The sequence below is a fragment of the Aquarana catesbeiana genome, linkage group LG08 (genome assembly GCF_042186555.1).
Source record: "Aquarana catesbeiana isolate 2022-GZ linkage group LG08, ASM4218655v1, whole genome shotgun sequence".
NCBI classification, from domain to species: Eukaryota; Metazoa; Chordata; class Amphibia; order Anura; family Ranidae; genus Aquarana; species Aquarana catesbeiana.
The window spans coordinates 88,189,944-88,326,452 of record NC_133331.1 but is presented as its reverse complement, the minus strand read 5'-3'; the positions used below and the strand labels follow the sequence as shown (position 1 = coordinate 88,326,452).

Genomic DNA, 136,509 nt, shown 5'->3' with positions numbered 1-136,509 from the left:
TCTTTGAGACACTACCAGTATTGATCCCTATGCAGCTGTAATCGCAGCAAAAGGTGGCTCTACAAAGTATTAACGCAAGGGGGCCGAATAATTTTGCAATCCCAACTTTTCATTTTTTTATTAGTTAAAAAAGTTTCAAAAATCCAAAAGATTTCGTTCCACTTCACAATTGTGTCCCACTTGTTGGTGATTCTTCACAAAAAATAAAAATTTTAAATCTTTATGTTTGAAGCCTGAAATGTGGCAAAGTGAAAAGTTCAAGGGGGCCGAATACTTTCGCAAGCCACTGTATATTGTATTTTCTTGTGACTCACAATGAATGTTATTTTGTAATTTTCTATCTTTTTAGAAATTATAGGAGTGTTGGATGATATCACCTTTCAGTTTGCATATCCCTTGAAAAAGCGACACTGCGAAACATGTCGGGCTAGTATGCAACTATATCATCTTTCAAAATAAATGTACACTCATATCCCATTTGACCACTGTAACTATATCAATATTGAGATTTTATGAATTATGTACAAATTGTATACTTTTTAATGGTTTATTTAAAATTTAGTTTTTTTTAATTTTCTATGTTCAGTTTATTTGCACCGTTAAAATCCCTTCATTTTCCTTGCCATTTATAACCATTTTCAGGGATGTGGTGCCTAGTCAATAGGGTGTTTTTCCATTAATCAGAACCGAAACTTTTGTGTATGACCTTTTCCTATCAAAATGTCAGTACTCCCTAAACTGCTGTATCTCTTTGAGACACTACCAGTATTGATCCCTATGCCCCAACTGAAAGCACTTCAGAGAAATTTTCAGAATTTTATATGGAACAACACTTCTCATAGGATAGCAAGCTCGGTGGCCCAGGCTTTACGAACCAGGGGAGGTGTGGGAGCTCCTGACCTATTAAAATATTATTATGCTACACACCTGAGAGCCATTGCCTCTTGGACGTCCAGGTATGCCCCAAACAGATGGTCTGAGATTGAAATGATGAAATGATGATCACCTCTCCTGCTCACGCTTGCTGTTATGGCCATCCTCTGACAAATCCATCTCTCAACTGCGAAGTGTATGTTTGAACCCGATGTTATTCACAATTCTGATTTGGAAACGTTGCTCAGGTAGATACTCTCTCTCTTCTCCATACTCGCCACTTGTGAACATTCTATTCAACCCGGAAATCCCAGACAGTTTATCCTATAACCCTATGTTACCACAGACCCAAGCTGGTATATTTCAGTTACGCCACTTGGTACATCCAGTGACACGTAAACTCCTCTCCTTCTCTGACCTACAAACCAAACATAAAATCCCAAAATCTCTCTTTTAATCTTTTTTACAAATTAAACATTTTTTTTGCCACCAAAATCCCTCATATGACTTTAGACATGCCAACCGAATTTGAACTATTATGCTGAAAAGGCCCTTATGAACCCCACCTGATCTCATCTATCTATAAAATCCTACATACAGCTCCCCCCCGACTGAAAACAGTCATGCATAAATGTGGAAATGGTCCCATATTCTGCAATGGCCTATATCCCTAGGTGACTGGGGGAAAATATGGGACTATCCATCTAAAGTTTCACGGTGTGTGGCACAGAGAGAGACTGCTTACAAAATACTTATGTTCTGGTATAGGACCCCAGGCTTTTTACTTGCTCGAAAACTGACATCATCTGGGCAATGTTGGAGATGTGGTTTATCCTTAGGTACCCATTATCATATATTTTGGGAATGCACTGCACTTACACCCTTCTGGGCACAAGTTCAAAACCTCCTGGAAAAGGTCCTAGATATACCTATCACCTTAAACCCCACACATTTTCTTTTAGGCCTCACATTCCCGGATACACCCAAAGCTCCAAGAAAAATATCCACATTAATGAACTCATACATATTCATAGAATGTCATATGTTGGGACACACAAAACCATAAATCATAAATAATAATAAAACCATAGATTAATTTTTTTTCAAGCACTGGTCTGTTCAATTAGCATAGAGGGGGGCACTGCTCTGTGGCAGCAACAGAGCTTCCCCGAGGCACATTGGTGAGTCAATGCGACTCACACATTTCCATTAGATGGTTATCTTAATTTTTTTCCTTAAAAAGGTACATTTGATATGTTTTCTATTTTCTATTGTGAATAAAATATGGGATACTGCATCCATGACAATAGCATGGCTTTTTAGTAGAGGAAACTGGATGCGTAACCACTTAAGTACTGGAAGGATTTACCCCCTGACCAGGCCAGGCCATTTTTTGCGATACGCCACTGCGTCGCTTTACTTGACAATTGAGCGGTCGTGCGACGTTGTACCAAAACAACATTTATGTCCTTTTTTTCCCATAAATAGAGCTTTCTTTTGGTGATATTTGATCACCTCTGTGGTTTTTATTTTTTGTGCTATAAACAAAAAAAGAGCGACAATTTAAAAAAAATAGTAATATTTTTTACTTTTTGCTATAATAAATATTTCCCCAAAAAATATAAAAAAACAAATTTCTTCCTCAGTTTAGGCCGATATATATTCTTCTACATATTTTTGGTAAAAAAAATCACAATAAGTGTATATTGATTGATTTATTCCCTATTTTGTAGACGCAAAAGTTATAGCGTCTACAAAATAGGGAATAGAGTTATGTCATTTTTATTATTATTTCTTTTTTTTTTTTTTACTAGTAATGGCGGTGATCTGCGATTTTTAGCGGGACTGCGACATTGTGGCAGACAGATTGAACACCTAACTGACATTATTGACACTTTTTTGGGAACCAGTGATATTATTACAGTAATCAGTGCTAAAAATATGCACTGTTATTGTACTAATGACACTGGCAGGGAAGGGGTTAACATCAGGGGCAATCCAGGGGTTAAATGTGTTCCTTGGGTGTGTTTACTAACTGTATGAGGGACAGTGTGACTGGGGAAACACACAGATCCCTCTTTCTGCATAGCAGAATGACAGGATCTAAGTGATCTCCCCTGTCAGAACGGAGATTTGCCTTGTTTACAAATGCAGATTCCTGTTCTGTCACTGCAGGGAACGATCGCAGGTGGCCGGCAGACATCGAGGCCGCGCCACTCGCTGATTGGCTCCTCCGCTGGCCAGTGGGAGCACAAGTGTACACAAAATAGAGTTCCTGAACCGATGTACAATGACAGCGATTCGTGGGAACGAGCCAACCTGCCGCAGTATAATCACAGCGCTAGTCTGCAAGTAAAGGATAAGTTCCCCTTTTTTGGCAGAATTTCATTTTTTATAATAAATAGAAGCGTTTTCCAATGCCATTTCTGGCCCAGCTATTCCGCTGTGCTTTTCTCTTACTCAACTTATCCACAGGAGGTTTAAAATCTTGTCAGGTTGTTGGAATTTTTTTAATGATTTTCAGATTCCATCACTTCCTATAGATTTTCTCTTAGCATTCACTTCCTGTAGGCCATCTCCCAGAAGCCTTCACTTTCTTGTTGCATCACAGAAGAGGGTGTGATAGGGTGTCTTCAGCACTCTGGACCACACCTACTTCATTACAATATTACCTTCCACCCATTTTCTATACAATCTGATTGTACAATCTTCTTGTACAGACTCCTCAGGGCCTGTCTGATTTGACACAAATTGAATGGATTGTTCAGGTGTGTCCTCCTAAACCATAGTTCTGGTAAATCTAAAGGCAATTGCACAATAAGATTGCATAGTGTATGGCCATCCTTATAGAAATACATAGGAGGGAGTGGATGGAGACACTCAGTTGTCAGGCCCCATTCACATCTCCACGTAGTGAAAATACACATTCCCGCATGCGTTTGTTTTGGGTGTTTTGGAATGTCTTCACTCGCACGCATAGGGCAGCCCATTCACTTGAATGGGGTGCCTTTAACATGTAATGACAACACAAACATGATGCACATTTGCAGCGTGTTTCTGAAACGCATGCAAAGTATGCATTTCCTGTGCAGTTTTCTATGCATTTGAAACCACACAGATGTGAATGGAGCTTCATTGTTCTTGTGTAAATGCACCAATTTCGCTTGCACACCTAGAGTAGTGGGAGCGCATTTTTTTTGCTCGTTATTCTGGTGACACACATAGGGCAGTCGATTTCAGTGGGCTGCGCTACACATGGCAAAGCAGCTCATGGGACATTTTGGCCTGGTGCAGGTTGCACCTTTTTACTGCCTGTTTTGCTGCATTTGTCAACTGGTTTTTCATGTGGCAATATGTGTGTTTGCTTCTGTGTTTGGTGTGCCGTTAACAATTAACCACTTGACGTCCACACTATAGCTGAAAGGCAGCTGCAGCATGGACTTCAAATGCAGAGAGGGAATCCTCACGCCACCCGCGCACCCGGCGTGCTCTGTGATCACTGAGTCCTTCAGACTTGGCTGATCACAGAGTAGGGTAAAAGATCATGCACTACTTTGCTCTGATTCTCATGCAACTTGAGGGCCATAGACTTCAATGTTAACCGTCAAAAGTTGCATGAAAATCATACCTGAATGTTATACAATGCAACTGTTGTGCAACAGTTGTCCATTATTTATCACTGGTCAAAGCCAAAGCAACTTTGAAGTCGCACAGGTGAGGATGGAGCCTAAAGCCATTGGTTTAACTGTTTCTATAAAGAAAGTTTAATCAAATATACCAATGTTTTGTGCAGTGTTTTGTTTATACAGTATTCTGGCTACTAGCACATACACAGTGTGTTACATTCAAGGCATGCCTCTGGTGATAACTGTCACAGTTGATAGTGTGCTTATGGCAGCTCTCAGCCAATCTTGCAAGTCCATGAATGGCTGGTGTCATAACTGATCACATGTGCAACACCATATCAACTGCAGATCTAAATAAAGTCTAACATGACACCATCTTCAGTGGATAAGAGGGTCTAGTTCTCATTAAAGTGATATTAAACCCTCGTTTTTTTAAGCACTTTTGGTAGTTGCTTTAATCACTGAGTATGCAGCTTCTTTATATTTTAAACCTTGCTTGTGTTACAGTTTAAGCTGGTGTGTCATGACTGCTGCCTCCTCCCAAGGGAGGAGTGACGTGTTAACGTCACCGTGCTACATGTGATGTAAAGGAAGGGCGTTCTTGCTATAGCCGGCCTGCTTGTTCTACACATGCTCCTTTTAACTACCTTGATGTAAGTGCATTACTTTATGGCTTTATATTAAAGTATGAGGTTTTACACTATGGCAAGTTTATCTCTTTTTGGGGATCTATGAGTACTAACACTGTAAGAGGGAAACTCGTCACTACAAGTCCTGTGGAGGGTTCTAGACCTAGTCTCCAACACAAGTACAGCTGTGCCCTGGTCTATGGAATACAGACTTGGTGAGAAGTGCCATTTGGATATCACCTTCAAGGCCGTGGCTAGGTATTAGCCACAAGCGATTGTGACTTTCTTTAAAAGGAGGTCCCCTTCAGCTGGTAAGTGAGCATTTCTTGCGGTGGAGGATGCACTTTTATCCTGTGGTGGTGAATACTAATATTGTGGAAGGGCACTCTAAGAATTTGGAAGGACACTTTATCTAACTTGGACTTTGTCTCACTGTTCATATTGACGCCATATTGATCTATTGGCTATTTTAATATGATAAGCAAATCACATTTGGGATTATTTCACAATTTTCATAATTATATTTAATTTGTCACAATGTTTGTTTTGGAGTAGCACAGCTCTATTTAATACCATACCTATTGACTGTGTACATCTCGCAGGAGGGTTGCTGCTTTATTAAGATTTATTTTTAGCGCAGTTTTCTCCCACAGGAACCTTTTGCAGTGTTTTGTTGGAGTGGAGATAGATAGAGAAGTGCTCTGTTTGCTACTAGTGAGTTAGTGTGTTTTTGCGACTCTGAGTGTAGAGTGTCAGTGTAGTATGAGTACAGTGTAGTGTCAGTATAGTCTGAGGATAGTGTAGTGTAGTGCAGCGTTTAACACAGCATTACACAACATTTAGTTCTGTATAACCCCCTTTTTTTTTGGTTGCTGCATTTTTTGGGGGGTTTATTTGTCCCATGCCTGCCCCTTTTTTTTTTTATTGTTAGCTACAGTTTTTCTGACTGCGATGCTGTTGTTCTCCCTTTTTATTATTTATGGTTTTTACAATTCTGTCAGCAGCAGTCCTCAATTTAAAGTGCACCAAACAACACTTTTCATTGAATAAAGTGCATCTAATTACACATTTCCCAGTATCTATTAAATTTGGGGAATGTGCCCCCCCTCCCCCCATCATGTCTGGGAGGCCAGAAAGACAGGCGGATGTTCCCAAGCCACTCTGAGAGGGTCAACTGAATTATTTTAACACAGCGTTAGCCTCTTGCTTCTTGATGATGCACGGGCATTACTTGAATTTGATGTTGGTACTGAGGTTAAGGAAGTGATTAACATAAGCCTACAGAGAGGGGAGCACACTGATAAAAAACAAATTGGCAATCGCATTCCCTCAGCATATTGCCAAGTTGCCTCCAGTGATGATGAGGATGGAGGGGATGAAGATGATGAGGTGAATGATGTGACTTGGCTGCCGGATAAAGCAGAGGAGGAAAGTGAGGGGGGAGCACAACCCCAATGAGTCAGGATGTCCTCCAGAGGCAGGCATCATGGAAGAGTAGAGAGCAGTCATCCTACTCCATCAGATTGCGGAGCTTTTATCTCCCGGCCCACTTCCCACAGCTCAGCTGTGTGGGCCTTTTTTTTAGCACATGTGCAGGTGATTGCACTGCTGCAATTTGCAATCTCTGCTGCAAGCAGATCAAGTGTGGCAAAAAACACCAGCCATTTGGGTACCACATGCTTGCAAAGGCATTTAACCTCCCACTACTCAGCCCGTTGGCAAGAGCACCTGAAAGCCACACAAAAGGGACACTATTCTTCTCCTCCTCATTTCTCACCTTTCATATCTACCCCCGCTATATTTAATCACCTCTCAGCAGCCTCCACTGACAGAGATGATGATATAGCAAAGGGTGTCACAGGTCCTTGCAACACATCTGCCAGCAGCACACCACCAGCTGTAGAGTATAGCAGGCAATTTTCTCTGCATCAGCTGCTGCATCGGAATAAAAAAAATACACTCCCTGACACCCACATGCCCAGCATCTAAATTCCAGCTTGTCCAAATTGCTGGCTTTACAACTCCTGCCTTTCCGTCTGGTGGATTCTGCCCCTTCTGTGAATTTGCAGAATGTGCTGTACCACAATGGCAGGTTCCCATTCCAGCTCTGTACCATCACGTAGAAGGCAATTTTTTGGCATTATTGGGCAAGGCAGTCCACCTTACTGCTGACACATGGTCCAGCAAGCATGGTCAGGGACAATATACTTAGTTCAAAACACACTGGGTAACTCTGCTTGCAACTAGGAAGGATGCAGGACAGGACTCAGTGCTGGAGCTTGTTTTGCCACCACGTCTCCATGCAGCTGGTGGTGATGATGCAAGATCTGTCAGCTCCACCCCTCCTTCTCCTCCTCCATGCCCTCCTCCGCTGAATTGTCCTATGAACCACCAGTACTCCCTAAGCGGTCAAGGGGCTATTCAACGAGTCAGGCTAAAGGATGCCATGCAGTGCTTCAGCTGGTCTGTCTAGGGGACAGGTGCCACACAGGAGCAGAGAATCCTTCAGCTCTGCAGGGACAGGCCCAGAGGTGGTTCACGCCATGGAAGCTTGAGCCAGGAATGGTGGTATGTAATAATGGTACTAACCTTCTGTCTGCCCTTTGACAGGCAAAGTTGACACGTGCCATGACTGGCACATGTCCTCAAGTTTGTGGTGCAGAGTCTGTTAAACAGGTACCCGGGTTTGTAAGATCTTCTAAGGCAGGCCAGAAGAGTCTGTAGCCATTTCAGGAGGTCATACACAGCCAGTGTTCGGCTGGCTGAAATTCAGCGGGAATTCCACCTGTCCGTAAACCGCCTGGTTTGTGACATGCCATTAATGAGTACCTGTGTGAGTATGGCACAAGGACAAGCTCAGGGGAGCTCGGCTTTTTATTCTCATACCAATGGCTGCTGATAAAAGATGCATGCACTGAACTGTCACCATTTGGGGAGGCAACAAGGATGGTGAGCCAAGACAATGCATGAATCACTGACACAATCCCTGTTGTGTTCCTGCTGGAGAAAGACTTGTGGCATTATGACAGGGAACTTGAGGCAAAGCAGCAGAAGGAAGAGGAGGACTTCCTTTCCTCTCATTTTGCTTTATGCAGATACCGTTCTTGAAACGCCACAGAACACACAAGAGGAGAGGGAGGAGGAGGAAGATTCTGGCAGTTTTGGAGGCATTGAAGCAGAGGAAGACATACATAAAACCTTAGGAGATGGTTTTCAGTCCCCAGAAACCTTGAGAGTAGTATGTGGCTAGGAGGAGGCAGTTCCAGATAGTCTATATTCGATAGGCTCCCTTATTCTTCAAAGGCGGCGAAAGGACCCAAGAATTTGTGGCATCAAGGAGAAGGATCATTATTGGCTGGCAACCCTCCTTGACCACCGTTACAAGGGGAAAGTCTTGAAACTCATCCTGCCCTCACAGAGGGAGCACAGGATGAAATATCTGGAGGACACCTTAAAGAGCAGTTTATGTAACACTTTTCCAGACTCTGGTAGGTTACAGTCTCATGGAAAAGGTATTTTTTTAGGCTTCTGTTGGTCAAAGGAGAAGCGGTGGAGAAGGGGGTGATGCACTTAAAAAGCATCTTAGTCCTCGGTGCCCTGGGCTGTCAGCTTCCACATCCCATTGGCAGCATCTGTATCATATGGTGGAAGATTATCTAGGGGCAAAAACAGACATGGAGAGCTTTCCAGTAGACGACCCTCTGGGTTACTGGGTCATGAGAATAGACCACTGTCCAGAACTTGCCCAGTATGCAATTGAGCTGCTAGGCTCTCCTGCACCCAGCGTGCTTTCCAAATGGGCATTCAGTGCTGCTGGAGGTTTTGTGACGGATAAAAGAGCGTGTCTGTTTCCAGACTTTGACCGCCTGACATTTGTCAAAGTGAATCAGTCCTGGATTAGCAGCAGCTATCAAGCCCCTGATGGTGATGTCGCTGAATAAATGTTTTTGAGATCTGGGATCTCTGCAAGACTGTCAAGGCTGCCTAGCTTTGCGGGTATTGATTTTATCTTGAAGTAATTTTTTGGTATAGGTTTCATTGGCACAATGACACAATGACACCCAAGGACCAATTTTTTCGCACCTGTTTGACAGGTGCATATAATTACATTTTTTTACAACAAGGCCATTTCTTACTTTTATCAAGAGTACTTCTATATGGTTAAGGTGTGAAGGCACCACCAACACCCAAAGCCCAATTTTTTTTACATTTTTTACAGAACGGCCAATTCTTCCTTTTTTAAAGAGTACCTCTAGCTATTTCCTGCTCTCACCAGCAGTATGTTCTCTGAACACTCCACGGGGAAATTTTTTCTTCCTTTCACTGTAGATCAATGGTGGTTTCAGCAGCAGAATGAGTTTGCCACCTAACCCAAAACCATTCCTTTATGGCCTTATTGGTAAGCCAGTAATGGTGAAACTTAAGTGGGGTATGGAATACAAGGGATAGTTGGTCTCTGTGGATGGCTACATGAACATGCAGCCAAATGCAGAAGAGTATATTGATGGGGCATTGTCTGGACATCTTGGAGAAGTTCTAATAAGGTGTAATAATGTATTGTATATACGAGGAGTAGAAAAGGAGGAAGAAGATGGCGAGATGAGAGAATAAAGCAATTTCCAAATTAGTTTTGTAAATTTATTTTGAAATTTCTCTTTTGAGGTTATTGTTGGACATTATTTTTCCTAACAAAACATACAAAAACAAACAGATTTTTTTTCAAGAGTACCTCAATAGGGTTAAGGTGTGAAGGCACCACCAACACCCAAAGCCTATTTTTTCCACACCTGTTACTTCTATCCAAAGTCTGCAAAAGAGACACCAGACTTTATCTAAAAAAAAATGTTAATCTTGGCCTGAGTGTACTATAATTTGACTTCTTCACATAAGGCTTGCTCACTGTGGTGCAAAAATGTGTTATTTCCATCCAAAGTCTGCCAAAGAGACAAAAGTATTTATCCATAAAATCTCTAATCTTGTTCCGAGTGCACTAAATTGTGGTCTCATCATACTGACTAGCTCCCCTAGCTGTTGTTTACAAAATAAAGAAAGCTTGCAGGTAAAATCAATTTAAATGTATTTTTTTTTTCTTTATATATGTCAATGTTGCTGCAGCAGGTTCTTTACACGGTACAAATTCCCAACTTTACAGGCAGACTAAGGGGAGGCCCAGGCACTATATTTAAAGGAATTTTTCATTTTTATTGTTTAATTTTAAGCATCAATAATATCACTGCTCCTTTAAAAGCAATATTTTTAAAAAAATGTTTGTATTGATACATGTCCCCCAGGGCAGTACCCAGGCCCTCATACCCTTTTTATGGCCAATAACTTGCATATAAGCCTTCAAAATGGGCATTTTTGATTTTTCAAGTTCAGGTCCCATAGACTTAAATAGGGTTTGCGGTTTGGGTCCGAACTTTTGCGATATTTGAGAGTTCTGCCGCGAACTCCGGGGGGTATTCGGCCCAATTCTAATTGCAAGTGCTAGGTGAAAATTTTAACTAAAGGTTTACTGGGGAATGTTTATTTTATCATACTCAATGTGTTAAGCTAAAACAAATGCTGAGGGTTTATTGCTACTACAATGTATGATGGCTATACCAACAGTAATGCAAAAGTGGGTATAACTTTTTTTATTAACTTACATAGGTCATTCGCATTTCACATGTTGGTAGAGGAACTCAGTCTCATAGTAACTCTTCTTATTTTTCATTGCAGGTAAATAATTCCAAGCAGAAGCAAAATGCTGTCATTGAGTTCTTGACGAAGGAGGTGCAGGCTGTCCAACATCCACAGAATTTTACAGAATGTTTACAGAGATGATACCATCAACAAAGTCCTGTCATTGGTGACTCTTGTCACTGGTGTCATCTCAGTAAATATTCTCTATCCTTCTGTGGATGTCGGGTAGCCTGCATCCCTCCTTTCTCAAGTATTCAATGACAGCACGTTGCTTCTGCTTGGAATCCATTATTTACCTGAAATGAAAAAGAAGAGTTATTATAGAGAAACAGTTCCTCTAGACCAGGGGTAGGCAACTCCTGGCACTGGTGCCTCAAGCGGCACACAAAGCCTCTTCTGCAGGCATGTGACTCCCTCTCCATCAGCACAGCAGTGCAGGAAAGTGTCAGCGAGACACTAATGCATTCCAATTTCAGAATTCCCCATGCCGCACCTGCACTGAGGGGGAGGCACTGTGCCCACACACATTGTAAAATATGGGAAACATTGTTTGGTTCTCTAACTTTGCTGTAGCTGCGATCCTCAGCTCTTGTGATGGGGAAGAGATTGGGTGCAGTTCTGGTGGGGGGGGGGCGGTCCCTGTTTCCAGGAGGAGGAGGATGACTGTCATTGGCCACTGCTAAATCACAGTCCTGCTAGCTCCGCCCACCAGCTGGAGGAACATGACTCGCTTGGTTGCCACTACCAATCTCAGAAAGAAGAGATTTCACTGTGATTGAGAAAACCTCAATCAGGTGACACTTTGTGGAATTACTGTTGAGCTTCTGGGAACTTTGTTGAAATTATTCCTGAACCTTTGTGTTACTTACTACTGAACCCCTGCACTCTGTGTCCCTTTAAGCCACAGCCAGTATTCAGAGCAATGAAAATTACACCCAACTTTTCCTGTGGCGCAGAAACTTTTTCTTAGCTGCGGGTGCATAACTTATGATCCTGCACACAGGCCAATGCTTTCAGGAAATGCCCCTGACCTGAGCTTATCATTGCGCATCCATTCCAGATGCTTGTATGTGACATCAAGGGCCGATCCTGGACGGGGTGCGCGGGGTGCAGTGCACCCGGGCGCCACAGAGGTGGGGGAGCTGAAACGCCAGAGTGCTCCCCTCCCTCCACCTCCTCTTCCTTGTCCGTAGGCGGCTCTCTCTGCTGGTCGCCGCCGCTGTGTTTCCTGCTGAGTGCCGAAGCCCATCCCCCCTCCCTCCTCCTGTCAGAGGAGGAGAGCGAAATGAGATCAGAGCGGCTGTCTCTGTGTGAGAGACCAGCCGCGCAGTGATGTCACGGGGGAGCGGCCCATGCCCGTGCCCAACGTGTTCCAGTTCACCTCTTCCTGTGTCTCACTCCCGCCTGCTGCCCAAGCCTGCCTGGCACGCTCTGTTCTCCACCTGGGCGGCGCGGCTGCATACTGTCCTCTCCTCTTCAGCTGCTGCCCGGGTGTTTTAAATTAGCGTAATGTAGGGGGAGGGGTTTGTCCTGGGGGGGTCTATACTAATGTGGGGGGGTGGTTTCGTCCTGGGGGGTCTATACGAATGTGGGGGGGAGGTTTGTCCTGGGGGGGTCTATACTAATGTAGGGGGGTGGTTTCTTCCTGGGGGTCTATACTAATGTAGGGGGAGGGGTTTGTCCTGGGGGGTCTATACTAATGTAGGGGGGTGGTTTCGTCCTGGGGTCTATATAAATGTTGGTGGGGCAGAAGAGCAAGGGGAACAGAGGTGGGACAGATGTGCAGGAGGTACAGTGGTGGGGCAAATGAGACAGGGTGGTACAGTGGTGGGGCAGATGTACAGGCGGTTACAGTGGTGGGACAGATGAGCAGCGGGGGACAGAAGTGGGGCAGATGTGCAGGGTAATACAGTGGTGGGGCAGATGTGCAGGGTAATACAGTGGTGGGGCAGATGTTCAGGGGGTACATTGGTGGGGCAGATAAGCAGGGGGGACAGTAATCTGACGTGTGAAGGTGCATAAATTGGGGCTGGTCTGAAGTGTGGAGTTGCAGCAATTGGGGCTGATCTGAGGCGTGAGAGTGCAGGATGTTAATTTCTCACTACTACTCAAGTAGTTTACAGCATTTACTTTATAAAAAATCCTTTTCGTGATTGAGTGTGTGAAGTTGACATTTTTGTTATAAAATCGGCACGCTCAATTTCTTTGAAAACATTTTTCGGCACACTGTACTCAAAAGGTTGCCTACCCCTCCTCTAGATCCACATGTGAAATTTGAATGACCTATGGAAGGTCATAAAATGTTTTGGAACAACCCTCATGTTGGAAAATTCCAGTATGAAAAGTTTCAAATATAAGTATTAAAGATCTCGAACACCATTTAAAAAATGTATTTTATTTTGTTTTACACAAAGTGCATATGTGACTGATGTCATTACAAATCTCACACAAAGTAAAGCAACTGTTGAGTATGAGTACAAGTCAAACATTTATTGAATATTACTTAAAACCTACGGCAAACCAGTTTTCATGCACACCTGCTGTACGCAGCCATGCTGGGACTAAAACATTATCCAATATCACACAGGCGATTCATCCTCCAGGAATTGATGACATCACAGAAGGACACTAGTTTGTGGGAACCCAATGGGTGCAATTCTTGGTTCCAAAAGCAAAATGGCTAAACATTTAAAAGCAACAAGTACACTTTAACATCTTTAAACAAAGTGAATGTCCCAATAGCTGTGGGTTTCCAATAAAATTATTTCCTGCACATTTACACAACAGCTGCTAGAAGAATGTCTGAAGGCAATAACTTACTACATCACTGTACATCTTAGTCCTCAAAGACCATCCATGTTTTAGAATCCCTCTATTAACAAAGTGAGTCAATGTCAATTAAGTGAAATGACTGTGCCTGTCTGTAAAATATGAATGTGCACCTCAAGGACTGGAGCTGGACAGAGCTGACTTACCATATATGTTTCACCAATACAAAAACATGAAAGCTAAATTGCTGAAATATACAGGTTCATCCTTTATACCAGGCATATGCAATTAACGGACCTCCAGCTGTTGGAAAACTACAAGTCCCATCATGCCTCTGCCTCTGGGTGTCATGCTTGTGGCTGTCAGAGTCTTGCTATGCCTCATGGGACTTGTAGTTCTGCAACAGCTGGAGGTCCGCTAATTGCATATCCCTGCTTTATACTGTTACATTTAATATGAGGAATACCTCTTAATGACTTTACTGTAACTTGGTTATTTTTGATGTTGTGTGAGGTCTCTGCTACAATTTTTTCTTTTATATTGTAATTCAGTGGTATTTAAACCTGTACTGCGGCAGTGCCAGACATATATGGGGTAACATTTCCACACAGCACGAGTAAAGCTCTAGTCTAGAATTGTATTAAATTCATTTACATTTCCATAAAGAAATCCTGCAACTAGTCATTTTGCTCATTTGAGAGGTCAGGTTTGAGACTATAGGTTTGATTTACTAAAGGAAAATAGGCTGTTTACTTTGCAAGGGAATTTTCTCCGCAATCACTAGGCTAAAAAATCATTCCCTTGCAAAGTGAATAGCCGATTTGCCTTTAGTAAAGCAACCCTTATCTATCACGGCTTCTGTGTCTTTGAGCTGATGCCTCTGAATCTGTTTGTCGGGGGAGTCTATTGGCATACAATATAAGTATTTGCACTGTTCTTCCATGTCCACAGGAATATTTTATTATTTCAGCTTTTTTTAAACAGTGTTTAACTAAATAATTCCATAAAAGAACTCATTTCAATTACAAATCTGTGCGTTGGAATGAAAAGTCTGCAGTGAACCATTCAGAGTAGTAGGCCAAGACAAGAGCTTTGACTAAAGCTGGCAGAGGGAAGAGTGAATTTTTTCGAAAGCCACTTTTGACCCACAGGCAACCAGCTGTTTAGATGTAATCTGGACAATGTGAAAGCTTGGCATGCTTTATGTAGGCAAGATGGTACGTTTACAAATAAGAAAAAAAATCATATATGCAGTGATTTATATTACTGTTTCATTTTTTGAATTGTTGGAAACAAGGTGAGTATAACTATATAAATAAAATCTTTTGAATGGTCAACTGAAATACTACAGTCATGAATTTGGTATTGGTGTATTTGGTGAAAAAAAAAAAAAAATTTATGATAGATAACCCATTTTCTGATCCATAATGAAATGTTTACTTGTACTATGTTCCCCCTTACATTATCTACTAGATTATTCTATTGTGAAGTCAAGGTTTTTGGCGTTGTCAAAATTCATAAAGACCAGCATCTCGAGACTTCAGCTGATACCAAACTGTGTATGTGCCTGTGCCTCAAAGGCATGTCTACAGATTATCAGTATTGACTTCTTTTTGTATTCTATATGGTTAATAAATACAACAGGCTATTGGCACAGACCGTTCTTAGTGCATGGACATACAAGGCTTGTTTTATCTCTACATCTTGTAAACTTTTCACTAAACCTCTGCATATGGGCCCAAACTGCCGAATACTTTTAGGCTTTAAATGATATTAAAAAATATAAAAGATATTCTATGGATACTAAAATGAGTTTGTAAAAAACATTTTTAAATGTACAAGTCTAATTATAAAATAACACTCACAACCATATCTGTATTAAAGAATAAAAGAAACAAAACAATTAAGGAATTAGATTGGAAGACAAAGTATCTTTTATAACACCAGTGCCATTGTACTCAAGTTGGGTTCCCAGATTGTGTAGCAAGGCAATTTCAGGCAACTTTGGTAGTTCCTGAACTGCATCGCTCGTGTTGACAAATCTTGCTGGGAGTATTAGTTCAAAAACATCTAAAGGTCTGTATTTCCTGTCTGTGGTTTCTGACGTTAATTATTGGCATTGGAGGGGATAGCGTAAGAAGGAGGTGCTGAATTGCATCAGGGTTTTCTCATGGCATATATACAAAATTGTGTTACCTTCTTAGGGTGAATATGGAATTATTTTTCATTATCCATTAAGAAATTAATCTTTTGCACCTCGTTGATACATAATCCCCAGTAGGAATTACAGGTTGTATCTCTTAAACTAGTCACTGCTTAGAAAAAAATACTTTTAATGCCCGTTAATCTTTAAAGTATTATGGCATTAACAATTCCAATTTTTTCTAGAGAATATACTAACAAACATAATGAATATCTTTACACATCTTTACTATTTCTCCAAAGTCATAGACAATGTCTGTATCAGTGGAATCGGTGGAGAATGAAGACAAAATGTTGAGTGGCTGATATAAATTATTGCTTGTTGTTGCTCTGAAATGTTCTTGTGGAGGAGCACTGTGTCCAGATCCTATGTGGACTGCTGGGTGTACAGAAACAAGATTGATGCACTCTCAGCTTAAGTTTATGGCTCTCATCATATTAAGCAGCAGATGATCCTGGGAATCACTTGCTAAGATGGTTTTGTCAAACACCAAGGCTTCGTCTTTTTCTTTTTCCTACAGTTATAGAGTCACCTATAAAAACAAAAAATGTAAATTTAAAGTATGTCTTGAAAAAAAGCATAAAGCTGGACATTGCTGCCTTTCCATTCTGGAATCCCTACATGTTTGGCTGTCATGTTGACCCTTTTGCTTCAATGTGATGAGTCTCTGATCCAGAACCAACATACAGAACAGGTCTTCTAATCTATTTTTCAATTTCTCGCATAATTATTCCAGATCAGTGACTCGAAAAGCATTGAAGCCTTGCAACTAGTTGATTTAGAAAGAACTCAGCAATGACAGTTATTAAATTTCTCTCTTTACAGGTGTCACATATATTTAAATAATATAATATTGCTCACTGATAACCACAAGAAAATCTATATAATTATAAATATATTGTCCACTAATGTGGAATACAGGATGTTCTAAAACAAATTTGGCTTGGTGGTTAGTTGCTTTGTGTTACAGCAATGGGGCCCTAGGTTCAAACCCTACTCTCTGCCTATGGTTTGAATATATTTACCATGTTTGTATAGCTTTTCTGTCTACAACTTTAGTAAGTAATGCTATCCCAACATTTTTTTAAAAAGAAGACTCATCTCTAAGGTGGGAGCTGAGTCAAATCTGTACTCTCTTCGGGAGCTACAGCTGCCAAAGAATCTTCATAATCCACCACACTTTCAGGTGTGTCAGATGCTTGGTCCCTCTCTGTGCTCTGTGGTTCAATCTACTGGCCCATACATCACTACTGTGTCCGGTAGTGACATACAGGCTGGCTTATGGGACTGCAATGCACAGCAGGGGACACAGGTATCCAACACATTTGGAGTTATCCGGTTCCTCACATTCTGCTTGAAGCCATAGATCTACATGAAAGCAAAGTTATGACTCTTCGTGTGCCGTGGAGGTACTTATTGGGAGTCTTCTTTTGCAGGCAGCCTATTATAATTTTTTTGTGGATAGTGACTAGCTTACTTTTAATGGCTTCTAACCAGATAGGCCATAGACTGTGTGTTTGACTGTGGTAGGACCATCAGTGTGTAAGCTGCTCAGAAGATAAATCTCTAAATAAATATTCTGTAAACAATGCTGGGATTTGTTGGAACTACAAAAATATGTATATTAATAGCATACCTTTCTCTCCTTTAAAACCCCTTGGTCCCTGTGGTCCAGTATATCCTGGTTCACCTCTGTCACCTGTAGAGATAAGGAAAAACGTTCATATTTTGCTTTTACGTCTTTAACACAGAGAACTGCAGGATTTGTGTTTTTTTTTTCTTTTTCTCTACTAGCATTTCAAGCATAAAGCAAAAAACATTCAATTTTAACTCAGTGTATTAGACAGTATTCCTGCTGCTTGGTGAATCAGCTGTATTGGCCTTTTGAGCAAAACCATAATACATGGTGTCTAAAAGTTCACTAGAAAGCAGCAACTTGATTTAGGTACAATATTTATTTTGTACTGAATAGAATAAAGAATATCAATGTGGTTCACATAGTGACTGACTCAATAATGTACAGGATAAAGCTAGATTTTTTATAATGAAATGTACTCTTGTTAAAATTATTTTTGGTAGATTAATAGAATAAAAGCCCATACATAATGAATTAAAAAACATAAAATAATTTAACTTGATAAATGCACTGTACATTTAAAAAGTCTTGTTTATATCATGTTGTTACCTTTGAGACCACGGAATCCCCTCTCGCCTTTCTGTCCTGCCAGACCTGGTGGCCCGGTAATGGTTCCATAGGCTGAAGAATAAAAGAGTTTAGTTGTTAATTTTCCTCTTGGATAATGTGGCAAATACCTTCACATAGAAGTTAACTTTATGATGGCAGCTGGTAGACCAAACTATATTAATCCTTTACAGTGGTTATTTACTACTGGTATAAAATGCTAAAACTTTCCCAAATATAGACCAGCATTCTATACTATCTTATAGGATAAACCACGCTCTATATAAGCAAATGCTACTGACTTTCTCAAACAGTGAAATGCTATTTTTTAATCATTGGTTCTTTATTCTATGTGTTAAGAATATAGATAAAATATAATACAGAAAGCGTTCTCTTACTTCTGAAGAGTTCCATAAGATCAGTGGTGATGTTAGAATGGGTTGCATATATCTGACAGATTCCAGGTGGTCCTGGTGGTCCTTGGGGTCCAGGAACAGAAACTCTCTGCTGGCTGAAAGAGATATCTCCAAGAAGGCCTTGACCTGAAAATTGCAAACCAACAAAATCAGGGCGATACAAGGATAATGAGTGTGTATGTTCATGCAACAACATTATACTGTTTCAGCAATTCTGTAACCTGATCTACGTCTACTAGCTGGAAATGCAACTGAAGCAAAGAACCTACTCTGGATTTGTTCTGTTACACGAGATGCCACTTCATTATAATCTATGGAGAATGATGAGGAGCCTGATGAAGAAGAGTATGAGGAGCCTGATGAAAGGGATGATGATGATAAAGAAGATGATGATCGAATCTCCCCACTGTCTCCCTTGAATCCTCGTGGTCCAGGAGGTCCAGGTGGTCCTGGTGGACCAGAGATGTATCGGCGGATGTTGTCACCTGTGAAAAATAAAGGGAGTGTAAGTTATAATGTGGTAGACTTTGCACTTCATATTCCTAATTTCATTAAAAAAGTGTGGCACCCTCTATTGTGCTAGAAGTGGTAGTGGTTAGGTTTTTGATAGTAATAGGCAAATTTCAAGCTTGGCTAGCAGCCGGGTGCAGACAGGACCCTCTCAAGACACACAGAGGTGTCCTGGACAGGTGGCACGAAAGCAAGGAGAGGACAGCAGGAGAGCACTGCCAGGCATATCTCCAGGAGGAAGTACACGTCACAGCCAGGAGGGCTGGTGAGTGACACACAGTCAGGAAGGACAGGGGAGGCATGCCTGAGAGGACTGGGAGATTGCAGTCTGGGATGGGTGCAGAGCCAGTGGAGTGGACTGTTGTGGCATGGGCAGTGGAGAGAGGCAGCTGCAGCCAGGGGGGCTGGCAGGGCCTGGAGAGGTGGTGCTGGGATCAGTAGCCACGTGGACAGCTAGCATTGGGACTACCTATATTTTTGCTACACCGTAGGGGCATGAGGTACCTGCCTGCAAAGGGCATTTGCTTTGAGCCTGGCTGGGCCAGTGTCAGGCCTGCATATCAGTGCTAGCTGGTCCTGGAGAGTGAGATCAAGAGCCAAGTAAAGTGCTGGAGAGAGAGAGATCAAGAGTTCAATCAGTGCTGAAGAAAGTTGTATATACTGGAGATGTATATAGTTCAGTCCCTACATTTTCTGCAATCAACTAGGCATCTCATATCTACCCTATTACCATCCTAGTTTAATCCCCTCAATAAAAATACAAAAACAAAGTGCATAGACTGTTTTCTGTCTGGGAGTGACTGAAGATTGTGTGCCTGGCTGGGAAGGGTGACAGACGGACCACAACTACCAGCAGCCCTTTAGGGGGTACCGCTACACAAACAATGCATACTGAGTATTACATTTGTAGAAAAGATTGCATGGAACTATTTGTCTTTGAGAAGATTTAAAGAAAAAGTTTTGTTTGTAAAACAGAGTAAAAAGCAACTGAAATGTGTACTGTACAAAAATATACAGCAATCAGTAAGATGCCATATTCCATAACCATTGAATATACCAGCACATAGACAGAATCTGCTCAGGCAACAAGAATGGAAGCATGACCTTTATGTCACCTCTCATTTATGCTTGGCCCTGGGTCAGGCATTAAAGAAAGTAAAAAAAATATATATATATTTACTTGTTAGATATTCAATAAGCTCAGTCCGTAAAACATCGCTCCTGGAGTCCTCAGCGAAGGTGGCGAAACTGCTGCTGCCGCTGCCTGGTGGTCCAGGTGGCCCAGGTGGTCCGGGTGGTCCTGGAATGCCTCCGATATGTTGCACATCTTAGGAAACAAAATGGTACCAATATTAGTAATGATGATTTAGATCAGGGGTCTCCAAACTTTTCAAACAAGGGCCAGTTTATTGCCCTTCAGACTTTAGGAGGGCTGGATTGTGGCTATCGGGGGTAGAAATGTCCTGGGCCCGGCATCAGTAAGAATAAATATGGCCTCAGGATTGGTGGTCAATAGGAAGAGTAGTGCCCCTCTTAGTAGGAGGAATAGTATCCCATCATTGGTATCAGTGGAAGAAATAATGCCTGATTGTTGGTGTCAGTGGGAGGAATAGTGCCTCATATCAGTGGGAGGAATAGTGCCCAAGGGCCAGATAAAGGCTAGCAAAGGGCCACATCTGGCCCTCGGGGCACAGTTTGGAGACTCCTGACTTAGATCAATAATTTCTTTACCATATTTCCTGTAATGAGTGTTTGAAAGTTAAACTCAGAAACAGTGAATTGTAGCTAAGGCAATATCTAAAATAGTTAAATAACACTGTCATGGCCAGAAAGGCATTGTACTTACTTTGCAGGTAACTTGCTATGTCCTCTGGAGTGAAACCAGCTGTCAAGCTTGCTACAGAATTTCCTGGTGGTCCCATGGGTCCTGGTGGGCCCTGTGGGCCTTGTGCGCCAGGGCGACCTGGGCGGCCAGGCTGACCTGGTGGTCCTGGTTGTGCAACAAGTCCTCTGAATTCAGAAGCTAGATTTGTATAAATATTAATAAATGGTTATTAATACAGATACCAGAATAAAAATGATGAGGGATACATCAGTAACAAAGAAAAAGAAAATAAAAAATATATACTGTATATACAAATTTGTATAGGTGTGTGTGTGTGTGTATACACACAGTACATAAATAAATAAATAAATATACATACAGTTGTGCTCATGAATTTACATACCCTGGCAGAATTTATGATTTCTTGGCCATTTTTCAGAGAATGTGAATGATAACACAAAAACTTTTCTTTCACTCATGATTAGTGTTTGGCTGAAGCCATTTATTATCAATCAACTGTGTTTACTCTTTTTAAATGGTAACGACAACAGAAACTACCCAAATGACCCTGATTAAAAGTTTACATACCCTGGTGATTTTGGCCTGATAACATGCACACAAGTTGACACAAAATGGTTTGAATGGCTATTAAAGATAACCATCCTCATCTGTGATCTGTTTGCTTGCAATTAGTGTGGGTGTAAAAAAGGCCAATTAGTTTCTGGACTCCTGACATACCCTTGTATCTTTCATCCAGTGCTGCACTGACGTTTCTGGATCCTGAGTCATGGGGAAAGCAAAAGAGTTGTCAAAGGATCTGCGGGAAAAGGTAGTTGAACTGTATAAAACAGGAAAGGGATTTAAAAAGTATCCAAGGAATTGAGAATGCCAATCAGCAGTGTTCAAACTCTAGTCAAGTAGTGGAAAATGCGGGGTCCTGTTGAAACCAAACCACACTCAGGTAGACCAACTAGAATTTCAGCCACAACTGCCAGGAAAATTGTTCAGGATGCAAAGAAAAACACAAATAACTTCAGGTGAAATACAGGACTCTCTGAAAACATGTGGTGTGGCTATTGTGTGATGCACAATAAGGAGGCACTTGAAGAAAGATGGGCTATGTGGTCGAGTCACCAGAAGAAAGCCATTACTACGCAAATGCCACAAAGTATCCCGCTTGCAATATGCCAAACAGCACTGAGACAAGCTTCAAACCTTCTGGCACAAAGTCATGTGGAGTGATGAGACCAAAATTGAGCTTTTTGGCCACAACTATAAACGCTTCATTTGGAGAAGGGTCAACAAGGCCTATGATGAAAGGTACATCATTCCTACTGTGAAACACGGAGGTGGATCACTGATGTTTTGGGTATGTGTGAGCTACAAAGGCACAGGAAATTTGGCAAAAATTAATGGCAAGATGAATGCAGTATGTTATCAAAAAATAATGGAGGAATATTTGCATTCATCAGCCAGGAATCTGCGCATGGGACGTGCTTGGACATTCCAACATGACAATGATCCAAAACACAAGGCAAAGTCGACCTGTCATTGGCTACAGCAGAATAAAGTAAAAATTCTGGAGTGGCCATCTCAGTCTCCTGACCTCAATATCATTGAGCCACTCTGGGGAGATCTCAAACGTGCAGTTCATGCAAGACAGCCCAAGAATTTACAGGAACTGGAGGCTTTTTGCCAAGAGGAATGGGCAGCTTTACCATCTGAGAAGTTAAAGAACCTCATCCACAAATACCACAAAAGACTTCAAGCTGTCATTGATGTTAAAGGTGGCAATACACGGTATTAAGAACTGGGGTGTGTAAACTTTTGATCAGGGTAATTTGTATAGTTTCTGTTGTGATTATGATTTAAAAAGAGTAAACACAGTTGACTGATAATAAATGGCTTCAGCCAAACACTAACCATGAGTGAAAAAAATGTTTTTGTGTAATCATTCATATTCTCTGAAAAATGGCAAGAAATCATAAATTCTGCCAGGGTATTATTATTATACAGGATTTATATAGTGCCAACACTTTGCGCAGCACTTTACAACATCGGGGAAGACAGTACAATTACAATACAATTCAATACAGGAGGGATCAGAAGGCCCTGCTCATTAGAGCTTACAATCTAGAAGGGGGGGTCAAGTGGAACAAAGGGTAGTAGCTGTGGGTGATGATCAGATGGACAAAATGAAAATACAGTTGTTAGGTGTGGGTAGGGTAGGCTTCTCTAAAGAGGAGGGTTTTTAGGGATCGTCTAAAAGCTAATAGAATAGGAGATAGACGGACAGATTGGGGTAAGGAGTTTCATAGGCTTGGAGAGGCCCTGGAAAAGTCCTGGAGATGAGCATGGGAGGAGGTGATGAGAGAGCTAGAGAGCAGGAGGTCTTGAGAAGAACGAAGAGAACGATTAGGATGGTATTTTGAGACTAGGTGAGTGATGTAGCTGGGGCAGAGTTGTGGATTGCTTTGTAGGTAGTTGTTAGTACTTTGAATTTAATTTGTTGGGTGAGCAGAAGCCAATGGATGAGAGGAGTAGCAGAGACAGAGCGGCTGGTAAGGTGGATGAGTCTGGCAGCAGCATTCATGATGGACTCAAGGGGGGATAGAGTATGCAGAGGTAAGCCAATGAGGAGGGAGTTGCAGTAATCGAGGCGAGAGATGACCAGGGAGTGAATTAAGAGCATTCTTGTGTCATTGGTTAGAAAGGGGCATATTTTGCAGATGTTCCGAAGGTTGAGGCGGCAAGATTTTAAAGGAGAGTTTAGAGTTCAAGACTACTCCTAGGACCTTGGCATGTGGGGATGGGCTGATAGTTGTGCCATCGATTTTTACAGAGAGATTAGGGGAGGAGGCACGTGGGGGAGGAAAAATTATAAGTTCAGTTTTGGATAGATTAAGTTTGAGGAAGTGGTGCGAAATCCAGACTGATATACAGTCAGGTCCATAAATATTGGGACATGGACGCAATTCTAATCCTTTTGGCTCTATACACCACCACAATGGATTTGAAATGACACAAACAAGATGTGCTTTAACTGCAGATTTTCAGCTTTAATTTGAGGGTATTTACATCCAAATCAGGTGAACGGTGTAGGAATTACAACAGTTTGTATATGTGCCTCCCACTTTTTAAGGGACCAAAAGTATTGGGACAGATTAACAAACACACATCAAACATCCATCAAACTTTCACTTCTTAATACTTGGCTGCAAATCCTTTGCAGTCAATTACAGCCTGAAGTCTGGAATGCATAGACATCACCAGACGCTGGGTTTCATCCCTGCTGATGCTCTGCCAGGCCTCTACTGCAACTGTCTTCAGTTCCTGCTTGTTCTTGGGGCATTTTCCCTTTCAGTTTTGTCTTCAGCAAGTGAAATGCATGCTCAATCGGATTCAGGTCAGGTGATTGACTTGGCCATTGCATAACATTCCACTTATTTCCCTTAAAAAACTCTTTGGTTGCTTTCGCAGTATGCTTCGGGTCATTGTACATGTGTACTGTGAAGCACCGTCCAATGAGTTCTGAAAAATTTTGCTGAATATGAGCAAATGATATTGCCCGAAACACTTCAGAATTCATCCTGCTGCTTTTGTCAGCAGTCACATCATCAATAAATACAAGAGAACAAGTTCCATTGGCAGCCATACATGCCCACGCCATGACACTACCACCACCATGCTTCACTGATGAGGTGGTATGCTTTGGATCATGAGCAGTTCCTTTCCTTCTCCATACTCTTCTCTTCCCATCACTCTGGTACAAGTTGATCTTGGTGTCATTTGTCCACAGGATGTTGTTCCAGAACTGTGAAGGCTTTTTTAGATGTTGTTTGGCAAACTCTAATCTGGCCTTCCTGTTTTTGAGGCTCACCAATGGTTTGCAACTTGTGGTGAACCCTCTGTATTCACTCTGGTGAAGTCTTCTCTTGATTGTTGACTTTGACACACATACACCTACCTCCTGGAGAGTGTTCTTGATCTGGCCAACTGTTGTGAAGGGTGTTTTCTTCACCAGGGAAAGAATTCTTTGGTCATCCACCACTGTTGTTTTCCATGGTCTTCCGGGTCTTTTGGTGTTGCTGAGCTCACCGGTGCGTTCTTTCTTTTTAAGGATGTTCCAAACAGTTGATTTGGCCACACCTAATGTTTTTGCTATCTCTCTGATGGGTTTGTTTTGTTTTTTCAGCCTAATGATGGCTTGCTTCACTGATGGTGACAGTTCTTTGGATCTCGTATTGAGAGTTGACAACAACAGATTCCAAATACAAATACTACACTTGAAATTAACTCTGAACCTTTTATCTGCTCCTTGTAAATGGGATAATGAGGGAATAACACACACCTGGCCATTGAACAGCTGAGCAGCCAATTGTCCCAATACTTTTGGTCCCTTAAAAAGTGGGAGGCACATATACAAACTGTTGTAATTCCTACACCGTTCATCTGATTTGGATGTAAATACACTCAAATTAAAGCTGAAAGTCTGCAGTTAAAGCACATCTTGTTTGTTTCATTTCAAATCCATTGTGGTGGTGTATACAGCATTTACACACCCCTATTGCACGGCACTGTACTACTGTACTACTCCCTGGTTCAATTATATTATATCTTCATCTCAGTGCTAACTGAACAATGGTATTGAGACTAATTCCGCATCCAATGAACAAAACCAAAACAGAGAGATGACATTGTTGAATCTCCATTGCAGACTCAGAAACTAGATGCCTTAATTGCTTGTGTATTGTGGCAGCCATGTGTAAAATACATAATTGACTGTATAGAATGAGAAAAATTATCATAGGTAAAACATATATGTATTTGAACTGTACTTAGCATTACAACATTATTTCTTACTTTGGAGTAAAGCTGTTATATCGCCATATTGTGATCCAGGTAATCCTGGCAAGCCTGGTGGGCCAGGTGGTCCCGGAAGTCCAATCTGTAGCCCATGATCTAGAAGACAGATAAATGAACATCAATCTCTTAGAATGTTACCCAGTGGCACAAATAAACCACTTTTGTATACTAGTGTCTTTATACCCTGGTTTGGTCCTTTTTAACCCCACCATAAGAATTAGCATTGTTGTCAGCATGTAAAAAGGTTTGCCCCACTAGCACAGTTTTGCCATGTGAATAAAGCACCTAAATCAGATGACTTATCCCAATGGTGCTCAAAGTTAAGCCATTATTGCTAATTTTTATTGACTTTTTATTGACTGGTGTTGTACCACTGAATTGGTGTAAGGCCAATGTGGTGTCTATATTTAAAAAAGGATCAAATTCTTTACTGTAAGTAACTACAGACCGGTTAGTTTAACTTTTATAGTCAGGAAGATACTTGAGAGCTTAATAAAAGACCACATAGAAGAGTTTTTGCTAAAAAATAATATTTTAAAGCAATAGTCAGCATGGATTGATGAAAGACCACAGTTGTCAAACAAATCTGATTTCTTTTTATGAGGAGGTAAGCAAAATCTTAGATAAAGGAGTGGTTGCGAACATAGTATACTTGGAATTTGACACAGTTCACCATACACGGCTAATGTGTAAATTAAAGTCCACGGGCTTAAAAAAATCAGTTTGTAAATGGAGAGAAAACTAGCTAAAAGACCGTATTCAGAGAGTAGTGATTAATGATTCGTAATATAAATGGTCTAATAGTCTAATAGGTTAACAGAGGTGTACCCCAAGTGTTAGGACCCTTACTTTTTAACATATTTATAAATGATATAGGGTCTGGGATTAAAAGTACCATTTCAGTGTTGTGCCGATGACAACAAGCTATGCAGTGGAATTACGTCTTTACAGGATGTCTCCCAACAAGTCAACCTCAATGCACTATTTAATTAGGCAACTATGTGGCAAATGAGGCTTAATGTTGATAAAAGTAAATGTATGCACTTGGGGGCTAAAAACTTTTATATATCATACATACTAGGGGGAGTACAACTGGGGGAATAAATGGTGGATAAGGATCTGGTTGTTCTGGTAGATCATAGACTTAATAATAGTAAGTAATGCCAAGTTATAGTTTTGAAAAGCTAGCAAATGCTTCCTTGTATTAAAAGAGGTTTAAACTCCAAAGAGAGAGACATACATTTGACCCTGTACAAATAATTAGGAAGACCTCATCTGGAATAGGCAGTTCAATTTTAAGCACCAGTTCACAAAAAAGGATATTGGGGAACTAGAGAAAGTGCAGAGCATTGCAACCAAACCGATAAGAGGCATGGAGGACCTCAGCTATGATTAGCTGAACTGAATATATTTTTTCTTGAGAAGGGGAGATTAAGAGCGATATGATCAACATGTATGCATTCATAAGTGGTCCATATAGTGAGCTTGGTGTAGAGTTATTCACGTTCAGGTCATTACAGAGGACAAGGGGGCACTCTTTACATCTGGTGGAAAAGAAAGGCTTCTTTAGAGAGCTGTGAAAATGTGGAATAGACTCCCTCAATAACTGGTTCTGGCCAGCTCAGTAGATTGTTTTAAAAAATAACTGGATGCATTCCTCAAAGCACATAATATAACTGGATACTAATATGAGAGGTAATAATGCCAGGGGTAGTTGATCCAGGGTATAGCCCATTACTTCATGGGCGATCAGGAAGGGATTTTTTTCCCCTACTAGAGCAAATTGAATCATGCTCTTTTGGGGTTTTTTTGCCTTCCTCTGGATCAACTGTGGGAAAAGAATAGTGTATATGGAGGTTTTTTATTCGTATGGCTTTTTTTAAAGTCTATTTTAATACATGTTTAACACTACTATGTCATATGTATGAATTTCCTGCTAGTATTGTTCAAATTAAAAAATTATTAACATACTTTGCAGCATGGACAGGATTTCTTCATAAGTTACAGCTGGACCTAGAATTGTTCCGGCTCCATCAGTTGAAGTTAATCCTGAACCTAAGAATACAAAACAGACAGAGTGTACTTATGGAGTCTATTTCAAAGATGCAAAGAGCAGTAGTATGCAGCTATTCGTATCGCCATTCAAATTCACCTTTTACTTATTTCGCTGGCCTAAGCTGCTAAAAGATGAATTATGTTAGGTTGCCACAGAAAACTGCACATTCTGCACTTTGCATGTTATTAACTAAATCTAATTGTGTTGAATGTTTTTAAATAAAGAATGGAGGTTCTCACCACACAAGGTATTCAAAACATACCCCTTATATAACTCATAACTCGGCTTGCCAATTCTGCATAGTCCACTTCTTGTCCACTGTCTCCTGGTGGCCCTGGTGGTCCCTGTGGTCCAACAAGGTAGTTTCTGACATTTTCACCTGCTCAAGAGGAAGGACATGTCAATTAGATGACGTGAATTCAAACTATACCTGTTCTAAAAATGTATGTTTTTATTAAAATTTCATGCACTTTTTTGATATTACCAAATATTCCAGTATATCTTAAGGTTTATTAAATATACTTTGAGCTTCTCAAACCATATTCGGGAGATTTATTAAAACAGAAGCATTAAGAATATGGTGCAACGGTGCATAGTAGCCAATCAGCTTCTATTTTCAGATAGGTTTCTAATCTGAGTAGCTTTAGATTTTGCATTTTCCAGTTTTAGTGAATAACCGACTATGTAACCACTTTACTGTGTCAGATACTCTATTTCATTCATTACTTACTTTGGAGGTACTGAGCAATGTACTGTTGGACTTCTTCTGCTCCACGAGCAGAACTGCCAGGTTCACCAGGAGGGCCAGGTGGACCGGGAGCACCAGGTGGACCGGGAAGACCAGGTGCACCTTGACCAGGTCTTCCTCCAGGTGGGCCTAAAAAGGTAAAATAGGCATTTTTAAATAATCTAGACAAAATACCAACATTTTATGGCACCAAACTAAAAAAGTTGTTTATATCAATGGTAAACCACTTAGATGTGTATCAGCATGCTATAATGAAATTCTACCATGGTCATGGACTGAAAGGAAACTTTTAGGATAGCAGTCATGGAATGACAGAACAAAATACTACCAGAAAATGTATCATTATTTAAAAACTTTACTTTCAGAACATGAACTAGACTATCACACTGAAAGCTTTGTAGCAAATGTTACTGCTCTCTGTGGGTTTATTGCTTTGGAGATGGGGGTAGTGAAAAATGGGAGGTAGTTTTACCATATGCATTGTAAAAACCACCCACCATACCATGACCACCCACCTGATATTGCATAGGTCTCCCCTTTGCCACCAAAACAGTCCAGACCCATTGAGGCATAGACTCCATTAGACCTCTGAAGCAGTGGCATCGCTAGGCGGAGCGGGTGGTGCGGTCCACATCCGGGTGACACCCGCTAGAGGGGTGACACCATCTGAAAGCCCTGGCTCCCTTTTTTTTTTTTTTCAGCCGACCCGAAACACCTCCAGCCAGTGCCGTGGATGCCTGGCCTGTGTCTTCCTCCTCCTACCTCGCTGCCTGTCACTATCTCCGCGGTGCTGCTGCACACTGTCCTCTCAGACCTCTCCTCTCCAGCTGCCACCTGGGTGTAAAGTTTAGGGGGCTGTCGACCAGCGCCACTGCCCCGAGCCCAAGGTGAGGTGTGATAGGTGAGGTAGGTCGCCATGGTGTCGGCTAGTGTAGCTGCTGCTAGTGTAATGACAGGAAGAAGAAGTGTATGTGTCCAGCCGGCGCCCTGTGCCGGTCTGATAACCATGAGGGGGGGAGGGGTGTCTGCTGCTGTACACAGCTATTATATATATATATATATATATATATATATATATAAAATATATATATACACATATAAATATACAGTGGGGACGGAAAGTATTCAGACCCCCTTAAATTTTTCACTCTGTGTTATATTGCAGCCATTTGCTAAAATCATTAAAGTTCATTTTTTTTCCTCATTAATGTACACACAGCACCCCATATTGACAGAAAAACACAGAATTGTTGACATTTTTGCAGATTTATTAAAAAAGAAAAACTGAAATATCACATGGTCCTAAGTATTCAGACCCTTTGCTCAGTATTTAGTAGAAGCACCTGATCTAATACAGCCATGAGTCTTTTTGGGAAAGTTTTTCACACCTGGATTTTGGGAACCTCTGCCATTCCTCCTTGCAGAGCCTCTCCAGTTCTGTCAGGTTGGATGGTAAAAGTTGGTGGACAGCCATTTTTAGGTCTCTCCAGAGATGCTCAATTGGGTTTAAGTCAGGGCTCTGGCTGGGCCATTCAAGAACAGTCACGGAGTTGTTGTGAAGCCACTCCTTCATTATTTTAGCTGTGTGCTTAGGGTCATTGTCTTGTTGGAAGGTAAACCTTCGGCCCCGTCTGAGGTCCTGAGCACTCTGGAGAAGGTTTTCATCCAGGATATCCCTGTACTTGGCCGCATTCATCTTTCCCTCGTTTGCAACCAGTCGTCCTGTCCCTGCAGCTGAAAAACACCCCCACAGCATGATGCTGCCACCACCATGCTTCACTGTTGGGACTGTATTGGACAGGTGATGAGCAGTGCCTGGTTTTCTTCACATATACCGCTTAGAATTAAGGCCAAAAAGTTCTATCTTGGTCTCATCAGACTAAAGAATCTTATTTCTCACAATCTTGGAGTCCTTCAGGTGTTTTTTAGCAAATTCCATGCGGGCTTTAATGTGTCTTGCACTGAGGAGAGGCTTCCGTCGGGCCACTCTGCCATAAAGCCCCGACTGGTGGAGGGCTGCAGTGATAGTTGACTTTCTACAACTTTCTCCAATTTCCCGACTGCATCTCTGGAGCTCAGCCACAGTGATCGTAGGTTCTTCTTTACCTCTCTCACGAAGGCTCTTCTCCCCGATAGCTCAGTTTGGCTGGACGGCCAGCTCTACGAAGGGTTCTGGTCATCCCAAACGTCTTCCATTTAAGGATTATGGAGGCCACTGTGCTCTTAGGAACCTTAAGTGCAGCAGAAATTTTTTTGTAACCTTGGCCAGATCTGTGCCTTGCCACAATTCTGTCTCTGAGCTCTTCAGGCAGTTCCTTTGGCCTCATGATTCTCATTTGCTCTGACATGCACTGTGAGCTGTAAGGTCTTATATAGACAGGTGTGTGGCTTTCCTAATCAAGTCCAATCAGTATAATCAAACACAGGTGGACTCAAATGAAGGTGTAGAACCATCTCAAGGATGATCAGAAGAAATGGACAGCACCTGAGTTAAATATATGTGTCACAGCAAAGGGTCTGAATACTTAGGACCATGTGATATTTCAGTTTTTCTTTTTTAATAAATCTGCAAAAATGTCAACAGTTCTGTGTTTTTCTGTCAATGTGGGGTGCTGTGTGTACATTAATGAGGAAAAAAATGAACTTAAATGATTTTAGCAAATGGCTGCAATATAACAAAGAGTGAAAAATTTAAGGGGGTCTGAATACTTTCCATCCCCACTGTATATATATAATATAGCAACTGTGTCCAGCTCAGGGTGGGCAGCTCACTCAGCTACAATACCAATATAATATAATATAGCTGTGTTCAGCAGCACCCCCCCCCCCCTGTGGTTATCAGACACAGCTTTATTATATAGGTATAGTAGCTGACTAAGCCGCCCACCCTGAGCTGATCTGAAAAGGAAGGGGGGGTTGCTGCTGTGTCCACCACCCAGGTATAGTCGCTGAGCTGAGTTGCCCTAAGCTGGTCTGATAAGGGGGAGTGGGGCAGGGTTGTCTGCAGCCCAGGTGTAGATAGACAGTGACCCATACCCAAATCAGATCCGTCCGGCAAGCAGAAGGTCACAGCAGCATCTTGCCATCTTCCCTGGCTGCGGCTATCAGATACCGTCCACCACGGTCCAGCAAGCAACATACCTTGTTGTCGGCAGGTCACAGCATCTTGCCATCTTCCCTGGCTGCGGGCATCAGATCCCATCCAGCAAGCAACACATCGTGTCAGAAGGTCAATTCCAAAATCCAAATCAAATCATCAATGCAATGATGCCATTGTCTGGTGTCCTCAGTCGCCATACACTGGGATCTATGGATTGGATCTGTCCCTGAGGACAGCATATAATGAAAAGTATGGGTGGAGCTGCGATGACATCACTCCTGCACATGTGTGCGGGAGCCCTCGGTTACGGCACAGTGCGGTGCTCTGAAGGTTCGGCACAGTATCCCATACCTTCAGAGTGTATGCGCCGGTGACATCACCGGCTGCATCTAGTGTGAATATCTCCTAAACTGTGCCCGTTTAGGAGATATTTATTTTACCTAAAGGTAGGCCTTATTATAGGCTTACCTGTAGGTAAAAATCACAAAGCGGGCTTTACTAGGCTCCCTTTCTGTAGCGCTGCCCTATTTACCTTTTTTTTTTTTTTTTTTTTTAACAGTAAGTCCCTATTTACCTTTTAAGTGTCATATCTTATATTGCTTTCCAGCAATATTGTGTCAGCAGCTTTACTAAGTGACTTTTAGGTAACCCTAGCGCACCTTAATTTGTGTATAATATTATATATAAAAATTATTGGGGGGGGGGTTGACACCTTGTTTTATTGCACCAGGTGACACCAACCCTAGTGACGCCACTGCTCTGAAGGTATGCTATGGTATCTGGCATCAAGCTGTTAGTAGCAGATCGCTGGCTTGTCTTCCTTCATCCTGGTCCAATATCTTCTCCAGGTAAGCGATGCACACACACCCGGCCATCAACATGATGTAGAAGAAAATGTGATTCATCAGACCAGATCACCTTCTTCTATTGCTAAGTGGTCCAGTTTTGCTGATCATGTGTCCATTGCAGGCGGTTTTGGCTGTGGACAGGTTTTAGCATGGTCGCCCTGACTGGTCTGTGGCTATGCAGCCCTATACACAACAAACTGTGTGTTCTGACACCTTTCTATCAGAACCAGCATTACATTTTTCAGCAATTTGAGCTACAGTAGCCCTTTTATTGGATTAGACTACATGGGCCAGACTTTACCCGCCACATGCATCAATAAGCCTTGGCCATCCATGTCCCTGTTACCGCTTCGCCGGTTTTCCTTCCTTGTACCACTTTTGGCAGGTTCCGACCACTGCAGACCGGGAACATCCCACATAAGCTGCAGTTTTGGAGTAGCTCTGACCCAGTCGTATAGCCATTGAAATTTAGTTCTTGTCAAAGTCGCTCAAATCCTTACTCTTGCCCATTATTTCTGCTTTCAGCACATCAGCTTCAGGGACAACATGTTTACTTGCTGCTTAATACATCCCATTCACTTTCAGGTGTCATAGTATTGAGATAATCAATGTTATTCACTTTAACTGTCAGCGGTCATGTTATGGCTAATCGGTGTACAATGATATATATTTAATACTGTTTCATAGCATAGTCATTACTACATTCATACCAACTATACATGTTTCTACTCACCTCTGGAGCTTCCTGGGATACCAGGGGCACCAGGAATACCAGCTTCACCTGCAAGTAGATTTAATAACATTTGACATCTGAACTGTTGATCTGCTTAATTTAGTTTATTCTGTAATGTCACCCTTTGAAACTCATATTTACCTGGATATGTGCAATGGGTCTGTGGTAATGAACATGTGTGCCAGTATATTTGCTTAAAATTAGTGTTTTTGTTATCCCACGAACTCTAATATGCTAATAATTGTAAACTAACCCCACTACCATTTCCCCTAAAGTCTAATCCTAACTCTAATCCCAAACATACATTCTGCCCTCGTCTAATCCTAACTGAGTAACCACTGATGAAATGCATGTTTGAGGAAAGAGGGGTGTGACATTTTTTTAACATTGACGGCACAAACAAAAGAAAATCACCAGATGGCCCCGTTTGAGAGTTAGGCTGGTCATACATAATTTTCTTGTTTAATTTCCTTTAGACTTACCTTCAACTATGTAGTGCAATGTCGTGTAGTGGAAGTATTTAGGTTTGACCTCATATTATATGTTATGGTAAATATAAAGGAAAATTGTATAATGTATGGTCAGCCTTAGGTTGGTAATTGGTTAACTGTAAGATCTGTGAAATATATATTACCTCTCTCTCCTGGTTGTCCGGGTTGTCCTGGGCTTCCGGGAGATCCAGGTGATCCTGGAGATCCTGGGCTTCCTGGAGGTCCGGGAGGTCCAACAGCTGAAATGACAATGTAAGAATCAGGCATTCCTATCGAATTGGTATCATATAGTTAACTAATTGAAAGCAAACTTGTTTTTGTGGAAAATATGTAGTTTTTATCAAATGAGTAAAAGCACTGACCATCACGGCCTTGTTGTCCGGGAATTCCTGGTTGACCTGGATCACCTGGTTGCCCTGTAAGATAGAAATGCAGTTATTTACAGACAAAATTCAGTTTGTAAATTTCACTACCATCGTAGCTTGAGATAGGGCGAGGAGCTATATTTGCAATCACAACTAAATATTTACAAAGAAAGTAAGAAAATAAAAATATATATTTATTATTTTTACCTGGTTGTCCTGGAATACCTCTTTGACCTGGATCACCTACAGAAAGAAAACAGAAATATTAATAATTGTTGTGTAAATAAATACAATTGTTTGCCTTATTGATTATATTTAAAGATATATTTAGTCAAATGCCTCTGTTCTTCACTGATTGTATACTGGGTCATTTATAAAATGTGAAGCAATGAAGACTAAATAGGAACGTAAAAGAGAATATCTGGTTATTAATTTTTATCAGTAGCGTATGGTTGTTAATTTTTAATTCTGTTTTTAGACTTTTTTGTAAACTCATCCCAGCGCTTGTTGCTGCCTAACAGACAATTGGATAACAACCAAAATACAGTGAAAATTCTCACACTGCAATTGGACCACCCTAATTTGCTAAGAGACTAATAGCCAAATAACATTTTGAAAATGTTGAGTGGATATAAGTGAAATCTATGATTCTCATTTATGGTTCACTGTTTTAGGAATGGACATTAGTCTAATTAAAATCAAGATAATTTTACAAAGCGAATTGTTAAAAATAAATACATTCTGCCAGTTGTGTCTAATTTCTCTGCAATTAGAAAGCAAAAAAAAAAAAAAAAAAAATATATATATATATATATATATATATATATTACTTGATACTTTTAGAAACGGACTATCTTTCTGCATCCAGTTCCTGTGCTACATCATGCTGATGGAGAGCACAGTGTTCACACAAAACATTGGGAAAGTCTACATCTTGGCAGCTTTTTTTTTCTTGTGCAGGCTTACTCAGCTATTACAAAGACGGTAACATTTTAATAAAGACCTGAAGGAAAAACTTTTTTTTTTTTTAGTTTGCGTAGAATAAGGTAAGCCCTGTTGTTTTTTTTTTTGTTTTTGTTTTTTTGTTTTTTACCATCTGAGTCCCATGCAGGAGATTTCCTTTCACTTCCTGTACCATAGTCCCATTCAAAAACAGGAAGGGGAGGATACTCCCCCAAATTTAGGGAAATCCCTGGTAGTCACCAGCACTAGTGTCCCTATTGGATGATTTCCCCTCTATTCCTGTTCTAGTGACCACCCAAAGTTGAGATTTTCTTTCATTTTCACTCACAGTGTTAACAGGACAAACAGAAAGGGTGAATCTCTCTAACAGGGACACAGGCAACAAAACAAAAAACCGCCACTCTCTACTCCCTCTCCACTCTATCTAAAATGAAAATATCCCCAAAAGTTTTGCCTTCAGTTATACTTTAACAGCTTCTCTCTACTGGAAGCCAAACTCTTCTGTGATGTCTACTGGAAAATCTGTTTCGATTCCTAAATTTAACATATGGACACTTTTGTCTTATATTTCTAAGGCTTGTAGGGACTGCTAATACTGCATGAAAAAGTGAACCTGTACAGAGCAAAACAGCAGTACTCTTGAATTGCTGAGCCTCTCTCCTGCATATTTTTACCTTTCCTTTGTTCCCTTCCCTGCCAGGAGGGAAGAAAAATACCAGATACTCCCCTTTTCTCATGTGACAGTGTTGCTGCTTGGTGATTGAGCCACTGCTATCATATGGTAGCGGAGAGAGATTCATCAATCTTGTGTAAGCTTTGACTAGGATCAACTAAGAGCTTTCACGAGGCTTCTTCTCTTCACATCAGAGTAGCAGAAAACAAAGGGCTTAGATGCTATGAGGCTGGCTTTAAAGTGAACCTTTTGCTTTGACCTGCTTTGCTACAGAATGAGGCAGTGAAGACTGCATGTGCTATAAATTAAACTACTCTACTGTATAAGAGCTTCTCAGATGCTTCGTCCCTGACACTAAGACTCAATTTACATTCTATGGATCAAAGTTGCATCAAAAGTCACACGAAAGTATTGTAGGCACCTTTTCAAAGTCGCTGCGACTTTAAGTCCTTGCTGTGCGAGTTTGATGTCCAAAGTAATATGATAAATCGCGCAAGTGTGAATGAAGCTTTAGTGTTTTATTATTTGCTCTTACCTGGGTCTCCTTTACTTCCTGGTGCGCCAGGAGGTCCGGGTGGGCCAGAAACAGCAATTTCTGTGGAAACAAAACAATGTATTTTTCAGTTACCACCAGTCTTTCTATAAGATATTTGACAGGCAGTAAACAGTTAAAAATGTCTGCATACCTGCTGATCCTGGAGGACCTGCTGGACCTGCTGGACCTGCTGGGCCTGGTGAACCTGGTGGACCTGCTGGGCCTGGGGGTCCCTGTTTAGCTTCTCCTGAACAACGCAATCATAAATTAATGTTAGATACTTTCCTATATATTTATATAATTCTTATCTTACATAAACAAAAAAGAGATCAAGAGAATCCCATTTGGTCATGCTTTTACTGATAATTTTCAGATAAATCATACGTATAATTTAACTAAAAGATATGAGTAGCAGGATGAAAAGCAAAATTCTATGTTGTAATCAAAGTACTGTAGTAGCCTAGTCCATTACTCTAAAGAAAGTTGATATCAGAAAAATCAGTGTGGTTTTCCAATTCTCATTGTCATTTGTTCCAATTTATTAAATGTATAAGTCAGTTGTTAAAGTTGGGGTAATGACAAAAAACAAATGTCTGTTGTCTTATTAGTGGTTTCTAGCTCAATCTGTGTTCATCAGTTACCTCCAAACCAGGCCAGAAATACCTTATATTTATCACATACACTGCATATTTTGATTATGCTAATTTAGGCAAGGACTTACCCTGTGGCCCTGGTGGACCTGCTGCACCTGGTGTACCTGCTGCTCCTGCTAGTCCTGCTGGACCTGGAGGTCCTGGAGGACCTTGAGAACCTGCTTGTCCTGGTGGGCCTTGTATGGAAGCACCTAATTAAGAAAAGCAGAAAATCTGAGTTAAGACCAAAATGATATAAGCCATAAGTATAAGTATTAACTTTATATTTTTTTTACTTCTTTTATTTTTTATTTTTCTTCATTTACAAATAGCAAAACAGTGTAATCGGTCAAGTTATGGTGAGAGAACAAAAGCACCTCTCACTAAAATACTTTAAAAGGAGCCCTAGACCTCATACTAGAGGCCCCAACATTCAGAAAATGCTGTAAATTAATTGTTGTCTGTTTTAATGAGGTGGACTTTTATCAGTATTTTTCCGCTGATGTGTGTTTAATAATATTAGATTCAAGGAAAGTCTAGAGGGTTGTGCCACCTAGACACATCTTTAGTTCTTCTAACAAACTCCTTCTCTTGCTGCTCTGTTTTTACTTGCCAGGATGATGGGTTGTTTCCAGAAGCGGCAACGAGAAGCTACAGTAAAAATTTAAAACTAGCTGCATAAGTGCTACAGAGCACAAGATTGTCAGATTGGGATTACAATATTATTTTACACAAAGGCTGCTGTAAGACCTTTACCCAAAATAAACTGTCCAATTTTGGATGGACAACCTTCCTAATTCCCCAATCTAGCCTCTGCTCTAATTTTCTCATGCAGATAACTTTTTCTTATAAATGACGTTTGAGTTTAGAGCCATTAATAAGGCTTGTGTTTAAAGCAAAATGTTTTCCAGTTCTGTCACAGCCATTAGTAATTTTACCTGGGGGTCCTGGTGGTCCGGGAGGTCCTGGCATTGCCTGAGCCATCAATGAAGCTGTAAAGAAATGTAAAATGTTACATAACTCTTCCTGGCAATCCGTTTTGTTACAATGCATTTTTTTAACACATCTTCCTAAATATGTGCAAACTGGGAATAATGATTAATCTGGACTGGATTTCTTTGATCTTTATGGATATTCACAGACCTACAGAGTTTCATCAAGGTATTTCCACTTATGGTAGTCTTTGGCATACCCCCTTCCCCCATAAAGCTTTCCGTACCTTCTCACCCTCCTTTGCCCTTGTCTGCTCGTTCAACCAGCCAATCAGGCAGAGTTGTCATAAAAGCATTGTAGCAAACCAGTGGTTTGGTAAACATATTTTTGTGTGTTTGCCAAACCAAATGCATTGAGGCTCATGTCATTATAAAAAAAACAACGTGAAAGATGGTGTGCTATCTTCTATTCTTTTTCCCAGTATGCTAGTAGACAAAGAGTCATTAATTTATATGCACAAAAGCCAACAGTAGGTGTTAGGTAGGGTCAGCTTGAGGGTCTGTTAGCATCTGTGACCAAGTGTCAGAGTTAGACTTTAAAACAAACTCAGACTGCATTATGGGACAACCCAAAGGTTTTGAATATCTCATTACAGTGACTTAATAATGTTCACAACTGAAAAGTTGCCATAATCTCTGTAGTAATGTGCATATATTTACATCATTTTTTTTCTAAAGCCTAACGTGAAATATCAGGAAGGGGGTGACATTTTGGTTTTAGCAATGCCAAAGCAAGATCTGCCAGTTTAGTAGAATCCTGAGTATGCAACTTCATAAAAACATACAAAATAGAAACATAAAACCTGATGCTTTTGGGAAGAGTGCAATGCAGCAGGTGTTCAGAAAGACAAATGTTGAAAAACTCTTGAGTGGCTGCTGCATGAAACATCCAAAGGTCTAAGAGTCACATGAGTTGTACAAGCTAGATGTTGGGGGCCAATAGCAAATGTCTTAAAATAATATATTTTTATATATTTTCTTTACTAATTAATTAAAGAACAAACAAAGAAATACTTTTTAGCTGACATTAAAATAATAATCATTTATTTGTATTGTTTATAAACTGATATTTTATAAAATCCCTATTTCATTTGTAAAAACAATCCTTACTTACATTCTAAATGTACAGTACATGCTAAGCTGCCTAATAAGAAACTCCAGCACTAGCTCTGAACTTTTTGATAACACCTGCATACTGAGGATCTAGAGATCTGAATCAGGAAAGGATGTATCCCTCCTCTAAGTCAGTCAGCTGACTCATTCAGATGTGTGCTGTGTGTGTGAGTGCATACGCTGATATCCTGCTATTCTGGTCTGTGCAGAGAACTAAGCTGAAATCCAGCAATTGTACACTTACACTTGCCACCTAGTCACTGGAAAAGGAAATTATCATTATGATTGCCCTCAAAGAGCCACTTTGGATCTGTAAAACTAGTAGTCCAGAGCACCCCACTCCCCCTTACATCAGACGTCAAGAGCCCCCATCATCAGAAAACAAGAGTCCCCCACCCTCCCTTACATCACAGTGCACCCCCAAGCTGGGGGCAGAGCTGAGAAGCAGAAAGGGTAGAGTCTGGAGGTGGACCAGAGGAGGGCTGGAGTCAGCTGCTGGAGTCCAGGGAGGGGAAAATGTGGCTGCATAGAGAGGCGCAGTATCTGTAGGAGGAGTTCTGTCCTCCTCTCTGCCGCCAGCCGCTGAGACAAGGTGGGGGCAGAGACAGCTGGGGTGCCGCAGATGCAGGAGGGGTGCGAGGGCCACATGAAATGGCCTGACAGGCCTCATTTGGTTTGACACATGTGCTTTAGATAAAATCTATCAAGAGAGTAATACACAGGCTGTCAACGCTGACCTCTTCTTACAATTCTAACTACCTGGCTGAGTTACAAAGATCAGAAGTACTAACTTTAATCCTTTAAATTTGCTATATGTTGCTTTAGACTTAGAGGTAAAAAAAAAAGCCTTTCTTACATTCCTAACCCATGTATGTGTCCTGCAGACAATGCATTATATGCTGTATATGTGGGGCATCCCAAAAGTTTAAGGCCTCACGTGGAAAGAGTGATTACACAGATATTCAACTTTATCAATGACCCAAGCTACTCTTCCAGATGTTCAGCTCTAAAAATGGCGCATGCACAGTATACAGTTTTCGTGTGCTTCTTGCAAACAGTTGGCAATCCGAGTTGAAAATCGAGAAAATGAAGCATGGGCGGTCATCAATTTCTGTTTTTTCTCTGGTTACCCATCCACCATACTCACCAGGTTTCGCACCATTGGCCTACCACCTATTCCTAAAACTGAAAAAGGAACTGCCTGGTGTTCAGTACAGTGTTCATTAAATATATACCTTGGCATGAAATAATGCCCAGTCTTCCTATAGAAAGTGGCCAAACCTCTCAAATGTGCAAATGTCTATTCATGATATAAATTTATGGCATTATTCCATACTAAATTTCATGATACATAACAGAAACATACCATCTGATCTTGTGACAGAGATACCAGGTTCACCAGGGTCACCACGAGCTCCTTTGGTACCTGGTCAAAGAGATATGTTTTTAGCATATGTGCCCAAAGTATGTTCTGTTTACCCCCGTAATTAATAAAGCCCAACCCTTGAAACTCTTGCTTTATGGCACATGCATTCAAAATAATTTAATTACAGAGAGCTTAAATCCCTATTATAGATAACTTTTTAGTTACCTGGTGTTCCGGGAAGACCAGATGGCCCAATTGGACCTGTCATAAGAAAAGAATGCAACAAATGTTTACTGAGTTGTAGCTTAATTCAGTAGAAATTAACAAACTAACTTGATTTGAAAATAATTGTTTTGGATATAAAAAAGCACAGTATGTTTACGGCTAGTTATAGGTTAGGGTTGTTGCCATATGTTTGTACAGTTCGGGAATTGGTGCGGGGACGCACTGGATACCTTCAGCTGCCAATGTGCCCCTGATGGGTGTCCCGTGTGTCCCTGTACCTTTAAGGAGGAGTGGGCTCCCTCCAGGCAAAACTGCCCTTAATCTATGCACTATTATGCTCCAATTTGGGAGACTCAAAATTATAGAGTTAGGACTGCAGTACACTGAGGTGCCTTGATGTGGCCACTGGGGCTTACAAATATATTTGCAAATGTGTGCAACTAAATACCTTGTTTTTAATTTGAACTGTTAGACGGGATCAATTTGGTTTTTGTTGCAGGCTGGCTGATAAGTGAGCTGGGAATTTTTGTTTGTTTTTGATGTTGCCCTTCCATGTGCTTCTTGCTGCAAAGGCTAGTTATAGGGTGAGGTGTTTGCCATTTGTTTGTACAGTAGATCTGGCCAATAAATCTGTTATTGTTGAACTTACTTTAACAGACCAAGTTGTTCAGACAACGTGTTTAAAATGGTCAGCTTTTATTCATTTATGTAAAACTTTTATCCCAAAAGGAACAAACTGTTTACAATAACTGCTTATAAAGTGTTAGCTGGAGTTCAGATTAAATTTGTTAGTCAAGTCCATCCAAATCTACTAGTTTAACCCTCTCCCCAGACTGACATTGCTGCTGTCCAAAGGTGTCTCTAGTTTTTCTCCATCCAGAATAGAGACACTCTAAGATAGGAAGTGCATTACGGGCTGGATCACCAAGGGAAAAAAGGGGGAAAAAAGCCTAAAAAATTTAAACTAATGCATTCACCACATTTTAGGATTGGAAAGCTGCAATTTAATTACAATTTTGTTTTTAGGTGTAATACCACTTTAAATGTTAAAGTCCTATATTTAATACATAATCATGGTGGACATGGTATACTTGGATTTTGCAAAAGCTTTCGATACAGTTCCGCACACACGGCTCATGTGTAAGTTAAAGTCTACAGGCTTGGAAATATCAGTTTGTAAATGAATAGAAAACTGGCTAAAAGACAGAATTCAGAGAGTAGTGGTTAATGATTCTTACTCTGAATGGTCTAAGGTTATCAGTGGTGTACCCCAAAGTTCAGTGCTGGGACCCTTACTCTTTAATATCTTTATAAATGATATTGGGTCTGGGATCAAAAGTAACATTTCTGTCTTTGCAGATGACACCAAGCTATGCAGTGGAATAACATCCTTACAGGATGTCTCCAATTTACAAGCTGACCTCAATGCTCTGTCTAATTGGGCGTCTATGTGGCAGATGAGGTTTAATGTTGAGAAATGTAAAGTTATGCACTTGGGGGCTAAGAATATGCATGCATCATACATGCTAGGGGGGGTACAACTGGGGGAATCCGTAGTGGAGAAGGATCTGGGGGTTTTGGTAGATCATAAGCTCAATAATAGCATGCAATGCCAAGCTGCGGTTTCCAAAGCGAGCAAAGTCCTTTCTTGTATTAAGAGAGGTATGGACTCCAGAGAGAGAGACATCATTTTGCCCCTGTTCAAATCATTAGTAAGACCTCATCTGGAATATGCAGTTCAGTTTTGGGCACCAGTTCTCAAAAAGGATATCGGGGAACTGGAGAAAGTGCAGAGAAGGGCAACCAAACTGATAAGAGGCATGGGGGAGCTCAGCTATGAGGAAAGATTAGAGGAACTGAATTTGTTCACTCTTGAGAAGAGGACAATAAGGGGAGATATGATCAACATGTTCAAATATATAAGGGGTCCATATAGTGAACTTGGTGTTGAGTTATTCACTTTACGGTCAACACAGAGGACAAGGGGGCACTCTTTACAACTGGAGAAAAAGAGATTTCATCTCCAAATACGAAAAGGTTTCTTCACAGTAAGAGCTGTGAAAATGTGGAATAGACTCCCTCCAGAGGTGGTTCTGGCCAGCTCAGTAGATTGCTTTAAGAAAGGCCTGGATACTTTCCTAAATGTACATAATATAACTGGGTACTGACATTTATAGGTAAAGTTGATCCAGGGAAAATCCGATTGCCTCTTGGGGGATCAGGAAGGAATTTTTTCCCCTGCTGTAGCAAATTGGAGCATGCTCTGCTGGGGTTTTTTGCCTTCCTCTGGATCAACTGTGGGTATAGTATTGGGTATATTGGATTGTACAATATTTTTTTTTTTTATGGTTGAACTGGATGGACTTGTGTCTTTTTTCAACCTGACTAACTATGTAACTATGGTAGCATAGTCAATGGCTAATACAGTACCCAGCCATGTTTAGTTCTAGTATGTGAACATACCTGGGACTCCTGGAGATCCAGGTGGACCCACAGGTCCTGCTGGTCCTGGTGGTCCGGGCATGGGATATGCACCAGAATCTGAAAGAAAAACAAATATTGTCTATACTGCAAGACAAAACACTGCATTGCTATTACTTTGCTATATTATATACAGATCTTTAAGTGCACCTAAAGTCAAAACGTTCTTTTTAGTAGAGAAGGGTTATAACATCTTTCATGTTTTTACCACTGTCTGTGATTCACCCTTCTATTTCTCTTGGTGACCATTACTTCAGGGCACAACAGTGTTGGGAAAGCCAATATTTGGTAGCTGGTGCAGAAACAGAAAGTAAGGGACAATCTTCCAAAAGAGACACTAGGGAGAATCCTCTCACTTTAGGAGGATTTTTTCGTACTTTCAATTATGTTTCCAGGTGAAGGGAAATCCCCCCCAATTATACACACAGAAAAAGAAAAAAAGTGATTTTAGCTATTTCCTACCAAAAAACCAAAAAACTTTTGGCTTTAGATATACTTAAATTATTGTACATATACAGTAAATGAGGGAGTTGTTTTTTTGTTGGGCTTGGATAGAGCACATAATTGTTTTATGCATATCCCACTATACAACATAAAAGAGCAACCCTGTCTTTCTGCCAAATGATACAATATTGCAAACAAGCACAGAGATCCAGTGGTTGTTTCATAGTTAAGAATAAGCAAGGTTTTGGGGAGTTCTTAAGGTGCTCACAAACATAACAATATGACATTAATAAGCTATTGACCAATTTTGTTTATCAGAGAACTGACTGTAATATATATCAATTAAAAATTATTTTCCATAGCTCTTTTAGATTTATGACTGATAGATCATATTTTTAAACAATGTTTTCAGTCAATCGCAAAGTATGTAATGATACTGAGTGTGTTGCTTCTTTTTAACATTAAAATTACATTTTAATTCCTTGTTTTCTAGGTTTCTAGGTAGTGTTTCTCCTACCTAGATTGATCATAAATGGCTACAGAGCTGCTAACATGTTCTTAAATAGTCACAAACAACTATATCCTATCACTGGGATCCTTGGCATATATAAGAAAACAACAGGTGAAACCCCCTGGTGCCAATCCAAAACTGTAGTATCAGTAATGATGGCCCTTAGGGCTTTTTTATGGTCAGATACTCCAATGCTTGCATAACTGCTATGACAGTTAATAAATCAACATGAAAAATACATACCAACTGTTAACACTGTGATATACACTAGCAATTGGAACAGTTTGTATGCACAGTAAACGATGTCAAGGAAAACATAGCAGCAGTTGAGCAAAATTAAATATAAGAATGTACCTGAAGTTTTGGGGGTGGGGGAGTGGGGGGGGGGGAGATTGTTAGATTCCACTTAGGCAGTTAGTTGGACTATGTTAGTTCCAAATGTTGGCCCTGCAAGGCCAAGAGGAGAGAGGGTATGTTTCCCTCTTGACCTCTATGTTTTTGACTGTATAATATGTGTGAAAAAAATGAATAAAAAGAATAAAAAAAAAAAAAGATTGTACCTGAAGAAACTCTTCCTGGATCTCCGGGGTCACCTATATGGCAAGGCATCAGAAATATATAGTTAATATTTTTTGCATAATACTCTTTTTTGAAGTAGATGAAAACAAATGTAAAATCTCTGATCTTTCAAATATCATCTCATCCTTTTATTTACCTTTGGCTCCTCCTCGCCCAGGTGTTCCAGGTGGTCCTAAAACAGTTGAGATTTATATTAAATATTTGCTGTTACATTTTTATTAAAATCCCTAACAGGGTAATATAATTAGTAATAGTCACCAGCCAAAGCAAAAATGTATCCGCTGCATGTGTCTGCTATGTTTATTTCCTAAGATTGTCAGCACCATCTAGTGGCCATAATGCAGTATTATCCTATTTAAGGTATTTAAGGAAAATACTGCATTATGGCCACTAGATGGAGCTGACAATCCTAGGAAATAAACATATTAGACACATTACAGGGATGATTTGTGATGGTTTCCTAAAAGTTAAGTTGCTGCCTGAGCACTGACAAAACAGCAGCAGCATCACCCAGCTCAATTGCTGCTGAGTGATTGACTGCTAATGCGGCCCCTTCTTCTCTCAGTCCTGGTTAAAAGGAAATCACTTGGATAATGATATTCAGTATACATTTTACCATACCCCATTTTCATTTAAAGCGTTTGTAAACCCAACATTTCAAATTCCTGAAATGTGCCGGCAGTACCATGTATGAAAAAGTATCCCGTTCTCTTTGCATTGCTTCCTTTGTGTGAAATCTCTAGAGTTCCTGCCAGTCCCTCTGCTTTCCTATTAAAAACTGACCACACTAAGCAGGAGAACACAATGTGGACAGTTCCCGAGCTATGCTGGGAACTCAGGCTGCTCTCCTCTAATTATCAGACTTGCCCTGACACAGCTCCCCTGCACAACCTTTCACTGGGAAGCTCAGTGTGGTGCTGTTTCCCCTCCTCCATCTCTTATGGATCTGAGAACAGAGGATATGTGATCATTTATAAAAAAGGGAAAAAGGTATTTAGATTTTTATTTCTATAATCTATACACAAATGTTTTGCCTTTCATTTCTATTTTAAACTGAATGGGTTGTTTTACAAGATGAGGGTTTACAATCACTTTAAATCCAATTAAAAATATTCACAATAAAAAAAACATATTACATTACATATTTATAGAATATATCAAGATCAATTGATATACTATTTCCTGCCGAATGGCCAACTGTAGTTATCAACAAACTAAAAATTAACATATACCCATTATGAAATGTCCTAACGAGGAAAAATATCCTATACTTTCTCTTTAATTCTTAGAAAAACAAGGAGAGGAACGCCTCTGAGTGTAGAAATGAAAACACTTTAATAGTAAAAACAATAGTTACTCACATGGAAGAAAGTAACGTAGAGCACATCTGTAACTTGGAAAGCGTCCAGGAGCAAGATGATAGATTCCCTATGCTTGAAAAAGGAGAGTGGCTGCCACTACATATGCAGCGCGCACGCTCAGAAATGTGTCACACTATTGTGACATCATTGCCCTATGCCACTCTGCCCCGTGCTCTCCAAGCCTCGCTCTGGACTAACCACCGCACGGCCATCTTCCATCTATAGCGGTTCCCAGCGAGGACTCCAGGATTAGACAGCTCACCGCCCCCACCCTCTTGGGATATTTAATGTGCCTGCCATATCTCCTGCAGAACCAGTGATAAGAGGAACAACCTTTACTTGGTCATCCATCTTGCTCCTGAATGCTTTCCAACTTACAGATGTGCTCTACTTTACTTTCTCCCATGTGAGTTACTATTGTTTTTTTGCTTTACTGGAATTCTGGCTTCTGGTCTCTTCTGGTGGCAGCCCTGAGTATACAGATCCACCATTCACCCTGTATTTTTTGGACTATTATGGACTCAAAAGGGATTTTTTAGAGGTACTAGTGCTTTGCGCCTTTTACTTGTTTATTCTCTTTAATTCTTAACTATTATAAATATTATAATTGCAATGAGTTAAATGTGGAGGATGAAACCCATATGAAGAATTTAAGACAGAGACATAGTAATTACCCATCTGCTCTGTAGCCAACCCAATTTTCATAACTTACACGCATGTTTGGAGTACAACTGAAATGTACATATAAAACATGTCAAGAGACTGTACTGATGTGTTAGATTTAATCACCGTAGAATTGTGAAATAGTAAAAACGTCCTCTCACCAGGAGGATACTATTGCACAATTTAACGATGGACAGTAGACATTTCCCAGCCCAATGCTCTCTCTGCCTACTGTCTGAGAGTTTGGTTGGAATGAGTGTTGTTACACAGGTGTTATATACTGAGTTCAGAAAGATTACCTGGTGGGCCTTGTGCTCCAGGAAGTCCTAAAAATAAGGCAAAAAGAAAGGCAATATAATATATTAGTTTATGTAACTACATTGTAATGTAAATGCTGTGCCAGGAAAACCAGCTTTCTAAAAAGATCTGCTTTCATGTTGTGAATAATTAAAGCAACAACTGAACGGAAAGGATTATGTGGAAATAGGTATCATGTGTTTTGTGATTCTTTGCAGTAAATAAATTATGTATGGGTTAAACTTTCTGTGACATTTTACATTATGTAAACCCAACCCTCTGCCCACAAACAGAACTAGGTACTATCCATTAAAATTGGGAGAGAATGTCATAATGAGAGCAAGTAGTCAATTTTACGGACAGACATTTGTTTAGCCGAGCTATGCGGTAAGTATTTTAACTAAACTGACTATTGAAGGGTTGTACAAAAAATAAAAATAAAAACACCTTCAGTACATATCTAGGATACTGTGGACAGAACTATTGGGGTTGAGTTACTAAAGGTAAATAGGCAGTTCACTTTGCAGGGAAATTTTCCCTTAGATTTGTGAATGTGGTGGAAGTTAATTTTGCATAGTATCCAATCACATGCCAGGAAAAAAACAACTGTATTTTCACTTGCACATAAATGGTTGATGGAAGTCAGCAGAGTTTCACCTCAACGACTAAGCTAAAGGAAAATTCCCTCATAAAGTAAAAAGATCCCTCGCAAAAGCTATCAGCCTATTTGCCTTCATTGTTTTTCTCAACATTCTTGCTCCTATTGGAAACATATAGTCGAATGTCTGAATCAGGTTTGTGGTACCAAAGAAGCATTTGTTCTTATAGTAACTCCTCAGTAACACAGTTTCTTAACTTCTTTATTTTCTAACATTAGATTTGACTTTTGCTTTATTTTAGTTATTGGATATATTTCCTGCTCATTATTTAAGCAGGTCAAAGAAGAAAGGGCAAATACAGTAGATTTCAGTCTATATAAAGAAATGAATCACATAGAGGTCAACCAAAACAAAAGGGTATAGGTCTACCCTCAGTTCCCATACTACTTGATCATTCCATAATCTGCCTTTCTAGAGAGATAAAGCCAATATGTACAATGTAATGCCCTGTACACACGATAGGATTTTCCCATAGAAAATGTGTGATAGGACCTTGTTGTTGGAAATTCCGACCGTATGTAGGCTCCATCACACATTTTCTATAGGAATTTCCGACACACAAAGTTTGAGAGCTTGCTATAAAATTTTCCGACAACAAAATCCGTTGTCGGAAATTCCGATCGTGTGTACACAAATTCAACGCATGCTCAGAATAAATTAAGAGACGAAAGTTATTGGCTACTGCCCCGTTTATAGTCCCGACGTACGTGTTTTACGTCACCGCGTTCGGAAGGATCGGATTTTCCGACAACTTTGTGTGACCGTGTGTATGCAAGACAAGTTTGAGCCAACATCCGTCGGAAAAAATTCATGGATTTTGTTGTCGGAATGTCCGATCAATGTCCGACCATGTGTACAGGGCATAAGAGCATATTATCTGTTTCTTTTAAGGTCACCTTTGCTATGCCTATAGACAGACAAGCTAAAATGTTGAAGTGATCTGAAGGTACCAAGGAATCTTATTTAATACTGCCAGTATGGCTCATGCTGAAAGCTGCTCCCTTAATCTTATTTCAGGAGAGAAAAAAAGCTTCTTACCTGGAATTCCGGGGTCTCCTGATGATCCTGGTGGTCCTCTTGGTCCAGGCAATCCAATAGTCCCTTGTTCACCTGAACACCACAGACAATACATAATATTACAGAGGAAAGTCATCTTTTTAGTGCAATGGCCTGAATAAGATATTTTGCACGATATCTTGAAGTGGTATAAATATGCATACCTCACTGATCCAATCATGCATGTTTATTCCACAATGTTCTATAGTCAATCTCCAATCCATCTCCCTGCCGCTATTATTGTGTGTGGTGAACTGCAATGCTTGTGGGCATTCCTTTGGGTGAATTTGTGGGTATGAATTTAATTCAGATCTTCACTGCATCTGAGCACCAGATATTTTTATTATTCAAATATTCAAAACAAACTCCTCCATCTATCCATGTCTCCATGCTTTATTACTTTGAAAAACACCCCCTATCATTTCTCGCTGTGCCCATCTTGAGTAAGGGCAAATGATTCATGTAGCATTTAATTTCTGGAATACATATGCCCTTAGCTCTTGCATGCATGCAGGAGAGTGTGCTTAGCTGAGAAAACAAAAAGAGGGGCGCCAGACTAAGTGCAGCCATTAGATTACCTGGATTTATTAAAAACACAACAAATTGGCAACTCACATTTTTGTAGATATAAACAAGCATGTAAAAAAACTCCAAGGCTAGGCATGAGGATTCCCCATGGATGGCATGGAATGCAAATGGCGCCGGGTTGGAACTGAAGTCAGCAGGGGAGAGTGCTGACGTGGATAGTGAGAGGTAATGCATTTCAAAACTTCTGTTTCTTCTTCAGACCTGATCTGGCGCTATTTGTGTTCCACGCTGGTTACCATCATGGCCTGCGGCTTCCTATAGTTCCAGGCTTCTGTTGCTTCTCCACCTTAAACCAGACACTGATATACCATGCATGGGAAACCGCTGCACTTAGTCTGTCACCTCTCTTATGTTCTTATTATTGTTTGCAGAGTTTAGCTTCACTCCTAAGCAGTGGCGGCCCAACCATTAGGGGCGCACGGGTGTCTCCCCCCATCCATGCATCCGGCCCCATGATCTACATACAGAGGCTCTAATAGGCTTCAAAATAGGGTGGGCTCAGGGCGCAGAGCACTGCGCCCTGATCCCACCTAGTTGTGTGACAATAGCGAATTAATATTCGCTATCGCCACACTGATCCTCACTGAATATTCGCTATCGCCACACTGACACTCCCGGCCAATCAGGAAGCGGGTCTTGAGACCCATCACCTGATTGACTGAAATGTCAGGCGATCCTATTGGACGCCTAGGAGGAGGACCCACACGGCGGAATGCAGAAGAGGCTGCCCGCCGCTCGTAGGAGCCTGCAACCCGGCCGCTGCCCGTAGGAGCCCGCAACCTGGCCGCTGCCCGCCCGCAACTTGCCACCGACAAACCAAACGGGGGGTGGTTGTTTGCCGCCTCCCCCAAAAAAATCCCACCAGCCACCACTGCTCCTAAGGGTGCTGCCACTGGTGCTCAGCTTGATCATCCACCTGCCATTTTCATCTTAATATACCAGGATTGGACTTTTATGGACTTTCCACTAGTGACTTTTCATTTAAAATATTCCTCCAGCACAATTTTTTTAATGTGTTAGCTAAGAAAACCCCTCCTGAGACTCCTGGGATGTATGACACAATTTGCCTAGGCAGGAAACTAAGAAGTAACTAGGAAGAAATCTAAAAAATAAAGTTTAAAACAAATAAATATGATATACTTTCCTATCTGTTTACTAATGCTACCAGCATGAAGATTAAAAATAATCAGTGTTGATTGGGAGAGTGATGTTCCCCCTTAACTAACAAATGAGGTGGAGGTTATATGTCCTAGTTTGATATTTTCTCATGGTCCAAGGTACAAACCTTTGAAGCAGAGAGAAATGTATCTGCTCTTTTTTATTTTTTTTTTGTAAGTACATTTTTTAATTTCCATTAGAGTTGACTGATGTGCATTAAAGTAAAAGGACAAATGACAAAAAATAATGAAATATATAAATTCTTAAATGAAATGCCAGACTTTACCTCTTGGACCTTGATGTCCATCTGGTCCAGATGGACCTAAAAAGAAGCATTGAAATAATTTTTTAATATTATATTCTACGTTTTGATTGCCTAGGTGTATGGAAGTTTTTTTTTTTAGAATTTACTTTGTAAATAGCAGAACAGTGTTGGAAAGATTAGACAATTATTTTTTTTTTGCAAATTGACACAAATTGTGAACACAGCAAGGCATTTAGTGGTTGATTTACTAAGGGCAAATAGACTGTGCACTTTGCATTCTGCAAGTGCAGTTGCTCCAGAACTTAGTAAATGAGGAAACGCTTCACTTTTGAAAGGTTACCCAATCACGTGCAAGGAAAATTTAAAAAAACAGCATTTTTGCTTGCAAATGATTGGATGATGGAAGTCAGCAGAGCTTCTGATCATTTCCTAAGCTCTGGAGCAACTGCTCTTGCAGAGTGCAACTGTCTATTTGCTTTTAGTAAATCAGCCCCTTGATCTCTTAGCATCATAAAATGATGTGATCTTACCCGCTGATCCCTTAGCTCCTGCTTCTCCTGTGGGTCCTGGTAATCCTCTGGGCCCTGGATCTCCTATAAATAAATAAAACAAGTATGGTAAAAAAAGACCACAAGCAGAACAGACATTAATTAAGTAGCATTTCTGTATTTTTTTCTAATTATAATCCTTATTTCCAGAAAACTCTCAGACACAGAGCCAACAAATATAAGACATCAGCCAGATTCGCATATTGAAATTCAGGCACCATTGAAAGCATTTTGCATTTCTATTTATTTAAACATTTTTGGAGGCCATTTGGTCAATTTACAGTAGATGTATACAAAATACATTTTGCTCAGTTAAGGTCTTAAGAAAATTAGTAGTGGCTAAATAGTTAGTAATATTGCCATGTATATGACCCATCTTGGGTACTGCATTGCTCTCTTACTGACCTGGAAGACCTCTGGTTCCCTTGTCTCCTTGGTCACCTAAAACAAACAAAAAATATTCTTATTCTATCAAATAAAAACACAAAATCTATATTGTGTTGTACATTGGCCTGAGAACAGAGGAAACAAGTCCCAGACAATACATGTTACGTACCTTTAACTCCAGGTGGTCCAAGGAGTCCTTTTTCACCTGGTTGGGAAAATAAACATACATGTCTAAATTATCATAAACAATTGCCGAAACATTTATGCATTGCTATACATTTATGCATTTCTTTTGTATACAAAAGCATTTGAGATCCTAAGAGCAGAGATACTACCGCAGTGCATGACTACTCAGCAGTAATGGAATGGATCAACCATTGTTTATTTACTTCACTGCTATTAAGCTGAATGCATTATCTGCTAAGCTTGATAGGGAGTCTCCCACCCCCAACCAAGTAGTTAAGGAGCTATCACTATTTCCTCTACTAATGGGTCCAAGCATTGATCGTGCTTAGCCCAGCAGGCATAATAAATGTCAGGTTTGACTATGATCTTACCTTTAGGTCCTGGAAACCCGGCTTCACCTTTGTAACCTTGCTGCCCTGGAGTACCTGTTAAAAATGGAATGACATCTTTTTACTATAGAAGTGTACTAGCCTTTTACAAAAGGTATACCTTATATCTTTATATATATATATATATATATATATATATATATATATATATATATATATAGATACATTCAAATATGATTGCTAGTCAGAGTTTTATGAAGTAAATTATCCTAAAGCCTATAAATAGATAAATTAGTCTAGAAAACCTCTGGTCCTGCAGTTATTGAGAAATTACAAATCTCAGCACGTCTGACAATTAGTGGCTTTTGGCAGTGCTGGGACTTGCAGTTCTTCCACACTGTGAGGTCCACAGGTATCCAATATTCTCAATTAAAGAACATTAATGGGATGCTTAAAGCTGAACTTCGGGCAAAAAGAACTTTTCACTTAAATGTATTCCCCAATAGCCACAACGGATATAAATACACTTTGTGTGCACCAAAAGCCTTTGGAAACCCAGATATTATTTTGCAAAAGTAGCAGTGACATCATCACTGGGCTGTCCATACTCTGTGCGGGGAGAAGAGCTGTGGGAGGGACCCAACACATCCACCCACTAAAGGCTGTCTGCAGAAAACTACAGGGGGTGGAAACAAGACCAGTCACCCTGTACAAGGATAAAGAGCAGCAGTAACTGGTCTTTATTACAGATCATTTCAGCAAAGAGACAAAGTTTTACACTGAATTACTGCTCAGATCTGTAAGAAATACACAAAGCACAAGATCAAGTAAGAATACATATGACTCTTGTATTCAAACAATATTTGCTTATTGGGAAGTTCAGCTTTAAAATCGGAGATAATTAAATTTTACTGCTGTCACATCATCACAAATCATCCTATACAGTATATTATTTTCTCTAATTGCCACTGGTGACAACATACCTGGAAGACCTTGAGGACCTTGAGGACCCTGCAGACCTGCAGATAGAAATGGAAATATTAAACTATATATACATATTATTGGATGATGAGCCAAAGTTTCTTGGAACATTCGTTGCCAGCCTCCAGATGCACCATTGAATAACTCTATATTCTGTATTCCAAGCGTAATTCAAGATGCAAATTTTCTAATGATAAATTAGATTTTAACATTTGAAGACATTTTTTTTTAAACTTTTGACCTTATATTACAAAGTGCAGATTATAAGACTACTGGGACTATATCGTGTTGTTAAAGCATGTCTAAACCCCAAAACTAAAATGTAATATATTGCAATTCATTTGTCCACAGTTATGGTGGTTAAAACAAGCAAGCAAGATAGATAGTCAACTACCCTATAAAGTATAATCCTGAAAATTCATACCAATGTAGCCATATATGTCCACCGGGTCTACATGTTTCACAGCTAATGACCCTTCCTCAGCCTGATATAAATTATATAATGTATGTATTATGTATAATTTATTTTGGACTTTGTCAAAAAAATCCTATTGTGACCACTAGCCATTTTGCTTCCTAATACAAAGCTCATCTTGATTTAACAGAGAGTGGGTCCTGAGGAAGTGCCATTTGAAAAACATAGACCCGGTGGACATATAGGAATATAATGGTGTGACTCTTTAGGATAATACTTTATAGGGTGGTTGGTTAGGCAAATAGCTTGCTTGTTTAATGTTTTTTTGTATGTACTATTACCTATATGATTCAATAAATTAGTATGTTGTATATATGTCTTATTTGGCATTAAAGTTTGCTTGTGGGTTACAGAGGTAAAGCCCCTTTTTAGCTTGAGTTTTCTGTTCTTGGTTTTAGATATTCTTTAGTTGTAACAAAGAGTAATTGCCTGAAATGTGTTAATATTACATTTTAAGAGTGGTCTGAGTGGTCTGTTTTGAGATTCTTCATAGCCTCACTGGTTTTACAAAGAAAAAATATTTAGTCAGGTTAAAATTTTCAACAGATTCCAGATTCAAAGATTCCAGATCTTTTATGTTGTAAGATCTTTTAAAGTAGGACCCATAGTGACATTGAGCGGATGTCACATGAGTATAGAGAGTTGTCAAGAACTGTGTTAAAATCACAAACTCTAGATGAGGGGCATCTAATAAAAAGAAGTAGGTTAATACAGCTAGCATACTATCTAGTTACAAATACAAAGTGAACCTAATAGTTAATTTACTTATCAGCCTAATAATCAGTTTAAAATTTACCTAAAGTGGTACAGAGTTTTTAAAACATGCTTACCCTTTAGTCCCATTTGTCCTGGAACACCAGCTAAACCTGGCACACCTGGTTCACCTGGCAAACCTGTAGTAGATAAATTAGGTATGAGATAATCCTTAGAAACAATACTTAGTAATTTTATAAAAGAATAAAGATAAAAAAATAAAATAAATAAGAGCAGCTACTTGCATACTTCAATGCAGTGGAATATATAGCATATATATAGGTCCCTGTGCAAAGCTTAGTGACTGAGAGGCAGGGAGTGCCAACGTCCTTTTCCACTGCCTTTAGTGATGAACTAGCTCCATAATCAATATGGCACCACCAATCATTTCAGAAGACTGAATAGAAGCCATACATACAGCTCCTATGTAAATTAATATATATGTGCATACCTTCAACCTTATTAATACACTGAAACGCACATAAAAAACATTTACCTCTGTCTCCTTTTTCTCCTACGCCTGGTGTACCAGGGTCACCACGATTTCCAGGTAAGCCATCCCTTCCTCTTTGTCCAGGTGGACCTTCCACACCAGAATCACCTACAAATGGCAGAGCATTGATGTCTCATATCCCACAAAGTTAGACCCTAACCTGAATCCATCTTGAGAAATACATTTGTACACTGATATAGCCAATTTCTTACCTGCATTGCCTTTCTGTCCTTTGGGTCCCTCTGTGCCAGGATGACCAATGAGACCCGGAGTACCTGTCACAAAGATTACAAAGTGAATCTAACTAACAATATCAGGCAAAAATAAATATACTTTGCTACAAAGTAAAGGGATGTTTAGAACTGACTGAATGATGGCCCTTGAAGTGATGAATTGGTGAGCTGGAAATCCATCGAACAACTTATAAAATTATATTTTTAATTTTTTTTTAATAAGTTGATAAATATAATAAAAAATTTGACTAATTGGTTAGGGCGACACCCATATTAGCATATTATTAAACTGAGGGCAGTTTTTTTATTTATCATATTATTAATAATAGGGCCCTGCCTTTTATCCACACTGACCAATCCACATTATTTCCACCTATACTACACTTGTGCCACTTGTTACACTTGCAGGTTTGTTCATTTAATTCCTTTCAGGCAATTTCATTCTCTTCACAGTCATGATTATAAAACATATATATATATATAAATATATATATATATTTATACATATATATGTTTTAAAAAATATTTATAAATATTTCTTCAGTAATTAATTAATTAATAGCAGATGACATTGGGTTCCAACTCTTCCCTACCTTGTGCGCCTGGATATCCTCTGTCACCTGTGAAAAAAAAATTAACAAATATATTACTTTCTCCCACTTAACAAATAATCAATGATTATTACTGCTTTGTGCTGAAACATTAAATAGGTTGTGGATACCACACAGGCAAGACTAATGATGCAGATGTATATTTCCTCTAATGACAACTGTCTAAGAGGAGCGTTCCCATACTTTCAGGGGTTTTAACCTTTTAGCCATGTCTTACTATGCCCAAAACAACAAAAAAGTGTTACTTGCTAAGGCAACATACAATATGCTATTTGTTTTAAACAAAAATAATAAATAACTTTAAATAATATAATATAACTTTTAAATAATATAATGTACGAGGGGTCTTCAAAAAGTTTCTGCACTTTTATATTTTCATTGGAAACGGAGAGGGCGGGAGTAGTAGTAATTGGTCCTGTCTGAGAGTATCATGTGACTAGTCTGTCTGGCAAACCAGCTGACCTTGCAGTTTAGAATAAGAGTTGTAACGCTGTGGTGAAGATGGCTGCGAAACATATAAAAAAAAGTGCCGCAACTTTTTGAAGAACCCTCGTAATATAATGTTCTGATACCCTTGCTAGAACTTGATAAGACTCAGAACCCGACATTAAATGCCATGCAGTTTTATTCCAGAGAAATATAAATTAAATTTCTCAGCATACAGTGAAGCAGCAATGCTTACAATGTACATACTTGATAATTATTAAAACAGAGAAGCCTAAACATTCTGGTCTTTTATGGTCTGCCTATATGCTGTTAGGTTCAGAATGGTCAACTAGCTGACATCTTCCTCCAAATACTGCAAACAGCATTGACGTAAAGATTTCAATATGTCCCTATTCTGCCCTGTTATGATTTACACATTCAACATCTTCTACAAACATAAAATACAAGGCTACACTTCACCTGCTTTTTATGTTAAATATAAATTCTATAGATATTTCCATTATGAAACATAGGCAATAAAGACAGACAGGCAATAGATCACTAACCTTTCTCTCCTTGCATTCCAGAATCACCTGCAGATGAAATAATCACAAACATATGAGAACAAAACACAACAATACAGGGCTTTCATATATTATGTCTTTTGTACTATTCCATGTTGCCTATTAGATCGTAGACTATTTGAGCAAGGTCTTTTATGTTTGTTCCCTGTTGTGTCCTTAAATAGTTATTGTTCTTTTTTGTTAACAATTTATGACCTAGTGTAAAGTTGTATCCAATATAACTATAAAATATAAATATATAACTAATAAAAATAATACATACATACATACACATTATTAATAATAATTCCATTATTTTTATATAAGATCAAATTATAATATTACCATTAAAACAAAGTTTTTATGCTGTTCAAAACATATGCTACTCTAGCACCTTGTAGTTCTTAGAATTGGTATAAAACAAAATACAGAAAGTTCAAAACAAATAATTACCTTTCGGTCCAGGCTCACCCCTCAAACCAGCAATGGTTCCTGTAACAATTGGGAAATTTTGGAATTAGTTAAACATTTCAAAAGACATCAAGACTTCTGAAAACAAACAATATAAATATAAAGCTAACAAGTGCAGTAGTATGTATAATCTATGCTACATTTAAAGTAGTTTGAATGTAAAGCATTGTGTATGAATGCTCATTTGTGGTCAAGATTGGTACTCTGGTGGTTTTCCTTTCTCAGCTTCTTCGTAGCACAATGTGCCTAAGTGCGTAAGATCACTGTGGGAAAATCCCAGAGGACAGTGATGGCAGATTTTATTTTCAGTCATTGCGATAAAAGCTCATTTCTTTAATTGGTATAATGTTCCGCTAAAACGCAAAACTATTAAACAATTACCTCTTTCTGCCGACATCCTCTCCCTTACGTAGGCCCAGACTTCATCTCTAGATAGACCGGTAATTGTGCCACCAGCAGGAATTGAACTGTCTAGGTTGACATTCGAGCGCAACACAGGACCATCTTCCAATCGTCCCAATACACTGCCAGAGCCTTCCAAATTGTCTACGCGTTGCCTCAGATTCTTCACATCTTGCCCTAAGAAGTAATCATTTATAAATTTTGAATCCATATTTTGTGCTGGTGAATTCATTAAGTCTACACTTATGTCTCTGAAGGATGCCATCAAAAACAATCCAAATTCAGAGTGGGGTGGTTAAGATATGTACAATGTAAAGGTATACCTATTGGTTGCAAAATTACAGCGCTGCTGTCCAGGCAATATACCAGGTAGAATGAGTATATCTAAAACCAAAACTTTTTTTTATTGCTGTTTGTGTTCCCACTGGGGAGATTCACCCTTCCTATCAATCCTTGTGACCATTGTCATAGATGTCAAAGGAATAGGAGTTAAGGTTTTTTTTTTTTCCAGTGGGGACACCTCTTTGGGTGGCAGCTGTTTAAGAGGTGACCCCCCCTCATTTTGAGGATATTTACCTTCACTTCCTGATTGGTCTCTGGTGATGGAACAGAGACAGCAGAAAAAACCCATAAAAAGGACAAGAGTTTTAACCATTCCCTGCTCTATCCAAAACAAAAAGGTTACAGCTTTAGATATACTGTACTGTAATTTATGAAGTCAAATAAATTAAATTTAGGTATGTACTTGTATACTTGTTTAATCAAGACTGTATTTAAATTAAGTATGTCATGAGAGAAACATGGAAATTTTCATTGCTAAGCTTTCCTTCTGAAAATATTAGTGGCCTGTCTGTCACACCGTCCCTCCCTGTGACTTTTCTCTGACTTTCCTTATTTGTGTACTTGCATTGCAATGGTGACTCACCAAGCATTGAAGCCAGAGGGCCAGCATAACAGCTAGGCAATAAGCATTTTCAGTAGATTACAAGTGGCAGACTCTTTATTTCTGCTACGACTGGTAAAATGTAAATAATATTAAATGTAAAGAGCTATAGATAAACTGCATAGGACAGCCTAGATTAACTAGTATAATGAATCTGCCAAATTTCTGAAGTTGGAACTAAACTAGCTCAATCAACATAACACTGTAAAGCAGGTAGAAAGCATGCATCTACCTCCATGGCTTCATGGCTGCCTGGATGAACATGTACAGTATCTCACAAAAGTTAGTACACCCCTCACATTTTTTAAAATATTTTATTATATCTTTTCATGTCTTCAACACTGAAGAAAGTAGTGAGTGTACAGCTTTGCTGTCCCCTCAAAATAACTCAACAAAAGTGAGTACACCCCTAAGTCAAAATGTCCACATTGGGCCCAATTAGCCATTTTTCCTCCTCTGTGTCATGTGACTCGTTATTGTTACAAGGTCTCAGGTGTGAATGGGGAGCAGGTGTGTTAAATTTGGTGTTATCAATGTCACTCTGTCATACTGGTCACTGAAAAGTTTAACATGGCACCTCATGGCATAGAACTCTCTGAGGATCTGAAAAAAAGAATTGTTGCTCTACATAAAGATGGCCTAGGCTATAAAAAAAGATTGTAAAGACCATGAAACTGAGCTGCAGCACAGTGGCCAAGACCATACAGCAGTTTAACAGGACAGGTTCCACTCAGAACAGTCCTCGCCATGGTCGACCAAGGAAGTTGAGTGCACATGCTCAGCCTCATATCCAGAGGTTGTCTTTGGGAAATAGATGTATGAGTGCTGCCAGCATTGCTGCAGAGGTTGAAGGGGTGGGGGGTCAACCTGTCAGTGCTCAGACCATACGCTGCACACTGCATCAAATTGGTCTACATGACTGTCATCCCAGAAGGAAGCCTCTTCTAAAGATGATGCACAAGAAAGCCTGCAAACAGTTTGCTGAAGACAAAAAGACTAAGGTCATGGATTACTGGAACCATGTCCTGTGGTCTGATGAGACCAAAATAAAGCTATTTGGTTCAGATGGTTTCAAGCGTGTGTGGCGGCATCCAGGAGGAGTACAAAGACAAATGTGTTTTGCCTACAGTCAAGCATGGTGGTGGGAGTGTCATGGTCTGGGGCTCAATGGGTGCTGCTGGCACTGGTGAGCTATAGTTCATTGAGAGAACCATGAATGCCAACATGTACTGTGACATACTAAAGCAAAGTATGATCCCCTCCCTTCGGAGACTGGGCCGCAGGGCAGTATTCCAACATGATAACAACCCCAAACACACCTCCAAGACAACCGCTGCCTTGCTAAAGAAGCTGAGGATAAAGGTAATGGACAGGCCAAGCATGTCTCCAGACCTAAACCCTATTGAGCATCTGTGGGGCATCCTCAAACGGAAGGTGGAGGAGCGCAAGGTCTCTAACATCCACTAGCTCCACGATGTCGTCATGGAGGAGTGGAAGAGGACTCCAGTGGCAACCTGTGAAGCTCTGGTGAACTCCATACCCAAGAGGGTTAAGGCAGTGCTGGAAAATAATGGTGGCCACACAAAATATTGACACTTTGGGCCCAATTTGGACATTTTCACCTAGGGATGTACTCACTTTTGTTGCCAGTGGTTTAGACATTAATGGCTGTGTGTTGAGTTATTTTGAGGGGACAGCAAATGTACACTCCGTTATACAACCTTTACACTCACTACTTTACATTGTAGCAAAGTGTCATTTCTTCAGTGTTGTCACATGAAAAGATATAATAAAATATTTACAAAAATGTGAGTGGTGTACTCACTTTTGTGATACAACTAAAAATGTAACTATACACACTCATAAGATTATTTATACCAGGCTAATCTTTCTTAAAGGTCTAAAAAACTTTGATAAGTCTATAGTTTCTTTTTAAAAGTTTAATTTGTTTATTATTTGGGATATAAATTTCAGTTGTGAGCTGTATGTCCTGTTTTGGCATAATAGTACATAAAAAAAGATGATTACTTACAAAGAGTGACCAGTCCAAAGAGCAGTCCCAAAAGGAATAATAGTCCAAGGATTAACCCAAGCGCCCACATCCACCATTTGCAGCAGGTGGCACATGGTCCACAGGCTCCATCCACTCCACTATCCTGTCTTTCAACATACTGATCATTGGCGGACTTCAAGCCATCTACCCGGTGTATCTCTGTGGTGAGTAACAAGCAATAATGAATATAATAAGAAAGGAAAAAATAACCAGCTTAATGGTCATAGGCCAGCACTAGAAAATAAACACATGGTTGGAAAATGTAAAATGAGAAATGAAAACATCATATTTTCTATGGTTTTTAGCCTTGCTACTTAGTGGATCACCTTGACACCTCTTGGTATTGTGGATTAGTTCTGAGGCTCCTCTATTTCATGAAATGCCAGATTATTGCCTGTATATTAAAGTGGTATTAAACCCAAAAGCAAACATTTGTTATATTGCAGCTTACCAATTCTTAGATGTGATGGCTGCATCTTCTAATTTCACCTGGTGATCTGGCTGGTAAGTCTGTTGTTTTTCAACAGAATAAGCTCTCCAGCAGAGTGTTCAAATTAAGAGACGAGACAAACCATTTATAACTAGCAAGGGTGCTAACAATGATCAGTTTTATTTGTATAAAACCTTTATCCCAAAAGGAAAAACTGTTTGCTGTAACTGCTTATAAAGTATTAGCTGGTGTTTGGCTTCAATTTGTTAGTGTATCTAATTCCGCTAGTCCATCTAACACTCCCCTCCCCTCAGACTGACAATGCTGCTGTCCAATGTCTCCCTTCATCCAGAGTGGGGGTATTCTAATACAGGATGTGTGTCACTGGCCAGATCACCAGGTGAAAACAGATGGGAAAAATCCTAAAAAAGAGAACTAATGCAGACATCACATCAAATTATTCTTAGCTACAATATTCAATTTTTGGTTTTGGGTTTAATACCACTTTACCATTTCATGGTTAAAGGATCCTTCAAAATCTTAGATTTCTCATTAGTAGACTTTAAAAGGAGGTACTATGTGCAATATTTATACATATGAATTATGCACTATGTGAGCTGTTTGTTTATATTATTATTATACAGGATTTATATAGTGCCAACAGTTTACACAGCGCTTTACAATATAAAAGGGACACAATACAGTTATAATACAATACAATACAAGGGGATTAAGAGGGTCCTGCTCAGAAGAGCTTACAATCTAAAAGGGTGGGGCAGGTGGTACAAAAGGTTGTAACTGTGGGGAATGAGCTGACGGAAGCGGGAAAAGATTAGTTGGAGACGTGATAGGCTTCCCTGAAGAGATGAGTTTTCAGGGATCGCCTAAAGGTAGCAAGAGTAGGGGATAGCCGGACAGGTTGAGGTAGCGAGTTCCAGAGGATGGGAGAGGCTCTGGAGTAATCCTGGAGACGAGCATGGGAGGAGGAGAAGAGAGCTTGAGAGTAGGAGGCCTTGAGAAGAGTGGAGAGGGCAGTTTGGGTGATATTTAGAGAAAAGATTGGTGATGTAGCTTGGGGCAGAGTTGTGAATGGCTTTGTATGTTGTGGTTAGTATTTTGAATTTAATTTGCTGGGTGATTGGGAGCCAGTGTAGGGATTGGAAGAGAGGGTTGGCAGACATTGAGCGGTTGGTAAGGTGGATAAGTCTGGCAGCAGCATTCATGATAGACTGAAGAGTGGATAGCCTATGGAAAGGCAGGCCAATGAGAAGGGAGTTGCAATAGTCAAAATGAGAGATAACAAGGGAGTGAATGAGGAGCTTGGTGGTTTCATTTGTTAAAAAGGGGGGAATTTTAACCTCCCTGACGGTATTCCCGAGTGTGGCTCGGGGTTAAATTTCAGCACCATTAGCGGTAACCCTGAGCCACACTCAGGATTGCATTGCAGGATCCTGGTGCGCTGTACTTACCTTGTCCCCAGGATCCTGCGATGTCCCCCCACGGTGTCTGCGGGCTCTGTCCTCCCCTGAAGCCTCTCTGTGACAGGCACGGGGGCGTAGCCCGGCGGCAAATTAAAAAAAATGTAAAAAACATAACATATACAGTACTGTAATCTTACAGATTACAGTACTGTATGAAATCATTTCACATCCCTTTTATCCCCAGTGCTTTGTCCAGTGCCCTGCATGCAGTTTTATATTAAATATACTGTTCTTTCTGCCTGGAAACTTGAGATTGTCCATAGCAACCAAAAAGTGTCCCTTTACATCAAAAGTGGCATAGACCAGCTAGAAAACAGCGATAGTAAATTAGAACACTTGCAGAATTGAGTGATTTGTGGGGAAATTTATTTTATTATTATTATGTTATTATTTTTTTAAATAATTTATATTTATTTGTTATATTATAATTTATGATTTTATGTTTCAAACTTCATCATACCCGGGATATCTACTAGACTCTTGGTGGACAGATTTAAGTGTGCTATTGTTAAGAATTACAGGCCTACAATATAAAACGCCAAATTTCCATGCAAAATAATTGTACTGCTCTCAGCACCTAAAATCCGAAATAATCATACCGCCAGGGAGGTTAAAGATGTTATGGAGGTGAATTCTACAAACTTTTGACAACGATTGGATTTGAGGCTGAAATGACAAGTCAGAGTCTAGGATTACACCTAGCACCCTGGTGTGAGGGGAGGGACTGATGGTTGCAATGTTGATTATGATGGAAAAGTCATGGAGGGGGCCATATATAATATTAACAGCTTGGTTTTAGAGAGATTTAGTTTAAGGAAGTGGTGCGCCATCCATGCTGATATGTCAGTAAGTAAGTTAGTGATGCGAGAGGAGACTGAAGGAGTGAGGTGAGGAGTAGACAGATAGATTTGGGTGTTATCAGCGTATAAGTGGTATTGGAAGCCGTGGGCAGTTATCAAGTGACCAAGGGAGGAGGAGTAGATAGAGAAGGGGTCCAAGAACAGAGCCTTTTGGGACCCCCACAGAACGGGGCAATGGAGAGGAGGAGACAGAGTTGTAGGTAACACTGAAGGAGCGCTGTGATAGAATAGGCAGAGAACCAGGATAGAGCAGAATCTTGGAGGCCAAGGGAATGGAGTTTATTGAGGAGAAGCAGGTGGTCAACAGTATCAAAGGCCGCAGAGAGGTCAAGTAGTAGGAGTATGGAGTACAGGCTGTTGGTTTTAGCAGTTAGTAAATTGTTAGTGAGTTTTAGTAAGGCAGTTTCCATAGATTGCTGTGAGTGGAAGCCAGACTGTAAGGGGTCAAGAAGGTTATTTTCACTGAGGTAGGAGCTAAGACGGTTGTAGACTAAGCGTTCTAGAAGTTTAGAAGTGAATGGGAGCAATGAGATTGGTCTTAAGTTGTTCAGGTTGGTGGGGTCCGGTAAGGGCTTTTTAAGCAAGGGAGTGATCTGTGCATGTTTTAGAGGGGAGGGGAAGGTGCCACTAGAGAGGGAGAAGTTGAAGATGTGAGTGAGGTAGCATTGGATAGAAGAAGAGGGTGACCATAGTGGTTGTGAGGGAACAGGATCCAAGGGACAATTGGTTAGGTGGGAATCTGAGAAAAGTTTTGTAACCTCTTCAGTAGTAGCCAATTCAAAAGAGAAGAGTGTTGAATGTGCTGTTAGGCAAGGTATGTTGGGTGGGGAAGATGTACGCACAGTGGAGGTGTCCTCACGAATTGCATCAATCTTTTCTTTGAAGTGATTGGCAATCTCTTGGGCAGTGAGTGAGTTAGTGGGTAGAGGGGGTGGGGGACGAAGCAGAGAGTTAAAGTTTGAGAAGAGCCGACGGGGACTGGATGACAAGGTATTAATAAGAAAGACAAAGTAGGTTTGTTTGGCAGCATGGAGGCAGGAATTGTATTTTAGAAGGGCAGATTTATATAGGGTGAAGTCCTGCAGGCATTTGGTTTTACGCCACAGTCGTTCAAGAGCATGGCAATGTCTCTTGAGATTTCTAGTGTTGTCAGTTTGCCAGGGTTGAAACGGTCGGGGCCTGATTCTGCATGTGGTTAGAGGAGCAAGTGCATCTAGTGATGATGAGAGTGAACTGTTGTAGACAGAGGTGCCCAGGTCAGGACAGAACAGGGGAGATTTATACATACTTTATTAACTTTTCTAATACTAATAGTATTATGCTTTTAACAAATGTATTATTTTTTCCCCTTCCTGTTTAAGACTTTACTTAGTTTAACAACTGAATTTGGAAAAATATGGAGTGTTGGAAGTAAATGAGAAATTAAGGAAAAATATAGCTGGAAAAATTGACTTTATAGGCACCACTGATAAAAAATATTAAATTTGTATTAAGCACACCACATAAATATAAAAACAGAATAAAAAAAACACACAAAAATTGAATGTATGTCTCCAAGACAGCCGTCTACATTAGGGGTGTACTGGTGACAACCCAAGTATTGTAGTGACGGCTAGTTACAAAGCATAAATTACAGGAAGCTCAACATGTTTTGCGGGGAACCGCTTCTTCGGGAGCTTATATATAATTTCTCTGACACTGTTATGTAGGATTAATACAAGTCAGTTTAGCTATCCCATGGTGTTCTAAATACATTTGTAGAGGTTTCTCTTAAATGTATAATCAGTAAGGGCATAAATAAAACCTCTAGGTAGTATCTGCAAAGCACATCAGTGCCACACAGATAACATCACAAATAAGCCGACCATACATAGTGGATCACACTTCAGTGCTATATAAGGGGGTCCATAGACTAAATGTCTATTGATAGCATACACTTCTGCGATTTTGTATAAACACTGTAAGGTGTGTGATAACACACCACAAGCCAAACTGCAGGGGCACACATGGGGAGAGAGTTCTTTCAAAATCTTAGATATCTCATTAGTAGACTTTACAAGGAGTTAATATGTGCATTATTTATACCTATGAATTAGGCACTATGTGAGCTGTTTGTTTATATGTACTTTATTAAAGTGTTACTAAACCCAGTAATATGAAAATAGTTAATCTGCCCCCCCCCCTCCCCCGCAGTGCACATAACTTATAAATCTTCTTTTTACATTAAAATATTGCCACTATATACCTTTTTGGCTGATCTGTATACCACGGTCAGTGATAAACTGCATAGTTTCTCCAGTGCTGAGAGTTCAGGTGGGAGGAGATTTCCACTACAGCCTGTATACACGCCCACATGTGTGATGCCAATATCATGTGACCTGGCTGTCTATGAGAACAAGTAAATATTCTCTCCAGCATAAAAGACACAACTGAGCATGTGCAGGTTGACTACTGCCTGTGTGTTAGCTGGCCTTCCCAACATAGACAATGCAAGAAGGGACAGATCTGTGCATACAGGATAAAACAGCTTTTTTACACAATGCATAGGGTTAACCCCTAAGTTCCACAGTGAGTATAACAAGCATGCTATGCTGCATATACAGACAGATTTTACTGTTGTGGGTTTAGTAAACACTTTATCTTTTCTAATACCAATAGCATTATGCTTTTAATGTATATGTATTATTTTTTCCCTACCTGTTTAAGACTTTACTTAGTTTAACAACTGAATTTGGAAAATTGAGCATTGGAAGTAAATGACTGCTGTACATAGGATTCCTTACCTGCATATGTTGCTTTGTCTTTGGTTACCTTTAGGCCCCCTAGGATATAACATCATACATGTTAGTCTATATTACTGTCATTCCTAATTGAAATGTAGGAGAAGAACACATTAATTACCATTAGCCTCTGTTCTATATGAGGTGTCCATACTGGTTGTCATAGTTTTTTCTTTCTTTAGAGCTTCTTCACCATATGAACCTAGGAAAATATCCAAACAATGTGATGATTTGAAAGGTTTTCTACGTGTAACCTTGATGTGCACATAAACAACATCAAAGCCTCAAACTCAAGTGACTGAGAAGATGGGTTATATACCTACTAATGTTTGCAGAAAATGAACTATACAAAGAACTACATGCTTACTGGATGTAGGTTTTCAGCTTAGCAGTATAGGTCCCATATAAACAGTTTCATTAAATTTGGACACCAGGTACACACTTAGAAGGGTACCACGTGTAACCTGTCAATAGAGGGTTCAAATATGAGCTCATGTGTTCTATGCTTTAGACCCTCATGTGTACAAAGCCTAAGGTAGCATTCACATTGGCAACATGTAGCTGCAGTGTACTAAGTTTAATTTAAACTGTAGGCGTAGGAAAAACGTATTTTTTTGTTTTGGGTAGAATAAGGAACAGGTAGAGCCCATGTCAGGTTTTTATTGCTTGGAGAAAATGAAATGAAAGCACCAAGACCCTAGGGTTGCCCTTTCATTGTAAGATTTATAAAATATATTTTAAACATCTGGATTAAGAGCAACAGCTTCTCCATCCCAAAGGATCTCCACTATCCCTCTGACTTGAGACTAGAAGATTGAAGCAGCACACAAAAAATGTAAATGTCCAGACAGTGGTGTATTTAGGTTTTGTGCTACCCTAGGCCTGACTAAGCTCGAGCACCCCCTAATTTAAATATGACCCACCCCTTCCTGTCAAGGCCACACCCCTGAAATTTTCGAGTGTGGACACTAGTTCTGAGGGCCTGGGGGAGGGGGGCAGTGGATTCCCTTAATTTACATAGATTTCCTCTCACTTCCTGTTTGGCTATGGGGCAGGAAGTGAAGGGAAATCTCTGCAATGGGACAGGGATGGTAAAAAATAAACTGACAGGGGCTATAACCCTCCTTTATTCTATCCAAAATGAAAAAAAAAAGTGTTGCCTATAGTTCTACTTTAAGCCCAAACTTCTGAAAATGTTATGGAGAGGACTAAGAAGATATAACCATGCCAAAGGTGCAGCAGAGAACATATAGCACAGTGAGGAAGGTTTGTGGTCCAGGATGAGAGGACAGTCAAAATTAGAAGCGGCGACCCCCCCCCACAGTTGCGGAATGCCGGCTGCCGCATATCGGAAGCAGTGCGGCAGCTTTATGGGGGCACTAGACTAATGTGCCTCTCAGCCAAGTTCATCCTATAAAACTGGCACTACATTAACAGTGTAGCGCAATCCAGCAGGGACTCTTTCCGTGCTGCCCCCCTGCAAAGTGCTGCCCTAGGCCTGGACCTTGTTGGCCTAGGCCAGGATACAGCATTGTGTCCAGATGTAGATTTATTCCAAAATGAGATAAAAGAGATGGTCAGACAGCATCATGTTTCTGTGGGTAAGAATACACCCTTTCATCAGGGCTTATTATTAAATAATAATGTTTCACAAATTGATTGTTTATGTATACAGTGTACCTAAGGGAAGTAAAAGAAAATTTTGTAGTGTGTCAGTTTTAACATTTACTGTGGTATTTTTTGTGTATAATCTTTGCACAATAAAAGGAAATACGATCTGAAATGGGAGACAGTTTTGGTGTTATATGTAAAATGAATTTGGTTTATTGAGTCTACAGAACAGGCTATAGGAGCCAGAGGTTGAAGACTCCAAGGTTTTTTGGAAGGTGTCACTCGAGTAGACCATTGGTCAGGGATCTAGAGACAATAGTATGAATGTCTTTTCTGCATGATAACGTATACTGAACTTAATGTGGATACTGGATGTATAATAAAACATATGTCAGCAGCTGGCTGAGTCCATCTGACTTATCTGACCCTCTCCATCATTGTCATATCTAAGAGGTTAATTTTATAAACAGTTCTAATCACATTCAGCTTTCATCAGTTTAAAGTAAAGAAGAATTAAATCTGATTTGTTGGTAAGAATTGCTGCGCTGTACACTGTGTTCTGTATATATACTATGATTGGCGTAATTGTGCTAAATACCTGAACTGGCAACGCTAGCAGCTGTAAAGACCTTTCCGCTGTCTTTGGACATTATCAGCATGTCTCCATCCTTCTTAGCGGGTGCTTTTTCCTTCTCCAGCAGAAGGAACTTGTAATCTTTGCTGAGTATTTCTTCACCTTGCGTTCTACTGCTGGTTACTGAAAAGAATGGAGGGAAAAAATACATAAAATACAACTTCCTCTATTCCCACACAAACCATAACTAGTATGCTATGGCAACTGTAAGGGCAAACTTTACCCTCATGTCTTCAACATACTGAGGTCCATTCAGACCATTTTGGAGTGCGGATACAAGGGGACACTTTACTTGAATATATATGACCCCTTCCTTGGGGATCTTGGGAATCCCTAGGGGGCTTCTCTACTAATATTATACCCCCCCAACCCCCCCTTGGTTTCTATACATTCCTATTGTTTTTATGACTATTATGCCTTTCACTTGAGTTGTATATGTCCACGTTCAATTCCAGGTTTACCTTTGTAAAGCATAATGATGTTGTTAGATCACATTTGAAAATGTTCAATAAATTTTCTTACAGGGAAAAAAATATGAAATTTAAAGTAGAACTATAGGCATTTTTTTTTGGATAGAGTAAGGGAGGTTTATAACTCCTGTTAGTCTTTTTTGCCATCTGTGTCCCATTGGGGAGATTCACCTTCACTTCCTGTCCCCGAAGCCAAACAGAATGTGAGAGGAAATCCCTGAAAATTAAGGTAATTCCTTGAGCTCCCTAGGTCACCAAATCTAGTGTCCCCATTGGAAGATTTCCCCTCTGTTACTTTTCTGGGGACAACCAAAATTTGGTATTTTCTTTTACATTCAACGATGATGGTAAACAGGACAAATAGAGAGTGTGAATCTCCCGGGGCACAGACAGCAATGAAAACCTAATAGGTATTCTAATCCCTCACCACTCTATCTAAAACTAAAAAAAAAATAAAAGTTTTGCCTTTAGTTATATTGAAGGTGCACTTGTAGAATTGGAAAAAAATGATATTCTCCAAAGAAGGCAGTGAGGTAATGTGGACACTGCCCTTGTCATTTTTTTTTTTTTTTTTGTTATGAAAGTTTTGTTTGTTTTTAAGAAGGGTCACATAAAGCCATACTCCACTACCCACTTTATCTTGATTTATATATTAACCTCCTGTACTAATAATTTCCACCATTATACATCCCTATGTATTATGTGAGTAATCTTGTAACCAACAAACAAGAGAAAGGAAAGATAGATTTGTGTGTTTCTTAAACTATAGTAACTATAGGACACTAGGCCCTAGCCCAAAATGATTATTATGGTAACTACAGTCCTAAGTAGGACTGTAGTCACAAAGGACTAGGGTTGTCTGCAAACATGATGTCTAAACAAACCTTTCATGTTACAAAAATCAAGTATAGTGCCAATCTGTCCTCCCCTCCTCAATGATTGCTTCATATTTCTTACTACATTACAGGTGTGCATTTTTGTAAACCATGAGTATCAGGAAAGTTATTTAAAGATCCTTCAATTCACCATCAAATCAGAGAAACTCACCAGCTGATGAGGCAAGAGTGCTGCCGACTCCACCTGCACTTTGTGTGTTTTGTGTGATATTCTTCTGCACTCCATATCCTCCTGAAAAAAAAAAGTCACCCAGATGAATATAGTCATAGTCTGGTCAATCATTGTGCACAGAACTGAGCAATGAGCACAAACCTGAATGTGCAGATGTGACTGCACTGTGGGTAAGGGGAGCAGCAGCTAATGTAGCTCCTTGAGCTTGTAATGGGGCCAAATTATTTTGAACACCGAATACTGTGTTGGAAAACAAAAAGAAAAAAGTTATATATACAATAAGACTTCTTTATTTATTGCATAGCATGTATCCATGTGGTGCACGTGGTGATACTATTTATTGGTTAGCCTGATCATTGCTAATATTTTGTTTATAGATAGATGCTGGTGAGTTGAATCAAATACTGTTTTCTCATACTTTTTAGGGAGGTTGGTAGTGGCATCTATGCTCTGGAGATTCTAGATGTGCCCCTTACATCATATGGCAACAAGAGGAATCTCAATCCTCTCTCTATAATTTCAATAATGTCATATTAATGCAAATCTGACAGGTAGTGTAGGATTCCCTAATAATGACAATGGCAGGTGGATCTGGCAATTTAAAAGCCAGGTCTTTCCCATCACAGTCCCCAAGAGGCACATGAAGCTGAGGGTGATTCCTCTAAAGACATCTAAAAAAACTGAAAGTTTTGTGTGAACTGACTAGAGAAATGCTAAGATCACTAAATATAAATACAGTGCCTTGAAAAAGTATTCATACATTTTGTCACATTACAACCAAAAACGTAAATGTGTTTTATTGGGATTTTATGTGATAGACCAACACAAAGTGCCACATAATTGTGAAGTGGAAGGAAAATGTTAAATGGTTTTCAACATTTTTTACAAATAAATATCTGAAAAGTGTGGCGCGCATTTGTATTCAGTCCCCTTTACTCTGATACCCCTAACTAAAATCTAGTTGAACCAATTGCTGAAGGCAATTGGTAAATAGAGTCCACCTGTGTGTGATTTAATCTCAGTATAAATACAGCTTTTCTGTGAAGCCCTCAGAGGTTTGTTAGCAAACCTTAGTGAACAAACAGCACCATGAAGGCCAAGGAACACTCCAGACTGTTCAGGGATAAAGTTGTGGAGAAGTTTAAAGCAGGGTTAGGATATATAAAAACATCCCAAGCTTTGAACATCTCACGGAGCACTGTTTAATCCATCACTCAAAAATGAAAAGAGTATGGCACAACTGCAAACCTACCAAGACATGGCCGTCCACCTAAACTGACAGGCCAGGCAAGGAAAGCATTAATCAGAGAAGCAGCCAAGAGGCTCATGGTAACTCTGGAGGAGCTGCAGAGATCCACAGCTCAGGTGGAAGAATCTGTCAACAGAACTATTAGTCGAGCACTCCACAAATCTGGCCTTTATGGAAGAGTGACAAGAAGAAAGCCATTGTTGACAGAAAGCCATACGAAGTCCCATTTTCAGTTTTCGAGAAGCCATGTGGGGGACACAGCAAACATGTGGAAGAAGATGAGACCAAAATTGAACTTTTTGGCCTAAAAGCAAAATGTTATGTGTGGCGGAAAACTAACTCTGCATATCACCCTGAACACATCATCCCCACTGTGAAACATGGTGGTGGCAGCATCATGTTGTGGGGATGCTTTTCTTCAGCAGGGACAAGGAAGCTGATCAGAGCTGTAATTGAAGCGAAAGGTGGTTCTACAAAGTATTGACTCAGGGGGGTTGAATACAAATGCACACCACACTTTTCACATATTTATTTGTAAAAAATGTTGAAAACCATTTATCATTTTCCTTCCACTTCACAATTATGTGCCACTTTGTGTTGGTCTATCACATAAATTCCCAATAAAATACACTTAAGTTTTTGGTTGTAACATGACAAAATGTGGAAAATTTCAAGGGGTATGAATACATTGTATACTATATAGCATACATTGTATAATTATAGGTGAATCTTGACTTGGTCCTGCCCCCCAGAACTCAATATTGGTCATAGAGGCTGCCTATCATAGCATAGGACAAATAAAGAGACTGGGGAGATGGGAAGTTATGGGATCAAACTCAATTTATGCAGGAAAAGTTAAGATTTGTATTGACGTATGTTGCCTATATCTCTGGATCTGCTGATCAGTCTGCTGAAGTTAGTCTCTGTTTATAATGTTTTTACCACATGTTCAGTTTAAATTACTTCTGCTCATTCAAAGTTTATTTTTGCAAAGCCATTTTATAAGATTTGAAAGAACCCTGGCAGTAAATAATTTTGGGAGAAAAAGCACTAAAAACCAAACTGAAAGATTTGAAGAAATGAAGAGAGGTAGCTGGGAGGAAATTTACTTACTGGAAAACATATAGAACTATACCTATGTACCCGCTGGCTGTTTTTTTTACGTTATGAACGCAAAATCTAAAACTCAAAGTGCAATTTCTGCTTTTCACTTTTTAAAATATATTTCAAGGTTCTTGATTTTATATTATTATTATTATTATTATTATTATTATTATAATTATATTAAAAAAATATTATTATTGTTATATATTTAACCACTTGACCTCCAGAAGATTTACCCCCCTTCATGACCAGGCCATTTTTTGCGATACGGCTCTGCGTTACATTAATTGACATTTGTGCGGTTCTGCGACACTGTACCCAAATAAAATGTATGTCTTTTTTCCCACAAATAGAGCTTTCTTTTGGTGGTATTTGATCACCTCTGCAGTTTTTATTTTTTGCTCTATAAACAAAGAAAGACTGACAATTTTGAAAAAATAAGCAATATTTTTTACTTTCTGCTACAAACCACATCCAATAAAAAATTTGAAAAAAACAAACAAATTTCTTTATCAATTTAGGCCAATATGTATTCTGCTACATATTTTTGGCAAATAAAATTCCAATAAGCATATATTGATTGGTTTGCGTAAAAGTTATAGCATCTACAAACTATGGGATATTTTTATTTTATTTTTACAGTTTTTTTACTAGTAATGGCGGTGATCAGCGACTTATAGCGGGGTTGAGATATTGCGGCGGACAGATGGACACTATTTGACACTTTGACACTTTTTGAGGATAAGTGACACTAATACAGTGATCAGTGCTAAAAAATATGCACTGTTACTGTACTAATGACACTGGCTAGGAAGGGGTTAACATCAGGGATGATCAAAGGGTTAACTGTGTTCCTAGCCTGTGTTTTAATGTACTGTGGGAGGTGCTTTTACTAGGGGAAGGCATAGATCCATGCCCCTGCTTTGCAGGAACACAGGATCCATGCCTTCCCTACTGACAGAACAGCGGTCTGCCTTGTTTACATGCAAACAACCGTTCTTCCTCTGTACCGAAGGATCAGCGGCAAGTTATATGGTCAGCAAGTGGTTAAACACATTTCTTATTTATTCCCCTAAAATGAAACAAACTGAAGTAAAATAAGCCATTCATGTGAAAGCTCCATCTATGTCTGGTGCATGAACTATTGAAAGATTATGGTATAGAGTTTTTTTTTTTTCATTTTTTTTTCTCAGCCACATATTCACACAAGCTGTATTCGTTAGGTGGTTTAGTTTGATTTTATTTATTTTATTATTGGCACTTGGTGCTTGTATTTTCTTTTTGAAAGCTCCATCTATGTCTGGTGCATGAACTATTGAAAGATTATGGTATAGAGTTTTTTTTATTTTTCTGTTTTTTTTCTCAGCCACATATTCACACAAGCTGTATTCGTTAGGTGGTTTAGTTTGATTTTATTTATTTTATTATTGGCACTTGGTGCTTGTATTTTCTTTTTCTTACTCAGGTTGGCGCACACCCCTGTGTGGGCCACACCGCCTGCTACTGTGTATTTTTTTCTCTTGTATCATCATCGAAAATTCAAATAAAGAGATTTATTTAAAAAGAAAAAGTAAGCCATTTACCTGCAGAGGAGGAGGAAAGTCCTGAATGTAAGGTAGGAGAGCTGGGGGCCAGATTGTTGGGAATTCCAAATACTAAATAGAAAAATTATAAAGAGACATTGTAAAAACAAAAAACAAAAGCCATAGGCGTAGATTGGTCAGCCATTTGTAGAACTGTCAACCATTTTTTTTCCTTTTATAAATCTACCTGATCCTGAGGATTGGGCATTCATCATAGAAGGCCCATAGGCCATGCCACTCATGTTGTTGTGGTAGCCACCCATAGATGACCCTGCAGGAAGCGTGGAGGTCCACATGTATGATGGGAGTGCCGAATCTAAGATGGCGGTGTCATATGACCCTGAAACTGTATGAAGGAACCACTGATTAGAATCAGTAAATGTCATGATGGTCAAAGGCATGCACAGTGCTGTCTCAGGCCCTCACCTGACTGAGAGCTTTCTGTTACCATCTTCGTCTCCACAGCGGCTTTCTTAGGGATGGGAAGGGTATTGGTTGGGGATCTGCTGGGGCTGACACTGGTGGAGCGGCCGCCCTTCAGCAGTTTCTTCACGTCGTCGAGTTCTGTCCCTGGAGGAAGAGGAGACATAAACAAATCAGTTTAATCACCTACAAAAAGGTGGACATTCCATAATATAGTGTGACCAATTGCTAATAAAGCTGCCCAAATATAAATCTTTACAAATTGCAGTTATACAGATTTTTGTTTGTTTCATTCCAGGACAGGTATTAGAAACACTTGTCTATTTCATTTGCCTGTGGGTATATCATTTATATTTGTCAGCACATAAAAAGCTCTATACTAGTTTAAATTTTTTTCTCTAAATCCTAAATTTCACAAAGAAGAAATGTCAAAGAAATAAAACTCCTTAGAAAGAAGATATCTCAAAAATTCCATAACATATAAATGATTGCTTTTTCTATGTCAGTGATAGAAAAATGACAAATAGACATAAACACTCACATCTTGTGGAGGGTGATGCACTCTGCAGCCGAGTGCGGATTTCAGTTTCTGTAAAATCACACAATAATAAAATTATTTTGAAAAGTGTAAAAGACAAAAAGCAAAAAATTTACTTGCTTTGGATATACTTTATTTATATATATATATATATATATATATATATATATATATATATATATATATATATATATATATATATATATATATATATATATATATATATATATATATATATAAGTGATTATGATTATTCTTTACTATAAAAACCCTAAAGGACCAATAAGTAACACCAAGTAACAAATGTATATGTAAATCCACATGGATGTATAAAAAAATAAAATATTATATAATACATTTATTATATATCTATTTTTCAAACTAAAAAATAAGATTCTGTATAAAGAGCTTATAATAACTATAAAAAATATGGACATATTCAGCCAAAGTAGATAGGATACTCTTTTATCAGACCATTAATTTTAACAAAAATCTTCCCATATGATTATATATATGTTTAACATATTTTATGTGTGTTATTTTCCTGTAGAATTATCCCTTGTGTATACATCCAAAAGCCCAGAGACTGCCATTTGTATGTGATGTCAGCAACCCCAGCAGTCTCAGAGCCATCACTTAGTGACACTCTATAATGTTCCCCTTTGCTTCTTTTGTGGTTATTTAGGGAGGTGAAAAAAGGGGCAGAGGCAGAAAAAGAAGCAGTGCACAGACAGTAATTAGACGCTCCAGAAGAAGAGACAGTTATGATGTGCAAGAAGGAAAGGGCTGTGCTAGGGAGATGACTAGTCAATTGAATAAAACGTAAATTGTAAATGTTAACACATCTTTTCTTTTGGGTAAATACTTTCTAGATTATTTCAGGCTGAACTGCTTATGACTGAATTTGCATCCCTTACAATGGATGTAGATGTTGTTTGACTGACATGGTTAACCAACCATCACTGTACAAAGACTGAAGGTAGATTATATTACATGATCTCGTTGGCTTCCTTGCATGTCCTAATCACGTACTCACCTCTGCTCTGAGTTCGCCCTCTAGTGGCAGAAGATGCTGTTAAAAGAAAACAAAAATATTATAAAGAATAAATTATTTTGATTAGTTACCCAGGGCATGGAACCCTACTTTTTGGAGTTAATTCACTATTGATGCAAATATTTTAGGAGAACCATGACCAGCATAAGGCCACATGGGCCACTTGGGCCTAAAAATAACCATTTAAAATCCTTTATTTTCAACTCACTATACATCTCGGTCAAGTATTTGAAATGATTTTGAATTACAAAGCTAAACATACCCATTTCTTTTCTTGTGTATTCCGGTGAAGAATTCCCACTGGAACTTCCTACAGTTGAAAATAAATATATATTGTGATTCATTTAACTGGCAGATCCAAATAGGAAAATTGAACTGTCTGAAATGTACATAGTTTAGTCTACTGGAAATCTGGAATAGCCCTTACCTTCATAACCCGCTTGGCGAGAACTGGAGATGTAAGCCTTCCTATCGAAAGTGGAGTTTGGTGATACTGAGAGGGTAGAAGTGGGGGACTGGGCGTATCTTGATCCCGAGGTGCTAATATTAACTTTTGAGCTGCCACTTGTAGCTGGATTAGGATATGTTTTGTTAGTATTGTAGACAAATTGGAACATTGCATTGAAATAAATCACTTTTCATATTTTGTTTATTTTCCTTTCTATTCTTAAATAGAATTATTTCCTTCTTATAATTCTTTATGTCATTTTTTAAACATAACCAATTAACATATGTGTACATTATGCTAGGACAGTTATTGTGTCCTAATATATATATTGGATGTGCTGTGATCGTGTAACTACAGAAGCTGCAGCTGTTTTCGTTGTCAAGAGTGAAGTACCATTTAAAGCCCATAGGGGGATTCAAAGGCATTTTTTTTTAGAATGCCTGCACCATCTACTGGACAAATTAGAGAATGTCACCCCATGCATTGTATTTCTTAATCATTTGGGAATACAAATAAAAAAAGACCTTGTCAATATGCAGATTGTCATATAAATGTATCTTTAGCCAAATTTTACAGATTTCTGCTTCTGTCTATGTATATGCACTTGACATATTAATGCAACCTTTTTCCTTGTCTTGGTGACAAATGTGAATAGGACTAAAAACTCATAGAAAATCTAAAACAGTATATTTGCCACTCAAACATGAGATATGGGAAATATTCCAATGGGGACACCTGTTCTAGTGACAACTAAGCAGAGACATTCCCTCGCTTTAGGGGTATTTCTACTGACTTCCTGTTGTGTTTTAGGGACAGTAAGTAATGGGAAAACCCCCCAACGGAAATAGGGGTTCCAACTCATCTCTAACCCGAACTCTGAACACCCTCTTTTGTACTCCAGTGAGATGCAAGGTGGAGAAATGACCGCCCGCAACTCACTGGAGTCCGAAAATTTGGGAGTTCGGTGTTCAGGTTAGAGATGAGTTTGGAAGACACCCAAGCTGATCTCTACTTACAATGTGTAATATATTTAATAATATCAAATATTAAAAATATGAAAGCCACAATACATACCTGATGTGACGTAACTAGAGCTGCTTTGTACCAGGGTCTTCTTTTCCACACCACCACCACCACCTCCCACCTGGTATGAGATTTTGGAACCACTAGTGTTTGCTCCTTCTGTTACAATACAATGATGAAAGAACTTTCACAACCCCATTCACAACCCATAATCATTTATAGTCACAAAGTCACAAACTACTATGTTGTATAAAAAGAAAATGCAGTTAAACTAGTATACATAAACACTAGAGAATTTATATGTAACATGTAACACTCACTACGTTCACAATGCTAACATGATGACTTACTTGGTGGTAGTGATACTAGTCTTGATGAAGTTGTTAATGTTTCTGAATAGGCTGAAAAACAATAAGATGATTTTAAATAGCAAATTTATTTACAACAACCTCTCACTTTTCCCTGACATGAATAGAGCAGTTTTATCTATACTCTAACTTCATTGCAATATACACACATAATACCAGAATGTATTATAGAACCTATTGTTGATATCACAGTTTTTTTTTTTTTAAGAAGAAGACGTATATAATTACCATGTAGTGTCCCAATTTAAAGCCCAATCAACCCCTCTTATTTTATAACTGTAATGCAGTCAGGCTGCATATACAATGAGGAATTAGCTTTTTACTGTTTCTTTTAAATCAGCTATGTCCTGCATCAGGTGTTATAACAGATAATTAACATCTCTGCTCAGAGAGTAAAGCTGGCCATAGGCAGATCAAAATTTGGCTAGTTCAGCAGGGACCAGAACATTTTTGATTAGTGTGTGGTTATCCCTGCTCACCAGAAGGTGATCACTTTATCGACTCCTGTTGAAGGGACATGCTGGAAATGGCTGCAGCTGCTGATCAGTGTATTCTGACAGCTTTGAGTCCTGTTGTTGGAATGCAGTCTCCTGACGGAGGGATTCCTCCAGCCACCTCACTTATGTGGATGGAGTAATCTTTTCAAATGTTTTCCTCCTTCAGCCCACTGGTTGAATGAATAGAAGTGGCTGTGGTCTGTGGCCAGCTTTAGAGTGATGTTAATTAGAGCAGTGTTCAGTGGGGCATGTCAAACCACTGGAAAGAATGTGTATGATAGCCATGGTCCAACTATCCTATATGTTGACAGCATAAGAATTTTTTTTTTAACCATTGCTACAGCAGTAGAGGCAGTGGAGCTGGGGTATCATTTTGCTTTTATTGCTACAGCACTTAGTAAAAAAGCGACTGTATAACAGTCAGGCTGCATATTGTTGTATATGTGGCCTGACTATCATTCTGCATTAAATTAAGAGAGGGTTGGAAAATTAAAACTTAACATTGACCTACTTGGTCCTGGAGTGCGGTAAGAAAAGATGCTTCTCTATTCATGTATAAATGCTTATGTAAAATTTTCACTACAAGATAACATACTGATGATTGTATTTGGATATTGACAAGAAATAAAGCAAAAAAAAAAACTAAAACGATATTAAACATATCTTACCTCTTCCTGCTGAGTCCCCACCTTCCCGATAACTTTTCTTACTTAAAATATCCATTCCATAGTCACCTGGCAAGAAATGCAGACATTTAGTCACAACATTCTGTCTGTGTCTGTTATACTCCATGTTTTCTAATGATCGGATCAAAATCTGAAAACAGTATTGTTCTCTGAACCTTTCTAAATTTCTAAAATGCCTTAAATTGATTTACAAGCTTTTGCAATAGGGCAATGAGGCTAAAGCAGTCAAAATGCACAAAATACAGTGGCCTATAGCAGATAATTAGATTCATGTTTACTAGAACCAGGTTTTAGAATGAAAATGTGTGACTAGTTGCACTTTTTTTTTTAAATAAGCTCGACAAGCAAAAGGTAATAAAAAAACATTCAGTAGCAAGTTAATGGCAAACATGGTATGTTCTGTTAAGGCCGTGTTTTGTGTAGTTGCAGACTTGTATTGGAATTGGATCATTGGCTAACATCAATTAATAAGAGTTCTGTGCTTCCTGGATTCTGCTCGGGTAATAATTGTGCTGTGGAAGTCAGTGTCCTTGGTTTTAGTGCTCAATGACTGAAAAATTCTTGTTTTACATCTGAAAATATGCTTTGGAGTTTCTAATAGTTGCTTACAAACAAAATTGAAAATGTAAAAAAGTATGTCTATAGTGGATCTCCCCTGTTTTTATGTTCCAGACAGGCAGACAACAATAAAAGCTTGACAGAGCTTACATTTTTAAAATATTTTTCTTGTAGAATAAGAATAATCTTGTAGAATAAGAAAGGATAATGACACTGAGGTGTACTGTATGTCATTTTTTTTTTGTGGTTGTTTTGTGTATGTGTTGGAGGATGTACCACCATGCTCTTTAAGGCTTCATACACACAACCGTACATTATTTGGAGACTGCGGAATTACTCTTCTGGAACCTGCAGCATACAGCAACCCATTGAGATGAATTAGAAGACACGGCTGAATGAGGTTATGCGCAGGGGTTGTGTAAAGCACCCGCATATGCACAGACTTTCTGTGCCCAAAGCATATGTCCATAAGCAAGCAAGTGTTTTTTGCTTCCACACATAACCATATACAGTCACATCTGCTAATTCATCTCAATGGTTTTCTGTGCTCGGTAGCTGCAGGTCCTGGGAGAGTGATGCTGTATGGCCACTGTAAGCCATGAGCATGAAGCCTTATTGGTAAATTTACCTGTATTATTATACATCAGTAAACCTACAGAGAGCATATGATACTGATTAAATATTCTATAGGTTTTATTTACTAAAGCTTGAGAGTGCAAAATCATGTTCACTACTGCATAGAAACCAATCAGCTTCTAACCTTGTTCAAGTAAGCTTTGGCAATTAAACCTGGAGGCTGATTATTTTATATGCAGAAGTGAGCCTGATTTTGCATTCTCCAGCTTTAGTAAATAAACTCCTATGCCACTATGCCTATCTACACCATGTTATATTGCAAGGATCTTTGCAAAAAATCTTTTGGAAATTTAATAAAAACGATTGGTCCTATTGGAGAGACCCTCCCTCACTTCCTGTTCCAGAGACTTCAGGAAGCTTTTGCAACACATATCTGGATAGCAAATAAAACCCAACAGAGGTTCTAAAGTTTCTGATCTCTATTAAAAATATATAGTATTCCATGGGCACTCAAGCCAGTATGATGCAAGGTGACTGTTTAAATCAGCTCACCAGAAAAGAGTCTTTATGAAATACAATTTGCCCCAACCCTTGCTTTTGACACTACATGTAAATGTGACGAAAAATATAAGTAGTATGCCCCGTACACACGGTCGGATTTTCCGACGGAAAATGTGTGATAGGACCTTGTTGTCGGAAATTCCGACCGTGTGTAGGCTCCATCACACATTTTCCATCGGATTTTCCGACACACAAAGTTTGAGAGCAGGCTATAAAATTTTCCGACAACAAAATTCGTTGTCGGAAATTCCGATTGTGTGTACACAAATCCGACGGACAAAGTGTCACGCATGCCCAGAATAAATAAAGAGATGAAAGCTATTGGCCACTGCCCCGTTTATAGTCCCGACGTACATGTTTTACGTCACCGCGTTTAGAACGATCGGATTTTCCGACAACTTTGTGTGACCGTGTGTATGCAAGACAAGTTTGAGCCAACATCCGTCGGAAAAAATCCTAGGATTTTGTTGTCAGAATGTCCGAACAAAGTCCGACTGTGTGTACGGGGCATTAGTGTGGGAATTTGAAGAATATACTGAATGTTATTATTACAAATATTAAACTCATATGGCTGTTATAATACAAGATTTTTCACGATAGTGTCCCTTTAAGTCATAATCATATAGTTACCATACTTATAACACAGATATTGATTTCATCTGGAATATTAAACATTTCTTGCACAACAACAAACAATTTCTTACCACTATGGATCATCTCTGATCATAAACCAGCTTATAGACTAATGTAGACTATTCACTTAAATTAAAATATCCATCATGTAATAAATATTGGACGTTCAAGCAAAAGGAAGAATGCTTAAGGCCCCTTTTACATGGGGCGAACTCCATTTTGATCAGCAGGGGATCAGCGAACAGAGCAGAGCGGGCAGATGACAGGACCATGTCCACTCAGTTTGGGCAGAATCGACATGAACAGAGCATGCTCTACCCTATAGGTGGCTGGGTGCAAACGGGCTCCACTGTCCATATACCCCCAACTGCCCTCTGATACATCTAGATGGAGGAAGATAGATCCCCTTCAGATCAGAGGTAGGTGTGTGTAAATGGACACTAGTCTATTTACACCCGCCGGTCCATACGGGTGAATATACCATTCAATCAGGTCCACCTAAAAAACTGAAAGGTGGACCTGATTGGATTGCCTGTGTGAAAGGGGCCTAACAATGAACGGTTGCCTTTATTTTCTAAAATGGCTTAGGCCCCTTTTACATGGCAAGGTTAGTACGGCCACTGGATTCCTGTGACAAGAATCTGAATATTCTTGCCATTGGAATGACTGGGTAATGAGATCAGCATATAGTCACACAGAGCGGTTAGCTGCGGATAGGGACAGATGTCCCATCCTGGACACAGTCAGATGCATCCAGGCTTAGATGCATCATGTCCTAAACCACAGCTAACTGCTCTGCGTGTGGCTATATAACAGCAGCGGCCGCTGTCAGCCTGCCATTGGTTTAAATGGACTCACTCCTAATCTGCATACTTGTTTTGAGTAAATGATTTAGACCGTAATCACACAAGGCACAGTTGCCTTGTACTGTGCCAAATACGATTGCCCTTCCTTCCCCACTGTCCAGTGCTCACATCACGTTGGATCCAAGCATGGTTCTTGCCCACACATTGTTTTAGGCCTGAGCATGCTTACATTATCTGTACCTTTACTACTGAGGGGACACAAATTAAAAACTAATCTGTTCCAGTGTTTGAAGTCCATGCTTGAGCATGGTTGAAAATAACACAGATCTGAATACAATTGATAAGCGCCCCAGTTCACCTCTTTCAAGTGGGTCATGGCACAGTATGCTGAACTGTGGCCAAAGCTATCCTAGTAGTCAGACAAACTGAACTTTGGGGCTCAAATCTGCTAAGGCTCAGCATATGCAGCCGATTGTGAGTACACCTTTGAAAGTAGAAAGTGAATACATTAAAACAACATAAAGGCCAGAGAACAGATGTTTTCAGATGTCATCAGTGGCAGCCTCCATGTTTCCTTTTACAAGTTTACTTTAAATACAGGCAAATGTTTGAATGTATAAAGCAAAATCCTAGAAAAAGATGATGTATTTTTCCCAAGCGGTCAACTGTTATTTAGGTTTCTTGAAATAACAGTCTTTGTGGTACATTTTAATATTATACAGGGTTAATAAAGTTTTTTTGGTAGAGGATAGGCCTTAGTTATGTAGGAAGTAAACATTTGTTACAATGCAGACTGAATACATGTTGGAATACAATGTTCATATGTATTTTGTGCAACAACTGCATCAGCCTGTAGATAGCAGTGTTTAGATTGCCGCTGCATCTATTGTTAAACTCTATGTCTTTTCTCAGTATAATAAAGTTTCTTTTTCCTGTCTGCAGTTAAGCAGCAAAGCCCATGTGGACTATGCACTGTATGCATAAAGCTATATACAGAATTTCTAGCAATAAGAAAACCCATTTAAAGCACCAAACTTTGGGCTGCAAATAATCTTATAAATTAGATGTATACTTCCAGAAAAAAATCTGAAAACTCTACCTAAAACATTCCTCCAAGTTTATCATAGGATAAAGATACAATGTATGGAGCCATGTAGAAACTAATAACCAATGATCATTGTTCTGACTGGTCTAGTTAAATTTGTTTAGTTGTTCAGGTTCCCTTCACTTTGCACATAATCATTGTTCTTTAAACCCCTTATGACAATGGGAAGTAAAACCTTAAAGAGGTATACATCTCTGACAGCAAGCTCCACTTCATGTCTGCTATCCTAATTCCAAAACCTGTTCTGTTAAGCTTGATTCATTGCTATGTCAGATGGCTCTAATTATTCCCACTGTAAGATGATCTGCAAAATTCAGAATTTTGCCTGGAGAAGCAATAAAGGAATTTGCACATCCAGCAATAGCGTTACACAAATGAAATACACACGTTACTGATTCAGTACATTGTGAGCAGGCTTAAATGGGATTAGTCAGTCCTTGAACCCTCATTAGGTGCTTCTATTGCACCAGTTCAACTCCACTGCAAGTGATACTGCCCTGGAGCTAGTGTGCAGCCCAAAAGATGGGCAGCGCTGCTAAAGCTGGAGGCTGCACACAGTTTATTAAGAACACAATATGCCAACTAAAAAATGTAAATGAAAGTTGTAACAAATTCTATATTTTTGGTTAAGTGACAATCAATGTTTTTTTTTTTGTTAAGGTCTGTGATTTTTTTTTTCCAGTGGGAGAACCTAGGAGGAAATAGTTTGAGTGTTTGTAAAGAATGGGGTGTTATAAATGTTCCTAAATGTTCCCATTAAAGACATCATCAAAGTCAAAACAAGATATCTTGCAGCTTTACACACAGAAGCATGCTGCCTTTGACATTACACTCAATCCTATTATTTTTAGACTGTTCCATGTGCATTTAACACACATAGTAAGGCATATGTGTAGGTGTAAACCTTTCAGAACACACTAAACTGCAGCCTCATAGTTGTGAACCAGCCATAGAATAGGATTTCTGCTTGAAATACATTTTCGTACAGCAAAATGTGTAAGTTTAGCTGCATGTAAATGGACATGGGTGAATAGGCCCTAAGGCAAGAGCACTAACCACATAACAACTCTGCTAGTTATATATATATAATTATTATTATTATTATACATTATTATTATACAGGATTTATACAGCGCCGACAGTTTACGCATCGCTTTACAACATTAATTATATATATAATTATAACAACATTAATTATAATTATATGTAATATAATGTAAATGGTAAATCGTAAAAGCAATACTTCAATACACATTTGTAGCATTTAAAGCAAAAATATTCTTTTCCATGGGGTTGGTTCTATGCTTAACGGTGTAGTTTTGTTCTGAAAGAAAACTTATACGGGCCCATGCACACCTACACATGTGATTTACTACATGTGCTACTTGTACATGGAGCAGTGTGAATCCAGCCCTAAAGTTGTGGTCTTGAGTCTCACCAGGGGCACCATCTACATGTAGTCTGTTTGTGCTTCTCCTTTCTGCAGGGGTCTCTGCTCTATTTTTTCACAAACGAAGGAGGATACTGGTAGATTAATTTACTTCCTCCCAAATTGGCCCTAGTGTACACATTTGGGCATTACATTGTGAGCTCCTTTGGAGTGCAGTGACTGATGTGAAAGGTTCTAAGTATAATGTAATATGTTGCACAACTTGTTATTGGTATATCAATATGGGAAATAAATGATTGTTCCCACTGAAAATCCAAAATGAAATCTATTTCTGACTTTTACATACACACTATCAATAATATGTGTTTTCAGCTATTATAGACATACGTGTGAAGAATCAAAGACCTGGGGTCTGCCCCCTGTCAACCCTGATTGCAATTTGTTTTCATTTCATTGGGACATTTCATCAGTGTGAGATAGGTATATACGGGGAGCGCTGCTTCACATCAGAGTGCCTGTCATTGCACTTGACCAGATACACCTAGTCAAAATCTTGCTTCCCTGGAGCTTGCAGATCTAAAGCACAGGCTGTTTGCTAATGGGTTAAAGACTAGTTAAACTGACCAACCACATTGCTGTGGGGCTCTTTTATAGAAGCCATGTTAGGTATTGCAGCCAACAGAGCAGCCTTTCCCAACCAGGGTTGTGTTGAACCCTAGGGTTCCTCCAGAGATTGCAAGGGGTTCCTTGAGCAATGAGCAATATCTGCCTCTCAGATAAGTAGCCACTGATGCCAATGATCTTCTTAACTACCATAAAAGGGGGGATTCTTCACACTGACCACAAATGTAAAGTGCATTCTTCACACTGACCACTATGCTAATGTATCACAAATTGTAGATAAAGTAATTATTAGCAGAGACTCCCTGAGAACAGAAAGTTATCTCAAGGATTCCATGATATTAAAAGGGTTGGGAAAGGATGCAATAGTGAAATTATTTCTCAATGTGAGATATAAAATGAAGCCAGACATCCATTGTTAGCCTAACACTGTCCTTTGATGCATTTCTTGTATATTAACTTCAGTATATATTGATATTCAGAAATACATAGTACTCTTCTCTAACATTGCTACATTCTGTCACATATTTACAGCTCCTCCATCAAATGCTAAAGCAAGTTGAAACAGTTTAGGCTCCTGGAAATGCTGTAAACAAGTCTCCCCTATTTATCCAGAGTGTACAGACTTTACTGGCTGCATTGCTGAAGAATGAAGACTATTCAGCAACAAAAGCATTTGTAGCTCAGACACCTTGCGTGATCATTATAATCTGCACAATATAATGTTCCTGCAGGTAACATACATGTAAACACCTGTATTTATTGTAACAGAGCAACGCCCAGAGTTATCCTCTACAGACTATAGTAATTGAAACCCTTATAAAATATAGCTTGGAGGGAGGAAAAACCTTTTATGGGTATGATATGATTCTAGAGGGCAGCATATATTGTTGGCCAAGGAATCCATAGTCAGAAGTTTTTGAAAATAATGAAATGAATAAGGATGAGAAAAAAATCTACTTTACAGAAAGATTGATCTACCAAAAAAAGCAGAACATGTCATAAAAGAAATCTTATTCCATTTGACTGTAGATCAACAGCAAATGCATACAGTGCAGAGGAGCCAGTGTCCAAGGTTGGATGAAGACTCTCAAGAGCCATCAATATAGCCAAAACCAGAAGGGTCCAGTGCAGAAGCACCATGGTCCAAGGTTGGATGAAGATACTTATAGGACATGCATTCACCCAATCAACATTGATTATTTTTAATATTTATGCTGCAGCATTAGTAAATAGATAGGGAAGTATTACATATTAACTTTTAAACTTTTTTTTTACATTTCTTCAGTTACTTTCTGGTTTCTTGCCTAGGCAAGTGATGTCATACATCCCAGGAGTCTGGAGAAGGGGTTTTCCAAGCTAAGCTCACTCTCCTGCATGCATGCCAGAGCTAAGAGGAGATGGATTCCAGGAAGTAGATGCTACATGAATCATTTGCCCTTACTCAACATGGCTACGACCAAAAATGCTAAAAGTGATTTCTCAACAAAATAAAGCATGGAGACATGGATGAATGGGGGAGTTTTCTTTAAATATTAAAAATGAATTAGATTTGGTTTGTGGTGCTCTGATGCAGTGAAGATCTGCTTTAATACTGGCAAAATCAGCAGGGTCAAGTTCAAAGAAACCAGGGTCCAAGGCTAGATGAAGATAGGTCATTGATACTGCCAAAATCAGCAGGGAGCGGTATTGGGAGTCTAAAATGCTGATGCTCGCACCAAGGTATTTTATACACAAAAGTACACACTGCGTCTTTGCAAAGAAGAGCGTCAGTCAAAAACAATTAGTATATTTAAATGAGACAAGATCATTTAGAATTTCTTTATTTAAAATGCTCAAAGGTCCCTTTACAGAGTCTAAAACTTGAGCACATCCAATTTCTAACTGTTATGCCATCAGACACCTGCATCCATTTTTATCTAACTACAATCTATTTAGTTTGAGTATTCTAAACTGGCAAGCCAAAGTAAAAATCAGACAAATGTAAATGGTTATTCTTCTGACTTATGTATTTTTTGAACTGTGTGGAGATATTCACATGCGCACACATAAAGGCTCTCAAAGATCATTTTTATAAGCAACTTGTTAATATGTTTCTCAAACTCAGCTATACATTGGGGCTGATTTACTAAAGGCAAGGAGACTGTGCACTTTGCAAAGTGCAGATGCTCCAAAGCTTAGTAAATGAGCAGAAGCTCTATTGACTTCCATCATCCAATCATGTGCAAGCAAAAATGTTGTTTTTATAAATTTTCCTTGCATGTGATTGGGTATTCTTTGCAAAGAGAACCTTTACCTCATTTACTAAGCTCTTTAGTAAAACAACCCCACTGTGTCCATGCTTCTATTAAGCCATTCAAAATGATGTGATGTTATGGGCTGCTCCCACCCTCTATGCCTTTTTCTTAGGGTTCCATTGTGCATGTCTAGAATGTTTTACTGTAATAGGCTTTCATTCTGGGAAGTATTAGGATAACCATGAAGTTATTAACAAGATCATTTAGATGATATTATTTGCAGACACATCTATATATGCACATTTAAACACATCTACCTGTAATAGCAAGGACACCTTGTAACATGCAATCTTTACACAGTAGCCCACTATACAGGTGGGGCATCCATTGACTGAGTCCTATGCTAGCCTTCCCTATAGAATGACAAACATTTAGAATCCTCTGCTTCTTTTATATCTCTGGAAGCATCTATTGAAAATTCTATCTACAAATGCTGATTTTCCCAATGAAATTAATACATTTTACATCCTACAGATCAGATAAGTGATGCAATCTTTAAACACGGCTCAAAAAAAAATCATCATAGAACGTTAACATAAGGGGAAGTCTCGGACTGCATTGGCTCCCAAAACTAAATTTAATGATTTCACTTATTGGTGTTTGCACCCAATTGGTCTATTTAAATTCCAAGTTAAAGACAATTTCATGCAATTTCATGCTCCTTCATACATTCTTCTATTTTACAGACATCCAGTGGTATTTAGGCTAATGTGGCACAATTATTATCTACAGTATCTAAAATAAAACAAGTATAATAGTTCTGTGCTTGAACATTCCAGTCAAATAGACATTCCCTTCTGCTAAATGTCTCATATGTTGATCTACTATAGTCTGCTCTGCCCAATACATATCCCCATATCACCTAAATCCATGGAAATTGCTGCTATTGGATGACAAGCATCTCACATTTATCTGCATCCTAAAAGTGTCCATAGTGTTTCTTAACGAAACAATGAGATTTATTTATGGAATGTGCCAATTTGATCTTATGACTGTTTTTGAATGGTTTTGCTTTCATGTAAGATGTTACATATATTTGCTACACTGGATTAGAAAGTGGTTAGTTATTTGTATATTTTATGAATATATATCACTGGTCTCTGGCTAGATGAATGTCTGTCCTCTGGTTCTGAAAATGGAATAGAACACAAATAGAGAAAGAGATACTCATGCACACTCTAAAATGCCTCTATTTATTGGGGATTACAATGGGACTTTTTTTTGGTAATCATTCATAGGGTCAATGTAATATTTGTCTTTTGTTTGCTTATTTATATTGTTTACAAGCTTTAGTTTTACTGCATTTTCAAAGTCATCCTCTAGGCGTAGCTATCATTATATAACACCATATCGAAATCTTGTAGCTACATGACATACTCATAATTTCTGAAACATAAAGCAATGTATTCTGCATTCCTGCGTGCACCCATCCCTGTGGCGATGGCTTACATTTTTATGTATAATTATGTGGCGTACATCGTTTATATGCGTTGATTGGTTTTATATCCACTATAATTCGGTTAAGTATGTATTCTACATGTGTTTTGATATGCTGTCAATTATTAAACATTCTCCAGAAAAGAAATAAACCATTTCCACCTATTCATGGAGGAGGCTGTATATGAAGTCCGAGCACTTATCTGTAATTCTGTCCTGGTAAGAACTGGTTATCAAGGGAGATATTACCATAGGTTTTACCAAAACTGACTAGGTATCTATGACACCAGTCATCCTCTTTATGGCTGATTACAGTTAAGGGCTCAGGCTGTACACAGTCCCCCAGCTCTCTAATTTCTTGACTGGGTTGTATATTATTGAATGCTGAAAAACATCTTTTATCCTCTCTTTTACTGGAAAAATACATAAAGTTGAATTTTGAATTGCAGTACCTTTCCCTGACTTCATTTTTGGAGAGGCACTGTTGTACTATAGTTATACTGCTGCATAGCAGCATAGAGGGTCCTTGGTTCAAATCCCAGCCAGAACACTATCTGCACAGAGTTTGCATGCTCTCCCTATGTTTGCATGGGTTTCCTCCGTGTACTTCGGTTTCCTCCCACACTCCAAACGTATGCTGGAAAGCTAAATTCCAAACGTATGCTGGAAAGCTCAATTTGATTGGCTTGCACAGAGTCCTGACCTCAACACAATAGAACACCTTTGGGATGAACTAGAGCGGAGACTGCGAGCCAGGCCTTCTCGTCCACATCAGTGGCGGGCCTCACAATTGCACTTCTGGAAGAATGGTCAAACATTCCCATAGACACACTCCTAAACCTTGTGGACAGCCTTCCCATTAGAGTTGAAGCTGTTATAGCTGCAAAGGGTGGGTCAACTCAATATTGAACCCTACGGAAAAAGACTGGGATGCCATTAAAGTTCTGTGTGTGTAAAGGCAGGCGTCCCAATACGTTTGTATAATATAGTGTATGTATGTATTTGACACAGGAACCTTAGATTTCAAGCTGTTTGTGGGCAGAGACTGATGTGAATGAGGAGTATGTAAAACACTGCATAAATTGTCAGTGCTATATAAATTACTGTAATGAATAAATATGGCTGGGGTAAAACAACAATACCATTAAAGGAAGAAAAAGCATGTCTAGTGATTATATTTTTTTCAGTATTTCAAAAACGAAACCAGTACAAATCACGGCTGTACAGCGTAACCAGTAAACACAAAATCCCAAAAACTATCGCTTGCTGTCATTATTACAGCTGTATAATACATGCCATATGGTGTACATGTTGTAGATTTTATACTAAAAAATACAAAGATACACAAAACACCCCAAGTACTGGCTGTAATACGCCATATATTTAACGGGGCTCTGGAGCCATCAGTAGAAGAACATCAAAAGCATTAAAGTAGTTCAGATTCTTGCCAGGATAAACATTTTCACTTGGATTTTTTTCCCTTTTCATCTCATCCACAAATGCAATCTGTTGCTAAGGTATAACAGTAGCCTGACTGTTTCTCAATGGACAGTGTGGTTTTCAGAGTGATCTAACAGTACAAATCTCTAACACATCTTCCACATCTCACATAGTAAGCACACTGCTCTCACTTTCCTTCTTCCTAACACAACCTTGTCAATGGGCAATGAATATGTGGGGAACATCTGTTTAATATTTAAGATTACTATGCCAAAAGTGATTCAGTGTCAACGGCTTTTAACTTTGCAAGTTTGTGAATATTTTGTGTGGCATGACGAGTTAGTCACGTAGGTGACATCTGTCATTCTCATTTGCGCAAACTGCTATGTTACATGTATGCGACACATTGTGCAAAGTGACCTTTCCCTTTAAATCAGTAGAGGTATGAAACATTTGAAGTCTGGTTGTCATTAGTACAAGTCTTGGCTGTATTAAAAGAAACCTGTACTAAAAGAAATGTTGTTTGCCTGGCTTCCTAGCTGATCCTCTGGTTTCAGCTCTTGTAGGAAAGTCTACAAATCAGGAGTGCTGGCTCTATGTTGACTTGCTGCATGCTTGTGCTGGACCAGTGGGGTTGATTTCCTAAAAGGCAAAGCTCTGCTGACTTCTGTCACCCAATCATGTGCAACCAAGAATGCGTTTTTTTATGTTCTTTGAACGTGATTGGGTATTCCTTGCAAAGTGAAATTTCACCACATTCAATAAGCTCTGAGGAAAATTCCCTTGTAAATTGCAACTTCTCTTACAAAGTAAACAGCGTATTTGACTTTAGTAAATCAACCCCAGTGACTCAAAGTATTGAAGCCAGAGACAACCAGGCAATTGGCATTTTCAAGGGTAGGACAACAACGGTAGCCAGCCATGTCCTTTCAATTCAGGTTTCCTTTAAGGGAGAGTGATCATGCTATCAGTAGGATAATAATATAATCCAGAATTGACTACAGAACAGAATAAATATTTGTCTAGCATATCAGGTATTAGCATGACATGCAGTCAGACATAATGTAAGTGATTTAATCAAACTTATTGCTCCCAATTATCAAACAGAAATGAAAGGTTAGCTGCTGAATAATGAAATAACCATGATCATATCTCCCATCCAAGGCTCAGTGACAACAGTGAAAAGTCAATAATTAGTAACATGGTCCAGGATTGCATTTGATAGTATGTCTCCATACATTGTGTGATAAAGAACCTATACCAGAGGTGCACATTATAATTTTACATTTAATACATGTACTAGTCCTGCATCATTAGAACAACACTCTAGGAATCTCATACAAATAATGTCAAGTTCAAAAGTCCACAGTCACTGAGTCACAAGCATTGGTAACACCACCTTAGTAAATAGTCTATTGAGTAGCCAAGAAAAAGGACTTTTAAATTTGTATCTATGTAAAAAAGGCTTTCAAAATCAGAACGCTTACAAGTAAGAGAACCAATGTTATTGTACAACATATCAGTCAATTATCATGTCACACAACTTTTTCTATTCTGTCACAGTAGAGGGCACATCTCAATTAACATCTAGTTATTTAAACCTTGCATGATATCATTAAAGTATACATTATATACTTACACACTTATCATAGATTATTTGTCTCCTACAATGTAACACCTATTAAGGCGATGTACCTAACAGTCTAACGAAACATACAAGCACAATCAGTATTTTGTGATACGTACCTGGTGTGTTTTGGCAAAAGAAGAACCCCTGGCAACAAGTGAGGCCAAATTATGTGTGCCTTCCCAAAAAACTTTTCCTTTTTATAATTGCTTGCCCTCCTACACTTGTTTACCCGTCCTCCAAGGTGTGTTGAGGCTGACTGATGCTTCAAGAATGTTCAATTTTTCTCTTATTCAACCCATCTATCCCAGTCTCCCGTCATCTCCAGGCAAGTCCTGACAAAGGTGTGGCATGGCTTTGAGTTTTTTTTCTCCCCACCCTACAACTCAGCCCAATAATCTGTAAGAGGAGAGAAAAAAAAAATCTCTGCCTGGAGGATGTAAACTCTGAAGGAGGCTGCACCTGTCTGAGAACACAGATTGAATGTACAGTAACTGAATCTAGAATAGAAGAAACATTATACTTTACAGAAAGATATACTTCTTTGTCACGAATCACAAAAGTAGATATGCATTCCACAGACTAGGTAGATTGCTGGCGCTTCTTTAGTCATGATAAAAAATAAAAATAAAATAATTTTCCATGTAAAGTTTATTGGCATGGATAAAGTCTCATTATACTTTTTATGTATATTCGAATGCATTGTTTTTGTTTTTAGTTCATCTCTAATTGTTCTAATCAATGTATTTTTATTAAAGTTTTAAGATTCAACATAGTAATCAAAATGAAATCCAGTAACTAATAGGTAGAGACAGAAAATCCTTTGATCCATAAAGAAGCACAAAGGAAACAATTGTCTATCGTAAGCTATAGTGTTTCATAATAGGTGCCATCTGTGTTTGGGTCAGCAAGGTAGGTCATGGGGGGGGGGGGGGTAGAATAGAAGTAGACGTGTGAGGTGTTTCTTTATGAAGGGAGACTTTAAATGATCTCAGAGTGATGGAATGGACAAAAAATAATCATTAAACATATGGAAAAATCATAAGAATTAAGAAAGACAAAGGGAAGGGAGTATTTGGCTTAGGCAATGCCTATCAGGTTAAGGTTAAAGTTACTATTAATTAAGACGAGGATTAGGTGAGTGTGAAGATAGGTCTCATTAAGATGTTAATAGAGTAAAATCAGAGTATTTTAAATAGATAGGAAACATATATAAATAGTAAGCGTAGCTTACTTTTTGCCCTATGGAGACAATGGACTTCTTTGTAGACTTGACTAGAGGCTTGAGTTACATACAAGGCAAAAAAAATATACAATTTGGCCTGATTTATACTTAGGCACCTACATCACGAAAGGAGGCTGCTGTCTGCTGTGTTTAGGTATAGTAAGCTTTGCAGAAGGCACAAAAAATGTAAGGACATTATTATTATTAATTTGTATCTAAAGCCAAAAATTGTTTTGTTTAAAGTAAAACTTTGGTTTTACTTTATTCTATGTATTCTATTCAAGCATGTATTCTTAACTCAAAAAGTCCCTTCTGTTGCTCTCAGCCTCCTCCAAATCTCCAAAATCCTTTTTTTTTTTTGCTGCTGTGATCCCACTTCCTGTTAAAGTGGTTGTAAACCCAATAACCAAAAAAAGAAAAACCTGCAAGACAAAGGCATAATAAGCTAGTATGCATAATATACTAGCTCATTATAAATGACTTACCTTAGATCGAAGCCCCCACAGTGGTCCTCGTACACCGCTCTGGCCGGCGATATTGCTCCCAGAGTTACTTCCGGGTATCGCGGGCTCTGGCGGGCTCTGGCGCTGTGATTGGCCAGAGCCGCGATGACATCACTCCCACGCATGCGTGCGGGAGCCGCCGGTAACGGCATACTAGCTGAAGCAATGGCACAAACATGCCATTACTTCAGTGCGCATGTGCTGATGATGTCAGCACATGCTGATACAAGGAATAGCTCCTAATCCGTGCAGGTTTAGGGGATATCTGGGGTAGCTACAGGTAAGCCTTATTATAGGCTTACCTGTAGTAAAAAGGGTTTACAACCACTTTAAAGGATGACTACGTTCAGGCCCAGTGCTACCGCTAGACGAACTAGGCTGCCACCTAGGGCGCACTGCTGCCTAGGGGTGCAGCAACGACTGCTGACTTCCCTAATAGCCTTGCCGGGGAACATGAGGGTCTGAAGACTGCCATCCTACACAGGGCTGGGGCACTGACTGACTCTCTGCTGGCCAATCCAGAGAAAGCAGCAGCGATGGAGGACAACCGTCACAGGGGCTGTGGAGGAGGTCAGCAGCAGCTCAGCCTGTGAGGAGGGCGACACTGAGCCCGTTCCTGGGAGTCGGAGGACAGCTGGGGGGGTGGCAGAGGAGGCAGGCATCATGTCTTCCCTCAGGATGAAGGAGAAGTTCTTTGGCTTCAGGAACATGCTGGAGGGCTGCTACCGGCTGCACTGGCTTTCCAAGCAAACCCAAAAGCTGGAGCTCATGCTGGAGTAGAAGGTGGCACTGATGTCCCACTGAATAAGTAAGTTCATATTGGATGTTGGCTTGGTCTTGCCTAGGGCGCAAAATAGTCAAGCACCTGCCCTGGCTATGTTAGTTTTCCATGATTTCGCATGTATGTAGGAATGTAGTCACCATCTCTTTCTCACTCCCAAGGGGACTTTGGGATTTGTAGTGTGCATAGGGCAGTGCACATGATCACAACTAAAGTGCACTGCTCATTCCAAACAGAAGTAAGGAGGGTGAAGCATAGTTTCAGAAGCACAGGGAGAATGTTTCAAAGAAGCATAAAAACACAGTAAAAATTATTTCATGAAAAATGTTTTACAGGGCTAGTAAGTAGCAGATGTTTATTGATGGGTTTTGGACAATAAAAACATTGTTTGGTGTCACTTTAATTTTTTGATTGCGTGGAAAGAATTAGAACCCCTTTCAGGTTTATATCGATTTTCTCAGAGGGGAAATTACCCCCATTGTTTGTCTTTGTGATCATCCTTACTGGGACAAAGACTGATTAGAAATCCAAAATTTCATGTCCTGCTGTGTCTCCAGGACATTAAGTTTTGGCTTTAGGACATTCAATTCTTTCAGTTAAAAAAATGAAAAAAAGAGATTGCTAACTCTTTGTGATGGCATTTGGTGTTAGGTACAAAGGCTCAACATACCACCAGAATGGCTAGTGACAAGCCTGTCCATTAGCTTTGTCACCAAGGTATTTCTATCCACATTTTGGATTGCTATCTTTGATCTAAAGTAATGACTTGCAAATATCTTAATGAAAAGAGATACTCGTAAAGATGCAAAAAATGTAATACATTCCAGAGTAAATGTACTTCCATAAATTGTAAGATAAAATTTATGCATGCATGCTGGATTAACTGGTTTAGCATTTTTTAACTTGAATAGAAGTTGGAAATGTTGATAGTGGAAGCCAGTTACCATAGTGACATTTTCTCAGACACAAAGCATGTATTAGGACGAACCTTCCATATGGGCTGAACCCAGGGGTTGCTGAATACAGATGGGGAGGGTGCTCTGCATATTTCCGGAGCAAGTTACAGCAGATCATATCCTCATCACTGCCCTGACCCAATTTACCCCACGAATAGTCACCGATGCTGATTGGACAATGCTATTTTTTCTGCAGGTTTTCATTTCCTTTTTTTTGATCTTGTGAATAATAAAATAAGCAGATCAGACACACCTTGAAATTTCACACTAATCTGCTTTACTGCATTTTTCTGCACACATTAATTCTCTGCCCTAAAAAAGAAATCGTTTTCTGCAGAAAGAGGCAATGCATGACCCTTTCCATTCATTTGTTAAAAAGCATGGTAACTCAAGAAATCTGTCACGCTGCCAACTTCAGAGCCTTTTAGTCACAACAGTATGACTTCAAAGAAGTTTTATTAAATATCACACTTGGAAATAGCCAGATTCCTTGGACCCAACTTTTCTTTTGTCTAATATTTGACAGTGTTTCTTACAGGGAATCCATCAGGCCAGAGGTAAAAGAGCTGTTACTGGCTTATTTTTGAAGGTACGAGCTATGGAGTTGTGATCCTTACCAGTTGCGGTGCGTCCATAAGGGCGCACAGGCGCCGCCCCTTCTCTCCTGCCACCCTCTCTTTTACCAATAGATAGATTCATGCATTGCATGAATCTATCTATGGCCGTTGCTGCCACCCCCTATTCAGGCGCTCAGCCCCTTTTCGGGCACCGGGCGCCTGAATTACAGCGGCGGGGGTGTTTTTGAAGCACCTGATTAGAGCCATAGGCTCTAATAGGTGTCAAAAAAAGTGGTCACTCAGCTGTGTTAGAAAAGCAAATGAATATTCGCTTTCCTAACACTAAAACGCCTCTCCGCCAATCAGGTGCTCGTGTCTGTTACCTGTCACCTGATTGGCTGAAACGACAGGCACTGCTATTGGACGCCTATCAGGAGGAGAGGACGGGAGATGAGGACGGCAGGAGAGGCACAAAGAACCCTGCTCGTTGCTGTCACCTGCTGCCCCACCAAGACAGGCTAAGTTCCGGGCAGACGGTGAGCGGGCGGGGGGGTCACACTGGGAGCATTCAAGGGCACACTGGCAGCATTTAATGGGCACACTGGCAGCATATGATGGGCACACACACTGGCAGCATTTGATGGGCACACTGGCAGCATATGATGGGCACACTGGCAGCATTTGATAGGCACAATGGCAGCATATGATGGGCACACTGGCAGCATTTGATGGGCACACTGGCAGCATTTTATGGCACAGTGGCAGCATTTGATGGGCACAGTGCTAGCGTTTGGCACAGTGGCTGTGTTTGATAGGCACAGTGGCAGCATTTGATGGCACAGTGGCAGCGTTTGATGGGCACAGTGCTAGCATTTGGCACCGTGGCTGCGTTTGATAGGCACAGTGGCAGTATTTGATGGCACAGTGGCAGCGTTTGATGGAAAAGTGGCAGCGTTTGATGGGCACAGTGGCAGCGTTTGATGGGCACAGTGGCAGCGTTTGATGGCACAGTAGCTGCAATTGATGGCACAGTGGCAGCATTTGGGGGCACAGTGGCAGCATTTGATGGCACAGTGGCAGCGTTTGATGGGCACAGTGGCAGCGTTTGAGGGCACAGTGGCTGTGTTTAATGGGCACAGCGGCAGCATTTGATGATTTTTTTTCAAAAAATGTTTGCGCACCCCCCCAAAAAAAAAATTTTGAGCACCAGCCGCCACTGATCCTTACCCTTGCCCATCTACATAGCGGGGTTGATTTACTAAAACTGGAGAGTGCAAAATCTTGTGCAGCTCTGTATGGTAGCCAATCAGCTTATAACTTCACCTTGTTCAAATAAGCTTTGATTAAAAAAAAAATGGAAACTGATTGGGTTTTATGCAGAGCTGCACCAGATTTTGCACTTTCCAGTTTTAGTAACTCCACTGAGTCAATGTGGTTGATTTACAAAAGGCAAATAGGCTGTTCACTTTGTGAGGAAAACTTGACTTAGCCTAGTGAATGTGATGATAATTCACTTTGCAAAGAATACACAATGAAAATAAAAATGCACATGATGATGCCAGCAGAGCTTCACCTCATTCACTGAGCTAAGGGAAAATTTGCTTGGAAAGTGAACAGCCTATTTGCCTTTTGCTAATCAATCCCACTGACACAGGGCAAGTATATAGCCAGTAAAGTCTCAGGACCCCTGGTCATTTTACTAAGTAATAAACCAAGGATAAGGCTAACAGACCAATGTTTGCACTTTTACAGTAACTCAGCAAAAGGAACTCTCATGGGTCATGACCAGTTAATTTTTTTGTGATTGCAATAAGAAAAGCATTAAGATCATGTCAGGCTCTATATTATTCCTCCTGAAAATCATCAGCAATGTATTTACAGTTGTTGTAAACTCTTACATATATCTACTGAAGTGACTAGGCTCAGGTGGTACACAGTGATGAAACAAATCCTCCTACATACATTTTACCTGTTTATCTGAAGCCCTCTCTTCTTTACAAACACCTAAAGCACACATTTCACACAGCATTTCTCAGCTTCAGAAGGCTACCTGGGGGGACTCAATCAGTATTTCTCTGAATTGGGCAAAGTGTAAGGCTCGGTTCACATTGGTGCGATGCGGGAAACCCTGCAAATCCACTGACTCGCAGCCACTTCACTGTGCCATTTGTGAACCGCTGGGAGTGACAATACAAAGTTAATGACACCCCCAGATCGGTTCACATATCACAGGGCGAACTGTCAATTCGGACAGAAATTGGGTCCTGCACGAGTTTGGTCCGAATGCGATGCAAATTCAGTCATACAGTCTGTATGGCTGAGTTTGCATCGCACAGACATCGCATAAGATTTGCACAGCAGTGCAGTGCGAATCACATGCGATGTCTGACATCGCACCAATGTGAACCCAGTCTTAAGTTAACTTTGTCAGTTTACAATTTAGAGCATCCTTTCTCAAACATTTTGACCCAGAGAAACCATTGAAATAATGTTCAGGACTCAGTGAACCCCTGCTAAAACCAATTTATTGGAAGTCTGTGGGAAAAATGGTGGTGTTTAGAATGCCACCCTTAGAGTGATGGTCTGAATGCCCCTCTTGCAGACTAAAAAAACATCTAAAGAGATCACAGGTGTGACGGTGTCATGCAGCTGGCTCTGCCAAGTGATGTTGGCTCTGTAACCATTCAGGTACCACTGAATAGGAGGTCAATCAGCCACAGCTCAAGGAACCCCTAGCAACCTATGGAGGCCCGGTTGAGAATGGCTAATTTAGATTAATAGAGAAATCTGCATATGCAAATTTTGAGCTATGAAAATACATTATATATTTGAAGAATATGCATACAAACTTGATAAATTGTACATTTATGCTTCTAATTAATAGGACAGTCAGTACATCAATATATTTAGCATTCTCACACTATATGAAATATAATTCTGCTCAAATCTTAGCAAATATATGTGTATGGTTAACAATAATAGCGATAATCATTTAACACAGTGTGACATTTTACATGTGGAATTTACCACAATAAGCTCAGTCACTGTTGAAAATTCACTTTTGTCTATATACCCAAAGCAACTAACAGGAAATGTATTAGTGTGACCACTCATCTAAAACTGGCCATACATGGTTAGATTTTAGTTTGAATTCATTCACATTGAAATTCTAAAAACTTGGCTATTTCCGACCTCCTAAGCTTCATGTTTTCGGGCTGTCATCCCCTGGGTACCATACTGCACGTTTGGTGTAAATGCCTTAAAATTAAGGGGTTCTGGAATAAAATCTTTGTGATAATATGGAAAGTTATGGATATACCTGTTCCACAGCTACCCCGTATTACTCTATTAAATTAAAAGGTTAATGACAGTGCGCTTTCTACTCAAAAGTTGATCCATTTTATGTTATTGGCTGCCAAACTTGCCATAACTCGATCCTGGAAGCTCCCCTCAGTTAATATTTCTATATTTAAATGCAAAGTTTCCTGGATTATGCTTAATGAGCACTTGGCAAGTAAGCTTACTGATTCCGTGCCTCAGTTTAGGAAGGTATGGGAACCGTGGGCTAGTTATGTTAACACTGATCTGTAGGAGTCTTTCTATTCTATGTATCCTGTTCAGGACCTCCTGGTTTGAGATGCTTTCGCAGGTTCCTTTTCCTCTTCTGTTTTCCTGTCTTATTCCCCCTCTGGGACCTGTAGTCTGGTCTTCCGTCGGGACCCCCTCTCTTCCTTTTCATTATCTTTTTCCTTCTCTTCCTTTATAAGATTGGGTTATATGCTCTCATGGTTGGGGCTAGTCCCCGTTTTTGCTTCAAGTTGGCGTAAGGTCAGCAGGGTGGGATGACCCCCCCTTTTTCTTTTCTTTTGTGATCACTTGAACTATTCTAGTTTTGATCCCACCAGCCATTCAAAAATCTAACAAACATTCCAAAAATGAAATTGTTTAAACCAAATTCTGATGATGTATGACTAGCTTAAGAGGGTCAGTAGAACTCCAGTAAAAGCTTTTTTGTTTTTAAAGAAATAGAAAGGAGCATTTGAATTACTTTATTTGACCCCGCTGGGTTAATCAACCTCAATATTTGTTACTAAGTCAAAAAGTAAGAGTAAATCCAAAATGTTACAATTGATTATATATTTTTCAATGGGTTCACCTCCTCTGGTGACAACTGTTGTAGGTGAGATTTTCCCCCATTATGTGCATATTTCTACTCACTTCATTCCTTGTCTTTGGAGCAGGAAATTAAGAGAATTCTCTACAATAAAAAATGCAAATAGCAAATAAAATCTGATTTCAACTCTTCCACTCTTCAAACAAGCAAAAAGTTTTAAAGTGTACGTTAATATCTGTTAGTTGCAAACAGCAATTTCTACCCAGCATCCTATGTTACAAAACCAAGTCTACAATTCTATTTGTGGCTGTTTAGATGACATATAGAACAGATTTAAGGCCATTATTCTTTGCCCACTGTAAACTGAAATCCACAGTGCAGGATTTCATTTTACTCCCTGAGCCAATCCTTATATTTCATTACATAACTCTTTAAATTCCTTTTTTTTCCAGGTATAAACTAAATCCGGAAATAATTCCTTTTGCTGCAGCACCCCCAGGATAATTGAGTCACAGCATGTATGTTTGACGTGGATGTAGGGAGGATTGTATGGAAAAAAGTGCCTTTTTGCATTGACCAAACATGGAAGTAGGAAATCGCTCATAAAAATCATATACTGTATATACATTCATACCAATCCCAGTTACCAAGCACTGGCACAGAATGGAAATTTGGCAGGTCTGTGGCTTGTAGTTTTTTTACCATTCATAATTTGCCTTCAGTTTGAATGACACACATCGGTATATTGTGCCACACCAGTAACATTGTCTGTTTCATTGGGTTAATGTAATATATGCAGTTATGCAACTTCTGAATCAGATTTAAAAAGACGAATTGCGAATAAAGATGAATGACATGCCTCATTTGCTAAAGTTAGACAAAGAGCATTTAGGCACCTATTTATTAAGGTAGTTCACAGAACATGCAAAGAAATCAGATTTCAGTGTGCAGCAGGTTACATTTTGGTGTCAGGAACCTGGTGCAATAGTTCATGTGATGGGGCTATTAGTTCACCCCCCCCTCAAGAAAAACAAACAAACATAAAAAAATACATTAACTAAAAAAAAACAAAACATGTCCCTAACCATAACTGATCCCTAGCAAAAAAAAAAAGCACACTCTAATACTTAACCATCTCCTTACCTGTGCTGCTGAAACAAACTAACCCTTAAAACAAGCTCTTAAAGTTGTTGATGGGTATGATGCACAGGCCATAGAGGTACCTCTGCTCTGTACAACTGTCGAGTCAGTCTGATTGGAAACATTTTGGCCAAGTACTGGTAGTGTTGAAGCCAGGGCTGTCTTTTCGCATGGGCATGCTGGGCAGTTGCCTGGGGGCCCCACTTGCCTGGGGGGCCCCACCAGCCAAGCATCATTCTGCCACATTGTGCCAGTGCTGTGCAATGGTGTCACCAGCATGGGGCCTGATGGGGCCACGACCCCCCCAATTTTACTCTGTGCTCCCCATTTCAATCTGTAATTTCTTGTTTTTCAATTTCTTGCTTTTCAAGCTCGTGTTATATTGTTCAAACATTGTGTTAATGTTTAAACACTGATTTTGTTAGAAGTACCAATAAATATAGCCTTATTGATAATTAGCATTTTTATTCTCCTGCGTGATTGTGTAGACAGGGCCCCGGTGCACTGTATTGCCCGGGGGGATATAATGCTCTTAAGATGGCACTGGTTGAAGCTTGCTTCTTGCGTTGTCTGATCAGAACAGCCCAGCAAGTTCAAATATTGAACTAACATCATGACACCTCCACAAAACTTTGGGTGCTTTTGGAGAAAATTCTGGTGGGAAGGAACTTAGCGAGGGGCCCCATGGGTACTGTTGGGAGACAGAGGGCTATCTGACTGGATGTCCCCACTGACTCAAACGACTCTTATGCCGCGTACACACGGTCGGATTTTCTGACGGGAAATGTTGGATGTGAGCTTGTTGTCGGAAAGTCCGACCGTGTGTATGCTCCATCGAACATTTGCTGTTGGACTTTCCGCCAACAAATGTTTGAGAGCAGGTTCTCAAATTTTCCGATCGCGTGTACACAAGTCCGACGCACAGAAGTTCACGCATGCTCGGTATCAAGCAGAAGGAGCCGCACTGGCTATTGAACTTCCTTTTTCTTGGCTCGTTGTATGTCTTGTACATCACCACGTTCCCACGTTCGTAATTGTTGGCCAATATTTGTGTGACCGTGTGTATGCAAGACAAGTTGGAGACAACATCCTTCAAACAAAATTCCACGGTTTTGTTGTCGGAAAGTCCGATCGTGTGTACAGGGCACTACTGTATGAATGTCTATGGTATGTTCGCTTTTCGGACTTCCCCATTAACAACCTCTAGGAGGCTTTTTGTGGTTCTCCCTGGGGGGGAGGATGTCCTTTTTTTTGGTCTTGGGGAGTGGATGGGAATAAGTCTTGTGCTAAATTCACTCCCGGAGGGAAGTTGTTGTCTGTAAAGACCCTGCGATCCCTTTGTGGGTACTTCCTGATGTCGTCTTGGTGGCATATCCAAAGTACAAAAATGCAATGTGCCCATGGGACGTCTAATGAGTGGAGCTCAAAAATAAATGGTACAAAAAATATATATAACAATTTTAAATTTATTCGAGTTGACATAAAAACATGTATACACTTCCACATTAATTTTGTCACAATACCAAATGTTTTCACCAAAGAAACATACAAGGTATTAGCGTAGTAAAAAATGCATTATTCATTGATGGATGCTGTAATCTCTATGCATTTGTGGGACAATGCCCACATCATCAGGAGTCAGCTACAGTTGGTTTATGTGTGCATATGGAAGTTGATAACGTGCAAAACACAACCGCATGGTAAAAGTCAGCCAAGATGGCAGGAGAGTCTTAATGCTTTGAAAACATCACTGCCAGGGGTTCTCCCCTAGGAGCTGAGGGTGGAAGGGTGGCCTGGAGGTGGGGGATGGAGATTTGACCCCCACAGCTGAATCCCTTACGCAAAGCGATACAAGGAATATGCCTGCGTGAGGGAGTGCTGTCACCCACCCAAGTGATGAGTGGCATCTCCTATTATGTGATTTTTTAAAAAATTGCAACCTAAACTGCATCCACTGGACACGATCTCTTCTTTCGAGAACTGGTGCATATTCCCCTCAGATTTTAGACACCTACTTTTGAATATATATAAGCTAGTACTTGTGGCCCAATCCCAGCCACCTCCATATTATATTAGAGGGTGGAAGAAGGAGATGGAGAATGAATTTCACCCCCCTCCCCATATTCAAAAAATTATACGCTTGACTCATGTATCCTCCATCAGTAACTGTGTCCAGGAATACCTCTATAAATTCTTAACTAGATGGTACAGAACTCACTCTCGTCTGGCCTAGATGTTTCTGGTGCTGATCCTAGTTGGTGGCAGGAATGTCCCCAACATGGCACCTTCCTCCTGCCCAAAGATCCGGTGTTCTGGGAAGCAATTACCCCTTGGGTAAAGAGAACAACCCTTAAACCAGTTCAGTGTACCCTGCTGCAGTTTCTATTCCATGATGTTCATTCATTGGTTAAATTGTATAAGAAAAGTGTGACTCCCCACCTTTTAAACACTGCCAAGAGCCTGATCTGATGTTATTGGAAACAGGCTGCTTGTCCTACGTTAGCTGATGGAAACGAGATGTGGACAAAGTCATGGAAGTGGAAGGTTGGGTGCATGTTGCCAAGGACCAACTTGACTGCTTCCATGATATATGGTTGGAATGGATTTAATATTCCTATGAGATCCCAGATGACTGAACACTCTTTTGAATTTTTAACTACTTTAACACACTGGTAATTTAGCATGTCTCAAGCCTAGTGCTTTCTCCTTATCTATTTTACCATAGCATTTATTTAGCACGTGGCACCACTACCTTGACTTTTTTTTTAATTGGTTATTTTGCAGTATGCACCCCCTGTGCAATTTCCTGAGATGGTCATTCTCAAACTGTTATGGGCCGTACACATGATAGAATTTTCCGACAACAAATGTTGGATGTGAGCTTGTTGTCGGACAGTCCTACCGTATGTATGCTTCAAAGAACATTTGTTGTCGGAATTTCCACCAACAAATGTTTGGGAGCAAGTTCTCAAATTTTCCGACAACAAGACTTGTTATCGGAAATTCCGAGCGTGTGTACACAATTCCGAGGCACAAAAGTCCACGCATGCTCGGAATCAAGTAGAAGAGCTGCACTGGCTATTGAACCTAATTTTTCTGGGCTCGACGTACGTGTTGTACGTCACCGCGTTCTTGACGTTCGGAATTTCTGACAACATTTGTGTGACTGTGTGTATGCAAGACAAGTTTGAGCCAACATCCGTCCGGAAAAAATCCACGGTTTTATTGTCGGAAAATCCGATCGTATATACAGGGCGTTAGTCTACAGGTATATCCCCAGATTTGTAGTTTATTGGTGTCAATTGTTCCAATTTATTTTTATTTGGTTGATTTCTGTCTTGTGCTATTTCCTATGGCTACCTGTGGTCCTGAAAAGAACATTCTCCCTCCTCACTTGTTTTTCCTACTTGTTTTAGCATTTGTCCTAGGTACCACAGGATTTACACTGACTATTGTTACAGAAGCACTGTTACTATATTCTATTAAACTTATCATTGTATTAATGTTTTTTTACAGTTTGTGTTACTTTTTTGTATTACTGTTCTGTAAAAAAACATAATAAAAAATGATTACAAAGAAAAAAAAAAAAGAATTGCCCAGCATTTGTCATAATTATAATTTATACTTATCAGCAGCCCTTTTGTTAATGATAGAGTTATTTTAACTCTTAAATTCTCGGTAACCTTACCAATTTACCTACCCCCTAAAAAAGGCCAAGCCTTTCCCAACACTTAATCACCTAAACCCTAACATTTAATCAAATCCCCCAACCTATTAACCCGATCTTAACCTAACCCCTAATACTAATTTGACTCGTTCTGCTACATACTTACCCTAAAAAAAACCCGAAAAATGTTAAATTAATAAACTTTCTATAGCAAAATGGGATATCTTCCACTTCCATGAAGTAACATTAGGGCTATTCCTCTGGCAGATCCTGAAGCTTGGAAAGTTGAACTCCAACTATGCCGGAGTTCTAATATATTGGAAAAATGATTCTGGTGGTGTTGTGTGGTTGAATGGTATCTTCTCAATTTACTGTAGGAGATGGGGGATAAGTCTAATAATGGAATTTCTTATTAAGAAACAAGAGTGGTTGTATCTAAATTAAAGTGTTCGTTACCCCAACATTTCATATTCCTGATATCTGCCTGCTGTACCATGTACCTGTATGAAAAAGTATCCTGTTCTCTTTGTATCGCTTCTTTTGTGTGAAATCCCTGGTGTTCCTGCTAGTCCATTTGCTTTCCTTTTCCTATTAAAAAAACTGACCTAAGCAGGAGAGCACAGCGTGGTCACTTCTCAAGCTGTGCTGCGAACTCAGCCTGCTCTCCTCCAATGATCAGACTTGTCCTGACATGTCCCCACTGCACAGCCATTCACTGGGAAGATCAGTGTGCTCCTCTCCCCAGCTCTAATTCAGCTGAGAACAGAGGGAATATGGGTATTTATAATGTTTTTTTTTTTTTGTATATCTATTCAGAAATGTTTTGCCTTTCATTTCTATTTATAACTGAATGGGTTGTTTTAAAAGGTGATCGCTTACAATTACAGAGTTTGGGCACTCAGTTAAAGAGTATAAATGAACCATTGTTTGCCCATTACTGATTAATAAGAAGTTATTGCCTAAATATGCAGTCATCTGTAAAAAGCATGATGTAGAAGACATGATACATTCATAGTTGAAAAAAATATTACATAATAAACAAGGTAACCATTTGAGTCTGTAAATTGTACTGAGCACAATATGCCGATTTGTACACTAGCATTTAATTGAGTTTTAAAACATGACATAACATTATTAAGCATGTTGTTTAAATCACATTCACAAAGCAGTCGGTAATGTTTGTATATGAAATGATTGTATCCTGCGCTATTTGTAAAATAACAAGATGATGTCTGTAATATTGGGGAATATTTCTTAGATTTCTGGTCATGTAATGAACATGATACAGCTTGTAGCTTTCACTCATATACATTAAAGTGTGTATGCTGTCAGCTTCATAATAATTATTATACAGTCCATACTGTGTGAGACTGTGACACGTGCCTCTCATATGAACAGGCTCAAACATGATTCTTTGGCTTCTACTGTAACCTCTCAGGAATAAGCAGTTTGCTTTTTTAAATTATTTTCTCATCTTCTGACCACTGGATGTAATGGACTGACATCCTAACTACCCGATCTTTAAAAGAGAAAGCCAAAGCTTTTTTGGCTATGCTTCTTTTGTGGGTCGCAGGATAACATTTGTGCTTTCCTGTGACCTAGCATCAGCTGACAGTGTGCTAAAGCCTGCTGCTGGTTGATGTCACAGAGCTGCCAGATTCTGGAGGGATCTAACAATAATGTTGGTATTTGCCCAGATGTCTGGCCAAAAAGCTGGCTCAGCCTCTCAGCATGCTGCTGAGAGGCTGAGCCAGCTGCTTCTGCTCCTTTCCACAACCTGGTTCTCCAGTGAGCTCTGGAGGGCAGAGCAGAGAGCGGTGATTGACAGCCACTGCTCTCTGCTCAGTGTGGACCTGAGAACTGAGCGATCAGCAGTCACATGATTGCTCAGTTCTCAGGCTTAGAGCCAGAGGTGGACAGCTTACAGCATTGGGCTGATGCTGCAGCAGGTATGTAAATATGTATGTTTCTTTTTTTATATTCACACACTTTTCCTTTAGGTGCTAAACTTTAACAGATAAATCCTAAAGTGACACTGTGCTTTGCTAATGCAGGACAAAGCAACAGGTTCACTTTAATGCCCCCCTCCCCAGCAACATATACTTACCTTTCCTTCACTCATCGCCACTCTTTTCAGCCATTGGGAGCAAGGATTGAAAACCCAGAGTAAGTTTTTAGTCACTCTACTGAGAGCTCACAGAGGACAGAGGACACCCTCTCTGCCCCAATTCACATTCTCTTCCATCTTTTTTGGATGTTGCCACAAACTTCTGCTAATCGTGAGGTCCAGGTTTGGTACAGTGGAGGCGTAAGCGTAGCTGTCCACCCGAGGACAAGAAGTGTGTTAATCACAGGATTACCAGGTGAGAATAAAGGGTATAAGAGTCTGAAAAAAAGAGACTAAGGCAACCACCTCATCTAAGAAATGGTAAGCTGCAGTAATTATATTTTGTTTTTGAGTTAGGTACACTTCAAAGTGGACCTGCCCTAAAAATTGTGTACCACTTGCCCCCAGAGAAGTTGCTGCTTATACTGAGCCCTTCTGTCCTTGAGGGAGATGACCTGTTCTGGCAGCTACTGTACTCACTGAAACACCTTTGGTTTGTTACAAATTTTACTAAGCAAGACTACCCTGGAGGAAAGAACAGCTATATACAATCCCCTGAATCCCATATCAGAGTGCTCACCCCTGATTCCCCCAGTTGGAAGTATTTGTAATCTCACATGTTAGCAAAACAAACTTAAACAATGGCCGGAGTGCACTCATCACAATAAATGACCTGATAGTGTCTTCAGCGACAGTCTTTCCTCCATGGAATCTCCTCCACTGTTGTGCCAGTAGTGGCTCAGTCCAAAAAAGGCTCTGCGGAGGGCTTACCTTGCAGAAGAATATTCTCTTTAACTCTCTGTATCCAAATGCTCACACATAGTCTAAGAGGCCCTCAAACCCTTACCATGTGACAGCTATTTGATATCAAATGAGTGCTGCACAAAATGTGTGGTACTCACAAAGAACAAACTCGGTCTTTGACTTTACGAGTACTCATAAGTATCGAGGACTATCGAGTCTCTGTCCCTAGGAAGCAGCACCTACCTCTCCTAACATAGTTATGGGGTCACTCTGAAGTGTAAACCTTATCCAGAACCTGGTAATGCCACCCAGCAGCATTTGGAGAGTGTATTTCTGGAACCCCTATGACACAAATACAGTTCTGGTTCCTTTTTAACTCAATGTTGATGCAGCAGCTCATGGACCTTGCACACCCAAAAAAGCCCACTTATTTCGCAGCTGTACACCACAAGTTCTCTAAGGCTCTGTTTCCACTAGTGCGACTTTTCATGCGACTTGGGACTGAAAAGTCGCATGACAAATTGTTTCCCATGATTTCCAATGAGTACCGTTCATATCTGTGCGACTTCAAGTCGCAGCGACTTCAAAGTAGTCCCTGCACTACTTTGGTCCCACTTTGATGCGACTTGAGGTCTATAGATACAGGCATTGCTTCAAATCGCGGTAAAAAGTCGCGGTAAAATCGCGGTAAAAAATCGCGGCAAAATCGCGCGACTTTGGGGACGCACTAGTGGAAACCTAGCCTAACAGGATACAGCATGTCCTTCTTTCTGGCAGTCTCTTCAGCCAATAGCAATCCCAGTAACATCAGTCTGGTAACTTCCAAGTTGGCTGCTGCCTGTTCTGGGGACATGTTTCCTTTCAGCACTGTCCACCAATGCAAGAATACTACAGCAATGTTATATGAGATGTTACAGTTCTGGCAGAAAATGTTCTGACAAATAAAAATAGAAGATAAAAAAAGACTAAAATAAAAGATAAAAAAACCTTGGTGCTGGCTTTGGATGCTTCTTGAAGGTGCTAATGATATCACTGTGTAGTACTGCTACCTTATAAGATAGCCGGACACTGATAATCCCATAAAAATGCACCCTAGCCAACTGCAGAAGTACATTGTTGTGCAATCTTAAGTGCCCAAAAGTCAGTGGTGAGGTGCAGCAATCTCATCCACACACCCCAGAAGCAGTTGATATCTAAGCCAAGATGAGCATTTTTTGGGTAAAATCTTTATTTTGTAATGTTTTTTGTAGCTTATTTAATTTGGGCAGCAGAGAGCTTGCAGAAAAGCGAGCCTTCCATTTTCACAGAAAGTCCATTTTAAGCATAAAAGTGTAAATCAGCCCTTAGGCTCGCAGAACTGTACTGGTTACAGATTTTACAAGACCCATCATGTGGTGGTACTTTTGACCCAAGGCAAAAAATGTACAGGGCTTTGAGTCATTTCAAACAATCATGGTAAGTTTGGTACATCATGATTACTGTGATTCATCAGTGTTACTAACAGTCATACTTAACTCTTGATGCTGTAAGCTTTATAGTGAATACCAGAGAAAGCCCTATGTTACTACCTCTAAGAAATCACATGAATGGTTGTGAACTCTTAATCCTCTCTAAAAAGAATTTAAAATGAAAAGTTAAGAGTAATTTGCTGTGTAAATGGCTTACGTGAATAATTAGTATGAACATGTACTCTATCCAGCTGTAAAGTGTTGTTTTAAAAATTTTCATTGATGCACAGAACAAATACAATTTATTGGCTTTTCCGACTTTGAGAAGGCTTACCGGAACTTATGGATTCAGTAAGGCGTATGCCCAATGAGTCACCAAGGCTTGTGGTGTATACACACCAATGAGATGGAATATCTACGCCTTCAACTTTTGGCCAAAATGGGGGATGATCCCTCCGTCCCTTGGATGGCTTGAAGTGATAAGGACTGGACAATCTGGCAGTCTCAAACAAAGGGTGGACCAAGTCCTTCCCGTACACTCACACGGTATAACCAAAAATGAAACAAATGCTCCACATAGTATAAAAACGTAGGCATAAATGGAATTTATTAAAAGAAGTAGGGACATTTGCATTTAGATGAATATAATAGCACTTGTAGGGGTATTCAAAGCTTGTTTAATGCAATGGCATCACCAGGCTCAGCGTGTGTAATACATAACTAGGCTACAACGCTTCCTTCTTCACAGCACTTACTGAGACCCCTAGCATAAAAGTTGGATTCGGGAGACTGTAAGCCCAGAATAAATGTACATGTTAAAGTTCTCTCGCCTTCTCAACTGGTAGAATTGCCAGTACAGAAATAAATAATAGATGTAGCATCATCCTTTTCAATGTTTACTTTGATTTAATCTCAATGCTAATCAAGGTCATTGTATGCTCACCTGTACTACAATAGGATGTTAGGACAAGCACACTCTTTGATGTTCACTACTTTATTTATTATTATTATTAGTCTGTTTGAGATAGTGTGCCAGAAAAATTCTCACTGGAGAGGAAAGTGACTTTGTATACTATTTACAGTGCCTTATAAAAAGTATTCATACCCCTTGACATTTTTCACATTTTGTCATGTTACAACCAAAAACGTAAATGTATTTTATTGGGATTTTATGTGATAGACCAACACAAAGTGGCACATAATTGTGAAGTGGAAGGAAAATGATAAATGGTTTTCAATTTATTTTACAATAAATATCTGATAAGTGTGGCGTGCATTTGTATTCAGCCCCCTGAGTCAATACTTTGTAGAACCACCTTTCGCTGCAATTACAGCTGTAAGTCTTTTTGGGGATGTCTCTACCAGCTTTGCACATCTAGAAAATGACAATTTTGCCCATTCTTCTTCGCAAAATAGCTCAAGCTCTGTCAGATTGGATGGAGAGCGTCTGTGAACAGCAATTTTCAAGTCTTGCCACAGACTCTCAATTGGATTTAGGTCTGGACTTTGACTGGGTCATTCTAACACATGAATATGCTTTGATCTAAACCATTCCATTGTAGCTCTGGCTGTATGTTTAGGGTCGTGGTCCTGCTGGAAGGTGAACCTCCGCCCCAGTCATAAGTCTTTTGCAGACTCTAATAGGTTTTCTTCTAAGCTTGCCCTGTATTTGGCTCCATCCATCTTCCCATCAACTCTGATCAGTGTCCCTGCTGAAGAAAAGCACCCCACAATATGATGCTGCAGGTCTTTTTGGGTATGTCTCTACCAGCTTTGCATATCTAGAAAGTGAAATTTTTGCCCATTCTTCTTTGCAAAATGTCTGAAGCTCTGTCAGATTGGGTAGAGAGTGTCTGTGAACAGCAATTTTTATGTCTTGCCACAGATTCTCAATTGGACATAGGTCTGGACTTTGACGGGGCGATTCTAACACATGAATATGCTTTGATCTAAACCATTTCATTGTAGCTTTGGCTCTATGTTTAGGGTCATTGTCCTGCTGGAAGGTGAACCTCCGCCCCCGTCTGAGGTCTTTTGCATACTCTAACAGGTTTTCTTCTAAGATTGCCTGTACTTGGCTCCATCCATCTTCCCATAAACTCTGATCAGCTTCCCTGCCACCACCATGTTTCACGGTGGGGATGGTGTGTTCAGGGTGATGTGCAGTGCTAATTTTCCACCACACATAGCGTTTTGTTTTTAGGCCAAAAAGTTCAATTTTGGTCTCATCTGACCAAAGCACCTGCAAATGGGACTTCCTATGGCTTTCTTTCAACAATGGCTTTCTTCTTGTCACTCTTCCATAAAGGCCAGATTTGTGGAGTGCATGACCAATAGTTGACCTGTGGAAAGAATTTTCCCATCTCAGCTGTGGATTTCTGCAGCTCCTCCACAGTTACCATGGGCCTCTTGGCTGCTTCTCTGATTAATCCTTCCCCGGCTTATCAGTTTAGGTGGACGGCCATGTCTTGGTAGATTTGCAGTTGTGCCATACTCTTTGCATTTTTGGGTGATGGATTGAACAGTGCTCTGTGAGATGTTCAAAGCTTGTGATATTTTCTTATAACCTAACGCTGCTTTAACCTCCCTGGCGGTATGATTATTTCGGATTTTAGGTGCTGAAAGCGGTACAATTATTTTGCATGGAAATTTGGCGTTTTATATTGTAGGTCTGTAAATCTTAACAATAACACATTTAAATCTGTCCAAACCAGAGTCTAGTAGATATCCCGGGTATGATAAAGTTTGAAACACAAAAACATAAATTATAATATAATAAATAAAAATAAATAATTAAAAAAATTTTTAAAAAATAGTAATAAAATACATTTCCCCACAATTCACTATCGCTCAATTCTGCAAGTGTTCTAACTTACTATCGCTGTTTTCTAGCTGGTCTAAAGCCACTTTTGACGTAAAGGGACACTTTTTGGTTGCTATGGACAATCTCCAGTTTCCAGGCAGAAAGAACAGTGTATATCATGTAAAACTGCATGCAGGGCATGGGCCAGAGCACTGGGGACAAAAGGGATGTGAAATCATTTCATACAGTACTGTAATCTGTAAGATTACAGTACTGTATGTGTTATGATTTTGACAATTTTTTGAATTTGCCGCCAGGCTCCGCCCCCGTGCGTCGCGCCGCTCGCAGGGAACGGAGCCTGGCACGGAGAGGCTTCGGAGGAGGACGGAGCCCTCGGACACTGCGGGGGACATCGCAGGATCCCGGGGACAAGGTAAGTAACGCCGCCCCAGGATCCTGCAATGCGATCCCGAGTGTGGCTCGGGGTTACCGCTAATGGTACTGAATTTTAACCCCGAGCCACACTCGGGAAAACCGCCAGGGAGGTTAAACATCTCCGCAACTTTATCCCTGACCTGTCTGGTGTGTTTCTTGGCCTCCATGATGCTGTTTGTTCACTAAGGTTCTCTGGCAAACCTCTGGGGGCTTCACTGAACAGCTGTATTTATACTGAGATTAAATTACACACAGGTGGACTCTATTTACTAATTAGGTGACTTCTGAAGGTAATTAGTTCCACTAGATTTTAGTTAGGGGTATCAGAGTAAAGGTGGCTGAATACAAATGCACACCACACTTATCAGGTATTTATTTGCAAAAAATGTTGACAAGTTCACAATTATGCGCTACTTTGTGTTGGTCTATCACATAAAATCCCAATAAAATACATTTACGTTTTTGGTTGTAACATGACAAAATGTGGAAAATTTCAAGGGATATGAATACTTTTAAGGCACTGTAGGTATCATCAGTTCAAACAAGATGCGTCCAGTCTCTTTTGGAAGGAAATGTCATCTCTATGCTGGGCTCTATAGGCAACAAAATTAGGAATACCAATTTGCTAAATAGGGACAAGGTTGTGATCCCAGAATTTAAATTAGTCTACGGGCACACATTTAAAAATGCATACATCTCTTCAACCTGCGAGACTGATTTGAATTGAGACCATAAAAATTCAGCCTGCTATATTTGATGAACATTTACTGGTTAGATTTTTCCACCCTAGCAAAACTATTGAGATATTTAAAGGGTAACTCCACTTTTCAAGAAAAAAACAATAGCAAATATAAAAACATAATATAATATATGAAAGTGCTAATCCAAGTGGTAAATTAATGTTATTAAATTGAATAAAAAATTACCTTTCCTTTTCAATTTGCAACTACTTTACTTTTTTTTATAATATTCAGTGCAATATGGCCACTTGGAGGTCTTCTGTCCCCAGAAATGTAATTTCCTGCTTGGCTCAATGATTTTCCCAGAAGTCTACACTAAGTTGCAAGTAAAATTTTCGGCATCCTCTGCAATAGGAATTATATTTTCACAAGATACTCCATAAGTGTTAAATACTGTACTTCTAAAGGGATGCAGACCTTGCAACTTTCCTAATTTGAACAGTGCCAGTGCATCAGCTGATTACAATGAACACAGATACTCCCATTCAGGAATTAGTATGAACATATATCTTTTTCTTAAGAACAAAAAAGGTAGGACTCTGCTACAATGTTTGGTAAAATCATTGCAATTTTTATAAATCACCCAAAGGAGATTGTTTTTTCTCTGAAAAAGTGAAGTTACTCTTTAAGCATTTACAGAAACAAAGTCATATGTTAGGTCATGAGGTCCTGCATTCAAATACGTTTTCTAATCAGCTGATTTACATTGTATGTATAGCTGGTCAAATTAATTTCACCCAAATGAGCATTTCTGTTTCAATATTTTTTATTAAAGTTTTTCACAGAACAAAAATAAAGAGATTTCAGCATTGATTCTGAACAATATGTAACTTCCACAATTCGAATTGCATACTGTATAAAAATAGAAAGTTATACTGTATAATTGCATGAGTACAATGTGAAGGACATATTACAACAATCCGCATGGCAATAGACCATGCTCCCTGAGACAACTAGCCTCTTATATTTCAGGGGGTATATAAACATAATCTGCAATAATGATGATCTATTAACCTCAGTCTTATTTGTTAGTTTCAAAACAAAATGTAAAACAGACTGTAAAACCTAGAGGTCTCAGTATGACCTATTACGTTATGGTAACAACACAATTTTAATGGGGCACAGAGTATGTTACTCACTCCAAGGAATGCACATCCGCCAACCAAATAGAGGAGGATGCCCCATTCCCTATCAATGCAGTTATGCACTCTGAGTCTCTTAATAACAAAATCCACATAGGGGTAAATCAAAAAGAGCAAAGAAGGGATGAATAGAAGAAAAAAGAGGAGAAGGGGAAGGGGGAAAGGACTCCATGCTCTGGTCCATGTCAACCAGAAGGAAACCTAGCCAGGGATAGTCCAAGGATCATTAGTCAAGGATCGGATCAACGGACCCCATACCTTTTCAAACACCTTCAATTTATCCTGTAAGATTGCTGTCAACTGTTCATTTAACATAAGCCAGGAAAGTTTATGTTTGAGTTGGTCAAATGATATAGCAGCCAAACTCCAGTTCCTGGCTATCGTAATTTTAGCGGAAACAAATATAAACGTGAGATGTCGTCTCTGGGTTTTAGAGGCCTCCTCAACCTTATATCCCAGTAACGCGTGTTTAGGGGACTTGGTCAGGTTAATTTGAGTAAGAGTAAAGATGAAATGATAAACTCTGATCCAGAACCGCCGTAACTTGGGTCATTGCCATTATATGTGGTAGGCTGTCCCTTCTTGCCCACAGCCCCAGAAACACTTAGATGAAGCCCCCGGAACATTAGTGGCCAATCTGGCCAGTACCAAATACCACCTCAGTAATACCTTATAGTTTGCTTCTACAATAGAAGTGTTGATGAGTGACCTCGAAGCGGCTAGTGCTACCGAGTGCCATTCATCAAGTTCAAGGGTTTCCTGGATGTCCTGTTCCCATCTGGTCATATAGCTCAGTTTAACTGTACAGTTTAAAGCACAGTATCTCACAAAAGTGAGTACACCCCTCACATTTTTAAAAATATTTTATTATATCTTTTCATGTGACAACACTGCAGAAATGATACTTTGCTACAATGTAAAGTAGTGAGTGTACAGCTTGTATAACAGTGTAAATTTGCTGTCCTCTCAAAATAACTCAACACACATTCATTAATGGCCAAACCGCTGGCAACAAAACCGAGTACACCCCTAAGTGAAAATGTCCAAATTGTGCCCAATTAGCCATTTTCCCTCCCCGGTATAGAATATTTAATAATAATAAAATATTTACAAAAATGTAAGGGGTGTACTCATTTTGTGAGATAATGTGTATGTTAGACTACTATACAGTATCTCACAAAAGTGAGTACACCCCTCACATTTTTGTAAATATTTGATTATATCTGTGACAACACTGAAGAAATGACACTTTGCTACAATGTAAAGTAGTGAGTGTACAGCTTGTATAACAGTGTAAATTTGCTGTCCCCTCAAAATAACTCGACACACAGCCATTAATGTCTAAACTGCTGGCAACAAAAGTGAGTACACCCCTAAGTGAAAATGTCCAAATTGGGCCCAAAGTGTCAATATTTTGTGTGGCCACCATTATTTTCCAGCACTGCCTTAACCCTCTTGGGCAGGCATGTACTGGCCATCAGGACTACCGGGAGTTTCCCGGTGGGCCGATGGTTCAGTGGGCCGGTCAGGCGCAGTCCTGGAGCTGCTCCTCTCTGACAGTGAGTGATCACAATTTCACTTCTGTCAGGAGGAGCAGCTGCCATCACTTGCTGGAGGGAGCATTAGACTTTCTGCTCCCTCCAGCCTGCAGCGGGAGATAGACAGCCTGCAGACGTTCCTTACTCTCTAACCTTATCACTTGGCAATTATCAGATGACTGGAGAGAGGAACGAGAAGCTGCCTTCAAAACTGTGAGTACACATGGGAGAGGGAGGAGAGGGGGGGCACTCTGATGTGAAGGGGGCGGCTCATGGGGACACTCTGATGTGAAGGGGGCTGCTGATGGGGACACTCTGATGTGAAGGGGGCTGCTGATGGGGACACACTGATGTGAAGGGGGCTGCTGATGAGGACACTCTGATGTGAAGGGTTCTGCTGATGGGGACACTCTGATATGAAGGGAGCTGCTGATAGGGACACCCTCATGTGAAAGGGGCTGCTGATGGGGACACACTGATGTGAAGGCGGCTGCTGATGGGGACACACTGATGTGAAGGGGGCTGCTGATGGGGAAACTGTGATGTGAAGGGGGCTGCTGATGGGGAAACTGTGATGTAAAGGGGGCTGCTGATGGCGACACTCTGATGTGAAGAGGGCTGCTGATGGGGACACACTAATGTGAAGGGGGCTGCTGATCGGGCTGCTGATGGGAACACTCTGATGTGAATGGGGGCTGCTGATGGGGACACTCTGATGTGAAGGGGGCTGCTGATGGGGACACACTGATGTGAAGGGGACTGCTGATGGATCTGCTGATGGGGACACTCTGATGTGAAGGGGGCTGCTGATGGGGACACTCTGATGGGGACACATTGATGTGAAGGGGGCGGCTGATGGGGACACTCTGATGGGGACACACTGATGTGAAGGGGCTGCTGATGGGGACACACTGATGTGAGGAGGGCTGCTGATGGGGACACTCTGATGTAAGGGGGAAGCTGTTGGGGTCACCCTATATAAGGGGGGTGCTGATGGAGACACTCAAAATTAAAGTGGGCTGGTCACGATGAAGTCCAGGGCCAAATTTTTGTCCCAGTCCAGCCCTGCTCTTGGGCATGGAGTTCACCAGAGCTTTACAGATTGCCACTGGAGTCCTCTTCCACTCCTCCATGATGACATCATGGAGCTGGTGGATGTTAGAGACCTTGCGCTCCTCCACCTTCCTTTTGAGCATGCCCCACAGATGCTAAATAGGGTTTAGGTCTGGATCCATGCTTGGCCAGTCCATCACCTTTACCCTCAGCTTCTTTAGCAAGGCAGTGGTCATCTTGGAGGTGTGTTTGGGGTCGTTATCATATTGGAATACTGCCGTGTGGCCCAGTCTCTGAGGGGAGGGGATCATGCTCTGCTTCAGTGTGTCACAGTATCTCACAAAAGTGAGTACACCCCTCACATTTTTGTAAATATTTGATTATATCTTTTCATGTGACAACGCTGAAGAAATGACACTTTGCTACAATGTAAAGTAGTGAGTGTACAGCTTGTATAACAGTGTAAATTTGCTGTCCTCTCAAAATAACTCAACACACATTCATTAATGGACAAACCGCTGGCAACAAAACCGAGTACACCCCTAAGTGAAAATGTCCAAATTGTGCCCAATTAGCCATTTTCCCTTCCCGGTATAGAATATTTAATAATAATAAAATATTTACAAAAATGTAAGGGGTGTACTCATTTTGTGAGATAATGTATATGTTAGACTACTATAAAGTATCTCACAAAAGTGAGTACACCCCTCACATTTTTGAAAATATTTGATTATATCTGTGACAACACTGAAGAAATGACACTTTGCTACAATGTAAAGTAGTGAGTGTACAGCTTGTATAACAGTGTAAATGTGCTGTCCCCTCAAAATAACTCAACACACAGCCATTAATGTCTAAACTGCTGGCAACAAAAGTGAGTACACCCCTAAGTGAAAATGTCCAAATTGGGCCCAAAGTGTCAATATTTTGTGTGGCCACCATTATTTTCCAGCGCTGCCTTAACCCTCTTGGGCATGGAGTTCACCAGAGCTTTACAGATTGCCCCTGGAGTCCTCCTCTACTCCTCCATGATGACATCATGGAGCTGGTGGATGTTAGAGACCTTGCGCTCCTCCACCTTCCTTTTGAGCATGCCCCACAGATGCTAAATAGGGTTTAGGTCTGGAGCCATGCTTGACCAGTCCATCACCTTTACCCTCAGCTTCTTTAGCAAGGCAGTGGTCATCTTGGAGGTGTGTTTGGGGTCGTTATCATATTGGAATACTGCCCTGTGGCCCAGTCTCTGAAAGGAGGGGATCATGCTCTGCTTCAGTGTGTCACAGTACATGTTGGCATTCATGATTCCCTCAATGAACTGTATCTCCCCAGTGCCGGCAGCACTCATGAAGCCCTAGACCATGACACTCCTACCACCATGCTTGACTGTGGGCAAGACACACTTGTCTTTGTACTCCTCACCTGGTTGTTGCCACACACGCTTTACACCATCTGAACCAAATAAGTTTATCTTGTTCTCATCAGACCACAGGACATGGTTCTAGTAATCCATGTGCTTAGTCTGCTTGTCTTCAGCAAACAGTTTGCGGGCTTTCTTGTGCATCATCTTTAGAAGAGGCTTCCTTCTGGGAGGACAGCCATGCAGGCCAATTTGATGCCGTGTGCGGCGTATGGTCTGAGCACTGACAGGCTGACCCCCCACCCCTTCAACTTCTGCAGAAATGCTGGCAGCACTCATAGGTCTATTTCCCAAAGACAACCTCTGGATATGACGCTGAACATGTGCACTCAACTTCCATGGTCGACCATGGCGAGGCCTGTTCTGAGTGGAACCTGTCCTGTTAAACTGCTGTATGGTCTTGGCCACCATACTGCAGCTCAGTTTCAGGGTCTTGGCAATCTTGTTATAGCCTAGGTCATCTTTATGTAGAGCAACAATTCTTTTTTTCAGATCCTCAGAGTTCTTTACCATGAGGTGCCATGTTGAACTTCCAGTGACCAGTATGAGAGAGTAAGAGTGATAGCACCAAATTTAACACACCTGCTCCCCATTCACACCTGAGACCTTTTAACACTAATGAGTCACATGACACCAAGGAGGGAAAATGGCTAAGTAGGCCCAATTTGGACATTTTTACTTAGGGGCGTACTCACTTTTGTTGGCAGCGGTTTAGATATTAATGGCTGTGTGTTGAGTTATTTTGAGGGGACAGCAAATTTACACTGTTATACAAGCTGTACACTCACTACTTTACATTGTAGCAAAGTGTCATTTCTTCAGTGTTGTCACATGAAAAGATATTATAATAATTATAATATTATAAGAAATAATAAAATATTTACAAAAATGTGATGGGTGTACTCACTTTTGTGAGATAATGTATATTTCAGCTATATGACCACGGATTTTATCATATCGATGACACAAATATTTCATAGGTGACATGGTTACAAGATCACATTTGCGAGACAGGGTATGCAGGTAATGGTGTATTTGAGTATACCGAAAGTGTTCAGAGGCCGGCAGTTGATGTTTTTCTATAAGCGTTTGTTTGGATAGCATTCCACATGAAACCCTTTTTCTACCACCATTCAAAAGCAAGGTGAGCGAGGCCCGGGCGAAGTCCTTGTTCCATAAGAAGGGAGCTAATGGAGTGTGAGGCGATTTAAAATTATGAGACTTAGACAATCTGTCCCAAATACTAAGTGACAACGAAAGAGAGGGGCTTAAAAGTGGACCAAAAGTACATTTTAAGATTAGAAATTCTTTTTGAACAGACTTGGTTTGTAGAAAGGTTTGTTCCATTTTAAAGTAAAACATAAAAACATACATATTTTCTTGTTTCAAGAACACATTAGGAAATGATATTTAAATATATATACAGTGCCTTAAAAAAGTATTCATACCCTTTGAAAGTTTCAAAATTTTGTCATGTTACAACTAAAAACGTAAATGTATTTTATTGGGATTTTATGAGATAGACCAACACAAAGTAGCACATACTGACATACTGTACTGTATTTGTGAAGTGGAAGGAAATGATCAATGGGTTTCAAAATTTTTTACAAATAAATATCTGAAAAGTGTGACGTGCATTTGTATTCAGTCCCCTTTACTCTGATACCCCTAACTAAAATCTAGTGGAACCATCTAGTCACCTAATTAGTAAATAGTGTCCACCTGTGTGCAATTTAATCTCAGTATAAATACAGCTATTCTACTAAGCCGTCAGAGGTTTGTTAGAGAACCTTAGTGAACAAACAACATCATGAAGGCCAAGTAACACACCAGACAAGTCAGGGATAAAGTTGTTGAGAAGTTTAAAAAAGGGTTAGATTATACAAAAAATATCCCAAGCTTTGAACATTTCACGAAGCACTGTTTAATCCATCATCCTAAAATGGAAAGAGCATGGCACAATTGTAAACCTGCCAAGACATGGCCGTCCACCTAAACTGACAGGATGGGTAAGGAGAGCATTAATCAGAGAAGCAGCCAAGAGGCCCATGGTAACTCTGGAGGAGCTGCAGAGATCCACAGCTCAAGTAGGAGAATCTGTCCACAGGACAACTATTAGTCGTCCACTCCACAAATCTGGCCTTTATGGAAGCGTGGCATGAAGAAAGCCATTGTTGAAAGAAAGCCATAAGAAGTCCCGTTGCAGTTTGCGAGAAGCCATATGGGGGACACAGCAAATATGTGGAAGAAGGTGCTCTGGTCAGATGAGACCAAAATTGAACTTTTGGTCTAAAAGCAAAACGCTATGTGTGGGGGGAAAACTAACACTGCACATCACCTTGAACACACCATCCCCACCGTGAAACATGGTGATAGCAGCGTCATGTTGTGGGGATGCTTTTTTCAGCAGGTACAGGGAAGCTGGTCAGAGTTGATGGGAAGATGGATGGAACCAAATACAAGGTCACTTTAGGTGACCCATACCGCAAATCCCTTTGCTATCCTATCTAAAGGCTCATGTGCATAAAGGCTGATTTTATTGTTCCTTCTATACAGCTCTAGAAATCCCAAGATAGCAGCTGTCAAAACTCAAAGATCTGCTGCTCAACTCAGTCAATAAAAATAATAAATAGTTCCAGAACAGACTTATAATACACACGCTTTACAGATCAAGCTTTTAAAGACAAATGTGATAGGAGAATGACAGTAATAAACAGCTTACAGCAGTGTATGCAGAGGTACTGTTCATTTTGGGATAGCAAAAAAAACACGGGGGAGATTTACTAAAACTGGTAGAGAGAGAGAGAAACTGGTGCAGCTGTGCATAGTAACCAATCAGCTTCTAGGTTTTATTGTCAAAGCTTCATTGGACAAGCTGAAGTTAGAAGCTGATTGGTTGCTATGCACAGCTGCACCAGATTTGGTGTGCACCAGTTTTAGTGAATCTCCCCATAACCTAGCACTTTACCACCAAATCCTAACCCTAAGCTCCACGTCTAACCCCTAACATACCCCACATACATACATATAACAGGACCTCTGATGCCCAATCCTTACACCAAAGAGGAAACAGTTATGACACTATCAACGCCAGCTGTTTCAATATATATTACTGTATATATGGTGCATAGAACATGGCAGCCAAAAGAATTGATGATTGTACAAGCTGCTCAGTTACAGTGGCATAGGAAACACAGCCCTCTTTTCAGTTGTTAATGCAATATAAGTAAATATAAGTAAATAAGGCCATAAACATACCCTTGAAGAAGAACATCAATGACAGTCCTATTAATAAAATGATTATAAAGCAGGTAAATGATGTACCAGATAATATGACATATGGGCCCCAAAACTATCGTATACTTTCTTACATGTATTTTCATTTGTTTTTTTGTATCTTTTATATGTTTATAAAAACACCTCATGTTAAAAGAAAAGCTGATGTATTTATTTTATTTTTGTATTGTCACATCTCAAGACACCCTGGTAAAGTGTTTGCCATCTAGAGAACCTCAACTGTTAGCTGAGCCAAGGCTTAAGTTGAAAATATGTGTTCATCTGGGCTATGATGCTTGACCTTGACTACATATATAGAGATATAGCTTGACCTCAATACAACTGGAAAACGTTGTTTCTTGAAGTCACAAACATATAGCATTATCATTATTCGTAAATTACTAAAATGTGGAGTTTTCATTTTACATCTACATCACTTGTGACTAATAGAAAACATGCATTTTTTGAAGTGCTATAGATAAAAATCACGATAGCCTCCGTATCTCATATGATTCTTTGAATATTTCAGATGTTGCCATAGTTGCACCTGCTGTCCTGCGGCTTTCTTTCTCTGTTGTCTAGTACAGACTTGTAAGCCTAAGAGAGTGACCCTCACGCAGTCACAAAATATAAATTCCATAAATATACAGTATCACATTAGATGTTCCACAGTCACAATATTTCCTAGAACCATTGCATAATTATCATCTTTATAACACATATCATCATGGGCATTCTTAATGTCTAGTAAGACTTCTTCGTTTTGAAGGTCATAGACTTTAAAATCCTACAGGGACATTTCAGGGTATTTGGAGACCAATTTAGAGATGTAATACAGTCACAAACTCCTCTTTGGATGTGCTGGTATATTTTCAACTAGTACCACCTATAGATCATCTACATAAAATGTTCATACTAGGTCATAGAGCTTCTTTCTGTTTGACGGAACAATACACCCAGAGACCACTCCTGATTTGCCTACCTGGCTATAAAAAGAAAGCCTGATCCATGTACAAAAACATCATGTCTGCTCTTTTACTCAGGATCGTGTTCTGGAAGTCACTATCCATAACTCAAAATCAAAGATGATGCAGTAACGTATACAGACCAGTAAACTATACACCACATCAAAAATTATAGAATATATCAGTGTAGCACCCTTGTCCAAGAATAAGGCTACAGGTAAAATTAGTTATGCTGGGTGGTATCCAGCCTGGCTAATTTGTAGTGTTTAGTGGTCAAATGACTGTTCTAATTCTATTCAGTTGTGGTTTCTCCCCTTTGTCAGTAGGTGACACTGACACTGTTGCCCTTGACATTATTATGATGAGCTACAGTACATTCAAGTTATGGATAAACATACCTTTCTCAGCCAATCAGATTCGCTGCTATGAATGCTGGGAGAAGCTATTTATTGAAAAGAAGTCAGGTGATTTTACTCTTCCCGCCCAGGGCTGCAGCCTGGGTGGATGTGTGTGAAAGAGTTCCTGGCTGCTAGGCCTGAAGCCTAATGTTGCGTACACATGATCGGAATTTCGGTCCGCAAAAGACCGATGACAGTTTTTCGTCGGAAAATGCGACCGTGTGTATGCTCCATCGGACTTTTGCTGGCCGAATTCCAGCCAGCAACAGACTGCGAGCATGCTCTCAATTTTTCGGTCGGGAAAAGTTCCTATCCAAAAATGCAATCAGCTGTGGCAATTCCTATGTGCCAAATTCCTACGCATGCTCGGAAACAATTCAATGCATGCTCGGAAGCATTGAACTTCACTTTCTCGGCTCGTCGTAGTGTTGTACGTCACCGTGTTCTTGATGGTCGTAAGTTCAGCGAACTTTTGTGTGACCGTGTGTATGCAAGGCAAACTTGAGCAGAATTCCGTCGGAAAAGCCGTCATATCTTTTTCCGACTAAAAATCCGCTCGTGTGTATGCGGCATTAGGCCTATCCAGGTGGCTACCGGCTCCTAGGCCTATCCAAGGCCTATCCGAGTATTCAAGTTTCTGTTGAGGAAAGCCTGCTAAAGATCCGGAAATGATTCTGAGAGGGGTGGAGTTCTAAGGAAGCACCAGAGGTGACTGTTCATGAGCTGAAGACTATGACGTGGCTGGGAGGACTTCAAGAGAGAACTCATCCAAGGGAATCTGTGTATGAAGTTGTGAGTAAAGTTCAGTTACTAGAGGAGACAGCCTGTCCTACAAAGTACAAATGTGCTGGTTCAGCTTAAGACCTTTTTTTCCTGTACTGCTATCTACCTTACCTCACCTATTTTTGTCTAAGGAGTCTGCCAATCTGCCTGTTGCTGATCGTTACTTAGGGTGACCTGTGCCCTATCCTCTCTTTCCCACATTTTTCCAGTTTGAGAAATGAACTTCTCTCTTGTTTAGGCATAAAAGTGACTGGCGCCCAACTTTCTTTTTCTTGTTCATCACCCACCATGCCCAAAAACCTGAGGATGTATGTCAGCCCTCCCCACCCTCAGTAGTCACCATCAGGCTCCCGGAAAATCAGGGTAGGCGCTACATCAAAACACACAGGATATAATCCTACAGCCTCTGACCTTGTCTCCAGGATCCCTAGTCAATATCCCAGTCCTTCGCTCTATCCAGTGATTGTAAATGTGATCCCAGGCTACAAAGATTTCACACAAGGCAGAATCCCCCTTCAAAACAGGAAAGAGAACTCTGTCCTTTTATGAAAAAGAGACCTACATTTAAAATATAAGTAGCTTTTTTTTTTTTTTAATTGTGGTCTTAAATTAAAAAAAAAAAAATTAGAGTACATTACTACATATAAAAGAGTTCTTTTTATGAACATAGGCCTAATTTTGAAGAATCTGGTTTGTACAGGCCCCATGAGGCTTCCTAACCTTTTTCATCCAATATTACAACTATATAACATGAGCGCAAGCTACTGAGACCCCATATTACCTTCATGGCACTGACCCCCAGTCTGCAATTAGGATATGTGGAGAATGATTTGAAAACGCCCAATGTTATTCTCCGTGTAACCTTCTTTATTCTCTGAATCCATTCACAGAGTAGAGGATATAAACAGTGGTATAGAATCCACTGTCCACTTTTAAACGGAATACCTCTCCATAAAAGGTACACCACTGTACTATTTTTTGTAAATGGTAAATTGAAAGGAACTTCAACATTTTTTGGTACAAAAAGGATTTTTGCGAATAATAGACAATCGCATACATGCCAGTGAGTATACCAAGTGAAGTGGTCCCATCTAGATAACGGTGCATAGTTGTAGCTGGTGTGTGAGTAAATCCAGAGCAGGAATAGGGGAAAAAAGGAGGAGAAGTAGCAGAGTACTAAAACCTCAGTATTTAAAGACTTTGGCATGCGACTTGTGCTCTGATGATCTTGAAGGGAAACGCCACGCCAAATTAAAAAAGAAAAAACGACATGGGTTCCCCCTCCAAGAGCATACCAGGCCCTTTGGTCTGGTATGGATTTTAAGGGGAACCCCCATGCCAAAAAAAACAACGTGTGGGTCCCCCCAGAATCCATACCAGACCCTTATCCGAGCACACAGCCGACAGGTCAGGAAAGGGGATGGGGTTGAGTGAGCACCCCCCGCCTGAACCATACCAGGCCGCATGTCCTTAACATGGGGGGGTGGGTGCTTTGGGGCAGGGGGGCCCTGCGTCCCCATCCCAATGCACCTTGTCCCCATGTGGATGAGGCAAGGGCCTCTTCCCAACAACCCTGGTCGTTGGTTGCCGGGGTCTGCGGGCAGGGAGCTTATCGGAATCTGGAAGCCCCATTTAACAAGGGGGCCCCCAGATCCCGGCCCCCACCCTATGTGAATGAGTATGGGGTACATTGTACCCCTACCCATTCACCCATTCACCTAAAAAAAGTGTCAAAAACAAAACACATTACACATGTTTTTAAAGTAATTTATTATGGCAGCACCAGAATCTCTTCCGATCACTTCTCCCCTCTCCGGCTCTTCGGTGTCCTCCACTGACATCTTCTGCCTCTGTCGGTACTTCTCCCCTCTCCATTTCTTCTCCGTTCACTCTCCAGTTCTTCTTCCTCTGTCCGCTGTCTTCTGCCGGGTCTCCTCCACTGTCTTCTCACTCTTTTGCTCGCTCTTTTGCCCGGTCTTCTCTGCTGTTTTCCCCTTCTGTTCTTCTTCTGATGTTGACTCGATGCTCTCTACCGCTCTAATGGCGGGTGCACGGTGTGCCACTACTTATATTGGCATGAGGCGGGGTCACCGGAGGCACACCTCTTATGATGTCACCGCCCATCATGCCACCGGCGGTGACATCATAAGGGCAGGGCCTCCGGATGATGTCACATGGCGACCCGGCCCCATGCCAATATAAGTAGTGGCACACAGACGTGTAGGCGGGAGCCTACAATATACTGTTGTATACTGTAGGTTATGTTTTGGTAACAATTATGTTCACCTTGTAAAATGTTAATTGTACTATGTATCTATACTATACCTTTATAAATGCTACACATATACTCTATTGATTTTCTTACTCTCTTCTCAGTTAAGCCATATGGTCCCAGTGTGTATCCTTTTGGGACCTGTGCGGTCTGCTTCGGAAGACTTTCCATCCCTTTTCCCTTCTTTTCCCATTTTCATTGGGTTGGGACGCATGTCAGTGGAGAAGTCCCTTTTTTGAAATTGTTATGCTTTTATGGATCTTAACCTCTGTGGACTTATAGACTGAGGACATTGTAAGTACTGTCTCTAAATCCTACCTATCACTACAGAAGCCACCAACATATACAGTTTGATGAATGTTTTTAATATGACGCTCATTTTGTAGACTGCACCTATACTAATAGCAAAAAACTATCCCTGAGGAAGGAGTCAAGCTGCTCCGAAATGCATCAGACATGTTGCAACTGTTTCAAAAATATTGAATAATTGTTATGTAAACAAATGGTGTGGTAATATATGCCTCTTTTTACTGTGTATTTCATTTATGATAACTACATGTTTTTTTTTTACTGTTGTAAATTAATTTGGTAAAATTAAACTTTGAGTTTTAAAACAAACCTTTGTTACTCTCCTATGCCTTTAAAGTCCCATTGTAGAGAGGGGGAACTATGTCTTTCCATTGTACTGTGTATGGTTGCCCCTGGTGCCCTAGGAGTTAATGTGGTTAATCATGCAGATCTCTGGTGTTCATGTGTTATATACCGGAGACTGGTACCGGAATGTGGCTCTCAGGCCATGTGTATATGGAGAGCTGTAGGATTTTAGAACTTTCTGCTGGGCAAGTTGCCTTCAGCAGGAACCCAGTCAGGGTGCTGGGACAAAAATACATAATACAATCCCATATACACAATTCTTCACCCACAGTGGATCCAGAGGAAGGCAAAAAAACCCAGCAAAGCATGCTCCAATTTGCTACAGCAGGGGAAAAAATTCCTTCCTGATCCCCCGAGAGGCAATCAAATTTTCCCTGGATCAACTTTACCTATAAATGTCAGTACCCAGTTATATTACATTTAGGAAAGAATCCAGGCCTTTTTTAACCACTTCCTGACCGCCGCACGACGATGTACGTCCTGAGTTTGAAGGGGTATATCGTTGTTATGGCAGCAGCTAGCTGCCATAACCCCGGTATCCCCGTTTTCGTGCGGCGGCCGGCTTTCAGATAAAAGTGGTCCCTGCGGCGGATTCGCCGCGAGATCACTTTTATCGGTGGCGGGAGAGGGGCCCCCCCCTCCCGCCGCGATCCGGTGCCCTCCGCCGCTTACCAGAGCCGTCGGTAGCGGCGGAGGCGATCGCGTCCTGTGCCGTTGTGTGTCTGGAGACGAGTGAGGCCAAGATGGCGCTCACTCGTCTCCATGACACTTCTGGGCGGAAGCGACGTCAAAACGTCACTTCCGTCCACGCCTCTTAAAGGCATATTTTTTCAAATGTCATTTTTCTAAATTACTTTTTTTTTTTTTTTTTTTTTATTGCATTTTAGTGTAAATATGAGATCTGAGGTCTTTTTGACCCCAGATCTCATATTTAAGAGGTCCTGCCATGCTTTTTTCTATTACAAGGGATGTTTACATTCCTTGTAATAGAAATAAAAGTGACACAATTTTTTTTTTTAAACAGTGTAAAAATAAATAAAATATTGTAAAATAAATAATAAAAATAAAAAAAAATTTTTTAAAACCCCCCTGTCCCGACGAGCTCGCGCGCAGAAGCGAACGCATACGCGAGTAGCGCCCGCATATGAAAACGGTGGTCAAACCACACATGTGAGGTATCGCCGCGACCGGTAGAGCGAGAGCAATAATTCTAGCCCTAGACCTCCTCTGTAGCGCAAAATATGCAACCTGTAGAATTTTTTAAACGTCGCCTATGGAGATTTTTGAGGGTAAAAGTTTGACGCTATTCCACGAGCGGGCGCAATTTTCAAGCATGACATGTTGGGTATCAATTTACTTGGCGTAACATTATATTTCACAATATAAAAAAAAATTGGGATAACTTTACTGTTGTTTTATTTTTTTATTCAAAAAAGTGAATTTTTTCCAAAAAAAGTGAATTTTTTCCAAAAAAAGTGCGCTTATAAGACCGCTGCGCAAATACGGTGCAAAAAAAAGTATTGCAATGACCACCATTGTATTCTCTAGGGTGTTAGAAGAAAAACCATATATAATGTTTGGGGGTTCTAAGTAATTTTCTAGCAGAAAAACCTGTTTTAAACATGTAAACACCTAAAATCCAAAACGAGGCTGGTCTTAAAGTGAGCAATCTACTGAGCTTGCCAGAACCACCTCTGGAGGCAGTCTATTCCACATTTTCACAACTCTTATGGGCCGTACACACAATAGGATTTTCCGACAACAAATGTTGGATGTGAGCTTGTTGTCAGAAAGTCCGACTGTGTGTATGCTCCATAGAACATTTGTTGTCCGGATTTCCGCCAACAAATGTTTGAGAGCTGGTTCCCAAATTTTCTGACAACAAGACTTGTTGGAAATTCCGACACACAAAAGTCCACGCATGCTCGGAATCAAGCAGAAGAGCCGCACTGGCTATTGAACTTCTTTTTTCTTGGCTCCTCGTACATGTTGTACTACACCGTGTTCTTGACGGGTCGGAATTTCCGACAACATTTGTGTGACCGTGTGTATGTAAGACAGGTTTGAGCCAACATCCTTCGGAAAAAAATCCACTGTTTTGTTGTCGGAAAATCCTATCGTGTGTACATAGCATTACTGTGAATAAATCTTTCTGTATTTGGAGATGAAATCTTTTTTCTCTAGACGTAATCACTACAGAAGCCACCAATATATACAGTATTCTATATGTTGCAAGATGAACCTTTGTAAGTGGGGTCACTGCTGCAGTGAATTAAGGTACAAGTGTCTACTAAATATAGCAGCCAGCCAGCAAGAAAGCAGGGTGACTTGGTATGGGTGATGGAGGTCCCCTGTAGCAAAGGGTGCCGGCTAGCAGTTGGTACTCCGACATTGAGTCTGACTGTGCCACGGGGCATCCTAGGGACCCAGCCTGGGAGTCACTGAAGAAAGTGGGAGAGACCATGTGGAATAGAGCATGGTACTGAATTTCTAGGAATACACGAGTAGATTAATGTTAACAAGCAGCATAGGATTGAATGTATGGAAAAAACAAGGGGATAGAGGTGTCCAATGATGTAATTGAGGGAGAATATAAGTACTGGCTGGTGGACTCTGGTTTAAGCTATGTGGCATGGGCTCAGAAATGCCACAGCTAGTGATATTGGCTGAAGTCAAAGGTGTCTGTCAGAGTGTATACAAGTGAAGTGCAAAGTAAGAGTAAAAACTAAACAACCAAACAGCAAGTAGTGCTGTCTATTAACAGAAAGTGCCACTTTAGCACACTTCATGTGTTTAGGCAAATACTTCTGTTGGGCTCTAGGTGTGTCCCCACCTGAACCTGCTTACAGACACATAACAGAATGATTTATATGGCTCTGCCCACTATCCAAAAAGGAGCGATAAACCCCTTTTTGGGATAGGTGATGGAATGGAGATACAGAAATACCTTTTGTTTTAAGAAGGCTTTTTGTGCCACTTGGACATTAGTTTAATTCAAGCCATTGGGTGTAGTTAATATTATGCACCCATGTACCTCCACCCAACACAATAATGCTTAGCCCTCTCTTGCAATGTAAATATCATTTATTGTACAACGTATATATTTTTCCACATTATAATTACATGACATTTACCTTTTCTAGAGTCTAGACAACCAAAATATACATTTAATCAGTGTGGGAAATCTGATAACCTTTATATCTGCAATTTCACAGAGAATAAAGCATTCTTTATCCTAAGGGCACCTAACCTTAACTTTAGACTTAAAGACACTTAGCACTTTCACAGTGTCTCTGATTTGACTATATAAAACCACTCCTTATATTTACATTTTTCACTCTTTGTTCTTTCATTAAACATGTTCAGCATGTATCTCGGTTGTTCTGTTGTTCATCCATCTTCTCTTTTCAAAGGTCGCAGGAAATAAGAACAGTGTATGGCTATGTGCCCTGGCTCTGTGGCATTATAAAAGTATGGGATAGTTGACAAGAATAATAGCAGCTGATGTTGCAATCTACACAAGTCACATCACTTTGATACTTGTCTCAATTCAATTTAAGGCCAAACTCCACCCAAAACTGTTTCTCAGTGGGCATTAGAGATGTAACTCCTCTGATGACTTCAAGATATTAACACCATGATGAAGGTGTGACATCCTTGCATTCTAGCATGAAGAGTGAGTATGACCTCAGTAGAACCAGTGGTAGTATAATTCAATAATCAGTGCCCTCATCCCGGTTGGAGCGAGTTAACTCTCCTGTACTACTTGTTACTAATGGGTGCCGAGATAGTCCCAACTCCCAACTCACAGATGTGTACGTGTGGTTCAGGCAAGTGGCAGCAACTGCCTCCACACCTCCACTCCTATAATCCTTGCATTCTAGATTCCTAATTTATTTAATTATTCCACAGCATGGAGAAGACAAAGGTGTAGGGTTTTTTTTGGTTGTTTTTTTTTTTCATAGGCACTGTTTCAATTTTAATTTGTAAGTGGCTACATGCTGCAGGAACTGCTCCAGGCCCAAATGATCTACAATAAAAGATAAATAGAAGCAAAAGGTTGACATAAGAAGGGAAGTGGGAAAGGTGCGGTTAAAGGGAAGGATGGGAGGGAGGAAAAGGGAGCAAGAGGTGGCAGGCACAGTGGCTGAGTTTTTATCACTTCTTCCTTCCACTACTGAGGTCATTGGTTCAAATCCCAACCTGGATACTATCTGCATGAAACTTGCATATACTCCCTTTGCTTGCATGGGTTTACTCTGGGTATTCTGGTTTCCTTCCACGCCCCAAAGACATGCTGGTAGGTAATTTTTTTAGCCCTGTATAAATGCCTATAATAAATAAGAAGGGAGATGAATAGAACACATCAACAGATTCAATCATAAAAAGTGGATACGTCTCATTCAAAATTTAAACCATTAGATATCTTGGTGTTGCTACCAAATATCCCAAAAAAACTTCTTCTCCAGAAATGTGTGACAGTTCTTTTCTAAGACCTGGACTTTCAATTATTCATTTTTTCTGGAGTCATGTTTCTGAACAAAATAATTGTTTACTTTAATATTATTTGTATCATGCGTATCACCCAGGTGATCACCAAACTGGTCACGTAACTACTTAGTGGTCGGGTCCTACCCTACGCGTTTCCTCTCCTTGGACATCGATGTCCAAGGAGACGAAACGCATCGGTTAAGGCCCCACTGCTGCCATTTTACTCATACAGCGCTGTTTTATCCATTTTTCATGTGAGTGTATTTCCTCTTATTAAATAAATAGGTACACATTTTATACAAAGTTACACTATGTGGCCTTCCTTTGTTTTTTCCCATTTGCTTTAATCTTCTTCCATTGTGGGCTTCACCCCTGAGGGACATACCGGTTCACAGACCATCCCAGGATCTTTCTACAGCCTCTACGGAAATCCATCAGCCGTTCATTATTCAAGCCTGTTTGACCCAATCGAACGTATGTCCTTTTGGGTTCAAACTTTCTGGTAAGCCTCCCTATAGTCGGTGGTGGTGTTCCTTCCATTACAGATGTCACGTGCACACTGATATCCCTATGAAGTCACATTTGTATTGAGGGCTGTCACTAACTTATAGGAGTCACACATCCACTAAGGATGCATTTTTCTGTTGCCTTTTTTTGGAGTTTGTATTGATGATGTAATGGTCTTCTTAAACCATCTTATTTATTCTCATATTAGCGCTACACTTATTTTGTTTTCTCATTTATGCACATATCCTGCTGGCCGTGTTAGCTGCTTATTCTTTGGGGCAGCGCAGAATTATTTGTTTTATTTTGCCAAGTATAAATCAGCGCTTAGAACAAAGACAATAGGTTTGCAGCCTCCCCTACTATATCCCCTATTTGGGGGCTAGGAAATAGATAATAACAAAAAGACTGGGGTAAGTGGCGCTCCCTAAGACCACCTCAGAAGACATTGATTACGAAACGCATAAGGCGGAGCCATGCACACACGTCACTTTCGGGTACGTTAGCTGCTCGTCTGAGCCTGTGGAATGCAGCTGGAGTGCACGCTGCATGCGGAACCATTACCACGGCTCTGAGACTATCAGCTACCCCTTAGCCGTAGACTCTTTGGGAGGATTCTCCCTGTAGGGAATGCTTGTTTTTATTTTTATGTTTGTTTTGTTTTTAAACTTATTTTTCAAGCCTAGATAAAAACATTCCCAATTTTGAATACTACACTATGGGGGCCCATATCTCATTTTTGCATGAATATCTAGCAACCACCTTGTATTGGATATCGGAGGGAACTATTGGAGAGGAGCCTGGCTGGCTGACCCGCCCTTGGAGGGATCAACTGCATACAAAATCTGCTCTGTATGTGAGATACCCCCGTAGGGGTTATTGGAGCTGGTGATTGGAGAGAAAGGTTGGAGAGGAGCCTGCTCGGATGATCTACCTCTGGAAGGATCACCTGTATACCAAGTCTGCCCTTTATGCAAATACCCCTGTAGGGGTTATTGGAGCTGGTGAGTGGGGACCCAGGAGGGGGAGCACGAAAGTCACCTGGATATTTCTGCACTTATAAGCATCCATCACTTTGGAATCCATAATGACTTTGTTTTGATGTACTTTGGATACATATAGTTTTTTAGCATTTGTATTGGATATCCTGTCTGGTCTATATGAACTTATCATCATTGGATTTGCACTATATATTTTTTATATTTTTATAGTTTTTCAGCATTTATCACGTTTATTTATATCTCTTATAATATATTACTCCCTTAGGGGAGACAGCAGATTCTATGTAGGTATGATAGCATGGAGATCACTTTAATATATTGCACTTTATTGCTGGTAATGTTTGTTAATTAGTGGTATACTTATACACAACACCCATACCTGTGGCAACACACCACCTAAAGACCGACTTGGGGATCACGTTTACTTTTATATTTTGCACTTTACTGGTGGGAGGGTGTGTTAATTAGCGGTATATTTATACACTATACTTACACCTGCAGCAACACACCATATAAAGAGCGACCTGGGATTATCACTCTTCATTATATAGGGAGCGCCACTTACCCCAGTCTTTTTGTTATCATCTCTTTCTTATAACTTCCTGTTTCTCTCAACAACTCCTCTCCATTTCTTCCCTGTGCATAACTGTATGCTTTTTCAACATTATTCCCTTGGTACAAATCTTTCCTTAAAGCGGTATTAAACCCAGAACCAAAAATGTAATATATTGCAGCTTATCAATCATTAGATGTGGTGGCTACATCAGTTTTCTTTTTTTTTTTTTTTTTGGGGGGGGGGGGTTTCCCCTGTGTTTTCACCTGGTGATGTGGCCAGTGGCCAGTAATACACCTCCTGTATTAGAGTACCCCCACTGTAGATGAATGAGCACAGAGCACCTTTGGGCAGCAGCATTTGTAATTTGGGGGTGTACTAACAGATTTGTATACACTAACAAATTAAAGCCAGACTCCAGCTCACACTACAGTCACACAAGTAGTTACTGCAACATTTTTTTTCTTTTGGGATAAAGGTTCTACATGAATAAATAAAAGCTGATCATTGTAAGCTCCCCTATCAGTGGACAACGAATGCAGCCACCACATCTAAGAATTGGTAAGCTGCAAAATAGTAAATGTTTGCTTTTGGGTTTAATACCACGTAATGCTGCTTTTCTATCGAATATTTCAAGGTTCAAGCAATTCCTCATAATTGCTTCATGTTTTCTGCTTCTCCTCTCTGTTTGATGATTCAAGTCTAGCAATACAATGATCCAGAAGCTTATACTATACATCCTAAATACCAAACAACCAAGCATAAATAGAGTGCAGTATAATAAGGCATTCAAAGACCTGGGGAGACAAAACAACCTCTCAATGAGCCAAATACCCAACATTGGAGGGCAAAATCTACAGGATAAGACTTAAGTATTTCTCTACACGTGGTTGTAAAGGTAAAGGTTTGTTTTTTTTACCTTAATGCATTCTCTGTGTGGATATACACTCTCCGGACACTTTATTAGGACATTTTATTAGGTACACCTGTTCATTTGCTTGGTAACATATATTGCTAATCAGCCAACTACATGGCAGCAACTCAATGCATTTAGGCATCTAGACGTGGTGAAGACGACTTGCTGAAGTTCAAACCAAGCATCAGAATGGGGAAAAAAGGGGAATTAAGTGACTTTGAATGTGGTAAGGTTGTTGGTGCCAGACGGGCTGATCTGAGTATTCCAAAAACTGCTTATCTACTGGGATTTTCACACACAACCATCTCTAGGGTTTACAGCAGGGGTCTTCAAACTACGGCCCTCCAGTTGTTCAGGAACTACAATTCCCATCATGCCTGGTCATGAGTTTTACAATGTCTCATGGGATGTGTAGTTCTGCAACAGCTGGAGGGCCGTAGTTTGAGGATCCCTGGTTTACAGAGAATGGTCCGAAAAAGAGAAAATATTCAGTGGCAGTGGCAGTTGTGTTTGGACGAAAATGTCTTGTTGATGTCAGAGGTCAGAGGAGAATAAGCAGACTGGTTTGAGATGATAGAAGGGCAACAATAACTCAAATAACCACTCGATACAACCAAGGTGTGCAGAATACCATTTCTGAATGCACAACACATCGAACCTTGAAGCAGTGGTGCTACAGCAGCAGAAGGCCACACCGGGTGCCACTCCTGTCAGCTAAGAACAGGAATGATGGGTCTGATGAGTCTGGATTTCAGGTCCAACATTCAGATGGTAGGGTCAGAATTTGGCGTAAACAACATAAAAGCATGGATCCATCCTGCCTTGTATCAACGGTTCAGGCTGCTGATGGTGGTGTAATGGTGTGGGGGATATTTTCCTGGCACACTTTGGGCCCTTAGTACAAACTAAGCATCATTTAAACACCACGGCCTAGCTGAGTATTGTTGCTGACCGTGTCCATCCCTTTATGACTACAGTGTACCCATCTTCTGATGGCTGCTTCCAGCAGGATAATGCTCCATGTCACAGCTTTAGGGTGCGAAAAGGTTAAATTCTTGGCAAGCTTGCTCTCACTTTATTAATTGCTTTTATAACCCAACGTGAGCGATCCTTTGCAATGGAGGTTTCATTTGCAAGCTGACATGGTTGAGTGTTAGGCGCCTTTCACATGTGCGGACCGTATGTCCATATTTCATCCATCCGTTTTTGGATGAAATACGGACATACATGCATTCCTATCCGCTGACACTCGATATCATCCGTCCCCGCTATTGTCTGATTCTGCAGATGGAGGAAAATCCTATTTTTCTATCCGTCTGCAGAGCGGATCGGATGAACACGGACAGACAGTCCGTGTTCATCCAATACCCCATGGGGGAGAGCGGAGATCTAATAGGGCGGCCCTGTCATCCGCCGGCTCAGCAGGGATCAACGGAGCGATCCCCGCTGAGCAAGCGGACGTTCACGGGTCAGATCAACATGGATCCGCACGTGTGAAAGGGGCCTTAGGAAACTTTTGTATTTTGTATGCCATCCAACCCACAGCTATGGAGAGATAGATAGATAGATAGATAGATAGATAGATAGATAGATAGATAGATAGATAGATAGATAGATAAGAATTATTGTTAGTGTTTTATTTATAAATATGTATGTATATGCCTTTGGGGAAAAGAGAATATATAAGTTTATATGTGCTGCCATTTCTTTTAGTAAAATGCGTTTACAGGATATGAGAAACATCACAGATTTTATTGAAAAGGGAGTCGCCATAGCAAACACACTGGTGACATGCAGAATACATACTCACCGCCTCTTGGGCATATGAATAATCACATTCCCTTTATTTCTTAGTCTTGGTAACCCTTTGGATGGCAGAGTAAGAAAAGGCTGATCTGCATTTTGTTATTAGTCTTCTTCCCATTGCCCGCAGCAGCCTTGAATAATTGTATTACAAGACACATCATGCCAAGGCATTGTTTTGCATTAATCAGCATTGAGGACTTAAACTTGTAACTGCAGGTATGAAAAAATCTGTGCTTGTGGTAAACTAGAGTTTGTGCCAGCATCAGTGGCTGTGCCAAGTTGCTAAACAGACTTCCTGGCAGCCCTGTCTTTACACACAGATGCTAAAGTCCTTTCCTGGTATTCTCATCATTAGATGACATGTCTATGAGCAGACAGAGAACAGGACTGCAATGTTAAAGGGCCAATAACACACTGTATATAAGATAAACACTATCTATCTATCTATCTATGCAGCGCTGTGCAAAAAATGTAGACAGATATGAAAAAATGCTGTAAAGTAAGAATGCTTTAAAAAATATATATTTTAATTGTTATTTTTGTCACGTTACAAAATGCAAAGTGAGTGAACAGAAGAAAAATCTAAATCTAATCAATAATTGGTGTGGCTACCCTGGTGTTTTTTTGACATTTGTTCACCTTAATGCATCCTAAGGTGCATTAAGGATGCATTAAGCACTACCTTGCTATTAAGCTGAGGGTAAAGGTGATGGACTGGCCAAGCATGTCTCCAGACCTAAACCCTATTGAGCATCTGTGGGGCATCCTCAAACGGTAGGTGGAGGAGCGCAAGGTTTCTAACATCCACCAGCTCTGTGATGT

At 40.1% G+C, this 136,509-nt stretch overlaps 1 protein-coding gene and 1 pseudogene across 3 annotated transcripts; one reads left to right on the top strand and one right to left on the bottom strand.

Moving 5' to 3' along the window:
• The first annotated feature begins 9,481 nt into the window (after positions 1-9,481).
• Positions 9,482-9,739, top strand: LOC141105272 (small nuclear ribonucleoprotein F pseudogene; annotated as a pseudogene).
• Positions 9,740-14,955: 5,216 nt separating this feature from the next.
• Positions 14,956-92,057, bottom strand: COL17A1 (collagen type XVII alpha 1 chain). Of its 3 annotated transcripts, none has more exons than XM_073596096.1 (56): positions 91,818-92,057; positions 78,630-78,695; positions 77,447-77,497; positions 77,148-77,255; positions 76,053-76,196; positions 75,888-75,935; positions 75,608-75,643; positions 74,575-74,622; positions 74,037-74,180; positions 73,798-73,956; positions 73,611-73,682; positions 69,816-69,914; positions 69,654-69,734; positions 68,101-68,259; positions 66,013-66,093; positions 65,895-65,933; positions 60,320-60,499; positions 57,324-57,521; positions 56,925-56,963; positions 56,475-56,501; positions 55,465-55,491; positions 54,851-54,913; positions 54,642-54,746; positions 54,223-54,285; positions 52,920-52,955; positions 51,979-52,032; positions 51,591-51,626; positions 51,440-51,475; positions 51,017-51,079; positions 50,508-50,543; positions 48,458-48,529; positions 46,763-46,789; positions 44,576-44,611; positions 44,421-44,453; positions 42,888-42,965; positions 40,425-40,460; positions 40,200-40,259; positions 37,667-37,720; positions 36,818-36,940; positions 36,248-36,343; positions 36,097-36,156; positions 34,133-34,168; positions 33,923-33,976; positions 33,704-33,799; positions 33,070-33,117; positions 28,371-28,517; positions 27,903-28,022; positions 27,556-27,639; positions 25,582-25,680; positions 20,740-20,916; positions 20,074-20,220; positions 18,653-18,868; positions 18,366-18,509; positions 17,971-18,042; positions 17,422-17,484; positions 14,956-16,317 (listed from the first exon to the last, which is right to left on the bottom strand). In XM_073596096.1, the coding sequence occupies exons 2-56, from the start codon at positions 78,682-78,684 to the stop codon at positions 16,268-16,270; spliced, it is 4,515 nt and encodes a 1,504-aa protein (XP_073452197.1). In that variant the 5' UTR covers positions 78,685-78,695; positions 91,818-92,057; the 3' UTR covers positions 14,956-16,267. The 3 variants fall into 3 exon arrangements, with proteins under 3 accessions (XP_073452197.1, XP_073452199.1, XP_073452198.1); XM_073596098.1 differs by having other exon boundaries at positions 27,903-28,019; positions 91,818-92,056; XM_073596097.1 differs by lacking the exon at positions 91,818-92,057 and adding an exon at positions 91,711-91,813.
• Positions 92,058-136,509: the final 44,452 nt, after the last annotated feature.

Excerpts from the sequence above, each read along its gene's own strand:
- COL17A1 (XM_073596096.1), bottom strand. The coding sequence starts at position 78,684 with ATGGATATTTTAAGTAAGAAAAGTTATCGGGAAGGTGGGGACTCAGCA. Across the intron at positions 74,623-75,607 it reads AGGGCGAACTCAGAGCAGAG|AAACTGAAATCCGCACTCGG; the intron begins GTGAGTACGTGA and ends GTGATTTTACAG. Across the intron at positions 37,721-40,199 it reads CTCTGTCACAAGATCAGATG|CTTCATTGATGGCTCAGGCA; the intron begins GTATGTTTCTGT and ends ATTTCTTTACAG.